This window comes from Miscanthus floridulus, chromosome 3 (assembly GCF_019320115.1).
Source record: "Miscanthus floridulus cultivar M001 chromosome 3, ASM1932011v1, whole genome shotgun sequence".
In the NCBI taxonomy this organism is placed as follows: Eukaryota; Viridiplantae; Streptophyta; class Magnoliopsida; order Poales; family Poaceae; genus Miscanthus; species Miscanthus floridulus.
The window spans coordinates 84,373,462-84,517,640 of NC_089582.1; the positions used below are offsets into that span (position 1 = coordinate 84,373,462).

The window sequence follows — 144,179 nt, forward strand, 5'->3', positions numbered from 1 at the left end:
ACTTTACTTTCAGCCAAGTCAGTCAAGAAGCTTGATTTTGCTACGTACGCCGTTCTTTTCTGTACATGTGTGAGTTCCATTGCCTGATTCCCATGTTAGGATCGTGGTGTACATTTCTGTGTAACCGTAGATCCGGGTAAGCCTCCTCGCCCTTTCTCTATTGCGGCGTAGCAGTAGAGTAGACGCCGGTGCCGCAGTGTAGTAGGCGTCCAGCGCTGTGGAGATGAAGTCCGGTGGCGCTGCAGAGACGACGGTGAGGTTGGTGGGGCATCCCGTCGCTGGCAGCACTGCTTTAGATCGGTTTAGGTTTACTCTGTCGGTGGGTACGGCGGCTTCATTGAACCTCGTAATCTAAGCCCTGATCCACACCTTACCTTTTATATGTGCTATACGACAGGGGCCCACCAACCGTATTAGGGTTGGGCGTCCCCGATCAGGGCGCAGATCCAAGGGCCCAATAGGCCGTGGGCCTATTGGTAGAGATCAACCAACATTCTCCCCCTTGATCTCATTACTATCTTTCAATTTCATATCATTTACTTTTGTTCATTCCATTACAGATTAGCGCATAGAGCATGTCTCATCGTCACGGTCCATTGCTGATAGATTTAACAGCTACAACGCACTACTCTGTTCTGAAATAGATACTTATCTTTGGACCTTCTTTTGTCCAGGAATTTTAGGCTTTTCCTTAAACCCATGCTAGCTACATGTTCTCTGAACACGTTGGGTGGTAAGCCTTTCGTAAGCGGATCCACGAGCATCTTTTATGTAGTTATATGCTCAAGACTTATGACTTGATCCCGGATTTTATCTATCACAACATAATACTCTATGTCAATGTGTTTGGCAGCACCACTTGACTTATGTTGTGAGCATACTGTATTGCCATATTATAATCGCAGTATAACTTAAGTGGTCTATAGATGTCGTCAACCACCTTCAAACCGGGTATGAACTTCTTTAGTCAGTTCACCTGCCCTGTTGCCTCATATCACGCTACAAACTATCATACATTGTGGACGATGTAGTGATGGTTTGCGTTTGAACTTTTCCATGAAATAGCTTCCCTTTTCGAGAGTGAATACTATCTCGTTGTGGATTTTCTATCATCTCTCGCATAATCAGAGTCTGAATTTTCCACTATGTGGAGTGAATCAGATCTTCTATACGTCATCATGAGGCCTTTCGTTCCTTGCAAATAATGCAAGACTTTCTTTACCAATTTCTAGTGTTCTGTTCTAGGATTGCTCTGGAATCTGCCAAGTAACCCGGTAACAAATGCCAAGTCAGGGCGCGTACATACTTGAGCATATTGTAAGCTTCCGACAGCTGAAGCATATGGAACCACTTTCATTTGATTGAGCTCATATTGGTTCCTGGGGCATTGAAAATTCTCATATCTGTCGCCCTTGACTATAGGAGCAGGTGAGGGACTACATTTGTGCATACTGAATTTCTTTAAGATTCTTTCTATGTATGCCTTTTGTGACAGTCCTAATACCCCTTTTCTTCTATCTCGGTGAATCTCGATCCCTAGAACGAACGAGACTTCACCAAGATCTTTCATATCAAATTTTGAGGACAAAACTTCTTTGTCTCCAGTAGTAGACTGACATCACTACTAGCAAGTAAGATATCATCCACATACAGGACAAGGAAGATAAACTTCCCATTCTTAAACTTTGTATAGACACAATTGTCCTCTACATTTTTTTTAAACCCAAAATTCTTTATTGTCTGATCAAACTTCAAGTACCACTGTCTTAAAGCTTGTTTTAATCCATAAATGAATTTCTTTAGGTGGCATCTCATTTGTTCTTTTTCTTCCATGACAAAACCTTTCGGTTGTGCCATGTAAACATTTTCCTCCAAGTCCTTGTTGAGAAATGTCGTCTTTATATCCATCTGATGTAACTCTAAATCGTAATGTGCCACTAATGCCATTATGATTCTGAAGGAATCCTTATATGAGACTGGAGAAAATGTCTCATTGTAATCAATCCCTTATCTTTGCGTAAAGCCTTTTTCCATAAGTCTCGCTTTATATCTCTCTATATTCCCTTGAGAGTCAGTTTTGTTTTGTAGACCCATTTACAGCCTACTGTTTTGGCTCTTTTAGGAATTATCTCCAAATCTCAAACTTTATTGGCATTCATAGATTTTATTTCATCTTCCATGGCCTCAAGCCACTTTGATGAATGATCACTTTTCATGGCTTCTTCAAATGAGGTGGGATCATCCTCCATTTGAAATTCCTCAGTGTTGTACACTTCATAATCAGCAGAAATAGCTAATTTTCTAACTCTTTGAGACCTTCTAGGGGCCTCCACATTTGGCACATCTTCTGTTTGAGGCTGTTATTGCTCCCCCTCATTTGTGGCAATAGGTTCTATAGGATCTTGAAGAATAGGTTCCTCATCATTATTCATTGTTGCCACAGGCGGGATAACAACATGTGCTGGCACCATAGTGTCTTGCACTATCGGTGCAGCGACAGCAGGTAGTGAGAAAAATGGCTCATGAATCATCGGAGTGGGTGCATACACCTGCTTCTCTTCAAGGTCAATTTCTCGAGCTACCATGCTCCCCCTCATCAATTCATCCTCTAGGAAGACAGCGTGTCTCGTTTCCACAAACTTTGTATGTCTCTCTAGACAGTAGAAAATAAAAAAACTTTTGACTTTTCTGGGTAGCTAAACAAATGGCAACTTACTATTTTGGGATCTAACTTCCCAATGTTTGGGTTAAATATTTTAGCCTCAGTAGGGCTCCCCCACACACTTAAGTGTTTAGTGAGGGTACTTTTCCTGTCCACAACTCATACGGTGTTTTGGGCACCGACTTACTTTGTACTCTATTGAGAATATGAATGTCGGTTTTTAACACCTCCATTCACAGGCTCAACTGTAAGGTGGAGGTACTTATCATACTGCCCACCATATCCATCAGGGTACGATTGATTCTTTTAGTTACTCTATTCTGCTGTGGTTCGCCCGGTGTAGAATACTAGGCTAATATGCCATTCTTTTAGGGTATGACAACCGTAGTATTCCCTTACGGTCAGACCTGACTATCTTAATCTTTAATATCTTAAATTTATCCAATGCTTATGTTCTTTCTTTGATTGGATAAATGTAGCCATAATGGGAGTAATCATTTGTGAATGTTATGAATGAATCATAACCATCCACACTTTTTATAGGAAAATAACCACAGATGTCTATGTGAATAATCTATAAAATTTCTATACTTCGTTTGTCATCTTTCTTTACATACTTTCCTTTTATGCATTCTGAGAGCTCTAATGGAGGAAGAATATTATTCTTAACTAGTCTTTCTATTAGATATATTATTCTTAACTAGTCTTTCTATTCTCCCCCTTGAAATATGGCCTAAACAACAGTGCCATAATTTCGATGACGCATTGTGAGCTCTCTTATGCCATCATTATCAGAGTAACACTCTGTCACCAGCTGCTTTATCAGTTAGGTAGCATATGTCTTTGAAGAGCCAGTAAACTGACTCTTTATTCTATCGAGGTACTCGATGACCGTGTCACACTTTGGGATTGAGCCCACAATTGCAGGCTCAATCATGTTCTTTATCATAGCCAAACATTTTTTGTTGGCAGTGACACGCTTCCTATGCTCAAGGGCATATCACATCTTTCAGGATTCAAAATCCCTCTCTTTAGTTGCCCAAACGGCATCAGCCTCGTTTATCTCCCTCACCGGTGCCACAGACTCAGTGGAACACGGTGAGATGACTACCCAGTCCACCTCAGCCAAGATGAAAACCAGGTCAAACCTTTTCTTAACATAAAAATAACACCATTTGCATGTCTTGATTCCAACGTTGGTCAAAATCAAAACATACAATTGTTCGTATACACTAATTCTACATCACCGTTGGGCAGAAATAGAATTAATGCATAAATCATTGACTTTTACAACTGTTCTCGTACACTAATTCTATATCACCGTTGGGCATAAATAGAATTAATGCATAAATCATTAAAATTTACAACTGTTCTTATACACTAATTCTACATCACCGTTGGGCAGAAATAGAATTAATGCATAAAATCATTAAAATTACGATATTGTTATTAACGATGTTGGTCAGAAAATAACAATATCATAATCATGTCAAAATCTCTTTTTCTCCAATTAAATATCATGTTAGTTCAAAATAACTGGAGAATAAACAATTTCTTTAGTAGCGGAAAAACTCTCTTTTTCTCCAATTAAATATCATGATGGTTCAAAATTAACTGAAGAATTAACAATTTCTTTAGCAGCGAAATAACTTTCTTTTTCTCCAATTGAATATCACGTTGGTACGAATTAACTGGAGAATTAACAATTTCTCTTTAGCAGCGGAAAAATAATTCAATTTCTTGAATTTTATCCACTAGGAAAAATTACTTTTTTCTATTTTCTTTAAGCCATTAATCAATTTCCAGGAAATAAACATTTACTAGAAAAAGAAAAAAATTGATTCTTTTTCTGTACTGTTCCTTCGGCCCAAAACGGCAAGGCGGCCCATGGCCCACGCCCGCGTGCGCGCTTCCCGCGCTCTCCCCCGCGCCCAGACCGCAACATGGGCCTGGGCCGAGTAAGCGGCCTGGCGCTCTATCCCGCCTGGGCCAAATTCAGGTCCGTTCTTTCATCGCCGTCAGATCTCATCTGACGGCCGTCCGCGCGTTCCGCTCGGTATAAAAACCGATGCCGCGGTCGATGCCCAAAAAACCCTAGCTCAGTCTCTCCGTTCCTCTCTCTCTTCGCCGCTCTCTTGTCAGCGCAGCGCAAAACCAAGTGAGCGAACCGAGAGCGACTCGAAGGCGGTGGAGCGAGGCAGCCATGGCGCCATCGCCGACCCCCTTGCCGGCGTGCGTGCTCCCGAACGGGTGAGCACGCCGCCGTCGAGCGACCTGGCCGCGGCGCCCCCTTGGCTGAGCCCGACGAGCAGCTGCCCCTGGCTCGGCCCTTCTTCTCCCACATCGGCGAAGGGCCATCCCGACGCACGGCGAGGTAGGTCTGTTCCCCCTTTCCCCTTCTCCAATTTGGTTCTTGTTTCCTTCTCTTTTCTGAACCGGAGGTGGGGATTAGGGTTAGGGTTAGGGTTTCTTTTCTAATTCAATTCGACAGATTCAGTTTTTCTCTTCTTTTGATTTCTTTTCTTTTTGGAGTTCATCCGAATCAGGATCTAGGGTTAGGGTTCGTGTGCCGACCCCTGTTCTTCTTCTTTCTTTAGATTTCCTTTCTTTTCTTTGATTTCTTTTCTTCACTGTTGTTCTTCCCCTTCACCCAGTTAGGGTTAGGGTTGGGGAACCACTGTTCTTCTTTCCTTTTACTCCTTTCCTCAGATCCGAACTGGATCTGTTCTGTTCTTGCCGTGCGCCGGTGAGAACGGTGGTGCAGCATCTTTTCCTCGCACGGTGGTGGTGGTGACCGGGGTTCCAGTGACGTCCACCACCCCCAGTCCCTTTTCTCTTTGCTTTTACCCGGTTAGGGTTAGCGGTTACACCCTGGCAACCTGGCTCTTGTACCAATGTTATAATCGTGGTGTACCTTTCTGTGTAACCGTAGATCCGGGTAAGCCTCCTCGCCCTTTCTCTATTGTGGCGTAGCAGCAGAGTAGACGCCGGTGCCGCGGTGTAGTAGGCGTCCAGCACTGTGGAGATGAAGTCCAATGGCGCTGCAGAGACGACGGTGAGGTTGGTGGGGCATCCCGTCGCTGGCAGCACTGCTTTAGATCGGTTTAGGTTTACTCTGTCGGTGGGTACGGCGGCTCCATTGAACCTCGTAGTCCAAGCCCTGATCCCCGCCTTACCTTTTATATGTGTTGTGTGATAGGGGCCCACCAACCGTATTAGGGTTGGACGTCCCCGATCAGAGCGTAGATCCAAAGGCCCAATAAGCCGTTGGGCCTATTGGTAGAGATCAACCAAATTCCCACAGTCAGGTACGTCCATCATACGGAATACTAATGAAAAAAAATCAATATTGCTCAACTGACAGTCAGTTGCTTGAGAATTTTTAAAAAAAAAACTAGTTGCTTGAGAACTTGGCTAACACAGTAACATTCCTTGCTTTCTCTCCCAAGACTACGGTTTGGGACGCAGGATCTCCTCCTGAACATGTCTTGGAGGCTTGCTCGGCAGGGGCGAAGCCACGTTGGCTTTTCCTGGTGCACGTGCACCATGGTAAAACAAAAAATTACTAATGTCTGCCTCATCTTTTCCATGCATTTCCTTTGTAATTATATAGATTCCTTGATATTTGATAGAGAGTGCACCAAGGTTAGTTTTGAGCTGGCTTCGCCACTGTTGCCAGGTACAAAAGTGTCTGACACATGTGAGAAGATATATACACTCAAATAGATCTCTATATATATCTATGGCCATTCCCTTTCCTAAATCAATTCTGACATTGTGTTGCTTCTTGTCCACCAGCCGTGCAGCAAGGGGCAAGCAGCAGGTACAAGGTCCAGCAGGCCGTGCAGCAGGAGGCGGATTTGGCAGGCGCAGCAGCATGGGGCAACCTCCAACAGGCCATGCGAGTAGGGGGTGACTTCGGGGCTGCTCTGATCATCCGGCAGGCCTCTCTGTAGAAGGGCGCAGCGGCAGGAGAAGGGGATCGGCGCAAGCACAGGAACAGCGGCAGCCATGGGCGACACCACAACAAGAAGAGAGAGATGGGGATACGGGCTCGGTGGCTTTGGATCTAGGCCCTCAGATGTGGGGGGCGAGGAACGAGGAATGAGGCACCCACATCTGTCGGGGACCGGATAGGAGACACTATACTAATAGAGAAAGGACTTTCGGTTCAGCACATTAGTCTCGGCTAGAATTAGATCCGTCCTGCGTCCAAGTTTCTTAGGTGTCAGAGGACCCACCAACCGAGACTAAAGGGTCAAGGCTCTTTAGTCCGGGTTGGTAATACCAACCGGGACTAATAGACCCTTTAGTCCGGGTTAGTGTGGTCCTTTTAGTTCCGGTTGGTGTTACTGACCCGGACTAAAAGTCCTCTGGTGGATTAGATCAAAAGAAAAACATCCCATCCAAAGTCACATGTGCTATGCAGGTGGGGTGAAAAGGTACGCGTGAGGCAATACATAAGGTCTTAGGTTTGAATCCCACGCGAGGCACAGAGGTGGGAGGCATTATTTTTTTTATCCTCAAATGATCTTTAGTCTGGGTTCAAGGCAACTGGGACTAAAGAATCATGCCCTTTACTCCTGAATTCGTAATCCCGGTTAGAAAACCGAGACTAAAGACTGTTCTCAACCAGAACTATGTTCATCTGTCTACAACGGAGACCGGATGGAGAATGATTTTTCTGTTTTGGACCCTCAAAATGAGATGAGGGCTACCTTGGTTGGAGTTGGCCTTAATTCTATCTACTCCTACCACCTTTGAATTTTACTAATAAAATTGTCACAAACATAAGATAGAACATACAGACTCATATCCAATAATATATATATATATATATATATATATATATATATATATATATATATATATATATATATATATATACATACATACATACAATAGTGTAATCTATATCTATACTTTAATATTAAACAGCTAAGTGCTTTTGTTTGTCTTTTTTTTCAAAGTGATATGCATCTCTCGTGATCCATATTTGATTCGGATTCACAACCTATGCTCATAGGAGTCAATGCGCGTATTTGAGCATGCAATGGCAGTTCAAAGTCCGATTCAGAATATTGGAATAGATGACATGTGACCGTCGTACAAATCTCCGAGCTACAAGTTGTTCAAGTGACCACGCAACAAGGTGTACGCTCTGTTACAATATAAGAGCATGTTTGCCAGTTTTTCAATATTTTTTAATGAAAGATAATCCATGTTTACTTTTTTGTGCAAGAAATTCAATATCTTAAGGGCACATGACTCTTGCTTGAATTAATTATTTCAGTTACTGAACGACAACCACTCGTACTAGCAGGCAACATATAAATTAAACCGCACTGGCTTCGACAGTATCATCCAATCATGTACATCCAGCAAGTCACGAATTGGGATCGGATATAGCTATATAGGTGGCTTGTCCAGTGAGTCAACGATGAAGGAGGCGAGCAAGAGGGGTAGTGCATATAGCAGATCTCTCATGAGAAAGATGAAGAAGGTTGCACATAGAGAGAAGATTTCGTGTCGTGGTGATATGGTATCTGTCCATTGTCGACTACCTGCAGTGTCTATTTGGAAACCCCGAACATGCCTAGCTGATGTTCTGGCAAGCATCTAGTGAGCGCAGGAAGGATGATGACAAGCCGACACCCTATTGATGCTTTGCAATGTACCTGAACTTTTGCAATGAGCCAAGGAACATCTGGTTCACGCTGAATATCGACGGGTGGCCTGAACAACACTCACAACACATGGAAGCGGCAAAAGCAGGCCTCCATGCCTTCAGTGTACACGTCTCGAAAGGGGCGTTCCTGACCAATTGTTGACGGTCACTAAACCCTAATTTCGACCATCAATATCTCTAAAATAATATGATGAACATAGCATGATCATATGACATATTTTCCTTTCAAGAAAAGTTCATACTATATTATTTGTAGAGCTAACCTTCATAGGAGATAATGTGCAAAAGATGAAGCGAATTCGGCCTATAGGGGGGTCGCCCGAAGCCTAAGCTCGACCGATCTGGTCTGGACGAGATTTGTTGGCATTATAGGTGGACTTAATTACTGACCTAAGATAGGGCAACCCCATTATGCTCTCTTAGACAATCTGTATGGCCATCCTGGGGTCAGCCTTGATGTTTTTTTACCTCTCTTCGCTGCGTGCCATGCCGCATTTGGTCTCAGGCAAGCTATGTGACCGGATTTCAGGTCCACAACGGGCTTAGAAGAGAGGAATCCATCCATGGTTGACCCGAATCAAATGATATTTGGGCAGGTGAGAAGTCATATGAGGATTCAGAAAGATAATACTCCTACACAATATTTCAGTATTTTAAGGTCACGCGAGACGCGATTATCTTGTCTTGCTTGAATAATTATTTCAATTACTGAACCACAGCCACTACCCACTCGTTAAATTAAACCTCATTTGGCTTCCACAGTATCATGCAATCATGTGCATCCAGCAAGTCGCACTACTACATATATCATTTGTAGGGGCGGCTCATGGATATTTGTAGGGACGGTTTGGCCAGCCGCCCACTACTATAGAACTAACATCTAGTCCCGGTTGGGAACTGGTTTTAGTCCCGGTTTCCCAACCGGGACTAGTGTTCCGGGACTAAAGGTGGTGTTCTTTAGTCCCGGTTTGCCACAACCGGGACTAAAGATCCTCCCAGCTTTAAAAAAAATAATGCCTCCCACCGCTGCGCCCTGTGAGATTCGAACCCAAGACCTCATGCACTGCCTCGCGCGAAGCTTACCACCCCACCTACACAACACATCTAACAATGGATGGGATGCTTTCCTTTTGAACTAACCCATCGAGGGACCTTTAGTCCCGATTGGTGTTATCAACCGGGGCTAAAGGTTGGAGGACTTTTAGTCCCGGTTGGTGGCTCCAACCGGGAGTAAAGGAACCTTTAGTCCCGAGGGCAAAAAATGCCGAGGCTAATGCCAAATTGGGACATCGTTCTAAAGTCTGTTCTCTAGTAGTGGCCTCTACCAAAGCGTGGCTATAAATCGTCGATTTGTAGAGGCGGTTCCCAGACCACCCCTACAAATCGATTTGTAGGGGCGGCTGGAAACACCAGCCGCCTCAACAAAGTTGATTTGTAGGAGCGGCTGTAGTACCAGCCGCCCCTATAATACCTGTTTGTAGGGGTGGTTCAGTCTAGAACCGCCCCTACAGTACACTTTACCAGAATATATATATATATATATATATATATATATATATATATATATATATATATGCATATATGCATATATAATTCAAATCTGACAAGTTCATATATACTTCAAATCTGACCACAAGCACAAGAATAAACTACCATTACAAGTCCAATTCATAAGAATATATACAATCCATCATTAAATAGACATAATTCACAAGTCTAATTCGTTCCACTTCTCCCTCCCCTCTCTCTGGCACATGGTGCACTGGGTGAACGGGGCGACAGTGGCGCAGCAGCTCTCCTCTTTGTCTCGCGGCAGCGCTCCTCACCGGTGGCGAGCTCGCGTGTGGGTGGATCGGTAGGGCTGCTAGGATGCTCTATGGCTTCGTGCGCTCACGACAAGTTCACCTTGGTGGCTATGGCGCTCAACGTAGGTGTCGTGGCGGACGGCGGCGACGCGGGTCAACGACAGTGACCTAGAGGCGCGGTGAGTCCGCACCGTGGCGAGGTTCTCGGCGAAGCTCCCATAAGGTAAGACCAATGTCAAATTACATACACATTGTTATCAACGGCCTAGAGCTAGCCTTTCAGTCTCACGAAGGTGTTGGTACCGATGATTTCTACCTAAGTTAGACTCTCGATCATGGTAGGTGCCTTTGACGTGTACAATCTGGTCCAATATGAAGTTGCAAAGATCGCTGACGAGCTCTAAGAGTTGGTCATCCTTGTATGGGTCTCTTTTCATTTCTTTCTCTTCTTTCCACTACAAAAGAATAAGTTTTGGTTTAGTATTTTACACCATGTGCGAAGTTTTTATACTACGGGTGAAGAGGTTCAAACTTACCCTTAAGGGATGTCTCCTGTAGGCACCGGTGTTACTTATCATAGAACATACATAGTATCCACAATGTACACTCCCGTGTTTCTGCTTAGGGCACTGTGTGTTTTGCATATGGAAATGTTAAGTAATGCTTTTGACAGCCATGTAATAGAGTACTAAAGAAGTAAGTTACACTTACCGCACATAGTGTTTCTATAGCCAGTCTTTCCTTCCTTACTGGATCATGCCTTCCGTGATGTTTAGTGACATAGAACCTAAATACCATGTTCAAATTATTTTAGCAAATACAACTTGTTAGTATCCAAAAGTAAATGTTACAAGTATGTATACAAACATATAAGCTAATGAGGATTGTCGATATGTATACGTCTTGAGAATCGATAAGAAGTCTTTGTATGTCACCGGGTCCCTATCTATTGAATCAAAGACCCATGCCATGCTCCTCCCGACATCGACGCCTATACAAATCCAGTGGTTGTTGCATAGATTTAATCATAAAAGTAGATAAGCTCTTTTACATCAAATAAAATATATCGAACAAAGCTTTAAGTATAGAGTTGAACTTACTCGAAGTTATATGGTAGCCATATAGTAGAGTATTGTTGGAGATTTTTAAAAGCCAGGGCAATGTATGCTGAAACCTTAAGGGACTCTTGCCTTAGTTTCTTTGCACGGATGTCCTTTTTCTCCTGAAGGGTCTTTCCAACAGCTAGCTCTTTGTCATCCAGTTTTCACTGTCTAGGGTAATTAAAATTTGTTTGTGTTATAGCTTGAGGGTCTATATACCCGGCTTTCACACTTGGCATTTGTTTTATAATGTGCACTTGCATTCTACAAATCACGGCGTGGCTTAGTTACAACAAAATTTAAATATTATATTCATATCATATCGGGAGAACAAGGACTTATAGGCACCACATACGAATTAGATTCATTACCATTGCTCTGAGGTGAAAGCATGTCTGCATGTCATTAAGTCAAAGATAATTTTCTTGGCTGGGCTTCTAAATGTGCCAGTGGGGAAGCATGCTTGTACGAGGTCTATGCTCGTTAGGAGAACACGCAAGTACTAATCATGGAACCTTCTCATTCCAAGTGGTAGGCGCTGGATGTCCCAGTTTGGTAGGAAGGGCTTGCCTCTTTCATATGTTTTCGGACAATCCTTTGACCATTTGATGGCATCAACATTTGGATACTGCTTTGCTGTTTGGTGGAGTTTGCTAGTGATGGCCTCCTCAGAAGCCCGTGATGGGACTTTTTTAATTTGGTTCTCAGGCTTGAACTAGTCATGGGTATACCACTTGTGCACCGACGAGACGTCTTTCATCAGAACATAAATTGGCCTTATGGTGATTGGATGCTTCTTTTGAAGTTCCCATTCAGGCACGTCCTCATCTTCTTGTGCATCACCTTCTTTAGGAGGCACTAATTGTTCAAGTATTAGCTGCGCTTGTTGAGAAGATTGTGGCATCTCATCATACACTTGCTCGGTACGAGCTAGAGAAGGTTGTGACTTATCAGGCACAAGCTCGCTAGGAGGCGGGGAAGAATGTGGCATCTCAGGAATGTGGTGGTCATGAGAGGGTGAAAATATCTCCCCATCCTCAATAACTCGCTCCAAATTTGAGACAGGAGGAGGCGGCGAAGAAGCAGTCAATATAATGTCATGTTTGTGCCAGAGAATGAACTACCCCATTATGTCTCTGAATAACACCAGCCCCTCGGGAGTTGCGTAGTCTATCCTCCACTGCATGAACTTGGGCTTCATGGTGTGCACCTCGACCCTAGTGTAGTCCGGCGGTATCTTATTATTGTGGTGTAACACTACGTAAAAACGATTTTTAGCAACGGTTCGATTTTTTTGTAGGGGCGACTGGTGATGGAGCCGCCCCTACAGTGGCGTGTTTGGGTGCCCAGACACCAGCCGCCCCTATAAATGGAACAGCAGGGGTGGCTAGTGTTATGAGCCGCCCCTACAAATGGGGTCTAATTTGTAGGGGCGGCTCAATCACTGGCCACCCCTAGAAATGCTATTTGTAGGGGCGGCTGGTGATTGAGCTGCCCCTACAAATGGCCCCGTATTTATAGCTCCAATTTGTAGGAGCGACTCAATCACCAGCCGCCCCTACAAATGCCCCCATATAAAATAGATGCAGCACCTTCTTTCTCCTCGGGTCACTCACTCCAACCCGTGAAAGAAAGGTGGAGAGGCCTTGGGCACCTCTCAAAAATTGCTCTACTAAGGGGGGAAGGTTTTGGTCTCAAATCCTTTGGTGGAGAGGTTGTAGAAGGTAAGAAAATGCTATTTCATACTTTTTTTTAAAGTTTTAATGGTTGGTTAGTGAGTAATTAGAGTTTTGTTTTTCTCTCTCTCTTCTATGGTGCTTGAGCTATTTATGAAGCAAATTAGACCCAACTTTTAAATGTACTAGGATAAATTAGGGAGGAGAACAAGATCATACCCTTATTTGGTCCATGTTTCTTGATTTTAGTGAACAATTAGTTAGTTTTATGGATGTTTCATGTGTATGTGGATCTAGATCTAGGGTTTGGTTTTTTTATTAATTTTATTTTTGTAAATTTATGTTTGATGAAATTGGACTAGGGTTTGTATGAAAGATATTGGGTAAAGTATAATTGTTGCTAATTGTTGTCTTTGAAATTATTTATTGTAATCAATAAATATGTATTTTAATTATTTATGGATAAATGGGCCGTTAATTAATTTTCTTTTACCATGGTGTGTTTGTATGCTTCATGTAATTATATTAGATTTATATTCATATATATCTGAAGTATATACAATTAGTCTCAAGTAATTATTAATTTGTTTCATTTTTATATATATCTGAATAAGTAGTCCTTTAATGTTTGTTTTGTTGTTATAAAAGATGGAGTACAGGAACTCTTGGATGTATGGTTCGTTAAGGTTCAAGGCAGGTTTCCGTGAAGAGGTGGATAAATTTATTGAAGCCGCAAAGAAGCATGCAACGACATTGAAAGAGAATAAGGATACAATTATTTGCCCATGTAAAGATTGTAAGAACCGTATGGCATGGACAGATGTGACTATCATCAGATCATATTTGATTATGCGAGGATTTGTTGAGGACTACACAGTGTGGATTCATCATGGTGAAACGGTTATTGTTAACGACAAGGATGAGGAGGAATACGACGATGAAACCATAGAATCCCTGTCCCAATATTCAGCAGAGCTTGATGCACGAATGGATTTTGAGTTTGGCAATAAACAAGGTGGTGATGCTAGTGGTTGGGATGGTAACGATGAAGGTGGTGCCAATAATGATGGTGGAGCATGTGTCGGGGATGAAGATGATTTGGAGGACATGATTCGAGCCCTTGGACCAAAGATTTTACTAAATAACCCGAAAGGTCTAGAAAATTTAGAAAGGGTGACAAAAGCATCGAAGGAGACTGTGTATAGTGTTGAAAAGGGTTGTCCGACACATTGGACATTGCTATGTTTTATGCTTGAGCTACTCATCCTAAAGGCTAAGTACAGCTGGTGAGACTATAGTTTCAATGATCTATTGCATCTCCTGTCATGGGTACTGCCACAACTAAACTCAGTTCCCACCAACACATACCAAGCGAAGAAGGTCATAAGTCCATTGATAATGGGGGTTGAAAAAATCCATGCATGCCCCAACCACTGTATACTTTTTCGTGGCAAAACGTTGAAGTCACTGGATAAATGTCCTCGGTGTGGGGCCAGCCGGTACAAGAACAATGACATTTACGGTGGGGACGAACCCTCCACGGGGAAAAAGAGGAATAAGAAGGGTACTAAAAAGGTGGTACAAGAATCTCAGCCCCTAGAGGACACTCCATTAGGCAACGATGCAAAGCAGAGAAGAATTCCTACCCTGGTAATGTGGTACCTACCAGTGACCGACCGCTTGAGACGTATCTTCTTAAACCCTAAAGAAGCCGCACTCATGACATGGTGGGATGATGAGCGCAAGGTGGATGATGATAAGATTGCACACCCGGCTGATTGTAGTCAGTGGCAAAGGTTTGATGAGAAGCACAAAGAATTCAGCGATGACCCAAGGAATATACGGTTTGGCTTGAGCACCGATGGAATGAATCCCTTCAATGAGAGGATGAGCGACCACAGCACATGGCCAGTGATCTTGACCATGTACAACATCCCAACATGGCTGTGTCAAAAGAGAAAGTACCTTCTTCTCACTATTCTTATTTCTGACCCTAAACAACCAGGCATTGATATAGACGTGTTCCTCGAGCCCTTGATGCAAGAAATAGAGAGGCTATGGAGGCATGGGGAGCAGATGTATGATGCGTTCCGAAAGGAGGACTTCATATGTAGAGCAATAATATTTGTTACTACCAATTATTACCCCGTGCTGTTTGCTTTGTCTGGACAGATCAAAGGGAAGACGGGATGCTTGGTTTGCTTGGATGGTACTACATGGGTGTACCTGGATGCATCCAAGAAGATAGTTTACCTAAGGAACCGACACTTCTTAAAGATAACTCACAAGTACCGCAGCAAATTATTCTTTAGATTTTATGACAACGCCTCAGAGATTGAACCCCCTCCGGAGAGATGTCATAACAGAGAACACGTGTACAGAATGGTGAAAAATATACGCGTCGTCTATGGAAAGAAGAATCCGGATGGGACGAACAGAGATAGAAGCACACCTCCTGTCGAAGGCGTACCTTTCAAGAAACAATCGATCTTTTTTCAGTATCTGCCTTATTGGCCAGACTTGGAGGTCCCCCATGCCATTGATGCTATGCACGTGTAGAAAAATGTCTTTGAGAGTCTCATTGCTACCTTGATGGACACAGGCAAGTCAAAGGATGGTCTGAAAGCACGGAAAGACATGGTGCAGCTAAACGTGATGCCACAGCTTCACCCGGTACCTGAGGCTAATGGAAAATACACTCTGCTCGCGGCGTGCTTCAACCTAACACCAGACGAGAAGAGAGCTATATGCACTTTCCTGAGAGGGATCAAAGTCTCGACTGGGTTTTCAGTAAATGTGAAGAAGCTAGTGTCGATGAAGGACTTGTCAATAACACACTGCAAGGCTTATGATTGCCATGTGATGCTGATAGTATATCTACCTATTGCAATTAGGGCTATAAAGCTAGAGTTCTTGAAAATGGCCATCACCCGCATGTGCTACTTCTTTTCGAAGATCTCACAGAAGACGATTAACAAGGAAGAGCTGAGTGACCTACATGAATTTGTGGTGGAGACACAAAACCAACTGGAGATGTGTTTACCTCTGACTTTTTTTGATATAATGCCACATCTCATGATTCACATGGTTCATCAAATACAGGCGCTTGGCCCTTGCTACTTGCATGAAATGTGGTCCTACGAGCGGTTCATGTCGGTTCTAAATCGATACGTGCATAATCGAGCATACCCAGAGGGCTCCATGATAGAGGGTTACAGTACTGAAGAAGTCGTCAAGTGCTGTCAAGAGTACCTAAAAGTATAGAAAGGGATTGGTAAACCCGATTCTCGTCACAAGGGTAGGCTGGCTGGAAAGGGCACCAGTGGTAGAAAAGTGTTCATCAACCATGATTACAAAGAGGTGAGTCAGGCGCATTATAGTGTCTTGCAGAGTACACAACTGATGCAACCGTATATTGATGAACACTTGGCTATCATTATGGCGGAGAGAAATAGCCGTTCGGATGATTGGGTCATGAAACAACATAAGCAACGACTAACTACATGGTTGAAGGACCAAAACATATCGCTTGGAGAAACCATAGACTCTATTACCATCAGTTGGTTGGCGGAGGGGCCATCGAGACAAGTGACATCTTAGAATGCTTATGACATCAATGGGTATACGTACTATACCTTTGTAAAGGATAGTAAATATGTGAACCAAAACAGCGGCGTTCGAATAGAGGCTCTCGATGGATTAGGGTGAAAGATCCAATACTTTGGCATCATTGAAGAGATATGGGAACTTGACTATGGAAGGGATATAACGGTGGCCCTGTTTCGATGCCGCTAGATCAAACAACACCAACTGAACGAGATCGGATTAAGAGTCATGGACCTCGAGAATCTAGGCTACCAAGATGACCCTTAGGTGCTCGCTTCACGTGTCACACAAGTTTTCTATATGTCTAACCCACAAGGTAACCTCCCCCCGAAGAAGAAGACAAAGCACGTGGTTGCCTCCGAAAAACAGCACATTATTGGAGTTGATGGCGTGGACGATGTTGAAGCTTACAATAACTACGATGAGATGCCGCTATTCACAGACTTTCCTAAGAAGATCAGTGTTGTGGAAAAGAACCTTCCCAAAGACATATTGCCATGGGAACGAAAAGGTGTCAAGGGGAAAGTCGTTACAGCGGGCTAGCTAGTTGTTTAACGTGGAGTGTTTATGTAAATGTGTGTTTGTAAGACTTCATTTATGGATGCGTGTGAGACTATATATTTATGTACGTGTGTAAGACTACATATTTTTGTATGTGTGTGAGACTACATTTATGCATGTGTGTGAGACTACCCTTTGCAACATCCAAATGACTCTATTTGAACATCCACTCTATTACTACTAAAACTTTATGAAATGAAGAAATAACCAAAATATTGTTTTGACTAAAATTGTTTATATATATATATATATATATATATATATATATCTTCATATACACAATTTTTGTGAATATACATAATTTTTTTATATTACTTTGTGTTTTTATGATATAAAAAATATAGAAATTACAATTTAAAAAATAGAAAATATTTGTAGGGGCGGCTGGATCAGGAACCGCCCCTACAAATGCATTTGTAGGGACGGCTAGATCAGGAACCGCCCGTAGAAATAGGAGGAAGTGTTAATAGGACGGCGCACGGGAGTGATGTCATCTGGGCGCTGTCTTCTTCCACCGACGACGCTGTCAGGCTACCCGCGCGCCTAGGGTTTCCGCCGCCGGTCCCGCGCCCGCGCCCGCCCACACCAGCCCCCGGCGCTCGGCGTCCCGCACCCGGCCCCCAGCGCCCACCCCCGCAGCCGCCGCCCCCAACTCACCTCCTGCAGCCGCCGCCCCCAACTCACCTCCCGCAGCCGCCGCCCGTAACTCACCTCCCCCAACTACTCCTTAACGGCTGCTCACCTCGCCGCCGGAGTCGACGGAGACCTGAAGCGAGCGCTCGAGCCGGATCTACGACCTCATCCGCGCAAGGGCACGCCAGGCAGGAGACGTCAAGATCGACGACGAACTGGGTTCGTCTCGGACGGCGCGAGCAAGGACGATCTAGTGAGGTACGGATCGGCGGTGAAGAGGCCTGGTCCACAGCTAAACACAGAGGTAAGCTTCGTGCGATGTTCCTTTTGTTTTATGTGAATGACTTATGATTTCTTCGGCACATGATACTCACTGAAAGTATCATCATGAGGGAACAAATTAAGAAACTAGCACATATGTATGCAAGGAACTTGATAACACAATAGCCTACACATTTACAGTAAGATTGTCCACACTTAACTAATGAGCAAGGGTTTGCAATAAGACTGGAACAGACATGTGGAAACTATGTGGTTGAAAATTTTGCTAGAAGACCAACCAAAAGGCACTTATATGAGCCAATCGACCTTACTTCACACAACAGGAGTATTGTAGCATAGTTCGGATTCACTATCTCCTATATACCTCACCTTATTTATCTTGTTGTGGTGGCTGGTCTCTCAAGAAACTGTTTATTGGCTTAACCGATTTTTTTGGCATATATTCACATGGTTAAACATTGAGGCCCTGTTTGGATGCAAAGTATCTTGTAGTGTTGGACAAATATCACGGTTTTGCAAAATACATTGGTTTTTTAAAGCTGTTGGCTGCAACAGACCTTCTAGAACTCCAATCAGGACCTTTCTTTTTTTCTTCTAAACCACTGTATTTGCACACATTAGGATTAAGAAACTACAGTTTGTTGATTCTATAGTTTCCTAAAACTGCGATATCCAGGCAGGCCTGAGACCTTTTGTGATTTATTAAAACATATTAAGGTAAACATTATTTTTCTTGGTACATTGAAGCCGATTGAGTCGTGGTAGGACCTTTTGGCTCCTTGCACTCCTTCCACTGTACATGAGTACATAGAGATTTTTTTAGAATGGTAAAAAACTCTGAGATTTGTGTTCAGCTTCTAAATTCACATATGTTTCATAAGAAACTAAAGCCTACAGTAGGTAGGTTACAAAATTGATGTCAAACAAGGAAATATGTGAGTGCCTGTTCTTATGTCTGAGAACTAAGTTATTCTTTTTTTTCATTCACAACAGTGAAAAAAGACCATGTTAACAGAATTTCAAGTTTTATTCTTACTCCTTATTCTAAATTGATCCGGTCCATTTACTTTTGGAAACTTGGCATGGTCTTTTAGTTTATGTGACATGTCTGTTGTATGGACTCACAACATCTCTCATGTTCTAAATAACCTGGGCATTTTATGTTTTCTCTTTTTACCATCTATGAAATGTATGATGCTGTTGATTAGTCATTCCAAATTTTTTGCTTGCCTCAATAGTAGAATATATATTTTGAGCTAGCTGACACTGATTTCTAGGAAAAAAAACTATAGTATTTGATCAATACCAGTTGTTAGTTTTCTGTTATCTTCTGAAATGACCTGAGAGCAACAGCATCATTGGCACTCTTAGCAAGGGATGCAGTGCAACCCAAACTCCCTATTTTTGACTAATAGCAGGATATAATCATCACTTAATGCTAAAAGCATATTGGTGCGTATGTTGTTTCTTCTATGTAGTTGGCAAGGTTTTCACAAATAGACCTTTGGTAGCTGTAACAGTATGTAGCGTAGAATTTCCAAATCGATCTGACTGAATTGACAGATGGTGTGAGGAGTGGGTATACACCTGTGCCACCCAGTTACGAGTCCTCTATGACACTGAATTTTGGTGCCTATTTCTTCTTATTTACAATGCGACCTAGTTTCTCCTAAGTTGGTCTAGTTTTTTAATGACTAGTCAACAGTTCAACACCGACAGACTCGTCTTTCTCACACCTGCATCTCCACATTGGAATGCATAAATCTAAGACCTAGCCCTTGTTAATTTGGATCATTCATGTGCTGATACCTTAACACAAAGTACCACTATAAACATTGATACAGTAGTGTGACTGGTATTCAGCAGAATGTGGTTTTGAATGTGAGTGCATGTTCTAACAATATTGCCTTTTGTCATGATTTGTCCTTTTGGGTTTTAGTGTGGCTTGTACAGTTCATGATTACACGCTGACCATGTTCAGTTTTTTTTTTTTTTTGGTGTTGGGCAATGCTCTTATATACTGAAGTGTTTGAAAAATAAGTGGCAATAATGATTATAGATATGTTAATCCATTATAGTTCATCTTTATCGGTCAGTTTACACTCTGATGCTCTTCTTTCATTGTATGCTTGCAGCCTTGCACTTGTTTGTTTAATTAGTGGGACTTCGATTCATCCAGTTTCATTTTTTTGGGAATAAATATCTGCTGAGTAGAAATAATCCTTATATTTATATTATTCTTCTTACATTGTCATTTGTCAGTACTATTGTGGCCGGTGGCTACTAATCTTCTCTGTACTTGTTGTCTTCTCTGTACTCCTCTTCTACTACTACTCTCCTCTACTCCACTCTACTCCTCTCCTAAGCAGCTGTTGCTTTTTTTGCTACTTCTACTACTTCCCTACTACTACTGTCTACTACTTCTGATTGTCCGATCTGCTTATCAGGTTCGGAAGATATTAAGCATATGATGTTCTTACATTGTCATGTTGCTTTTTCTGGTAAGCAGCACCTTTTTTTTGCCAAATCTCCCCTCTCCTCTATTTGTTGCCACCTTTCCTATCCTCTATGTTTTGGAAGCAGCATCTGCTTTTTTTTTACCAAATCTTCCCTCTTCTCTTCTCTCCTTTGTTTTACCGATGATGAAATCGTCCAAGTCCATACATTATATGGAATATGAGCTGATGATCAAGAACTTGTGAGGAACTTGGCATCATTAGCAGCTGCCCCTACATTACCTTCTCATCTCTTCTCTGTTATGATGCCTTCATGCTCCAAGTTCAGGATCAGATGATGATTGACATGTTTCTGAGACCTCTACCACTACTACTTCTCGTTTTTTTTATATATTGTTGTTTTATAGGACTACTTTGGTTTATAGACCTTTTTTATTTCTTATACCTTCTCGCGTACCTAAAGCACACTTTCTTGCATCTATTAGAACAAAGCGCAAAATAATATCGCGAACACCAGACAGTGTAGCCCGATGCCCCGAGCATGATGAGCAGTCAACCCTTGAGGAGCAAGCACTAGAGGACCAGCTTACTTAGGAACAGTTCAATAAGGAGGTAGAAAAGGATCTAGAAGTGATGATTACTCAGGAGCAGTGTGACGAGGAGGAAGACCCCGAAGGAGAGGCTGCTGAAGGCGAAGAAGAGGATGATGATGATGATGACTCAGAAGAGGGATATGTAAATCTCGAGGATCCTTTCCCACGTGAAGCCAGAAGGAGGCCAACGAAGAAAGATTTGGACAAGGACTTTGACCCGAACGAGGAGGTAGGGAAAAGCCTTAGCTTGTAAATCTTGCTAAAGCTTTGGCTGTGTTACCTTTGCTAACACTTTGACCTGTCGTATATACAGGTCCCTCCTGAAACTCAGAAAAGACGACGTCGATGTCCGCGACATCTCGCTAGACAAGACAGAGTAGAGGAAAGGAGAGCAGAGGCAACAGCCACAGAGACAGATCACGATGCCTCTGCTCCACAACCTGAAGACACAACCACGACTACCAAGCCTAAGAGAAAACGAGGAGATAGAAAAGGAAATCTATATCCAGATAAGGCATCTATATCTAGATAAGGCATGCTATGTGATAACGGAGGTCGAGCCAGCAGGGGAGGTCCTTGAGCCGAAGGAATTAAGAGGACCATTCCGTAATGCGATCGGGGCCCTAGTATGAGATAAATTGAACCCAGCAATCCCTAACTGGAAAGAGGTACCAGAGAACAAAAAGAATGAACTATGGGATAGGCACCTGAGGGTCAATTTTAGATTTCCGGAGGGTAAGCACGAACTGGTAAAAAAATACTGTCAGGATGATGGGAGAGGTATTCCGATGTTGGAGGTCGGAGCTCAATACGAAGTATATCCAAAAGGGGTTAACTCCCTTCAACGAGTTCGACAAAATAACTCCTAGTCAATGGGAGGAGCTCGTGGCTCAGAAGACTTCACCGAAGGCATTGGAGCTCAGTGTCCGTAACACCAAGCTGGCGAAGAGGAACAAACACCACCATCATCTAGGCCCCGGTGGCTACTATGCCAAGGAAGAGTAGTTTAGGAAGATGGACAAAGAGGTCGCAGCTGCTGGGAATATCGATGTGACGAATCTGAAGGTACGCTCAAGGAACTGGATATATGCGAGGAGTACAGAATCATCCGGCAGTAATCTTAAGTTTGATAAGCCAGAGACCCAAGAGGTGGTATTAAGGATACTAAAATATGCTGAAGACAAGGAGAAGGGCTCCTTCAATCCTTCCAGAGAGATGGACGAGCTTAGCCTTGGCTTGGGAAACAAGGAGCACACAGGCCGCACCAGGGGGCTAGGAAAAGGATGACCTGGAAGCAAGGATTCAAAGAGGATAGGCACATATACAAGAAACATGGCCGAGACCGGGAGACTAGCCTTGAGCTCCAAGTGAAGGCTCTAGTTGCGAAGGCGCTGGAGAAGCAAGGACTGTCTACGGAGCCACGGATATTAGTGACGCCGCTTGGAGAACTGGCATTAGTTGGCAGCCCTCCGAAAGTTCCTAGCAGACAAGGTTCCACTGCAGCCACAACCCCTGTCGATCGCATACGGGAGCCAACTAGTTGCACCTTGGTGTGTCTAAGCGGCCGACAGAACACTATGATGGAGGTGGCAATGGGTGTGGCACATCCTCCCGGTGGCTTACACCACAATAATAAGATATCACCAGACTACACTAGGGTCGAGGTGCATACCATGAAACCCGAGTTTATGCAGTGGAGGATAGACTACGCAACTACCGAGGGGCTAGTATTACTCGGAGATGTTATTGGGTAGTTCATCCTCTAGCACAAACGGGACATTATATTGACTGTTTCTTCGTCGCCTCCCCCTCTGCCAAATTTGGAGCGAGTTGTTGAGGTTGGGGAGATATTTTCACCGTCTCGTGACCACCACGTACCTGAGATGCCACATTCTTCCCTGCCTCCTAGCGAGCATGTGCCTGATGAGATGCCACAACCTTCTCCAGCTCGTACCAAGCAAGTGCATGATGAGATGCCACAGTCTTCTCAACAAGCACAGCCGATACATGAACAACGAGTGCCTCCTGAAGAAGGTGATGCACAAGAAGACGAGGATGTGCCTGAATGGGAACTTCGAAAGAAGATTCCAATCAACATAAGGCCAGTTTATGTTCCAGTGAAAGACGTCTCGTCGGTGTCCAAGTGGTATTCATATGACCAGTTCAAGCTTGAGAACCAAGTTAAACAAGTCCCATCACGGGATTCTGAGGAGGCCATAACTAGCAAACTCCACCAAATTGCAAAGCAGTATCCAAATATTGATGACATCAAATGGTCAAAGGATTGCCCGAAAACATATGAAAGAGGCAAGCCCTTTATACCAAACTGGGACATCCGGCGCCTACCACTTGGAATGAGAAGGTTCCATGATTGGTACTTGCGTGTTCTCCCAACGAGCATAGATCTCGTACAAGCATGCTTCCCCACCGGCACATTTGGAAGCCCAGCCGGAAAAATTGTCTTTGACTTCAATGACATGCACACATGCTTTCACCTAGGAGAAATGGAGATGAATCTAATTCGCACGTGGTGCTTGTAAGTCCTTGTCCTCCCGATATGATATGAATGTAATCTTTGAATTTTGTTGTAACTAACCAACGCCGTGATTTATAGAATGCAAGTGCACATTGTCAAACAAATGCCAAGTCTGAAAGCCGGGTATGTAGACCCTCAAGCTATAGTCCAACCAAATTTTAATTACCCTAAACAGTGGACACTGGATGCCAAAGAGCTAGCTGCTGCAAAGACTCTTCAGGAGAAAGAGCGCATCCGTACGGCGAAACTAAAGGAAGAGTCCCTTAAGGTTGCGGCATACATTGCTCTGGCTTTCAAAAATCTACAACAACACTCTACTATATGGCTACCATACAACTTCGAGTAAGTTCAACTATATACTTAAAGCTTTGTTTGATATATTTTATTTGATGCAAAAGAGCTTATCTAGTTCTATAATTAAATCCATGCAGCAACCACTGGATTTGTATAGCCGTCGATGTCGGGAGGAGCATGGCATGGGTCTTTGATTCAATAGATAAGGACCCGACGACATACAAAGACTTCATATCGATTCTCAAGACGTATACATATCGACAATCCTCATTAGCTTATATGTTTGTATACATACTTGTAACGTTCACTTATGGATACTAACGAGTTGTATTTGCTAAAATAATTCGAACAGGGCATTTAGGTTCTATGTCACTCATCATCACGGAAGGCATGATCCAGCGAGGAAGGAAAAGCTGGCTATAAAAACACTATATGCGGTAAGTGTAACTTACTTCTTCAGTACTCCGTTACATGGCTGTCAAAAGCATTACCTAACATTTTCATATGCAAAACACACATGCCCTAAGCAGAGGCCTGGTAGTGTACATTGTGGATACTATATATGTTCTATGATGAGTAACATCAGTGCCTACAGGAGACACCCCTTAAGGGTAAGTTTGAACCTCTTCATCAGTAGTATAAAAACTTCATACATGGTATGAAATACTAAACCGAAACTTGTTCTCTTATAGTGAAGAGAAGAGAAAAGAATGAAAAAAGACCCATACAAGGATGATCAACTCTTAGAGCTTGTTGGCGACCTTTGCAACTTCATATTGGACCAGATTGTACACGTCAAAGGGGCCTACCATGACCGAGAGTCTGACTTAGGTAGAAATCCTCAGTACCAACACCTTCGTGAGACTGAAAGGCTAGCTCTAGGACGTTGATAACAATGTGTATGGAATTTGTATATTAAATGATGGATTGTATATATCCTTACGAATTGGACTTGTAATTATAGTTATATAATACTATTGTGCTTGTAGTCGTGTTCGGAACGTTGGTCGCGGGGCGTTCGGCAACGCGAACGCTAGATGGAATACGCGGAAACAAACAGTTCTGGTCGAATTTGAATTGTAAATTTGAATTTTTTTTTGCGGAAAACGTACTGTAAGGGCGGTTCTAGATTGAACCGCCCCTACAAACAGGTATTATAGAGGCGGCTGGCACTACAGCCGCCCCTACAAATCGATTTGTAGGTGCGGTTGGTGATTGAGCCGCCCCTATAAATCGATTTATAGGGGCGGTTCGTAATACCGATTTGTAGGGACGGCTCAATCACCAACCGCCCCTACAAATCGATTTGTAGGGGCGGCCTGGGAACCGCCCCTATAAATACATGATTTATAGAGACGGTTCGGTAGGGGCGGCTGGCCAAACCGTCCCTACAAAGTGTTAGCAGCCGCCCCTAAAAATGCTTTTTGTAGTAGTGTAAGCCACCGGGAGGATGTGCCACACCCGTTGCCACCTTCATCACAATGTTTTGTCGGCCGCTGAGAAACACCAAGGTGCAACTAGTTGATTCCCGTATGCGATCGACGGAGGTTGTGGCTGCAATGAGCCGTCACTGGAGCTAAGGAGGGTGTTTGTTCCTCGCATTGAGCCGCCGTCCCTCATAATGGCCATTCAGGTACGCACTCGAAATTCTTCAATTAATATAAATTTGAGCTTCAATTATCAGGCACGCACGTAGGTAATAGGTACATTACATACACTACACACATACACGACGATGTGTGTGGAAGCTTGCAGGTGACATTCTTCAAGTGTGGAGTTGCGTTAGGAGTGGCCATCCACCATCCGCCGTGGACGGCATCAGCATGTTCCACTTCATGAAGACATGGTCGGCCTTCTCCAGAGACGGTGATGGTGCTGCCAGTGCCATAGAGCTCCCCTGCCACGACCGTACCCTCCTCCGTGCATGGTCCCCGCCTGTCGTCCACCCTGACGCTGTGTCTGTGTTTTACCCCAAGGTCACCTTGTCCCAGTCGTCGCCGAGACCAAACGCCACCGAGGTGTTTCCCATCTCCAGGGACCAGCTGGTCACCCTGAAGCGCCTCTCGGCGGGGCAAGCACCTTCTGCTCCGTCAGCGCCCTCGTGTGGAAGTGCGCTGGCATCGCACGGCGGCTTCCCCCAGACAGCATTGCAGGTCTCAGCTTCCCGGTCAGCGTCCGACGACGCGGAGTACTGAAGCTGCCGCTCCCGGCCCGCGACTTCGGCAACGCGTTGGTCTCGCTGTGCGGCGCCGGTGCGGCGCGGGATATCGCCTCGGAGGCTCTGGCATCTGTTGCCGCTCGCATCAACGGGGCCCTCGCCAGGATGGACGACGAGCTGGTGCGGTCTGCGATCGACTATCTCGAGCTGGCCGACAAGGACATCCTCCGGCCGCAAAGGGGCAGCTTGCCAGAGAGGGAGCTCCGGATAATCAGCTGGCTCAGCTTGCCGGGGCACGGTGCAGATTTCGGTTGCGGGGCTCCGCAGGTGATGTCACGGGCGGAGTCCGTCCGCGGCGGGTTTGTGCACATCATGAACGGTGCGCCCGAAAACCACCGCGGCGACCGCGCTGTCCGCGTGGTCGTGTGCACGAGGCTACCAACATCAAGGAGTTCCAGCGGCTGCTTTATGCAAACATTGCAAAGCAGGCATCAAAGCTCTAGCCTGCTACGTGCTACGTGCTACGTGCTACGTGCGTCAAAGCTCTGGCCAGCTCAATAATCTTTTTTTCGGTACGAGTGTGGCACCATATTATAAAGAAAAAGTGTGATTTTCGGTTCGATCAATACAACCCACACAAATCTATATCTTTGAAAATTAGAAATATATATATATGAAAATTAGAAAACCTTTCTCTCAGAGTGTAGCTACTTTTTTAGAGATGCTAGCGCCCGGACGTTCGGCTCCCAGGGACGCATCCGGACACGGCTCCCAACTAGCCAACTATTAAACAATTTCACCAACCAAGGGCTGGCGTCGCGGCCCACCAATGGAAGTCCAATCTCAGGCTGCTCGCAGCAACAAAACAACGAAATGGTATCCCTGTCCTGCCCGCGTAACAGAGAAAGGGAGAGCGCACACTCGCGTCTGCACCGCCAACCCCTGGCGCACCCCTTCCACCGGCCCCCGTCGCGCCCTCTCTGTAGTCTGAGAAGGATGCAAAGACAGCAAAAGGCGAGGAGGAGCCATCGAGGCGAGGCAGCAGAAGGCGAGGAGGGAGATGCAATACTCGATCTACTTTTGAAATATCTAAATACAACCCTTGCAACATACGTACAAAGGCATATAAAACACTTAAAACGTGCGTCTGAAACACTTGCAAAAACATCTGAAAAATACTTGAAGCCATTACAAACATACGCAACATTCATATAAAACACTTGCAACATATGTGTGAAATACATGTAACATCCAAATAAATACTCTTGCAACATACGTCTGAAAAAACACTAGGAACAGACATTTGCAATATACATGTGTAACCATTACAACATATGTAACATTCTGATCTACTTTTGTAACATCCATATGAAACACTTGCAGCATACCTCTGAAACATCTGCAACACTTGAAATAGACACGCTTTCAAGCGCAACGTCTACTTGTTGCTTACGAAATGGAGGCTCGCCGATGCGTGGAGTTCACCGGAGACAACTATGTCGTCGCCACCATCGACCAGATCAACTCCGCCTACCATGAGCCAACGGGGACCCCTTTGTGGCCGCCAGTATCCTGCGCTCCACGCAGGACACACAGCCCCCGCAGCGCCTACAACCGGCATCACAATCCCCACCACCACCAGATCTCTTGTCGCGCAGTAGGTCTGGTGGAAGGAGCAGCGAGCAAAGTAGGTAGAGAGAGAGGAGGGATGTTGCTTGCTCGTCGCTCCTAGTCGGAGATGGAGCAAAACGGTCGAGGGTGGAGAGGGAACAAGGCGAGCACTGCCGCAGGCCACGGTGGAGAGGGAGGCAGCCGGCTGGCACCGGGCAAACGATGAGGGTAGAACTTGAGCTCGAGCAGCGTTCAGCGAACAACGAGAAAGGAACGGGGCGGATGACTAATGTGGGGATTGGGAGTTTTTTAGAAAAGGTGTGGAGATTGGGCGTAGGTGGGGACATGGGAGGCTATTGGGCTGTTTGAGCCCAGCCATACTGCGTCTGGAAAATTAATGTCATCCAGACACCCTGCTCGTATCAATTTCGTACTTTTTTCCACATGAAATATATAAGTTTCCCACGAGATCGAAGGTGTTTCCAACAAGAAAATTAAGATTTGGACTCAGGCTCTCAAAATTGGCTCGGGCTTGTTCCAAAAATGGCCTGGGTCAGTTTAGAAAACCGTCCTAGACCAGCCATCTGCATCATCTCGTTGTCAAAACTGGCCTATGCTGGGTTTTTTCTTGAAAACTGGTAAATTTCTCCAACTTTGATTTGATCCTCTTTAATTGTATTTGCTTTTCTAGTTACATCTTCAACTTGATCATATTTTGGCTGTTAACATTATGGACTAAAACAATGATGATATGTAAACTCGTTTTACCGTGGGACGATTCATCTAAGGTATATCTAAGATCTCCAAAACTATGTCTTATTTTTGTAAATACAGGCGTGTCTAAGGTATATTTCTGTAAATAACATATAAAAATTGTATTTAATAAAAAATTAAAAAGCTACTAGTGTTATCCCACCCACCCCACCATGTGTTACTTGTTAAGAGTAGAGAGTGAGAGACAAAGCGAGTGATGCAAATGATTGTCTGTGTATTTCATTGAACAGTGTTGTACATACATATACATGGGCCTAGACAGACAGTTACAAGTCTAAAAGAGAGAGAGGGGTGAAAATACACTTTTTGGGATTATTCCCTAATGATCATTAATAATAACTCTCAACATTACTAAGAGATTGGTGGCAAATAAGGGCTGCAATTTTAAAAAAAATCTAATGAAAGGACTGCAGGATAATTTTGCAATAGAAAATAAGAAATTGACCCTTTAAAGAAGACTAATAAACGTGCCCGTGCGTTGCATCGAACCCAACACATATAAGAATTGGACTTCCTATCATCGCTAGACATCGCTAGACATGAGTTATTCTAACTCGTATAAGTGCAGGTCAGGAGTCCAGTGCAACCCAATGCATCTTGGAATCGGACTCCATATCAATCATAGCTAGACGTGAGTTGTTCTAACTCATATGAGCATGGGTCATGAGCCCACATATAAGACATGGAGGACGTGACCCAATATGTTTGACTATGTATCGATCATTATATTGCTAGGAGTTGGACTTTGTATAGATCATCGCTAGGAATTGGACTTCTTATCGATCATCGCTAGATGCGAGTTATTCTAACTTGTATAAGCAAAGGTCATGAGTCCGGATCACATATATAAGACGGACATGAGTGCACTTTGGAAAGTAAAAAAAGGGGGACATAAGAAACTCTCCATTGGGTAGTTAGGGGAGGTGGACGGAAAAATGGGATGAGATTTTGGCTCTTTAATACTGGGTATAGAATAGCTACGGTGGTCGTGCGTTACAACGAAATCTATAGCTTGGTGTAGTCACCTAGACAATTTGTGGCTAGAAGGATTGCATCATCTATCCCAATACATGTTGGAGTTGGACTTTGTAGCATCGTGGGATGCGTCTTGGAGTCGAACTCTGTATCATCGTTGGACATACGTTGTTCTAACTCATATGGGTATGTATCATGAGTACAGGTCACATGCGAGACATGGGACAAGTGTTCTTCTAGCTCATATGGGCATGAATCCAATTCACGGACGAGACAAAGACTAAACATGAGGGTATTGTGAGAAGTAAAAAAACATAGTTGGACGAATCCATTTGCTCTTTAATATCAAGTAAATACATAGATATATAATATAGATATTAGATTAGATAACAAACTGCTCAAGATTTTAGTTCACGGCTTGATTAGTCAAAACTACATAGTTGATCCAGGTTATAATATAAAATAAGTTTTATCTGTAATCAAAAGTACATCAAGAATGTAGCGATGGGAATATTTATTTATTAACGATAGACTCATAATATTTATACTTATTTTAATTTTTGATGTTTATACGAAAAACTGGGAGATAATTGGGAAAAGAAAATTAACAAAAAAATCATGAAATGGACACGAAAGAACGGGCTGAAGATACTCTACAAAAGAAAAGATCGGGAAAAAACGAGAAAAAAACAGAAAAAAAAAAGGAAAAAATAACGGATAAGGTAAACAAACACCGAATAGGAAAAAAAAGGGGAGACAAAACTAATGCGTAAAACAAAGGCTGAACACGTGAAATAACAAACCGAAAAGTTTGCCGCGGTGAAATCAGAAAAGGAAAAAAAGATCTCCAAAACAATGTCTTATTTTTGTAAATATAGGCGTGTCTAAGGTATATTTCTGTAAATAACATATAAAAATTGTATTTAATAAAAAATTAAAAAGCTACTAGTGTTATCCCACCCCCCCCCCCCCACCATGTGTTACTTGTTAAGAGTAGAGAGTGAGAGACAAGGCGAGTGATGCAAATGATTGTCTATGTATTTCATTGAACAGTGTTGTACATACATATACATGGGCCCAGACAGACAGTTACAAGTCTAAAAGAGAGAGAGGGGTGAAAATACACTTTTTGGGATTATTCCCTAATGATCATTAATAATAACTCTCAACATTACTAAGAGATTGGTGGCAAATAAGGGCTGCAATTTAAAAAAAAATCTAATGAAAGGACTGCAGGATAATTTTGCAATAGAAAATAAGAAATTGACCCTTTAAAGAAGACTAATAAACGTGCCCGTGCGTTGCATCGAACCCAACACATATAAGAATTGGACTTCCTATCATCGCTAGACGTGAGTTATTCTAACTCGTGTAAGTACAGGTCAGGAGTCCAGTGCAACCCAATGCATCTTGGAATCGGACTCCATATCAATCATAGCTAGACGTGAGTTGTTCTAACTCATATGAGCATGGGTCATGAGCCCACATATAAGACATGGAGGACGTGACCCAATATGTTTGACTATGTATCGATCATTATATTGCTAGGAGTTGGACTTTGTATAGATCATCGCTAGGAATTGGACTTCTTATCGATCATCGCTAGATGCGAGTTATTCTAACTTGTATAAGCAAAGGTCATGAGTCCGGATCACATATATAAGACGGACATGAGTGCACTTTGGAAAGTAAAAAAAAGGGGGACATAAGAAACTCTCCATTGGGTAGTTAGGGGAGGTGGACGGAAAAATGGGATGAGATTTTGGCTCTTTAATACTGGGTATAGAATAGCTACGGTGGTCGTGCGTTACAACGAAATCTATAGCTTGGTGTAGTCACCTAGACAATTTGTGGCTAGAAGGATTGCATCATCTATCCCAATACATGTTGGAGTTGGACTTTGTAGCATCGTGGGATGCGTCTTGGAGTCGAACTCTGTATCATCATTGGACATTAGTTGTTCTAACTCATATGGGTATGTATCATGAGTACAGGTCACATGCGAGACATGGGACAAATGTTCTTCTAGCTCATATGGGCATGAATCCAATTCACGGACGAGACAAAGACTAAACATGAGGGTATTGTGAGAAGTAAAAAAACATAGTTGGAAGAATCCATTTGCTCTTTAATATCAAGTAAATACATAGATATTAGATTAGATAACAAAATGCTCAAGATTTTAGTTCACGGCTTGATTAGTCAAAACTACATAGTTGATCCAGGTTATAATATAAAATAAGTTTTATCTGTAATCAAAAGTACATCAAGAATGTAGCGATGGGAATATTTATTTATTAACGATAGACTCATAATATTTATACTTATTTTAATTTTTGATGTTTATACGAAAAACTGGGAGATAATTGGGAAAAGAAAATTAACAAAAAAATCATGAAATGGACACGGAAGAACGGGCTGAAGATACTCTACAAAAGAAAAGATCGGGAAAAAACGAGAAAAAAACAGAAAAAAAAAAGAGGAAAAAATAACGGATAAGGTAAACAAACACCGAATAGGAAAAAAAAAGGGGGGACAAAACTAATGCGTAAAACAAAGGCTGAACATGTGAAATAACAAACCGAAAAGTTTGCCGCGGTGAAATCAGAAAAGGAAAAAAAAAACTCCAAACGGACACTGAAGAAAAACATGCGGGAAAAAAAGTTATAGCAAGTGACCGTGCGGGTTTAAGGCTTTACTCGCGGGAACGCTTTTATATGGATGTTCGATGTGACTCTCCCTCAAAGCACTCGCACAGTTGTCTTGCGATGGAGGTATATACAGTTTGATGCCTTAGATCCTGCCTATTGCTTTCTTGAACACCAATCCACACCCAATATGCAATGTAACCAAAACTCGTCTCATCAATTGTAGATGTATGCCACAGATAATGATGTGGCAATAAACATACACGGAAATGCCATTGAAAGAACAATGATTATTCCCTCTCGCGTTTGGCTATTATTTGATCTGGGCCACCAAAAGCATCCATGGCCATGGGTACGTGTCACGAAGTGTAAGAATTTCTGCTCAAAAAAAAAACCAAGTGTACGAATTGGATGCAAGTAGGTCTGCTTCAGCTCCACGGAAGCCACGAGCCCACAACTTTACTTTCAGCCAAGTCAGTCAAGAAGCTTGATTTTCTGTTCTGTACATGTGTGAGTTGCATTGCCTAATTCCCATTCAGGTACATCCATCATACGGAGTACTAATGAAAAAAAAAATCAATATTGCTCAACTGACAGTCAGTTGCTTGAGAAATTTTTTTACAAAAACAAAAAAAAAAGAAAAAAAACTAGTTGCTTGAGAACTTGGCTAACACAGTAACACTCCTTGCTTTCTCTCCGGAGTCCCGACGAGCATATTCTCTCCTACGGTTTGGGACGCAGGATCTCCTCCTGAACATGTCTTGGTTTTGTGATGGAGGCTTGCCAGGTACAAAATGGTCTGACAAGCATTAGTTCCATAAACGATCCGGTTGAAAGAAAAAAAACAGATGCTACCGATATTGACATGACATCCCACCCAACAAGACAAGCCTTTTTTTTAGAAGCATTAGTTCCATAAACGATCCGGTTAAAAAAAATAGATGCTACGGGTATTGACATGACATCCCACCCAACAAGACTTGCTTAGCTCTCTAGAATATTCAACTTTGAGCCCGAAATTCACTCTCACGCAGAGACCTGCTCGCAACAAGACATAAGCCTTGACATGTAAGAACAAATCAAGCATATATGATGCTCCCTGTCTAAGTGAAAGTGTCGTTTTAGCATTCAAATGGCGTCCTAATAAAAATGTCGTTTTAGGTGCAGGCCCACACCTAGAGTAACACCAATCTCCAACGTACTAGAACTGCAAAGAGCTTATTCACGTCTACGCAAGAAAAGCGCAAGAGAGGAGGGTCTAGTTGAACGATAATGCAGTCTGTCCGTCCGGACGCCGCGCATCATACTTCGTCTCGCCGTTTCCGCCTGCGCTACTCGCTCCTGCCTGCGACGCGTGCCTCGCCCGCGACACTGCTGCCTCCCTTTGCTCGCCCAGCTCGTCGCGTGCACAGCCCACATGGATTCGACACGCGCGTCACGTGGCCATCCCTCGCCGCGCCCCCATCCTGCGCGCGTGTGCTGCCTCTGCTCTCCACACATCTCTCGATCTCTATCTCGTGTCCGTTGACAGCAGAGCACCTCCCCGACCTCTTCCCCAACCCCCAACGCCATCGGGATGCCTCGCCGCAGCCACCCCTGCCGATGGCCGTTGGGCCCACGTGTCGGGGCGCCTCTAGTTGTTCCCCGCCGAACCAAGGGCACCCACGATCGCGGCCAGATGCTAGTGGTGCTTGCGCGCCGCCGGCTCCCACCCCGACGGCCGGTATCGACCGGCCTAGGCCCCCTCTCCTATGTTGTAAATGTATGTTCAGGTGTTTGAGTAGTTTCAAAGGTATGTTGCAATTGTTTTTTCATGGATGTTGCAAAAGTATACCGGGGATGTTGCACATGTTGCATATGTTGCAAGTATTTCAGAGGCATGTTACAAGCGTTTGTTCAAAATGTTTCATCTGTTCTAGACGTATGTTGTAAGCGTTTTGATCTGGATGTTTGTATGTGTTTCACACATACGTTGCAACAACGTGTTCCAGATGTTTTATCTGTTTCAGACGTATATTGCAAGTGTTTTATCTGGATGTTGCATATATTTGCAATGTCTATGTTGCAAGTGTATGTTCCAAATATTTTATCTGTTTCAGACATATGTTGCAATTGTTTTATCTGAGTATTGCAAAAGTAGATCTCAATGTAGGGTTGTTGAGCGATGAAGAGAGAACTAGCGCAGGAGCCATGGCGGCGTCGGTTGGTAAGCTGACGACAACCCTCCACTGGAGGACACACAGGGTCACGTCCGCGCGAGTGCACAAGGCCCGTCCCCATAAGACATGCTGCCTCCGCTAGCCATGCCGCAGGTGACGCGGGCAGGACGAGGTTGAGACCCTCGGGCACGGCGGGCTCCTCCGTTACACGGAAGCTCTGTTACGCGGGGATAGGATAGGGTGCGGCGGAGCTACTTCCGGACACGGGCCTAGACCGAACGTCCGGGTAGTTATTTCCTAAGTCGAATTAGGATACGTTGGTCTTTTTTGCTCCAGTCTTAATAACGTGTTCCATCCTAGAACGACTTTAATTCGGGACGGAAGTTGTATGAGAGTTGCCTATTTAACTACCAAACTGCAGCCTGTTCATTTGACTGTGGCTTGTCGTAAACAATCGTAAATTTCTAGCCGAAACAGTATTTTTCTCTCACACAAACCAGCCAGCAGTACTTCTTCACGAACCAGCAACGATACGAACCAGCCAACCGAACAGGCTGCTGAACGTTTGGTATTGCGTACTACTACTGCCAGTCTGCCACTCATTTTCCTTGGGAACACATGGGCCTCAAACTTTACATCAGGACATCCTTTCCCGGCATCAAAATATTTGTGGGCAATTCAAATTGTGCAAGTCTCAAATATGAACTTATGGAAGAACACATTCGCTAATAACCTATTCTGGCCAGCAGGGAAAACGAAAAGGAGCACAGCAGAAAAATGGAGATTCAAAGTGCAGGTACGACATCATGGATTCATGACATTAACAAATTAGTTGGTCTAGATATGTTTGTACTTGGTAGAGAAAAAAAATGGCTTGTCCAATGCAATCAACCTACTTGTCACATTGCAGGACACCTGGACAGGTCGTTCTTTTACCTCCACACGACGGACCTAATCGCAAATTATGGTGGCAAATGAATTTCGCGCTTATTATAAGAGCAGATTATGGTGGCAACTGAATTTCACGCTTCAATATAAGAGCAACAATCCACAATCGACTGAGAAACCCATTTACCCTGCACATCTGATCAGATCATAGTTGCTGAATGCACTGACCAATTAAGCTGACTACAAAGAGTGTAAGTCAACAAACTTTAACCACAACTCTAGACTCAAACAAGTATAAACAAAGGAAACCCAAACATTGTCAGAAGAAACAACACCCCTACCAAGTAATTTACTGCCAAGCCCGTCTAGACAACCCTCCCCTATCACGATGGCAGCAGTCAACAGCTCTACAATAGATCTACCTGTATACATATGCAAGCAGCTCCCACGGTATCCAGACTCATCTCAGGATCTCCTGTCACTGCCAGTGCCAGACTCCACATCGTTTAGAGTATCTCTTAGGGTGATCCCACCGCGGCCAGGAATATTGACTGTTTCGATCTCGGTTGGTCTCACGCTATAGGAGTTTGCATTTCGGCTGTTCCGTTCCTCAGCTACCTGGACCGTGTATGCATGAGGCCACCAAGCTGCAAAGGAGGTGTACAATATTCTGTGACATGTTGAACAAAACCTGAAAACTCAATAGTTGGTAAAACAGTGAACAGTAGGTACCATCGCCATCAAAAGGATATGGGAAAAATTGTAGATAGCAAAATGAAGCAACTGTAAGACCTGAAAAGGCAAGTGGCCATGGCGAGAAACATGATCAATTATGTATATTCAGAACATCTAAAAAAATCTACATCTCTTTTTAGAAAAGATTTATCAAAATTGTTTCGCAAAAAAAAAAAGATTTAACAAAATTTACAAACCTATAAGACCCCCCGCAAATACATCTTGCCAATGATGCCAGTAGTCATCCACTCGAGAAACAGCCACAAGTGCAGCAGTAAGGAGAGGCAGAAACACAATACATAGCTTCGCAATATGTCCTTTGCGATCAAAAGCCGCGATTTTCCCAGCTAAATACCATGCAAGGAAGCCTAGACCAGCAAAAGACCCTGTAGTGGTGTAATAGGCAATGACAACACAAATTTCAGATGGTAAAACCATCACACTGTAAAAAATATATATATCATGAGGTGCCAAGTTGGAACTTAACTTCAGCATATAAAAAGAGAACTTATGCTTCAGTACTAATTTAAACGAGTTTGGGAATGTTACAAGAGTTAATGTGATTAAATGAAAAGAGAGTAACCGGTTGATCTGCCGATCATGCACATAGGTCATACTTTACAACCTAAATTCACTCACTCCACTACTATATGGCGCATGTGCATGCAGCTTGCCCCAAGCTAACTAAACATACTCCAGTTTTCATGCCTGCTTGCTCTCAGAAACATGTGTACAAAATGTTTGAATCACTTTCTCTCCATTTTTCTTAGACTCATGGATCATATCTCAGATAAGGCTCAGAATTTTCAGTACCAAAGAGACAGTATACTTCCAGAGGGGAGGCTAAATTCAGGGTTACTAAACAGTGCTTAAATTTCAGCAAGGCATTTGAGATATGGCCAATTTTGAGGTCTCATCTGTGGCATTCAATATTTCCATAGAACATGGCAGGCAAGACACAAGAGAATCCATTGTTTGGAATTACTTGGTCACTCCTGTGGCCTAACTTCTCAGACACAAAGTAGCAGACAGCACAGACAGTGTCATTGACTGCACACCACTTGTTTGCAACTCTCTTGCCCCCTATCACCAATGCAGAATCATGCAAAGCCACAAAAACTGTCCACAATGCAGGTTGTCACCATGCCCAACTGAGGTCTTAGCACCCACCCACAAAGACATCCACTTTCTTTGATGATTAGAACTAGCATGCCCAAGGCATAACACCCCCCCACCACCCCCGCCCCGAAAGGCAGACACATTTTCTTTTCTCCCAAAAAAAAAAAAGAAGACGACCCGTACTGAAAGAATCTATTTCCTCAGGTACCTTGCAAAGGTATTTTAGACATATCATCAAACTGTAGTAGACCAATCTAATTGTATTGAATATGCACAAGTGGCAGTTAACTTTTAAAAGCATATAGGTCTTCCCACTGTAAAATTGTCCATAGAGTTGGGCAACAAGTGCACCAAAGGGATCAATATTACAAAGGAGAACATATGCGGTTACAAGCTATTTGAATAATTGCGTGGTTATGCCATTACTTACACGAAGTGTGTCCACTGGGAAAGCTCTTGTGGCCTTCCTTGATTACACTCTTCACTCCATTGCATATAACACCAGTAGTAATGTTATCATAAACCTTAAAGATAATGTAATTAGCCCAGATTCTATGCAAATTTTGAACCATATAGATATCAACACAGATGAACTTGCTACAGGACTATAAGTTAGTTTTTATTTTTATATTACATCGTTTCCATCAGGGAAACAGCGCCAGAAAAAATCTGGACGAGGCCGTCCAACACCATCCTTAATTGCATCAGTAATCACTGCAGTTATGAGCACTGAGTATAGAATCCCTACAAAATTTCCATTTTTTAGATATGTTTCTCTTGCACTAATCAACGTATCGAAGGGATTATATAATATGTAAAATACCCAGTACGCCATGGTGCAAATCATAAAAATTCTTCTTTTTGAAGTAAATTCCAACAAAGATGGCCCAAGGCAGTATAATTCCGATCAGCTGCAAATAAGAAAAACAGCTAAGAACCACACAAGAACTTTTGCATGGATGTAACAGGATCAAAACATACTGAAAGATAAGGATACCAGGACATACTGGAACAGCCCAAAATGGCACTGTATTGCCCTTCATAGGATATCTCAAGTCAGTCATCATATCTTTTCCAACAAAACGGTGAAATGGTTCAATTATATTCAACAGCCCGTCTATGACAGCAAGGAGGAGAAGTATTATCCAGTCATACATGTGAAATCTTGCCAATATCATTCCATGGGATCTAATAGTGTAAGACCCTAACTGGTCTGCCATTCTCCTACAAAAACAAAGATAGTAAGAGAGCAAACACCAGTGAGTAAAGTTACAATAACAGCTGCAATTCAGTTCTCAAGGGCTTCACAGCACTGCAAGACATGATTATCTTTCGTACAGGGTGCAAAGGTAGTTCTCACTGTTCCATCAGTAGATAGCATGGACATTAACAGTGACATTTAGCATCTCCTATGAGTTATGGCAGTAGAATAATTACAGAAACACGATGTATTTAATGATATCATTAATCCATAGACCTGGAAACCAAGGCATTTCCATGTGAATTATTATATTGAAACTTCAGTTCCAAATTAAAATAAAAGGTATAAGCTTTGGTAAAAAAACAAACAAAAAAAAAACATGTATAGAGAGGCCGGCCGCGGGTACTGTTCGCGTCGGCGGCGGCTAGGGCTGCAAGGGCACTGGGGGAGGCCGGCCGTGGGGCTTCGCCCACGGCCGGCAAGAGAAAAGGGATTTCCTTCTAATCTCTTGCTTATTCTAGATTGATACATCTCCTCCCATTATATAGAGAGGTCTGACTTGGCCCCTAAGCAAGCGACTAATTAACCCTAATGGGCTAAGGCCCAATAGGCCCTTGACTCCTCTAACACTTATGTGGCTGCTAGGATCGAGAGGAGAGAGCCGAGGGTCGCGACGGCGGCTGGCGCGCTACAGTACCCGCTGTGCTACAGTACCGCGGGTACTGTTCGCGTCGGCGGTGGCTAGGGCTGCAAGGGCACTGGGGGAGGCCGGCCGCGGGGCTTCGCCCACGGCCGGCAAGAGAAAAGGGATTTCCTTCTAATCTCTTGCTTATTCTAGATTGATACATCTCCTCCCATTATATAGAGAGGTCTGACTTGGCCCCTAAGCAAGCGACTAATTAACCCTAATGGGCTAAGGCCCAATAGGCCCTTGCCTCCTCTAACAGATATATCTACAGATAATAAGCAGTTCCACACAGATATCCCAAGCCCGTCATTTCCTTAATCAACAAGGACCACATGAGATCATAAATATCATTAACTAAGATCTCAGGCTCAGAAAAAAATTATTCAAATAACTTCACATAAATCATTCAGTTAAAAGAAACTATAACTTTAAAAAAAAAACAAGAATGCCACCAGAAGCATGATGGTGCTAGAAACTCAAACAAGAAGCATGTGTAACTTATTTGCCAGAGGCAAGCAAAAGAAGACAGAAAAAAGAACCACAGAAAGTCTAGCAATCTGTATCCATAAGAAACTGCAAAGATTCAATTAGTAAAAGGTCAACTGAACAGAAACAACTAGGAAATCTCACTTGACATAGATGAACAGCAAGCCAGCAAAGTTAAGTTAGCAAACTAACATGGAATCATGAAATTTCCATACCTCCAAACTTGGAAAGACAGGGCTGGTGGGTGAACAGAACTTTTGAAACTTGAAGAAAACCAACAGACAAAGCTCTGGAACAACAAAGTCAAGTACAGATCCTTGAAAAAACAGTTCAAACCCAAGCTTTTCACTGGATCCACTAAGTCAACTAGATTAACTTCTACTAATTTGATATTGGACAGTTAAGACAGCTTAAAAGTTCAGCAAACAGAAATTCATGCCAATTGGCATTAGAGATTGTTAATTGGGTATTCACTGACACCAGCTATCAATTGACACTAGAACAAAAGATATGTATGTTTACTCCAATCATACTAGTTCCAAACCCAAGTGGGCAAACCTCATATCAACTGGTTCGACTCCAGATCATTAAAAACTGCATCCAATGTTTCTCATCTGACCGATTAAGTCAACTAGGTTAACTAGTAATGTGGTGCCCAACAATTAATACAGCAAAATGGTTTGACAACACTTAAATCAAAGGCAATTGACAACAGCACAAAGCTACTGAGAACTTCAAGATTGCAAGCTGTTACAGGCTGACAGTGGCTATCAGTTGTCACCAAAACAAAGTATGCCTAGACTGTGAGTATGAGAATTGTACCCAATTTCTCTTTCTTAAGATAGTAGGCAGCAGATTACCTCAAATTTTCTTTCCATGGTGATTTTCTTGAGTGGGTGAAGGGTTCCATTAAAATTTATTGGCTTCACCATCAAAAAAAAAATTATTGGCTTCGACTAATAGTTTTTGCCCACTAGTCTTGTTTTCCGGCAGTTATTATGCAACCTAGGAATGTGACTGGTGACATCAAAGTCAAACTTCAGTACAAGTGGACTGAATTATCTTATCATATCTGTATTGTTTATTTCACCCCCAGACAAAACTTAGAAAATATCTAGAGCTGAAGGACCCAAGCCATCCACTTGAAAAAGCACATCGACATCCACATCCACATACATACACTAGCAAAGAATATGTCAGGAAAAGATGAAAATCTTCTTTCTAGTACGAGTAATAATTTGTTAAAATAGCAAGACAAGCTGAGCAGAGTTAAAGCTACACTCAGAATCACCCTAATTATCTGAAAAGAGACCTGTCCTGTCCCTAAACTAGAGTCACCCAAGGACTCATGATGGGAGTCGAAGAAAGTACCACTAGTCTATCAAATAGAAGATAGCAGGGAGGAAATAACATGTTTCCAAGGCCGGAACTAGAATTACATACAAAGAACAATATCTTCAGATAACTTTCGCAAGAAAGGGGAGAAAAACTTATGTTCAGCTTTCGAGGAACCGGAGGAAAGAAGGGAAAAGGAATGAAGAACTCACGGTGCGGCGTGAGACCAGCGGCTCCTCGATGTCGCCCTCGGCGCCGCTACAGATCGGCGCCTCCTCGTCTCCTACCAGAATGCGCGAAACAAGCTAAGAGGCATATATAGAGAGAGAGAGGGACATAATAAAGCAAAAAGGCTAGGAAGCAATAATAAAGAAGGTGCCAGAGCGTCCGTGGTAGCTAATTCGATCTGCTCCTACTCCGACCTGGGTTCAAATCAAATCAGGAACGGGCACCTGGAATTTTGGTGCTGGTAATATATGCACCGCGACCGCGGCGGGGCAGCTTACCCGCCGTCTCGATCGTGCGGCTACCAACCGCTGCCGCCGCCGCTGCTAGCGGTTTTTGCTGCGGAATTGCGGGTGTGGAGTGGATGCGCGGGCGGAGACGACATCCGGATCCGTCCGGTGGTGAGTGGAGGAGCGGGTGGGGGCGACGACGACGAAAGGAAAGTAGTTGCCGACGGTGGCGGGCCGGGGTGGTCTGCGTTTTGCGTGAGAGGGAGGGAGGACGGAGACGGAGGAGGCCAGGAGGGTTTGACTGCCTGCCTGGCGCTCTTCCCTTTCTTTCGGGGACGGGTAGGGATAATAGATCTAGGAGTTTTTTTTTTTTTTTTGAGAATATATAGATTTAGGAGTTGTTGTTGGTGGTGGTGCTCCTCGTCCTTGAGAGATTTGAATTTGAATTCAATTTTATTTGAACAAGACGCCACCCCAGTCTGTGTCAAGGATGTCATGCGTGCCGGTTGGTGACCGTTCGCCACGTGTGTGAGGGGTACCCTCCCTTGCAATCCTCCACCTCGTCTACCTTTATCACTTTTTCAATTTTTTAAAATATAAAAGAATACGCAAGTGTGTCATGTGCTTGTCACAAACGGATAATAAAACTTGGATGGCGTATCAACTAGGCTAGGAATTTGTATGCATTGTATTTGGCTTTTCCCTCCTTTTTTTTCAATGGTAAGATAGGAATAGATAGACAAAGACACAACTCAATGACTTGACTTCCTGGTTAATAATTGTTGCAAGCTTCTGATCATTTGAATTTATCAGCCGGCTTATCAGCTAGAATCTACAGTATTTTTCTCTCACCCCAAAATAGCTTCAGCCGACTTTAATAGCAGCCGAATAAGCCTTGCAACTTTATTTTGTTCTCTCTGTATCTTTCCAACGCTTAGAAAAGTGGGACATCAACAACTTTAGCCTGTTAGGCTGTTAGCCACGTGAAGCTTACGTATACATACTCCATGAGGATGGGCAAGCAGCTTCCCAGAGCAACTCAAATGGTATCTAAACAGTTGAGTTCAAAATTTAGTTTTAAAAAATACACTCCACTAACGTACATCGGCCCTGTTTAGCTCGTAGGCATAGCGCGCCACACCCAAACTACAGCACTCCATATATCCATATATCAGTCTGTTCGTTTGGCTGTGGCTTGTCGTAAACGATCGTAAATTTTCAACTGGAACAGTATTTTTCTCTCACACAAATCAGTCAGCAGTACTTCTTCACAAACCAGTAACAATACGAACTAGCCAACTGAACAGTCTGCTGCATGTGTTTGGTTGCTGTCGAGTCTTGCCTGTACCGAAAGTGCGACGTGGTTCCTTGTCTAATTCAGCGCCAACTCTCGCCAAAAGTCTGGCGCTTGTTTAGTGCGCCACACATTCGGCAGTGCCAGAACAATGGTGTGGCGTGCTGCGGCGGGAGCCAAACAAGCTCATATTGAGTGCTAATCATAGGCGAGATAACTTGTGTTCTTAAAAAAATACACATCATTGTCTCCGTATACACTGAACCGTCGATGAAATAACTCATCGTAGTGTCCAGCCACCCCATCTCAAACCGAAACCTACAAAATTAAATCTATTATCTGCTCTACCTTCTAGTATTCTCATATCTAGAAAATAGTTGTCAGAGCTCTAATTCCAATGAACCTCCTAGACCGCGCGGCTCCATACATGGCTGGCCATCTCGATGGCATAACTCACACCTAGTACCTCTAAAATATAATCTATATTACCTGCTCTATCTCCCAGTATTCTTAGATAAATAGTAGCCAAAGATCCAATTCTGGTGAACCTTCAGAAGACAGAGAGCATCGAAAAAACATATATGAAGTATCAATCGTTCATGTATCTTTTCGTGTGGATGCCTCTGTTTTCCCAAACGAGGATAAATTAGGAGTTAAGATAAGGAACTATTAGAGTGGGGTTTTTTCTCATCATGCAAAAAAAGGGTTAGGGATAAATTTACCAAGCTGTTGGAGATGCTTCTAATAAGCTTTTTCCACGTCATTGCACAATTGCCTTAGTCTCCTCTACCTCCTCGTAGCATGGCACGCCCCATTAATATAATTATTGACATTTAGATGTACCAAATACTTGAATATGTCACGTACAACATGCAAAAGCAGCTTTACCGAGGCAGTCTTAGAAACCGGTTCGATCGATTTTGTCAGAGTCACCGGTTGACAAACGAACATTTGCCCGAGAGGGACCTGAGCAAGTGTAAGGGTGCTCTATTGTCGGCAGGCTAACTAAATACGTCGGACCTGTTTGGTAGAGCTCAACTAGCTCCAAGTCCATGAAAAACATATCCATATTCGATTTTCTCAGTCAAACCCTTTCAGCTTTAGCAGTTCCGCTGTGAATTTGTTCCACCAAAATCATGGATCTGGCTCTAGATCCACCAAATTGGTGGAGCACCTCAAGGGCAACCACATGGGGCATGATGTGCGGCACGATGTCCTACAACAGGCACGGCATGGGGCATGACATGCGGCGCATGTGCACCCACCACGCCTCATGCTTCCCGGTGGGTTTTTTTCTACGTGTGAGCTCGTTCGGAAGAAGAAGAAGAAGCGTGTGGCTTATTTTTTTAGAGACACATGGCCCTAGGTTGGCAGTGAGATAAAGACAGCGTGAAGATATACCAATCACTTGGTTAAATCTCATATCTGTGGCTGCTCCACGGTGGATCTAGATCTGATGTAGCTCTCCCAAGCAGGCCCTTAATCCCCTTCTAGACAGGCAGGTCTTGCTCCGCTAGGAGTGAAAATACTGACAAATTTCGTGTTAAAATACAAATTCTAAGTTGATTTAGGTTATAACCTAAATCAACTTAGGAGTTGTATTTTTACATATATAGGACGTCCAACTTTTATCGTCTGACAAGACTACATAACGGAGAAGTCTATTCTGTAATTTTGCAAAGTTAGCAAAAAAAGTCCTAAGCTAGTTTTGAGAAACTTTCCAAGTAAAACTAAGTTGGGCCAATATTGGGTGCGAACATATGCTTATATTGTTTTTTAAGTAAATCTTGGGTAGTAAAAAATATTGTTCGAATGGCCTAATGGTGGTGATTAATGTTGATTCATCAGACGTATTTACTACAAATTCTAGTAAAAACTTAATACACTTTTGAAACAAAAAAAATGTTTAAGATTCTAAAAAGTTGAGAAAATCCTATAGGTGGATTAGGACACGAGAAACCCAAATAAGATATTTATAAATCATGAAAATATATCTAGAAGCTTCTAGAAGTTCAACTTATCTCTAGGAAAATGAGAAAATGCCCAAAAAATGGAAAATTCCCTAAAGTGGTTTAAAAAATTTTCACAACAAAAAAAGAGATGCAATCAACATGAATGCAACATATATTAATGTTGAATGCATTCATGCTTGTTCCATCTCATGTTTTCATGATGGGAAGTTTTTAAATGCATTTAGTAATATTTTTAGAACTTACTAGGTTCTCTGCATATTTTCCCATCTTCCTAGAGTCAAATCTAATTTCTTGAAGTTTTTAAAATATATATTTTGATGAGCTATAAGTTTTTATGATTTATTGCGTCCCAATGTATCTCTAGGATTTTTTTTCTTAGAATTTTATAAACTTAGAGATATTGTTTAGTTTAAAAACCTTATTTAGGTGTTTATTGGAATTTTTAAATGAAATGAAAAAACACACTGAACACTATTTCTAACCAGAGCAGCGAGATTATTTAAATGGTTAACGGCTAACGCGCACGTACACAGCAGCGTGTGTGCACGCCAGATTCCGACGGATCGAGGGAGAGGCCGCTTCGCGAGCTTGGGCCCGGATTGTCCAGCCCACGCGAGTGCGGCCTAACTGGAGTCAGCCGTCGAGCGCGCGCTTCCGCGCTTCGGTCCGTCTGAGTCCGGTGCGAGCCGAGTTTTTAGCACCACCTCGCCCAGCCAAGAAAAGTAACGCCAGCTTATAAGCTGGAGCGTAACCGCATTGATCTATCTCTGGAACGTGATAAAATTAGAATGGTATAAGGAAGACAAGATTAATGATTTAAATTTTTAAGACCATTATTTGAGAAATGATGGATGCTATTTGAGATTATTTGAGAAATGATGGATGCTATTTGAGATTTTGGTCCCTGGTTCTTACAAATATGCCCCTGCGCGACTCCTTTTGGTCCCTGAATTTTTTTCAGTTGGATCCTGGCTGTGAGAATTTTGCGCCCTGGTCCCTGGTTCTTCCGAAAATATGCCCCTACGTGACTCCTTTTCGGCCCCTGCCATGGTTCCACATCTTACCACGAGGTCCCTGTGTTTTTCCAGTTGGATCCTGGCTGTGAGGCTCTCGCAGGTGCTTTACAGGGTAACGTCCCGTTGCTTTATAAGCCGTACTTTTTCAGCTAATGAATAGTATTTTTCTCTCATAATAAATTAGTCAACAGTATTTATCAGCTAAACGAACAGGGCATATCTTAGACCTTTGTATCTTTTCTATAATCATAAAATAAAATGGACCCTCGGTAGCTAATTTTCTCCTATTCTGATTTTTACTGCTTTTTTCCCCCTACAGCACTAACGAAAATATAATCCTTTCTTCACTAGCACCCGTTACCCACACCTAGCGCCTGGTTAACCAGATTTCTCTAGGATTTTGGATTTCTGCGACTGCACACAGTTGATGAACAGAAGCAAATCCAGTACTCCACTATAGTCTATAGGATCAGGATCAATTAACCCATCTCCTACCCTCAAATGTGCCTCTTGAAAAAGGTGTATTTTGCGTCCCCTTGTCTTTGCATCTGAGGTCTGATGAGCTTGCCAAATCTCCAACGCTTTTACAGTTACCACAATGTAGTGCATTTGCAGCATGCGTAGCTTTCCATTTTTTTTTACTGTTTTCTCCCTGTCGATATGTATCTCAGTAGAAAATAGGAACCATACAACTAGTGGAGTAACTGGTGGGGAGCTCCATCCTAATCTACGCACTATTCGTTTGATCGTTTTTGTGGCTGATAAGCATGACTGATACGATCGAGCGAACATGGTGCTAAAATCGTCCGTGCTATTTTACTTTTTCTTCAGATTTCCGGCCTGCTGCATTTTATATGTATATTTTGGTCACGTTGTAGTGTTTTACAGTTGCCGAAACACTGGAATACACGACACGAATAGATTTTTTAGGAACACCACACGAATAGTTTGTGGATATTTTTTTAAAGGAATAATATGCATTTAAAAAAAGGATCTGCGGCATACTACTCCTGTATATGTGACACGCACAATATTCAATGGATGCCACCGCCACTGTGGTCTGTAGCCGGCCGGGTTGTTGCCTGCCCTGTTGGTGAACCGGAACCATCATAGCCGGTTCGTTTGGCTGTGGCTTGTCGTAAACGATCGTAAATTTTCAGCCGGAACAGTATTTTTCTCTCACACAAATCAGTCAGCAGTACTTCTTTACAAACCAGTAATGATACGAACCAGCCAACCGAGTCCTCCGCAGAAGAATCGGCATGTGTGTGTGTGGAGGCAGATGCGTTCTCCCCTCTGATTTTCATTTTCTGGATCCATGGAAGCAAAAATTGTTGGTACACCCATCTTGATTTTCTGTAGAAATCAAATGGTGAGATGACCATAAATATGTTGTGGTTGCACTCACCAGTGGGCCCGGCCACTCCGCCGGCGACGACACGTCGTACGTCCAATGATAGTAGGAGCTACTATTTAGTATTATTATTATTTTTATCAGATTTGTTAATGCAACAATAACCACTTGCGGTTAAGCGTCGGTGTCACTGACAGCAGTGTACACCAAATAGGCCTACTCTATTATACTCCAGCAGGCATACACACGACCAGCGTGTGTGTGTGTATATATATATATGGAGAGTATATTCAGTTTCCAGCTACAAAATAAGTTATTCTGTAGCTACCTCTATTTACGATAATTTTATATATTAATTTACGATAATGTCAATACATATTTACGACAGTTGTGTTACTATTATACATGGCGATATTTACCGTAACGTTATAGTAAACCACTTAGTAAGGAGTTACTATAATCTCGTAAATTAACATAGTAATTATCGTAACTCAAAGTAGCTACAGAATAAGTTATTCTATAACCAGCTCTTCTATAGCCAGCTGCAGAGTAGTAGTTATATATATATATATATATATATATATATATATATATATATATATATATATATATATATATGTGTGTGTGTGTGTGTGTGTGTGTGTGTGTGTTATATAGCGCACGCGCGCCCATCAAGTAGTTGCTTTCTCTGCTAAAAAAACAAGTAGTTGCTTTCATGCTATTTATGTATCTATACTTCTATAGTACGCGTGCCATGCACACTTTTAATGTTAGGTATACATATACATATATACAGGTCAAGTTTGTTTCTCTTATAATATGTATTTTTCAGGTTGTTTTTTCAGCTAAAATAGTATTTTTCTCTCACAACAAATCAGTCGGAACAATATTTTAGCTTGTTTTTTTCAGCGAAGCAAACAGGGCCATTAATGGAATTATGAGGAGATCGGCTAGCACGGCCTTGTCAAGTCTGAACCGCTGCCAGTTGTAAAAAGCGCCGACTGGCCAAGCATGATTTCATTTTTGCTAGCTCAATCAGGCGATTTGAGCTCTTTGATTTACAAGTGAGTAATCACTCTCGCACTTACTGATTTGCATTGGGTCTCTTGATCTTTTGGTTGTCAAAGGAGTTAGTGCGAATTTGTTATATCGGAAATATAAAGTCTGGTAGGATACTTCCCGCGTTCCAAATTAATTATAGAACACTATAGCTCGGTGGAGTCAAACGTTTTAACTTTGCTTCGGTGGATACACTGTCGTGTCTTTTGGAACCAAGGAATGTAAAACGGAGAAGATAAAAAAAAAAGAAATAGAAAAATGGTCTAGGTAGGAAACGGAGGACTGAAAAATCTGAAATTTTGTAAGACTGAGTGTGAACATATTTATTCCCCGTTCTAGTGAACAAGGGCTTGCTCATTGTCGGCGTTTAATGACCAACAACCTGTCACGGGGTTACCGGGACAGAGCTTAGGGAGCTTCAGCGTATGCAGAATTAGACAATAAACACAAAGACAATAATTTATACTAGTTCAGGACGCTAGAATAGCGTAATACCCTAGTCCAGTTAGGCGTGGTGCCTTTGCGTTGGGGTATTGTGTATGATTGATTGATGAACAAGGGGTGTGCGCCTGCCTCTTTTTATATAGTCCAGAGGACAGGGCGTATGTTCTAGCCCTAGTCGGATACAATCAAGGAGTTCTAGTTCTATTACAGAGACTAACTTTTCTAAAATCCAACTAGGCCGGTCCTTGATTACTTGAAAATCACGTCACCTTATTCCGTGTCTTCAAGCAGACCTTGGGCTAGCCTAGACCCATGGCGGGTAGTCGGTCATGTGGGGACCCCTTAGGATTCTGGCCCGTCACTCATCTCTCCATTCACATGTTGGAAATTTTCCAAGAGTTTGAAGTGGATGTTTTGGCCCCGTTCGCTGGTATGAAATTTGGCTGAAACTGGCTGAAAAACACTGTTCCGGCTGAATTGTTGTGAGAGAAAAATACTGTTCCGGCTGAAAAAAGAAGCCGAACAAGCTGAATATGTGATAAGCCGAACAGGGCTTTATTCTCCATTTGATGAAGGAAAGCAAGCCTTTTCGTAGGAAAGAAAAACTTCATTCATCTATTTTAAACACCATGTGATGTAAGCAAAAACATAGGAATTGGATTCCTTTGCAATCCCTTCAATCCACGCAAGCCCTAAAACATATTTCATGGTGTGTTTATTGAACTAACTTGATTTTATAGTTGTTGGTATTTTTATATAAACTTGGACGTACTACAGAAGTTTACTTATAAAGAGGCTTTATATTTAGAAATATTTTTCATAATGAATATATTAATGATACTGATCTTATATTACCAATATATAAAAAATGATAATTAAATTGTGCAGGTAACAAGAGTTTTACTTTGGATATATATATAGGCTAATATTTATTATTACGAAACTGCTAGCGTCCGGACGTCTAAACGAACGCCTGCGACTGCAATTCATTTCCACGTGTCCACGTGGGGGCTGCGCCACCTTGAAAGGTCCTAATGGCTAGAGGGGGGTTGAATAGCCTATTAAAAATTTCTACAACAACACTTAGCAAACCGATTAGACAATTATGAGGCGAAGCAAGTGTTGCGCTAGCTTACTAAAATTATAAGCCACCTACCACAATTCTAGTTTCTATCCACACAATGGCTATGTCACTACACTAAGTTAGTGTGCTCTCAAAGGCTAATTAAAGAGCCACACTAACCAAACTAACAAGCTCTCACGACTAGCTACACTAAAAAGCTTGCACAACTAGTTTGCGGTAATATAAAGAGAGAGAGCAAGATGGTTATACCGCTGAATTGAGGAATGAACCAATCAATCACAAGAATGAATACCAATGAAGACCAATTACCTCGGAATCAAATGATGACACAATGATTTTTTACCGAGGTTCACTTGCTTACCGACAAGCCAGTCCTCGTTGTGGCGATTCACTCACTTGGAGGTTCACGCGCTAAATGGTATCACACGCCAAACCCTCAATAGGGTGTCGCACAACCAACACAAGATGAGGATCACACAAGCCACGAGCAATTTACTTGAGTACCTTTTGGCTCTCCGCCGGGAAAGGTCAAGAACCCCTCACAATCACCACGATTGGAGCCGGAGACAATCACCAACCTCCGCTCGACTATCCTTGCTGCTCCAAGCCATCTAGGTGACGGCAACCACCAAGAGTAACAAGAGAATCCCGCAGCGAAACACGAACACCAAGTGCCCCTAGATGCAAACACTCAAGCAATGCACTTGGATTCACTACCAATCTCACAAAGATAATGAATCTATGATGGAGATGAGTGGGAGGGCTTTGGCTAAGCTCATAAGGTTGCTATATCAATGCAAATGACCAAGAGAGTGCGGTTGAGCCGGCCATCAGGCTTAAATAGAGAGCCCCCATGAATAGAGCCGTTGGCTCTCTGTTCACTGAAAAATTAGGATGACCGGACGTGCCGGTCAGATTGACCGAACGTAGGACCCCGGCGTCCGGTCGTGCGATGCACGCCACGTGGCCCCTGCTTCAAATGCTGATCGTCCGATCTTAACGGTCATCAGTGCATTTAAGTTGTGACTAGACGCTCTACAGTGTAGGACCGAACACAGGACCCCAATGTCCCGTCATTTCCAGTAAGGTTCCACTCGTGACTGGACGCGTCAGTTCAATCACAACCAGACGTAGAACCCCAACGTCTGGTCACTTCTAGTAAGGTTCCAATGGTAGAAATTTGCGACCGGACGCGTCCAGTCATGCCCGACCAGACTCGCCCAGCGTCCAGTCACTCACTGACTTCTCTGTGCGCCGCCACATCAGCAGGACCGGACGCTGAACAGTGTTTAGCCAGAGTTCGGTCGCCTGTGTCTAGTCAAGAGATCGAGGGCGGCCTTCACTGTGCGCCACTGACCGGACGCTCCAACGTCCGGTGCACTCTGTGAAACCCCGTCTTTTCTATATAGGGCGCCGGTGGCATCATCGGACTGTCCGCACTCTACGGGCGGACACTCCACCAGTGAAGTTACGAACCCTTGCTCCCAAGTGCTAAACACAATGTGTATCATCTTTGTGCATGTGTGTTAGCATATTTTCATAAACATTTCAAGGGTGTTAGCTTTCCACTAGATCCTAAATGCATATGCAATGCGTTAGAGCATCTAGTGGCACTTTGATAACCGTATTTCGATACGAGTTTCACCCCTCTTAATAATATGGCTATCGAACCTAAATGTGATCACACTCTCTAAGTGTCTCGATCACTAAACGAAAAAGCTCCTAACAATTTCACCTTTGCCCTGAGTTTTTTGTTTTTCTCTTACTTCTTTTCCAAGTTCAAGCACTTGATCATCACCATGGTATCACCATCATCAAGTCATGATCTTCATTTGCTTGACCACTTGGAGTAGTGCTGCCTATCTCATAACCACTTTGATAAACTAGGTTAGCACTTAGGATTTTATCAATTCACCAAAACCAAACTAGAGCTTTCATGCTTAGACGTCGCCCACACGTGCATGCATTTCGCGCACCCTTGCAGGGGCCCACGCTGCGCACCTTCTACCGCTTTCCACGTGCATCCCATGTGCCACACCCCAATCTACTTTTGAAACATCCAAATGCAACACTTACAACATACAAAAGAAGATAGATGAAACACATGAAACATGCGTCCGAAAACACTTGTAAAAACACCTGGAAATGCTTAAAAACCATTACAAACATACGCAACATACAGATAAAACACTTGGAACATATGCGTGAAACATATGTAACATCCAAATAAAATGTTTGCAACATACGTCTGAATAGATGAAACATTGGGAACAAACACTTGCACAACATACCTCTGAAACACTTGTAACATCCCGATCTACTTTTTGCAACATGCAGATGAAACACTTGCAACATCCGGGCAAAATATATGAAACACTTAAAACATACGCTTGCAACATGCGCTATCAACACAATGTCACATTGCTGCTTCGACGAATGGACGCTCGTCATTGCTGAGCTCGACGCCGGCACGGAGGTCGGCAGTGGCGCATGGAGCTCGCCGGTGCAGCAGTGGCGTGGCCCTCCTATGATTCCCCAACGCTTGTTTGCAGCCCAGGCTCGCATCGTCGGCGCAACCGTGTTGCGGCTACTCCAGCGCCGCTGCTCCCTCGGTCGCAGTCGTCCAGCGTCGTCTGCTCATAGAAGATGGGGCGCGGCGTAGCCGGCGATGGGGTGCGGCGCGGTAGGGGGAAGGACATGTTACGATGCAGCGGCTGGGGTGGGGCGTGGTGGGGGAACGGGCGCGGCGGGGCGGACAGATGAGCGGCCTGGAAATGCTCAGCCACGCCGCGACGGGCGGATGAGCAGAGTGGGAAATTTTTTTTAGAGGCCGGTCGCTGCGCAGGATTGAGAGCCACGTCCGACACGTCCGATTCTGTTATTATAATTGATTGAAATTTTATGCATTTGGTGGTGGCCGAGGATACCAGTTCATGATTAATTTTGAAAGTTCCTGTGCCTATCTCAAAAAGGAGAAATTTATGATCAAATAAAATACGCAGCGGTATTCATTATATACTATATAGAAATACTAATCTTATGTGTCAATGTAGGAGTATACGTAGTAGTTATCATCAATATTTGTGGCCAGCTGCAGTATTCCAGTTGGACGCTGATTAATTATCCCACTCGTCATAAACACATGATGGGCTTCTAAATAAAGGCATCTGCTATCCAACCTTTCGGTGGAGTTCCAATCAATAGCTGCAAGATGGATTCTTCTGAGTTCTTGTGGTGCCTGATGGCTGTACATGCCTAACTTTCTGGTTTGCAGGAGTTTATGTGGTGCCGCTGTAGCAGAGAATTAAGATCATGTACTTGTAGGATTCTACGATCTTTCTTTTTTGTATATATCTCAGAGGATATCGATTATTCCCTTTTTCTCAGTTTTTTTTTCTGGTACACACCTTTTTCTCAGTTTTCGGTAGTAATTTGTTTCTTCCTTTTTTAGAGTGGAAGCAACTACTACTTCATCATTGCAATATCTCGACTAACAAATGGGTGTACCAAACACAAAATACATGGCTCCATGTATAGATCCTAAAAATTCGACAAACTTGCCTGCCGGACATCTAATCAGCTTGTTCGTTTGGTCGTAATTTGGCTTATAAGCCATGGCTTATCAGCCAACGAACAATATTTTTCTCTTATACCAAACCAGACAACAGTACTTTCAGCCATGACTTATAAGCCAAACCAGTCCAACAGAACACGGTGAATACTGAATACCAAGGATGTCATTAGAGTTGGAGCCAAGCCCAAACCAGCTCTAACTACATATCACCGATATGAAACGAGACAAAAAAAGGATAAAGTCTATTTTTCAACTTTCAATTTCCACGATTGTCTAATTTTAACCTTGAGCTGTAGAACTAGGTCCGGACACCCACAAAATTAATGTCAAAAGCGGACAAGTTTGATCCTTTTGCTGGTTCCAAAGGTGATTTTCTATTTTGTAAAAAAAAAAACTAGTTTACCTAAAATTCATAAAAAAATATTTTAAATTAGAGAAATACAAAACAAGTATCATTTTTTTTTCTAAAGTTGTTATCTATCTATTTGTGATATATTCAGAGTTATTTGGAACTTAATTATTTCAATTCCTGTTGCTTTATTACTCGTCATGATCATTATTTATTTATAAAATAAATATGTTCCAATAACTCCAAACAGAGAGCACCAGTAAATTGATAATTTTTTAGAAGAAAGTTGGTACCAGTTTCACTTTTTTATTTAAAATAAATTAGTTAGGTTTTTTAGAGATTAAACTAGATTTTTATTATTTTTACAAAATAGAAAACCACCTTTTAAATCAGCCAAAGGATCAAATTTATCTGGTTCAATAGTTGGAAGTGTCTGCTACCTGATTTCATAGTTTAGGTTGTAAGATCAAATTGCATGAAAGTTGAATGTAAAAAAAGGACTTTACATGACAAAAAACTTGAGGAAAAAAGAATAAGTTATATTCTAGCACAATGCATGTAAACTAAATATATAGTATAGTAATAAACACACTTTGTATTTTTTTTCTTTTTTTTTGTTTTTGGTGGAGGTTTACAAGGTCAACTCTATATTGACATTTTGACCCTCCAATTCGTGGCACATTTGATGGCTAATAAAACACATATATCCTATATGTCTCCTCCCAAATGTATTGGCTTTTAAATATGTTCTAAGTTAAACTTTTCCAAGTGAGGCTAAACTTTTAGAAAGAAAAATAATATTTATATCATTATTTATTTTGAAATATATTTTCATATTTTACAATTTTGATGTTGTAGATGTTCTCTCTCTTCTCAATAAATTTGATTTAACCTAAAATAGTCCGACTTAGAGCAAACTCATAAGTCCTTTATTTTAGGACAAAGGTAATGTATGGTAAATATACTATTAGTCATTCATATATAACGATTACCTTTATTTAAGATTTCAAGCTTGAATTCAAACTCACTACCTAAAAATGAGCCTAAGTCTCTCAGTCTTTCATGAGAGCACGAAGAAAACGTTAGATCCATAATGCCCCACAAATGCACTGAAACACATCGCTATCCTTCACAAAAGTAGTTATGACCGTGCTTCTTATTTTTTTTAGATAAGGGAACAAAGTTTCAACTGTGCTTGTTATTATTCATTCCATTAGTAGTTAGTATATATATACAATAAAGTAGACATTCTTTTTAGTTCCATTTGATACACATCCCGTAGTCAGATAAGTTGAGTTACAACTTAGACTTCAAAAGGCAAAAGCAGTAAGAGAACCATGTACGCAAAAATTTATGGTGCCCATTGCTCATTTCCCTCCCTTTATAACATCGTCTTTGTGAAACATCTGGTGAAGAGACTCAGGCTTGCTTTACGCAAGAGAAGTAATGTTGACATTCATGGTTTTGTACTTTGTACAAATAGAGAAGGAAAGAAATGGAGAAGTGTAGTAATGTCTCAGCTTTCGCCATATATTTATTTATGGCCACAGAACTTGTTTTATGTATTTGCTTGCAAGATATGATCATACAATTAATATGCAGGCTAGATAGTCAATCATAGCTCCGCAAGCAACAACACATTTCTTCATGCTGAACAAAAATTTAACGGTACAACGTAGAAAAAAATAATAATGTACATTGTGCCTACAACACAAGGGCGGATTTAATGGAGCAACAAGGGGCTCAAGCTCCTCCTAGGATCTGGTAGTCCATGAAGCTCCCTCGAGCCCTATGAAACTCTGATAAATGCAAGGGAGGAAGAAAAGGCTAGAGGTGCTACTCCTTATTGAGGGCTAGTTTGGAAACTCATATTACCAGGAGATCCCAAACTTTTTTTAGGGTCTAGAGTTCATGGAGATGTTATTTGAATATGCCACTTAATTCTAGGATCAAGAGTCCAAATTAGACATGAAGGTTGAAGATGAATCCTCCCCCCTAAGGCCCTGCTTGTTTTGTCCCAAAACCAAGGGGATTCAGAGAGATTGAGGGGATTAAATCCCCCTACAGGCTACAAGTTCAAATAATCTTCGATCCATTCCGATCCCCCTCAATCCTCATGGTCTAGACATGAAACGAACAAGGCCTAAATGTCATCTGTGTCTGGCACTGGTACGACACATAGGCTTTGTTGTCACCAAGCTCTTGTGTTGTTACCACACAATCAATTAGTTTGCCCAAACCATTTTGGAGATTCCGTGAAAATTTAAGAACAAATTCGAAGCTTTTCCTTACATCTCAATGGATCACATTGTGTAGCAGTGGTCGTGTAATGAAACTAGTGGACTCAGTCGAAACAAAACACGTTTACTTCACATCCACGTAGAACGCAAAAGCGAAATAAAGTCGTTCTTTTTCTGGAAGCAGAAAAGTACTAGTAGAATTTATGTAGCCAACAAGTCGTCCAACCGGATAAGCCACTCTACTTCTACTAAGGCCATGTTTAGATCCCACCCAAAAATAAAAAATTTTCAAGATTTTCCGTCACATCAAATCTTGCGGCATATGTATGGAGCATTAAATATAGGTAAAAAGAATAACTAATTGCACAGTTTGCCTGTAATTGGCGAGACGAATCTTTTAAGCCTAAATAGTCCATAATTAAACAATTTTTACTAAATACAAACGAAAGTGCTACAGTAGCCCAAAGCCAAAAATTTTCGGAACTAAACGCGGCCTAACAAGAAATCAAACGAAAATCGAAGCCAATAGAAGCAACCGTACTTACACCACACAGGCCACAGCTCTCCCCGATGCAGAGAGACGAGATGAGGCGACAAGGGATCCGACGTGTCAGAGACCTAGTGGCTGAGCACCGATCGCGGACGCCCGGTGCGTCTCCACCGCAGGATCCAGGCTGACCGCCCCCACGGCCGTCCGTCCCCACGCGTGCACACGCGACGCTGACTCACCCGTGATCTGCAGAAAACGGCCATGCATCTACGTGTAGGGGCCCGTTTAGTTCCACCAAATTTCTAACTTTAACACTGTGCAAAAGAAGATTCTCCGTCATATCAAACTTGCGGTACATGTATGGAGTACTAAATATTGACAAAATCAAAAAAACTAATTGTACAGTTTGGTTGTACTTTGCGAGGCGAACGTTTTAAGCCTAATTAGTCAACGATAGGACAATTAGTACCAAATAAAAACAAAACAGCACTGTACCTACAGTGTATTTAGCGGCGACGATTCTACCGAACTAAGGTCCAGTTTAGTTGCAAAAAATTTTGCAAAATTTTTCAGATTTCCCGTCACATCGAATCTTTGGACGCATGCATGAAGCATTAAATATAAATAAAAAATAAAACTAATTACACAGTTTAGACGAAATTCAAGAGACGAATCTTTTAAGCCTAATTAGACTATGATTAAACACAGTGCATTTTGCAAAAAATTTTCACCATCTAAAAGGACCCTAAACGTGGCCTAGCTCCAAGCCCGCCCGGCGGGGCCCATCACCTACACGCGGCGTCGTAACCGGTCAGCCTCGCCGTCGCACGTGCCCTCCGGGCTGCTGCTGAGTCACCGCGCCCAGCGCGTCGCTTGCCCCGAGACGCCATCTCTGTCGCGAGTCCGGGCCCAGCGCACCAGCTCCGTTTCATACCGAGACAGGCATGCGTGGGCCCAGGTCGTCCGCCGGACCCACGTATCATGCACCTCCAGCGCGCGCTTTTTCGTACGCGCCGGCCCACGCTTTCAACGTGGGTGCGCAGCGGCTGCTGCTGTTCCGTCCCACCCGCGCCTACTGGCTCTCTGCTGCCTGCGACCTTTTCTTCTGGGCCCCTGAGCCTTGATTCACTGACACCGTGCCCCCACGGTGGGCATAACGGGAATTTTAAAACGCCCGCCTAGCCCCGTGTGTGGCTTTAAAGCGACGCCGTCGCCTCGCTCGCTGCCTTCCCCATTTCCTCGCATCGCATCCGTCCTCTTGCTTCACACGAGCGACGCGATTTTTCTTTTTTAAAATTTTTCCATTTGGGGGGTTGTTTGTTGGTCTGGTCGACGGCGGGCGGCGGAGGGATGGAGACGGCGGCCGCGGCGATGCTGGAGGCCGGGCTGGGGCGGTTCTCGCGGGCGCCGGCGATGGCCGCGGCGCTGCTGGCAGAGATGTGGGCGCCGCTGGCCGTGGCGCTGGCGGCGCTGGCCACGCTGCCCAGCCTGCTGCGCCGCCTTCAGGTCATCGTGCTGCGCCTCCGGTCCCGCGGGAAGGAGGTCATCCAGTCGCACATCGGCACCTACTACTCGTCCGGCGACGAGGATGGCTCCGATGACGAAGACGAGAGCTCAGACGAGGAGGAGGCGGACGCCAGTTCCTCCGGCGACGAGGATGCGGAGGATCTGAAGCGGATCGGGTTCTACGAGGGGGCCGCGGACGGCGTCTTCCCCTGGGGCGGTGCCGTGGTCCGGACCTGGCAGGGCCTCCCGCGCCGCTTCTCCGGCTGCGCCTCGGGTATCGGAGGAGGTGTCAGCAGCGCCACCGGAGGAGCTTTCCCCGCTGCTGTCCGGCTGTGGGGCGCCAGCACGGCCAGCGGCGACCCGTGGTGGGCCGCCGCCTGCAGCGCCGACGAAGGCGGCTGCCGCCGCGACGGCGCGGCCGCGGAGGCGGAGGCGGACCAGGTCGTCGTCGGGTGGCGGCGCGAGCACGCGTCGCAGCAGCGGCGCCGGCGGCGTGCCGTTCCCCTCTCTCACACGCGCCAGTGAAACGGAACGGCAACGGGGCTGCGGGCAAACGGGGGTGGTTGGTGTCCGATGTGAATATGCCACAGGGCGACCAGCTGGAGATGCCGATTCCGTGTTGGGGGCCCACCTGTAAGCGAGGGGGAGGAACGGGCCGATGAATAGGCCGGGGGGTGGGGGGGACTTGGTTAGGCGCCGCGCCGGATTGGTTGGGGACAACATTATTTTTTAGCAGGAAAAAAAAAGAAAAAAAAAATGGGGCTGGTGCGGGAGGATGCACTACCTGGGGCGGGTGGGTTAGAAATGCATGATGCAGCTGCACATGTTTTTACCTGTACTGGTGATGACTGATGATATGCACCTTGCACGCACGCAATTTGTACCGCCATTCTTTGATTCATGCGGTGATCAATAAAGAGAAGGAAAATGGTGAAATCGCCTTGGGATTTTTTCCCGTTTGTTTTTTTCAGTTAGAATAGTATTTTTTTCTCACAATAATTCAGTCAGAACAGTGTTTTCATTCAGTTTCGGTCAAGATTCAACAAACCAAACGGCCCCTGGCTTGCTCCAGGTTGGGATATCCTACGAAATCTCTACGATTGACATGCTTGTGGCTCCGTCCCAAATCGGTGATAGATAGCAGAAAAAAAGCGGTGCGTGTGCGTACGAACACGTAGCCGCGGTTGCCGCTTGACAGTCACATGATGAGAGGTAAACGCCTTTCTCTTTCGTGCCATGTTGCGCAGCCAGCCAGGTTACGAGTACTAGTTTCATCTCCTGTGGATGAGACCGAGGCAGAACGCGGTATATCTTGTTGCTCTTTAGTAGGAGTAGATTACAATTACGATGCATGGACAACCCAAATGGTTCAGGTTCACACACGACACGCACTGGATAAGGTTGAGGGTTCGACGATGTTCAGTTAAGGAACTAGTACTAATACTAATTTCAGTTTGGGGTGGGACAGTTTTTTTTTTTTATAGGAGAGTCATCTGCAGGAAACTGGGCATCGCATGCAGTGGTGGAGCCTGCCCATGGCGTGTCTTCTCCACGTCCACGGATGGAAGATGCCTAAACTAATAAGCTGCTGCAATTAATCATCATGTTCGTCTCTGTCTGCTGGTAGCCTAGCACGCGGTGTCAGCGGTTTAGGCATCTGCAAACACAAGCTTATTCTGCGTAAACATGTATAGACTGATCACAAGCACATAAGATGCAGAGGCAGCAGAGTTGTACGCTCGACTCTTGTTACTAGTAATGCGTTTTACGCTCGACTCTTTGTTGAAAATAGGAGTATAATAACTGAACCTGCAAATACCAAATACGGTGTGAAGAGGCGATTTGTTGCCTCCAAAAAGGCGAAAGCGGTTAGCAGTGCTGTGGTGTGCACCTTTTCAAGCCTGCCGACGACCTGCTGCACTCTCACCGGATCTTCATCCTTTGTGTTTTTCAAATAAACGTGTTTCCTACATACGAGTACTATACTGTAAAATCCAGACCACTCAAAGCGGGAAGGTAGAACTCCTTCTCACTCGCGCTGGTGAGGTCGGCGTTGGGGTGGACCGTGGATGGCGTTCTAAAAACTGGACGGAACCATGCATCCTGCGCGTGGCTGCAGGCTGCAAGCTGCAGGCACATCACGCAGGGCTGTCTGCACTTGGCAAACAATATACGGCAAAGACACATTAAACTATTTTTAATATAACGATTTATATACGCAGGGCTGTCTGCACTTGGCAAACAATATACGGCAAAGACACATTAAACTATTTTTAATATAACGATTTATATATATATATATATATATATATATATATATATATATAGTGCTTTCTCCGTTGTAAATACATGGCATACAAGCGATTTTCAGATTTTCAACTAAATAAGAAGTGTGGCAAAAAAAAAAAAAAACCCCCACCTTACTACTCCCTCCATCCCCAAACAAGTGTTGATATGGTTTTCGTGTCGATCAAACTTTCTTAAGTTTGACTAGATTTATAGAAAATGTTATCAATATTTCTATCTCCAAATAAGTTTATTATAAAAATATATTCAAAGATCTATAAATAATAATATCTTTTGTATATTTGGTTACAGTTAAAAATGTTTGACTCCTCAAGAAATGAGAACGGCGGCACTTATTTTCGGACGGAGGGGGTACTCACTAACTAGGATACTCGCGACACTTTTAATTCAAAGAAAAAAAACCTCTAACTCAACATGAAACTTGTTGCCAACTTGTCATGCGAAAAAGATTCTACAAAAGGCGCGAGGTGTCGGGCGATGAGGCTTCTGGTCATGGGGTGAGAAAGATGAAACTACGTCGATTGGGGAACAGGAAGTGACACTGGCCCTCGAAGCTTCATTTTATACTCATGGGTGGTTGCACCAAGTATATAGGCCTTCAACACTTCATTCCAATATACAGTTATTGCATATATTTTATATTCAAATTGTAGCTTTAGGTACAATCTGCATTTTTCAGTTCTGAGATTAAAAAAAACTATTAGACAAAGCCACAAACCTTGCCAAGTCTAATTTGTGTTGGCACAAAGAGAATTAACAATTTACAAATGTTTATATAGTCAGAAAATGACAAAAATTTAATATATTACGACACAAAGACAAAATAATAAACAAAATTAATAATTTACTTGTACTAGTTGGTAGTACAAAAGTGTTGGCTGAAGTCATTTAAAATTTAGACATCTGAAATATAGAAGAAGTGCTTAAAAAACAATGCAACCATGGATTTCTCTATTCGAGGAAGTAACCAAAGCTTCTAAATATTATATCCAACCAAACATTATATTCGCTTCCTCAGGTCAACCTCCCACGATTTTTTTTAAAAAAGTCCACTGCAGTTGTTGTGTCAACCCCGTATCACAAAACATGCCTTGTGCAGCGCATCAGAGCAGGAAAAAAAAAGGATCTAATGCTGTATTGGCACAGCTCTATAATTTATAAATTATATTAATATGGTTTAAACATTTTATTTAATCTAAAAATTAAATAAAACAAGTTTTGTAAATGTACTACTTAACAACAACAACAACAATAATAATAATAATAATAATAATAATAATAATAATAATAATAATAATAATAATAATAATAATATATTTACAGCTCTAGATCGAGGATGCTACTGGTGACCACGAAATCTCCGCCGAACACGACCATAGACCAGACAAAACTTCAAAACAGACAGGGCAGGTAGGGAAACAAAAGCGTACGCTGGGCCCCATTCTGTGCCAGCAACTGGTTGCCTAGCATATCACCTAGCACAACACAACAGGTCCTGATGGCAACATCTCCACGGTTGGAAGATGCTTAAACTAATTGCACGGCGATTAACTATTCGATCAATCCTGCTGTTCATCTATGTGCGCCAATAGCGCAACACTATAATCAATCTTCTTCTTCTTTTTCCGAATCCTATATTACTACATCAGAAATCATATTTAAATAAGTACAGCATACACTTGAACTCCTACAGGTGTCTCCATTCCCCTAATAAAAAAGAAGAAAAAAGAAATGGGATGATTATGCAAAGGGAGGCTCAACTGAAGTCTGGAATGACTGTAGCAGAATAGCAGTTGACCAGATTAGATAGTCACAATAACTCATTTTATTTATCTTCATTTCATTTCCGGCACCAACGATTATCTGTGTTCGAAAGAAAGAAAGAATGGCACCGTGGTCGTGTTTCTGGAATGAACAATGAAGTGCAGCAGCGGACGAGGACCTTGTTTAGATTGAGGTTAAGAATAAGTATTTGGTACTGTAGTATTTTCGTTTATATTTGATAATTATTGTCTAATTATGGTTTAACTAGGCTCAAAAGATTTGTCTCATAATTTACAATCAAACTGTATAATTAATTATTTTTTTATCTACATTTAATACTCTATGCATGTGTCCAAAGATTTAATGTGACGAAGAGAGAATGAAAAAACTTGCAGTCTAAACAAGGCCCAGGTCGCCTCAGCTTGCAAGGCAAACATTCCCATTGCAGAGCTGTCTCATCGTAATCAGATCTGCTTGCTTAGGCTTTTCAAGGAATTAATTAATAAATAAAGCGCCGACATAACAGAACAGATGTAGCACCCGCCATCCCAAGGAGTTTTCATTTTGAACCAGGAAGCTAAGGTGAGGCTGACACGTGGGGCCTGCTCAAGCTTTAGAGGGGCCCGATGGTAGTAGTTAGTAACACAGTAACAGCTTGGGTGCATCTGCATCCTAGGGCCTGCCCTCCAAAACGCTAAATTTTTCAAGATTTTCTATCACATCGAATTTTTGGACGCATGCATGAAGCATTAAATATAAATAAAAAATAAAACTAATTACACAGTCTAGATGAAATCTACGAGACGAATCTTTTAAGCCTAATTAGACTATGATTGAACACTAATTGTCAAATAACAACAAAAATGCTACAGTATCGTTTCGCCAAAAATTTTGCAAACTAAACTGGGCCACAGTGGCATATAAAATCTTGGGTCGCATCAGTCTACTCTTACTTTGGCTTTATCGACGCACATTTCTCGCACCCCGTCACAGTCGTGTCCGCTGCATCCTATCAACTGGAGTCCCATCGTTTCGCTTTCTGACGCGGAATATCAGCCACTCTCCTCATCCTTTCTTTTTTTCTCTCGCACATTTTCTCACTTCTCTTTCTGTTGGTAGGCGCATCACATCACATCACATTCATGATTCATTCATGTTGCTTGCGTTTGTTGCGGGCCTTGTTTAGGCTCTTGTTTAGATCCCACCTAAAATTCAAAAATTTTCAAGATTTTTCGTCACATCAAATTTTGCGGCACATACATAGAGCATTAAATGTAGGTAAAAATAATAATTAATTGCATAGTTTACCCGTAATTGGCGAGACGAATCTTTTCACTACCGGAAACGCCTAAGTTGCCGAGTGTCAGGTGCTTTGCCGAGTGTTCTTTTTCGGGCACTCGACAAAGACGCCTTTGCGGAGTGTTTTTTGACACTCGGCAAAGAGGCTATTTGCCGAGTGTTTTTTTTAACACTCGGCAAAGAGCTTCTTTGCCGAGTGTTTTTTTTGACACTCGGCAAAGGGCTTCTTTGCCGAGTGTTATTTTTTTTACACTCGGCAAAGAAAATTTCAAAGCACATTTTGAAGCAGTATATTAATTCAAATGAAAAAGTTTTTAACTACAAAGTTGTATAACTCATCAAGATGTACAATGTTTGTTTTGGTCTTTTCTTCATACGACAAAGTGAAAATAAATTTGTTCACAAATCTAACATATCTCTCTTGTAGTTTATGAAACTACAAGAGAGATATATAAGATTTGTGAACAATGTTAGAACGACCATGTCGGATGAACAGATGACCAAACAACCAAAATAAACTTTGTAGATCTCGAAAAGTTATGAAACATTGTAGTTGATAACTTTTTGATTTGAAAACATCTTGTCATGCAAAACTGTGTTTGAATTTCAAAATTTTAAAATTAAATTTTGTAAACGACCTCGGATGGAAAAACTTCCTAAACTAAAAGTGTAGATCTCGAAAAGTTATGAAACTTTGTAGTTTATAACTTTTTGATTTGAAAACATCTTGTCATGCAAAACTGTGTTTGAATTTCAAAATTTTAAAATTCAAATTTTGTAAACGACCTCGGATGGAAAAACTTCCTAAACTAAAAGTGTAGATCTCGAAAAGTTATGAAACTTTGTAGTTTACAACTTTTTTATTTGAAAACATCTTTTCATGCAAAATTGTGTTTGAATTTCAAAATTTTAAAATTCAAATTTTGTAAACGACCTCGGATGGAAAAACTTCCTAAACTAAAAGTGTAGATCTCGAAAAGTTATGAAACTTTGTAGTTTACAACTTTTTTATTTGAATTCGTTTAGGGCATCAAACATGCAATTTACACTCGGTTTAGTATAATATATTGAAAACTAAAACGAAATCCAGACACAAGTGAGAGTGTGGTGTTGTGGTAGAGGAGGTACGTGCACAGCGAGAGGTCTCGGGTTCGAATCGCGTCGACCGCGTAGCCATGAAATTCACGCGAAAAATATCGTAGATCGGTGGGCGCTGGCCGGTGGGGGCCTCCATCGATAAAAAAAAATTCCATTTTTTGGGGTAAAAATTCCTATTTTTTCGGTTTTTTTTTCGATTTCAACTTTACCGAGTGTCGGGCACTCGGCAAAAGCTTTGCCGAGTGCCCGATAAAAGACACTCGGCAAAGTTGGCTTTGCCGTCACTTTTTTTGGCGAGTGCTGTTCGCCGAGTGTTACACTCGGCGAACCATTTGCCGAGCGTTTTATGCCTTTTGCCGAGTGTTTCGGGCACTCGGCAAACTCAAGGAGTCCGGTAGTGTTTAAGCCTAAATAGTCCATAATTGAACAATTTTTGCCAAATACAAACGAAAGTGCTACAGTGGCCAAAAGCCAAAATTTTTCGCATCTAAACGGGGCCTTAGTTCCAATTTTTTTTCCAAAAAGTGCTACAGTAGCTATCACATCGAATCTTGCGATACGTGTATGGAGCATTAAATGTAGATGAAAAAAATTACACAGTTTGGTTGGAAATCGTGAGACGAACGTTTTGAATCTAATTAGTCCATGATTGAATACTAATTGTCAAATAAAAATAAAAATGCTACAGTAGTCGAATTTCCAAATTTCACCCAATTAAACATAGCCTGACGCAGAATTCTGTTGAAACTGCGTTTCCTGTCCTGCTCCTTCCCAAGCGTGCACTGCTACACATCTTCTGCAAACGGCCATGCTGCTCTCACCGTCTCACGTCTCTGATGCCAAGCCACACATTTCAGCGAATACATAGCTTGCTAACAAATCTTGCTACTCTTTTTCGGTTTATTTGCTGAAAAGATTTCAGCGAGAATTAATGAACTCCGATTGGCCAGACGACCACGTCTTGAAGTTGAAGAGATACTTTGCCACCAACAGAAAATGGTTTTAAAGCAATATGATGATTCTCTGACAGTGCAAGCCAAAAACACGCCGTATGAGTATGATCCGGGCACGCACAAGCAATCGAAATCGCAGAGCCAACTGCATCATCATTCATCAAAATCTCCCTGCTCCTAGTCGTAGGCCAAGCCCAAAGATCTGCTTGCATGACAGAACCAAACCAACTGCTAAACAAGATTATATGCACTCGCAGAAGGAAAAAAAAAAACAAGGACCTACAAGGCTACAGAGACAACACAGCAGCAGAACGACAACAAAACCCAAGCTGAAAAGAACCCCAACAAACACACAGTGGTCTCATCTCTGTATAGGAGTATAGTGTCCTGGATCATGCTACTGCTAGGCAAGTAGGCATAGTCTTATAGGAAACGCTCAGCCACGGGCGTATGTCCTTTTGACGTGGCTCCCAGTCTTGCCTCTTGCGCAGCCGACCGCTCTCTCAAAAATAAAAAAAATCCCCACTCCGCTCATCTGCCCGACGCGGTGCGGCTGAGGATTTCTGGACCGCTCATCCGTCCGCCCCGCTGCGTCCCCTTCCCCCAGCGCGCTTCGTCCCCCGCCTTCCTCCCACCACGCCACACCCCATCGCCGGCTGTGCCGTGCCCCATCCCGTGCAAATGGACGGCGCTGGAGTAGAAGCAACAGGGCCGCTGTTGACATTTCTTAACGACTATTGGAGGATTCCGCAAGCGCACAGAACTATCGCGTAGCGCTTCGCTCGGTGAGTACCGAGTGTCGAATTTATATTTTTTTTCCATAGGAAGGCGGAATGCTAGAATTTATAATTGGACTAGGATTTGCTAAGACAAGGCTAAGGTTGATCCTAGGTAGGTGAACGATAGTGAAAGGTGAATGTGAACTACCTAAACTAACTACTAATAACAAGCTAAGCTAAGCTAGAAAGCTAAGAGAAGCTTGGAGAGCTTGGAATTGAATGGGGGCACTTCTCCACCGAGCTCCACACCCACTGTTTATAGTGTATAGTGAGGGGAGGGGTATTTGTAGGCAGTGGCAAGGTCGGTGGAGGAACTAGGGCGCCGGGCGGCAGTAGTAGGGCGCCGGCCGGCCCTTGGATGCACTGCCTTTGCATCCAAGGGTGTTGGTTGCTCCTCCAAGGCGGTTGTAAAGCCAGCACGTGGTGTTGGCAGGTAAGTCGATTGGTAAGTCGGTGGAGAGCTCTTAAGTCTATGAGAATGGGCACATGAATCCAATGTGAACAAATCATGTCCGTTGATCAAACCTACTTGAATGGAAGCATGTGATTGGCTCTGGAGTAGCTCCCACGGATCAGTGACGTGTTAGGGCCACTTGGGGGGCCGGGCGGCGGGCCCAAGTGTCACACCCAATTTTCAGGATAAAATGGAATGCATAATCTTATGTGCGCTCAGAGATCAGTCACACACATATACCAACAAATTATATATAGTATTATCACAAGTGTTTATTACATCACGAATAATAAGACAGAGTCTTCACATAAATGTAGCGAAAGTATAAAGAAAAATCTCTCACAGAAGCTCCATTTCACAGGGATGTCAACTGGTTGACCACAAGTCTAGTAGTCCTCAGGAAAGTCGTCATTACCATAGCCATCTGTTACCCATCCGGAATTTTTATCCAAATAATAAAAATAAACAAGCATAAGTACGTGTCGTACTCAACAAGTGTAACATGGGATTCATGAGGCTCGAAAGGCTTGACACATGATTAACAGCATTCAGCTTTTAATTGTCATAATTTTAGCATAAGAGTAGCAACAAGTTGTTTCAACCCAAAATAAAACACATGATCAGTGTAAGCATGAATAATTAATAGCATAAACGGATAATTCTTAGTGATCATCTATTCCGTAGATGTTCCTAGGCCGCTGGTGACCGTGAGCACGGCTGATATACAAGTTTTACACTCTGCAGAGGTTGTACACTTTCACTGTGAGTCGTGATACCCATATGTCCGGGTTTATAACTCCCAAAACAATTCCAAGGTGAGTAGGCAGGGTTCGTCTAACAAGTTAGGGCCATTATATTCACTCGGCAAACAAATGTAGAGTGATGAGGACATCACTCCTTTGGATGTACTAGCTGATCCTCCAACCATCATGCAAGGTCCAATGACCTGGGCTCGAATGCGTCAACTCAATTTACAGGTGAGCTAGTTCTTAAGCGATCCTTTTCATACTTTTGAGAATAGACTACTACCTAATGATGTTATCTTGCTTAGGAACATTAGAGAGGGTCAAGAGGGACTAAGAGGACGTGGAGGAGGTGATGATGACTAGCAAGGACGTCCAACACAAGCCGGAGGCCCAGTCCAACACGAATTCGAGTCTGCCTCGGCCTCTAGGATCAGTCTGCCTTAAACTGGTCGCCCAGGACGCATCCGGACTCCGTTTTCGTTGATCCACATATGCATGGAAAGCTAATTTGATAAGGAAGCCAATCCAAGTAGTTTCACGTCAAAAGCTATTCGGAATCAACAGGAATCATCAAAACAAGTCAGCGTCCAGAATCTATCAGGGTGCTGCGACACCGTCTTTTGGTCCGTTGGACCATGTATCGAGTTTGGGCCCATTAGGGGCGCGTCCAGGGGTCTTGCACGACCCTAGAGTCTTCATAAACAGCCGCCACCCCTCCTTTAGGGTTTGGGTTTTGCTTAGATTATTCTGTCAAGAAACAGTTTCGCCGTTCATCGGTTTGTGAGACCCCAACTCGTGAGATTAATCTTTCATCTGCAATTTGGTTGCATTCTTTCTTGTTCTTGCTTGTGTTCTTCGTTGCGCAAGCAGGGATTAGCCTTATTGGCGAGGTCAATCTGGTCCGTGACTTGGTTGATAACCAGAGGAGCTGTGGTGCTAAGATTGTAGGGTTCGATCTTTCGATCTGAAGCCGGATCGGTGTGTCATTCTCCGCCACAACGATAGTTACCATCACCTGACGGAAGATCGGGATCCCCGTCTCCATTAAGTGGTAATCAGAGCTAAGGTATACCGTCAGGTTTACTTGTTATTCCCTAGTTTGAGTGTTTTGTATTCGTCCCATAGTCCAGTGCCATACTCGTTTTTCCTATCCTAGAACCTTTCGCGCCATAGCCTTTGCATATTTTAGTTTCAGAGTCCGTCGTGTTGAGTTTGTGTCCTGGTCGAGGTCTTGTTGCTGGTTAGGTCATGTTAGAGTCCAGTTCGTGTGTTCCCCCCATCATTTCCATCAAATCTTGGCTGTTGTGACCAATTTTGCACACATTGTTCCCGTTTTGTCCTCTAATTCGGAGCCAATTCTTAAAACTGGTCTAGTTTTCGCATACGAACTCTGTTTTCGATGTTCCATATATGCAAATCGATCAGAAAAAAATTTCAGATCCGTCCATCCCCGGACTAGCCAGGGTTCGAAATTTTTAGATTGGTCAAAAAGTGGTCACAAGATCCTCTTTTCGTGGTCACAAGGCTTTTGTCGATTTTGATCCAGTTTTCTAAAAATTCCACAGGCCACGTCTTACACTTGTTTGAGCTCATATTTTCTGTGGTTACTTATTTTGTGCTTCTAAGTAAAGGAAAAATATCAAAAAAATAAAATAAAAAAGTCAAAATTTCCTAAAAAAACAACGATAGCCCAAAAAATAGAAAAAAGGGAGGGGCAAAAGAGGAACAATATCTAAAGGAGCACATAGAGAAGATCAAAGTGAGCTATGTTTGCGTGTGTTGTCTGGTTCCTTGTTTGTGTTGCTGTCTCCATCCACCATACTTGTTTTTCTCACACCTATCACCTTGCTATCCACCATACTTTTGTCACACACCTGGTACTTGCAACACTTTAGACCAGCAACGAGAACAAGTACTTTGGACTATAATTCAGCATTACTTTCTGTTACTGACTTGTGTGCTAGATATACATATTACTCTTTGTGTGCCTTCCAAGCTCCACAAACTCTTCAGATCAGTACAGACAAAGGGCCTTGCAATCTCGGTACCACTGCCTCACAGGTATCACGAACCAGCCGCCGGTTGTACCATCTCCTGTTTGTGTTGGTAAGAACTTTGTAAGAGCTTGGTAAGATGCTTCCACTTGCTGTGAAAAGTGACACCACTGCAACCACATAGTCATTTGGTAGGGATAACTTTCACCTGTTTATTCTTGTTTTTGTGTTTTCAATGGCAGGAGAATAGACTGGTGATAATAATCCTAAGGGTTTCAACGAGTGTGTCAGTTAAGAGCAACTACAAGCTATTGTAGAGGATGCCCAAAAAAGGATGAATGAGGCCATCAGGAAGGCCGTCACTGACGCACTCATTGAACTCAACATTGTAAATAACATGGAGAGATTGGACAAGCGAATTTCCACGCTAACTGACAAGGTTACTGAGTTGGAAACCTTTGTGGCGGGCAACAACGACGTCTCCGGCAGCAACACCGATGGTCAAGACACGGTGTATGATGCCAACAGGGACATAGGTCGAGCAACTTTCCAACAAGAGAGATTACAGCAACGTCTTCGCCGCAACACGACAGGTATGGGTGGTGTCCACCACCACCACCGTCAAGGTAATAATCACCATGTGGCCGATGATCCTTATGCTAAGATTAAGTTCACAATACCATCTTTTTTGGGTCATTATGATGCTGAGGGATATCTTGATTGGGAGATGACGGTAGAACAAAAGTTTAGTGCCCACCTTGTACCTGAGCAACATAGAGTTAGACAAGCTACTAGTGAGTTTAAGGATTTTGCCATTATTTGGTGGAATGGGCTAGCTGCACAGGATGCTTTACCTGGTACATGGGAAGAACTTAAGGTAGCTATGCGTGATCGTTTTGTTCCTCCTTATCATAGAGACTTGCGTAAAAAATTGATGCGTTTAGAACAAGGAGATAAATCTGTACAGGATTACTATGGTGAGCTCCAAAAGGGATTGATGCGCTGTAGTGTTGTAGAGGGGAACGAAGATGCCATTTGTCGTTTTTATTCTAGTTTGAGGCGTGACATTCAGGACATTGTTGATTATAAAGAATTTAACACTGTCAACCAGTTGTTTCAGTTTGCTATGCTTGCAGAAAAGGAATTGCAGGGGCGTGAACAGCAAGGCAAGAGCAAGGTCAGCACCAGCACATACACGCCACGCTCGGCACCATCTTTGGGGCTGACCAAGCCAACCACTTTTCGGACGCCTCCACCAGTGAGCAAGCGACCAACAGCCTCTGGAGTTTCCGCTACACCTAAGACACCTCCCGCACGACCTTCAGATTCAGGTAAAAATTCTTTGCAGGTGCCTACCAAGAGTTCTTCATTCGTTGCATCGATGGGACGCACTTCGGGTATTCAATGCCACTGCTGCCATGGCATTGGCCATGTGCAGAAGGACTGCCCAAGTCAGCGGGCATATATTGCTATAGAAGATGGTTACATCAGCACCTCTGACATTGAGGATGAAGAAGACCAAGATGCAGATGAGGAGGACGGTGAAGTCCTTGGTGACGAGGCCATGGCATCCTATAGGAGCATTATTGTACAGCGGGTGCTCAGCTCACAAGTCCAGCAACCTGAGAAGCTACAACGCCATAACTTGTTCCAGATTTTCTACGTCATCAGCGATCGTCGAGCACGTGTCATTATTGATGGAGGTAGCTGCAACAATTTGGTGAGTTCTGATTTGGTCAAGAAGCTTAGCTTAACCACACGCCCACACCCACGTCCATATCATATTCAGTGGCTAAATGATTCTGGTAAAGCAAAGGTAACACAAACTTGCAGAGTTTCATTTTCCATTGGTTCTTATGCTGATTCTGTTGATTGTGATGTAGTACCTATGCAAGCTTGTTTACTTTTATTGGGTCATCCTTGGGAACATGATAATGATGCTACACACCATGGTAGAAGTAATAAATACACTTTTGTGCATAAAGGAAAGAAAATTACTTTGGTACCTTTGACCCCTGCTCAAATTGTACAAGCTGATAGAGAACGCGCTGCTAGTTTGAATGATGTTCAATCTGAAAATCAGCAAGTTGCTAATTCTATTTTCCCACCTAAAAAGGATAAGTCTACATCTATTTATAAGGGTGAGGGGATTAAATTGAAGGGTGGTGTTATGCTTGCAACAAAATGTGACTTTGCTAAAATTTCTGATGATGATATTTGCTATGCTTTGGTATGCAAACGAGCTATGTTTTCACTTGATGATATTGTTAGCTCGGTACCTCCTGCTATCACTAACCTTTTGCAGGAGTATGAGGACATTTTTCTAGCTGAGATACCCCTGGGGCTGCCACCTATGAGAGGGATAGAGCATCAAATTGATTTGATTCCGGGAGCGACCTTGCCCAACCGAGCTACATATCGAACCAATCCTGAGGAGACTAAGGAAATTCAGCGGCAAGTCCAAGACCTTTTGGACTGCGGGTATGTACGTGAAAGCCTTAGTCCTTGTGCCATTCCTGTACTTTTGGTTCCTAAGAAAGATGGAAGTTGGCGTATGTGTGTTGACTGTAGAGCCATCAATAATATTACTATTCGGTATTGTCATCCTATTCCTAGGCTAGACGACATGCTTGATGAGTTGTGTGGTTCTATAATTTTCACTAAGATTGACTTGCGAAGTGGCTACCACCAGATTAGAATGAAACTTGGAGATGAATGAAAAATTGCATTTAAAACCAAATTCGGATTGTATGAGTGGTTAGTTATGCCTTTTTGGTTTGACAAATGCACTTAGCACTTTCATGCGCTTAATGAATGAGGTTTTAAGAGTTTTTATTGGTCATTTTGTGGTAGTTTACTTTGATGATATATTGATTTACAGCAAGTCTTTTGATGAACATCTGGATCACTTACGTGCTATTTTTAATGCCTTACATGATGCACGTTTATTTGGTAACCTTGAGAAGTGCATCTTTTGCACGGATCGAGTTTCTTTTCTTGGCTATGTTGTAACTCCACAGGGAATTGAGGTGGACGAGATGAAAATTGAAGCCATAAAGAGCTGGCCGATTCCCCAAACCGTCACACAGGTGAGGAGTTTTCTTGGTCTTGCAGGATTCTACCGCCGCTTCGTCAAAGATTTTAGCACCATTGCTGCCCCATTGCATGAGTTAACGAAGAAAGGAGTGGTGTTTCATTGGGGAGAGGCACATGAGGAGTCCTTTAGCACTTTGAAGGACAAGCTTACACACGCACCATTGCTGCAACTTCCAAATTTTGGTAAGACTTTTGAGCTAGAATGTGATGCTAGTGGAGTTGGCATTGGTGGTGTTTTGATGCAAGATGGTAAACCAGTTGCTTACTTTAGTGAAAAATTACATGGTCCTGTTCTTAATTATTCCACGTATGATAAAGAATTGTATGCACTTGTCCGTTCTTTAGAGACGTGGCGTCATTATTTGTGGCCTAAAGAATTTGTTATTCATTCTAATCATGAATCGCTTAAGTATCTTCGCTCTCAAAATAATCTGAATCATAGGCATGCTAAATGGGTTGAATTTATTGAGTCTTTTCCTTATATTATCAAACACAAGAAAGGGAAGGATAATGTGATTGCTGATGCTTTGTCTAGAAGATATACATTGCTGTCTCAACTTAATTGCTGGATTTTTGGTCTTCAATCCATTAAAGAACAATATGCGCTTGATCCTGATTTTAAGGATGTGTTGCTTAATTGTAGAGAGGGACGCACATGGAATAAGTTTATGATCAGTGATGGGTTTTTGTTTAGAGCTAACCGCCTATGCATTCTAGTTGGTTCTGTTCGTCTTTTGTTGTTGCAGGAGGTACATGGAGGTGGATTGATGGGACATTTTGGTGCTAAGAAGACGGAGGAGGTGCTGTCCACACACTTCTTTTGGCCTAGGATGAGGCGTGATGTGGAGTGGTACGTGGCTCGGTGTGCCACATGTCAAAAAGCTAAGTCACGATTGAACCCACATGGTTTGTATATGCCTCTTCCTGTTCCTTCTACTCCTTGGGCAGATATATCTATGGATTTTGTGTTGGGATTGCCAAGGACTAAGAGGGGGAGGGATAGTATTTTTGTGGTGGTTGATCGTTTTTCTAAGATGGCACATTTTATTCCTTGTCATAAGAGTGATGATGCTGTTCATATTGCTGACCTTTTCTTTCAAGAAATTGTTCGCTTGCATGGTATGCCTTCTACTATTGTTTCAGATCATGATGCAAAATTCTTGAGTCATTTTTGGCGCACGTTGTGGAATAAATTGGGGACCAAGCTGCTATTTTCTACAATATGTCATCCCCAAACTAATGGGCAAACTGAGGTTGTGAATCGAACATTGTCCACCATGTTGAGAGCCATTTTGAAGCGCAATTTGAAGATGTGGGAAGAGTGTTTGCCGCATGTGGAGTTTGCATATAACAGGTGGAACATTCCACCACCAAGGTAAGTCCTTTTCAGGTAGTGTATGGTTTTAACCCCCGTGCTCCTATTGATCTTTTGCCTTTACCTACCACTGAGAGAATACATAGTGATGCTAGAGAGCGGGCTGATTTTATTCGTAAGTTGCATGAAACAACTAAAGCAAATATTGAAAGCATGAATGAAAAGTATAGAATTGCTGGTAGTAAAGGTAGAAAAGAGATTAAACTTGAACCGGGTGATTTGGTTTGGTTATATTTAAGAAAAGATAGATTTCCTGAGCTACGTAAGTCTAAATTAATGCCAAGAGCAGCTGGTCCTTATAAGATTATTGAGAAAATAAATGATAATGCATACAAACTTGAGTTGCCACCCGAGTTCGGGGTTAGTCCCACATTTAACATTGCAGATTTGAAACCTTATTTGGGAGAAGAAGATGAGCTTGAGTCGAGGATGACTCCAATTCAAGAGGGGGAGGATGATGAGGACATCACTCCTTTGGATGTACTAGCTGATCCTCCAACCGTCATGCAAGGTCCAATGACCCGGGCTCGAATGCGTCAACTCAATTTACAGGTGAGCTCGTTCTTAAGCGATCCTTTTCATACTTTTGAGAATAGACTACTACCTAATGATGTTATCTTGCTTAGGAACATTGGAGAGGGTCAAGAGGGACTAAGAGGATGTGGAGGAGGTGATGATGACCAGCAAGGACGTCCAACACAAGCCGGAGGCCCAGTCCAACACGAATTCGAGTCTGCCTCGGCCTCTAGGACCAGTCTGCCTTAAACTGGTCGCCCAGGACGCATCCGGACTCCGTTTTCGATGATCCATATATGCATGGAAAGCTAATTTGATAAGGCAGCCAATCCAAGTGGTTTCACATCAAAAGCTATTCAGAATCAATGGGAATCATCGAAACAAGTCAGCGTCCAGAATCTGCCAGGGTGCTGCGACACCGTCTTTTGGTCCGTTGGACCATGTATCAAGTTTGGGCCCATTAGGGGCGCGTCCAGGGGTCTTGCATGACCCTAGAGTCTTCATAAATAGCCGCCGCCCCTCCTTTAGGGTTTGGGTTTTGCTTAGATTATTCTGTCAAGAAACAGTTTCGCCGTTCATCGGTTTGTGAGACCCCAACTCATGAGATTAATCTTTCATCTGCAATTTGGTTGCATTCTTTCTTGTTCTTGTTTGTGTTCTTCGTTGCGTAGGCAGGGATTAGCCTTATTGGCGAGGTCAACCTGGTCTGTGACTTGGTTGATAACCAGAGGAGCTATGGTGCTAAGATTGTAGGGTTCGATCTTTCGATCTGAAGCTGGATCGGTGTGTCATTCTCCACCACAACGATAGTTACCATCACCTGACGGAAGATCGGGATCCCTGTCTCCATTATAGAGCCCCCCTTCCTGATGGCACATTAGCGCGCAGCCTATACACATGGGGACAAAGGCCGTACTATATCCAATTCGGCAAGCCATTCTTACACCAATAAAGGTAACCACTAACAAGCTAGAAAAGGTCCTCATACTGAACTAAGGATGGAGCCATGTAGCCATTACAGCTGTACTATAAGTCCCAAATGATCACTTACAGATAAGTCCTTAGGGAGAGAAATCTGAAGCATTTAAAAAGTAGCTAAACACTATAGCCCCCTGTTTCCAAGTTGCTAAAAAAATCATGTTTTAATGTTTATTGCATATTTCATTAGTCAAGTTACAAGATCATGGTTTAGTTGAGCACTAGCAAAGCTACCCAATACATATCCCATAGGAGACAAGGTATAAGTTCAATTTCTAGGGAATCCCTATCAAAGTGACAAAATGCAACATGAATTAAATGTATTAAAGTTGATAGGAAACAAGCATAATCCCATGCTATACTTGCCTTGAACAAAGTGCTCCTGCTGATCCTGCTCGTCAAAGTAGTACTCTTGTTCACCCACGAATTGCTCACCGTCTATACTCGATAATCACAGCAACATACAAGCATCCAGAAGCAATCATGCATAGCAAACAAAGGCTATAGATTAGAATAGTACACCAACAGCATAGAATCAAGATGAAAAGTTTGTAAAACAAATCTATGTCTCACTACGAACACACAGACGCAAAGATAACAAAAATCAGAGCTAAAATGAAGAAGTTATGAATTAAACAAGATTTCCTTTAATAAAATAATAGATTAAATCTAACCTTGAATTTTAAAAGTTGAAAACATATCTAACAGTAGTACGAACATGTAGATTATAGATTTACGAACCTAAAGCAAGTTGAACCGGTCAAATCAGAGCTAAAACATGAAAGTTATGGTCTAAAGAAAACTAGTGGCAAAACTGTAAATAGATGAAAACGTATTTTGAATCCAATCCGAAAGAAACTACGTTTTCAAAAGAAGAAAACGTATTCTATGAATACGCTTTGGACTGGGGGTGTGATAATAAAAAACATGAGGGTTTCTTTAGCAAATATAACAGGCGAAGGGGTATGAAGTGGTCTGATCCATTGGACCTGATTTGGGCGGTCGAAATTAAAAGAGGGAGGGGAAGACGTTGCCGGCACTGTAGCCGATGGCGGCGCCATTGCCGGACTCGGCTGGACCTCACCGGAGTTCATCAAATTGGTGACTCTGGCCACCATTGGACACGGGAAAAGCTTAGGGACGTAGAGGGGCGCACGGCGAGCCGTACTAGGGGATCGGAGAGGGTCGCGACGGCACGGCGGCAGCGACTTTAGGGCATGTGGCGGCGCTGTTAGGGCACAGGGTGGCTTTGGAGCAGCTAGATGGAGGCGGCGGGTGCAGGGGTCACTATTTATGAGGGCCTCGATGTGCGGATCAAGCCAGGCATGACAGAGTCAGGGCAAAGGCGGACTCATCGCTCGGTGCAGTGTCCGGCTTGGACATGAGCAGAGGAAGAGGAAGGCCCTAACATGCGAGCCTAGGGTGCCAGCAGAACCAAGGAGAGAGAAAGAGAGAGGGCGAACTACTATGGCTTTAGCTGGGTTGCCTACTAAGCAGGCTGCGCGGGTGAAGAAAAGAGGCGGGCCGCGGGGAAGAGCGAAAGGGGAGGAAGCAGGCCAGTGGCTTGCTGGGCTTGTGAGGAAGGGAGTGAGGCCGAGCAAGCTGGGTCAATAGGCCAAAAGGGGAGAGGGAGAGAGTTTTACCTTTTCATTTTCTTTTCTAAATTTCCAAAGCAATTTTGAATTGGATTTTGAATCAATCCACTCAGCACAAAAATAAATATGCAGCAGCATGTATGCACAAGCATGTATGTAGACCTTATATTTGATTTTAATTTGATAAAATTTATTATTTTTCTATTATACATGAACACACAAATGCATCAATAAATCTAATTCACCTATTTTTAAAATATTACAAATTTTTTAGGTGTTACAATTTTACCCCCTTAAAATGAATCTCGTCCTCGAGATTCGGACGATGCTTACTCAAAAAGTTATGATTATGTTTTTCTCAGATCCTTCTCTCTTTCCCAGGTAGCCTCATCTTCTGTATACCAACTCCACTGAACCTTGCACATCTTTATAACTCGGCTCCTCGTAACCCTTTCTACCATCTCCAAAATCTTTACAAAAAGTTTCTCATATGTAAGATCTTCCTTAACTGTAAGTTCCTCTAACGGTATCTGCTCCTCAGGTACACACATACACTTCTTTAATTGAGACACATAAAACACATCATGTACACTTGATAAACTCTTAGGCAATTTCAACTGATAAGCTACTTCACCATGTCTCTCTAAAATCTTGAAAGGCCCAATATACCTTTGTGCTAACTTTCCTTTCAAGTTAAACCTTCTCACACCTCTCATAGGTGTCACCTTCAGGTAAACATAATCTCTGACTTCAAAAACCAATTCTCTCCTCCGAGTGTTAGCATAACTCTTCTATTGAGACTGTGCTATTCTCAAGTTATCCCTAATCATCCTTACTTGCTCTTGTGCATCTCTTAAAACATCCGGACCGAACACTTGAGTTTCTCCTGTTTGATTCCAAAACAACAGGGTTCTACACTTTCATCCATATAAAGCCTCAAAATGTGCCATCTTGAGACTCTTCTGATAACTGTTGTTATATGAAAACTCTGCATAAGGCAAGCTCTTGTCCCAACTTGTGCCATACTGCAATGCATAAGCTTTCAACATATCCTCTAATATCTGATTAATCCTTTCAGTTTGCCCATCGGTCTGTGAGTAATACGCTGTACTAAAATTCAACTTTGTTCCCAATGAGGTATGTACTGTTTGCCAAAAGTGTGACATGAATTGAGTACCTCTGTCAGACATGATCTTCTTTGGAACACCATACAGACATACTATTCTTTCCATATATAATGCAGCCAATTGGGATCCAATATAGGTAGTCTTGACCGGTAAGTAGTGAGCAACTTTAGTTAACCGATCCACTATCACCCAAATTGAATCATAACCTCTCTGAGTGTGTGGTAACCCCATAATAAAATCTATACCAACTTTTTCCCACTTCCACTCAGGTATCCTCATTAGTTGTAGCAATCCTGTAGGTCTTTGATGCTCTGCTTTGACTCTTTGATAGGTATCACATATAGCAACATACTCAACAACATCTCTCTGTAGTCTGTACCACCAATGCTTCTCTTTTAGATCCAAGTACATCTTGGTACTCCTAGGGTGAATAGAGTAAGTGGACTCATGTGCCTCACGAAGAATTGCATCTCGTATAGCCTTAATCTTAGGTATACATAGTCTTTTCCCAAACCACAAAGTTCCATTATCATCCATATGAAAACCTGGTGCCTTGCCAATCACTATATTCTCCGCTATCTCTTTCAACTTCGCATCCAGTAACTGGCCCTTACATATTTCATGCTCCAATGTGGGTTCTATCACCAACTCCACTGTATTAGTGACAAAGCCCAAGTTTAGTTGCTAAAATTCTACACACAACTCACTTGACATAGCTGCTACTTGCACCTCCTAGGTGTAACTCTTCATGCTAAGAGCATCGGCAACAATATTTGCCTTTCCAGGATGATAGTGTACCGCTAGATCATAATCTTTAATCAACTCTAACCATCGACGTTGCCTCAAGTTTAGATCTGTCTAGGTGAATATGTACTTCAAACTCTTATGATTAGTGTAGATATCACTCTTATGTCCGATAAGACATTGCCTCCGTATTTTAGAGCATGAACCACTACTGCTAACTCCAAATCATGAGTAGGATAGTTTAGCTCATACTTTCTCAACTGTCGGGATGCATAGGCCACTACTCTTCCTTCTTGCATAAGAACACATCCGAGACCTTGACGAGACGCATCACAATAGATAGAGAAATTCTTGCTCAGATCTGGCAAAACCAATACTAGAGCGGTAGTCAACCTCTTCTTCAATTACTCAAAGCTAGCCTGACACTTTTTAGACCACACAAACTTAGCATTCTTCTTCAACAGAGCTGTCATAGGCTTGGCAAGTTTAGAAAACCCTTCTATGAACCTTCTGTAGTATCCAGCCAATCCTAAGAAACTACAAATCTCTCCCACATCAGTTGGTGGTTTCCAATTCAACACATCTCTCACCTTGCTTGGATCTACTGTTATTCCACCATTAGAGACAACATGGCCTAGGAAAGAAACTTCCTTCAATCAAAACTCACACTTGCTTCACTTAGCATACAACCTGTGTTCCCTGAGCTTTTGTAAGACCAACCTTAGATGTTCAGCATGCTCTTCTTCTGTTTTGGAGAATACCAATATATCATCGATAAATACCACCACAAACTTATCCAAAAACTCCATGAACACCTTATTCATCAAGTACATAAAGTATGCAGGTGCATTGGTCAAACCAAAGGACATAATAGTGTACTCATACAAACCATACCTCATAGTAAAGGATGTCTTAGGTTTGTCAGTTGCACGAATCTTCAGTTGATGATAACTAGAACAAAGATCAATCTTAGAGAAAACACAAGCACCTCTCAACTGATCAAACAACTCATCAATTCTAGGCAATAGATACTTGTTCTTGATAGTAACCTCATTTAGGGACCGATAATCCACACACATCCTCTGGGTACCATCCTTCTTATCAACAAATATAACCGGTGCTCCCCAAGGTGACGAACTAGGACGAATAAAACCTCTCTTGTAAATCCTTTATTTATTTCTTAAGTTCATCTAGTTTATTGACCCCCATTCTATATGGATGCTTAGCTATAGGTGCAGTTCTAGGTAATAATTCAATAATAAACTCAATGTCATAGTCAGGTGGCATACCTGACAAGTCATTGGGGAACACATCCAGAAACTCATTCACTACTGGGTCCTCCTTGTTGACGCAATCCTCAAGCTGGTTCACTATGGCTATCGGCTGTGCTTGTACTACTACATCGACACTGATTCTATCCTCATTCGGTGCGGTCACAACAACTACCTTCTCTTGACACTAAATGACTGCCCGATTTTGCTTCATCCAATCCATACCTAGAATCACATCAATGCCAGATGTTCTCAACACAATAGGGCTCACTTTGAACTCTATCCCCCTTAAAGATAGACTAGTTGGAAGACAATGATAAGAAGCTTGCATACTACCTCCTGGTGAGTTTACTAGTATAGGATCTTTCATGGCACATAAGGGTATGCTATGCATTCTAACAAATGCTTGTGATATGAAAGAATGCGAAGCTCTAGAATAAAAAAGAACAGTGGCAGGAGTGGAATTAACATACTACATCGAATTTTACCAAGCTTGAATTCTAGTTTCGCAAGCACCGTCTCTGTAGACACATGATTCACGTTTCCTGTGTTGGGTGCTGGCTTTTGATAACTATTCTGCCTTTGTAGGGTCTGCTGGTTTGGCTTCTCAAGGCAATTATAAGATAGGTGACCCTCTTTACCACAACAGAAACACTTGTTGGGAGTGCTAGGGCACTGGTCTTCATGGGAGTATTGTTAGGCGCTCCCTATTGTGGTGTCTGCTAGCCACTCTGCTACTAGGGATATTGATTGCCATTCTGCTACTGGTATGGTGGACGTTGCTAGTTTGGGTTGCGATTCCACTGATTAAGTAGCCCTAGGTACCTCTACTAGAAGCCTTGCTGGGGATTGGTGCGCGGATGAGTATTACTCCCAGAGGCCTATCCCTAAAGCCTCCTCTTTTTGGCCACCATCTCTTTACACTTGTTGTCAATAACAATAGTGTGATTTACTAGCATCTAGAAATTGGGGTATGTATTGGACATAAGCTAGAGTTGCAGACCATCATACAAACCCTTGAGAAAGCGGCATTGCTTATCAGCATCATCAGCCACCTCATTCGGAGCATAACTTGACAACTGAGCAAATTTTTGAGGATACTCAGCTACAGACATAGATCCCTGTTTTAGAGCCCTGAATTCCTCCTGCTTGAGCTCTATCAATCCTTTAGGTATGTGGTAGGATATGAAATTCTCTCTAAATTCCTGCTAGGTGACAGGAGGAGCATTAGTGGGATGTCCATATTTGAATGACTCCTACCAGTCTTTAGCTTCTCCTGTGCTATGGGGTTTATAGGTCTCCAACACCTATGGGAAAAATTTATGGGGAAGCTCCTCATAGATCCTTGGCAAGTTGAGGCACACCCTTTGCTCATATATCACTTGTCGGTATCTCTTAAGGGTCGCATCCTATGCCTTCAACTGATCTTCTAGCCATCGATTCTTGTTTACTAATTCATAGGCATAGTGCACCATCACTTGAGTAGTGGGATCCGTGCCTTCAGGGTCCATTATTGCCCATCCCAAGTCAGGGTGTTGGCGAGGGAGGAAGCGATATTGACCTTCCTTCATATCAACAAAGCGACGACTACAGAGACCCATGCAGGCTACAGCGGCTGCATCTTCTATGCTATCTTCCATGGTGGCACAGTGAGCGTGATGTGCATAGTTCGAGTCCAACTGGTATGCTTCCTTCTCTCCATCCCAGATGGAGATGCAAACCCTGGTATTCCAATAAGTGTCCTCCAGAGGGTGTGTATGCTCGTTGCAGACGTACTCCATAGCTGCACCCCAATCAGCGTAGTAGGTCTGAAGAATCCCCATAAGTTGGTGGTGCGAGACAGAGGATTCACACCCCGGCTTGTACTAGATCTTAGTAGTCCATCCCATGGTAGGGGTAGGCTGATCTTCTTGATCGACGTCCTTCCCATCATCATCATCATCAGACAATACAATGACCTCCACTTCTTTGGGTTCTGAATGGCAATGGCGTAGGTGCAGGTGCTGGCGAGTCAACTTCTTGCTCCTAGGGTTCCTCCTTCTCATGTGGCTCCATGGACTCATACAAGCCATGAGGCGGGTAGTAACCTTCAGTGCTGATGCGAGCGGTCTTATTGGCATGAGGCATCTACATAATTAGATTTAGTCAGATTAGAAGCAATAATTTTCATAGCAGAGTGAGACAAAAGAAGCATAAAATTTAGCAAATAACAAGGGTGAGATGGGAAGCATGAAATGAGTGAAGCAAAAGAGGCTAAAATGACCATTGCTAACTAGGCTTGTGTCCTACAGTCAATATGGCTCTGATACCAATCTGTCATACCCAATTTTAAGGATAAAATGGGATGCATAATCTTATGTGCGCCCAGAGATCAGTCACACACATAAGCCGACAAATTATAAATAGTATCATCATAAGTGTTCATTACATCATGAATAATAAGACAGAGTCTTCACATAAATGTAGCGGAAGTATAAAGAAAAATCTTTTGTGGAAGCTCTATTTCATACGGACGTCAACTGGTTGACCACAAGTCTAGTAATCCTCAGGAAATTCGTCATTACCATAGACATGTGTTACCCATCCGGGATTTTTATCCAAATAATGAAAATAAACAAGCGTAAGTATGTGTCGTACTCAACAAGTGTAACATGGTGTTCATGAGGCTCAAAAGGCTTAACACATGTTTAACAACATTCAGCTTTTAGTTGTCACCATTTTAGCATAAGAGTAGCAACAAGTTGTTTTAATCCCAAAGTAAAACACATGATCAATGTAAACTTAAATAATGAATAGCATAAATGGATAATTCTTAGTGATCATCTATTTCATAAATGTTCCAAGGTCGCTCATGACCGTGAGCATGGCTGATATACCAGTTTTACACTCTGCAGAGGTTGTACACTTTCACTATGAGTCATGATACCCATATGCTCGGGTTTATAACTTCCAAAACACTTCCAAGGTGAGCAGGTAGGGTTTAATATGAAGCCTTTCAAAGGTTCGTCTAACAAGCTAGGGCCATTAGATTCACTCGGCAAACAGATGTAGAGCCCCCCTTCCCAATGGCACATTGACGTGCAGCATATACACATGGGGACAGAGGCCACACTATACCCGATTTGGCAAGCCATTCTTACACCAATAAAGGTAACCACTAACAAGCTAGAAAAGGTCCTCATACTGAGCTAAAGCCAGAGCCATGTAGCTCTCAGAGCTGTACTGTAAGTTCCGAATGATCACTTATAGATAAGTCCTTAGAGAGAGGAATCTGAAGCATTTAGAAAGTAGCTAAACACTCTAGCCCCCTATTTCCAAGTTGATAAAAAGTCATGTTTTAATGTTTATTGCATATTCCATTAGTCAAGTTACAAGATCATGGTTTAGTTGAGCACTAGCAAAGCTACCCAATGCATATCCCATAGGAGACAAGGTATAAGTTCAATTTCTAGGGAATCCCTATCAAGGTGACACATGTAACATGAATTAAATGTATTAAAGTTGATAGGAAACAAGGATAATAACATGCTATACTTGCCTTGAACAAAGTGCTATTGCTGATCCTACTCGTCAAAGTAGTACTCTTGTTCACCCACGAATTGCTCACCGTCTATACTCGATAATCACAGCAACATACAAGCATCCAGAAGCAATCATGCATAGCAAACAAAGGCTATAGATTAGAATAGTACACCAATAGCATAGAATCAAGATAAAAAGTTTGTAAAATGAATCTACGTCTCACTACGAACACACAGATGCGAAGATCACAAAAATCAGAGCTAAAACAAAGAAGTTATGAATTAAACAAGATTTCCTTTAATAAAATAATAGATTAAATCTAACCTCAAATTTTAAAAGTTGAAAACATATCTAACAGTAGTACAGACATGTAGATTATTGAATTACAAACTTAACGCAAGTTGAACGTGTCAAATCGGAGCTAAAACATGAAAGTTATGGCCTAAAGAAAACTAGTGGCAAAACTATAAATAGATGAAAACGTATTTTGAATCCAATCAGAAAGAAACTACGTTTTCAAAAGAAAACGTATTCTATGAATATGCTTTGGACTGGGGGTGCGATTAGTTTTTTACCAAATATAACAAGCGAAGGGGTATGAAGTGATCTGATCCATTAAATCTGATTTGGGCGGTCAGAATTAAAAGAGGGAGGGGAAGACATCACCGACACTGTAGCTGACGGCGGCACCATTGCCGAACTTGGCTAGACCTCGCCGAAGTTCATCAAATCGGTGACTCCGGCCACCGTTGGACATGGGAAAAGCTCAGAGATGTAGAGGGGTGCACGGCGAGCCGTACTAGGGGATCGGAGAGGGCCGCAACGGCACGGCGGTAATGGCTTTAGGGCGTGCAGTGGTGCAAAAACGTGTCAATGTGCCTGGCACATAGCAAGTCGAAAGGATCTGCTTGATGGAGCAAGGCTGGAGATCCGCTTGGCTTCAACGCAGGGATAGCCAATCCTGCGAATTCCTCCCGAGGGCATGCCAATCAATTTGACCTGCAATTGATAAGAAGAGAAAGTTTATTAGTAATTTAAGGTGGAACATGTTGGTTTTGCCCAGACAATTCCAAGTGTGACGCTGCAGGAGCAGCCAGATGGGAAAATTGACTAAATAGCCGATACACAAAGAAATCGGCTATCTACGGACCGTAAAGCTTATGGGTTACGATTGATTTTATGATGACAAGTACGATGCACGCAGACATAAGTAAAATCATCAGCTAGGTGGATATTACCAGTGTAAAGCATTGAGCAGATGAATCTAACGAGAAAGGATATAACATGCCAACAAATCGACTGTCTAGTACAAATGGATCTACAAACGTCCTAAATCGAATCTGTTACCATCAACCGTGAGGTTCGACTGGATCGATGGCAGCTATGATGATAATAACAAACTAAAACTAGAGAATCCATAAAACCATTTATACATTGACAGGTTTTCTGAAAGACATGCTATATGTATAAAAGCACAGGCGAATCGGCTGAAATAGCCGATTCAAGTAGAAAAAGGGTCATAGCATATGAACAATCGTCTATTCAATACGAACAGACCTATAAACTGCTCAAATCTAACCTATTATCTTTAACAGTGGGAATCGACCGGATCGATGACAGCCATAATAAACATAATAGATTAAACCTTTAAAGAAAACAGATCTATTCACATTTAATAGGGTCATGAAAACATGCTATGAACGTTAAAGAGCGAGTGATCAACTATTTAGCCGATGCAGGCATAGCAAACAGTCAAGGTCATGCCTGATCGAAAACAAATCTATCAACTAGCATCCTTCAATCTAAAGTGCGATCAGTGGGGATCGACTAGATCGTTACAGCCATAATAGCGAACTGTAGACCAGATTTGACTAGCCAACAAACCTCCTTAAGATCGGACATGCCATCACCACATACTATGCACAATCAAGATCGAAGTAGAACAACCGATGAAACGTAACCCATCATTTTAAACTAAGAACCGTTGCAATCTAATAAGATAAATGATGGGTTAAAAAGATATGAGGCCGATCTAGATCGATCTCGATCAGGCAGGTTGATATTGCTAAAAACTAATGACAATAAGAACATCAGCAAGATCAGAAACTTAATAAATCCACCTGAAGGATGCCACCCTTAGGTAGAGCCGATAACTTGACCTTAATCTAATTCGAGCAGTGGAGGTCGAACTTAACCGATGCAGCCGTACTTGAACTAGATAAGGATCGATAACTAGGTTATACTAGAGCTCGTAGTGGAGGTCGAACTTAACCGATGTAGCCTTACAAACAGAAGTATAAGCCATGACGGTACTTACAGACAAGCCGGAGGTTGGCTGGACCGATGCAGCCCTGCTTGTTGAAGAACTCGCCAAGATCTACACTACTCCTACTCCTAAGGGTTGGCGTAAAGCCAAAAAAAGTAATTTGTATTGATTCATTGGATGTCCTTTACAATAGCCAGGGTCCAATATTTATACCTGAAACCTAAGCATGAATTCTACTCAAGTACAACTCATTACAACTTTTGGTATTAAGAGAAAACATTCCTAATTTAAGATAACTTGGACCATAATCTTTCTCTTTTTGTAGAGTTTGACATGTCTTTCCCGACGCCAATCGTATCTTATTGATGTTATCCGCTGATGTCATCCGAAGAGAGCCGATCCTAGTGCCATATCTGAATTAGCTAATATCAATCCTTATGCAATCGATTCTTTGATGACTCAATCTTGGAAATTTTGAGTTCTCGTGTTCCTCTTCCAAATTTTGGTGTAAACACATGCCCCCAATTTTAGGATAAAAGTAATTTTATTCCAAAATTACCATGTCTATACCCTCGATAGATCCGTAGCCATGGGTAGAGAATCTTGATCTAGGGCCTACTATCTGTCACCATCTTTGCCTGCTTATGAGCCCATGCTTCAAAGCTTCACGAGAGCATCATTGCTTCATGGGCGCTTGGATCCATCTTTCTAGACCGACTATAAATGTCTATCCGACTCTAGCGAGAGTAACTCAACAACTCAGTTATGTTTCTCTTCTACTTGCTTCCTCGAGCACCCTTGGCTCTGCTAGACCCTCCATGGTCTAATTCTTTGCTATGAGAGTCTTGAGTGGTTAGAAGAATTCTTATGCATAGGGTGATTGTGTCGCTCATTTCAGCGCCTTATCGAGTAAGAGGATCAGCTACTACGGTTAGAAGAATTCTTGTGACAACACCTAAGTTTTCTCACCATGATCGAAGAGCTATTATAGTGTTTGCAAGGGCTAAAATGTATGGACACCTTTCCCTTGTTCACCTTATCAAATGCTCATCGGGGAAACCACAGACTTCTTTCCCATGATTTCCCAGCCACTGAGAATTAGCAGGCAGCTTTCTTTCCCATTGTTTTCCAGCCACCGAGAAATCAGTTGGATATATGGGCATCTTTTAAGTAGGTGGCCCTTTTCTCTCCCATGATGCAATTCTATTAGTGGGCCAATATGACTCGGTCCATGATGACCTTCGGCCTTGTGGAGATCCGAACTCCCTTCAATCCAAAGAAGTCTTAGTGGATTGATCATCAGTTAATGTAAACCTTTTGTATCAATCCCACAATATCTTGTAATTATGGGGAGCAATAAGTCTGAATCTGTTGTTTCTTCATGATCCATCCCCTGAATTTCCAAAGTGTCGATCCGTTTCCATAACTGACTTCAATTCCACAACCCCGACAAAGCCTATCTTCTCACCTCCCAGGCTATATATACAGGCCATGGCCATGGATTGAAAAACAACCTGCTTCGTCCCAAACCTTCTGTGTCTTTGGTGTGATTTTGCTTTCCCATAAGCTCAAAGGCATGGAGAACGGCAAGAGGTCTGCTAAAGAGGCCTTTGATGGGTCTATGTCACCGCGCTAGCATCTTCATCATTATGAGGATGCAACCCATGATATTTGGTAGATGGACCTTCATCTAAACACGCTGTAGGATGCTCCAATAGTCTTGAAACACAGGGTCGACTCCACTCAACCTCTGAGGTTGTCTTCATCAACAATTCACCACCCGCTCCCCGCTATCCGAGGAAGCAGATCAACAATGATGATCTGATCGCATCCATCGATCAGGTTGGCTAGAAGCTCACTGGCTACCTTTCCATCATTGAATCAGCTTTGACCACTTTGGCTCAGTGCCGACCACCCTCCGATTCCGATCTATCGGAGGCCGATCAGGAAACTCCAGCGGTTGCGACCACCATCCATCAAGATGCCCTAAGGTGTAGATCCACCGACCAGGTGGGGGAGAGGTTGGCCGAGGCCGAGGCTAGAATCATGGGTGAGATGCCTACCATAATTTTCTATTTCTTCTTAGTTTTGTCTTCAAGATCTTGATTATCCCTTTCTCGAATCTTTCTAGATCTATCGGCCCAGTTGGAAAGCCTTCGATTAGCTACAGATTATGCAGTAGGATTCATCAACGCTAGGGGTATCATGCTGGTGGTTCGCTTGTATGATGTCCCAAACTACATTAGAGAGGTTGCCCTTCATGGTGTTCGTCATGGTGCTACCATGGCATTGGCTGTTGCGCAAGCTCGCTCTGTCCACGAGCTTCGACTTCTTCCCCATGGTTTCCTAGCCTCCGAACACCCTAAGGATCATTAGCGCCTAGACAAGGATGTCTTCAACGCTGCCAACTCCATAGCCCTTGCTTCCTAGGCCAAAGACATAGTGAACAAAGTGTTTTCTAGTCTTTAGTTTGTAATAGGAGAAGCTAGCAAACAATCTCTTTGTTTTAAGTGGTTTCTCTTTTGCCCTGTGCTCATATTCCATGTACCAATTTGTCTATGTTTATTTTTGCTCTATAGGTGATACATATCGTACCGGTTTTTACCCTTTTGGGTTTATTTTTTTAACTAGAGGCGATACCCTTCTGGTATCGGCTATTAGAGTCGATGACCGAACAAATTGGCTATCAAGTATTAATCCAAATGCTAGGATAATATTTATTTATTTATTTTCCACTGATTGCTCTGTCAAACTCCTCTTCTCCTCCTAGTGTTTCCAAAATATAAGCATTGCCAGGCGCACAATGTTTGATCCGATAAGGTCCTTCCCAATTCGGTGACCATTTGCCGAACTTGCTGTCTCTTGATTCGATCGGTAATTTCACCTTCTAGACCAAGTCCCCTTCAGAAAATTGTTTGCTCTTGACCTTCTTATTGTAATACTTCACAATCCTTAGTTTATTGGCTTCGATATTTTTAAGAGCATGCAGTCGATGGCAACTTAAGTCTTCTAAGTCATCCATCATAAGATGCTTGTAAACTTTGGCTGACAAATCATTTTGCAGCGTGACACGCGTCGATCCAGTTTGAACTTCCTAGGGTAGGACCGCATCATGACCATACACAAGTTCATAAGGTGATGCTTTAATCGATCTATGACAGGACATCCTATATGCCCATAATGCCTCGTTAAGCGTTGAATGCCACTTCCTTAGTTGTTCTTCGATCTTTTTCTTGATCAGCTTAATCATAATTTGATTGGATGCCTCTACCTAACCATTAGCCTGAGCGTAGTAAGGAGAAGAATTTAATAACTTTATTCCCATAATGGTAGCAAAATCTTGAAACTCTTCTGATGTGAACATTATCCCTTGATTTGTAGTGATTGTTTGAGGAATCCCAAAATGATGCACAATATGCTCCTTGACAAAATCAACAATGTTCTTTGAGGTTACCATCTTCAAAGGAATTGCCTCAACCCACTTAGTGAAGTAATTCGTCGCTACCAATATGAACTTATGTCCTTTACTTGAACACGGAAAAATCTAGCCAATTAGATCAATTCCCCAACCTCAAAATGACTATGGTTTGATTATTGGATTCATAGCCGATGCGGGTGATTTCTGAACATTACTAAAATGTTGACAATCCTGGCACCCCTTATAGTATTCAAAACAGTCTTCCAGTATTGTTGGCCAGAAATATACAGTCCTGCGAATAATCTATTTCATCTTATAAGCCGATTGATGAGCTCCACATATCCCTTCATGTACTTCACCCATCAACACCTTAGCTTCTTCTTGATTTAAGCATTTAAGCAACATCCGATCAACTATTTTGTAATATAACTAATCATCTAGCAAAACATACTTAGTCGATTTATACCTTAGCCTCCTAGTAACCTTCTGTGATGGATTCTTAAGGTAATGGGCTATTTCAACTCTTCAATCATTATTCGAGGTCTCACTAGTTAAGACCTCTTGAAACACTCGATAACCTAACGCACTTTGAGCTAAACGATTAGCCTCTTGATTCTGTGCCCTCGGAATATGCTAAAGAGAAACATGAGGAAATTCCTTGAGCAACCTTTGGCACTCATCATAATATCCCCTCAGAGTATCTTCTTTACATTCATATAGGCCGATCAATTGATTAATAATTAACTGTGAATCTCCAAATACTTCAATTGCCTCAGCCTTTACTTCATGAAGAAGTTGAACCCTCTTAAGAATAGCTTCATATTCTGCTTGGTTATTGGTAATCATTGGTTCAATTGAAAAAGCAAACTCAAAACTTGCCCCCCCCCGAGGTGAAATAATAACAATACTAATGCCACCACTTTTCTTGCATGATGATCCATCAAAGAATAATGTCCAAGGTACCGGCTCTACATAGCCAACACTTGGCTTATGATGCTGGTTGACAAAATTAGCTATTACTTGCCCTTTGACTACTTTAGCTAATTCATACCTCAAGTCAAATTTTGACAACGCAAGAATCCACTTCCCCATTCTCCCATTTAATATTGGCATCGATAGCATGTGCTTGATCACATCAGCCTTGGAAACCACTATACACTCAGCCGATAACAAGTAATGTCGCAACTTAGTGCAAGAGAAATATAAGCACAAGCATAACTTTTCAATAGGAGAATATTTCGTTTCTGGATCCAAAAGTCTTCTACTTAGATAGAAACCAACTCATTCTTTTCCTTCAAACTCTTGCATTAAGGCTGATCCAATCGTTTGGTCATCGGCCGATACGTACAACTTGAAAGGGTTACCTTGCTAAGGAGGGAGCAGCATGGGTGGACATTTCATGTATTCTTTTATCTCCTCAAACGTCTTTTGTTGTATGTCACCCCACTTAAATTCTTGATTATTTTTCAACTTCAACAAGGGAGAAAATGGCAGAACCTTTTTTGATAAATTTAAAATAAACCTCATGATAAAATTAATCTTACCAAGCAAAGATTGTAACTCTGTTTTAGTAGTCAGGGGCACTGCTTCATCAATTGCTTTTATACTTTTTTGACCAATTTCAATTCCTCTCTCATGGACCATAAAACCTAAAAATTGTTCAGCTGATACTCCAAAGGCACACTTATTGGGATTCATCTTTAGACCATGTTTTTTTGTGCACTCCAAAGTCTCCTACAAATTAGCTAGATGTTCCTTGTACCCCTTAGATTTTACCATCACATCATTGATGTAGACTTCAACAATCTTGCCGATCAACTTATGAAAAATATAATTCATCGCCCTCTGATAAGTTGCACCGGCATTCTTCAAACCAAAGGTCATCACAACCCATTCAAATAAGTCGATTGCGCCAGGGCATCTAAAAGTTGTTTTTGCTATGTCATCCTCAGCCATAAAAATTTGTTATATCCTTCATTGCCATCTATGAAACTAATCACCTTGTGTCCAGCTGCTACATCTACCAACATATCGACTATCAGCATCGGATAACCATCCATGGGTGTAGCCTTGTTCAGATCTCTGAAATCGATCCAAGCTCTTAACTTTCCATTCTTCTTATATACAGGAACAACATTCAATATCCACTCTGCATATCGGCATGGTCGGATAAATTTTGCTTCTAGTAATCTTTCAGTCTCCTTTTTGATATCATCAAGAACATTCGGGTTGAATTTCCTCGGAGCTTGTTTAAATGGCCGACATCCAGGTTTGATTGGAAACCAATGTTCAATAATCGATCGGTCTAGACCAGGCATCTCATAGTATTCCCAAGCAAAATAATCTTTAAATTCCTTTAATAAATCTACTAACTCTTGCTTATACTCAGGACCCAAATTGGCACTTACATACGTCGGCCTAGGCCTATCTCCAGAACCAATATCTATCTCTTCTAATTCATCGGCCGATGTAAAGCCATGTCCTAGTTTACCATATGTACCATCTATTGGCTTATCCATTAAAGCAAATTCTCAAAGTCGACTGCTTGGATCGGTTGTTGGCTTTTATCATTGACTTTAATGAAGCCTCCTTCCCATAGCTTGCTAGAAAAACACTCAAAGTCTTCTAGCTCCTAATACATTGGATCGGCTATTGCGATACTTACAGAATCATCAGCATGAACCAGCTCAACTCCATCTCCATGCCACTGAATCAAGCATTGATGCATGGTTGATGGTACACAACAATTTGCATGAATCCAATCACAACCAAGGAGTAAATAGTACGACCCTTTTCCATCAATGACGAAGAATGTGGTGAGCAAAGTTTTACTTTCGATTGTCAATTCGACGTTCATTGCCCCCTGGTCTTAGATGCATTACCCCCAAAATCTTTAAGCATCATGTCGGTTTTAATCAAATCTCCTGGTCCCTTGCCAAGTTTACAAAAAGTGGTGTAAGGCATAAGATTGACAAAAGCACCTCCATCTACCAACGTCTTGCTCATTGGCTTTCCATCAATAAAATCTTTTACATATAAAGCCTTTAAGTGCCGATGCTTGACTGACTTATCGAATATAGCCTGCTGTATCACTGTCAACTTGGCAATTATCTCCTCATACTCCAATTCATCAAAATCTAAATAGACTTCTTTGATCTGATGGAGCCCTGAATTCTGACGGCAATAGAAAAGTCATTTGAATATTAGCCGACGGTTGCCCTCTATCGGCTATTTGTTTAGCACGCCACACCTGAGGTCTTCCAGATGCCTGAGCCTGTTCTAGCTCTCTGTTTCTTAGGCATTGCACCCTTCTTTTCTGGCTTCTTGTCAAACCTCTTGGACACCATTGGCCTTCCTACCAAACATACTCTTCCTTGGTACTTTCTTCTTCATAATCAACACAGTTTTGATCAACAACTCACTTCCCAAGCCGATCAAGAACACTTCTATTTTTTAAGCTCTGATCCATACTATTATGATGATACTCATCTCGAGCATGGATAGACCAGCGGTTGACTTGAGATTGCCTAAACTCCTAATATTGCTCGCTGCACTCTGGGTAGTTATTCCTGGTAGGCATATTCAAACCTTCGTTCTAGCAATGTCTAAAGAATAGATAATTCCAATGTGATTCGGCTTGTTTTCTTTCACTCCTCTCTTTCTCCTATTGACGCTGGTATTCTTTCTCTTCTAGCCAACGCTGATAATCCTTCTCCTTCTATCGTTGCCATTTGTTCAACAAAATTTAAGATGTAACACGCGGCCTTGTCGCCCCATCCCTTGATGTCTCTCTCTGCTCATATCGACTCTTCTGTTGGTCATAATGCCTTCTAATCTCTCTATATTCATCAGCCAATATTTACATCTCGGGATCGACTGTTCTAGTTTCTCTTGCTCTGGTTGATGTCAGGACCTTAGCCTTCCCTTTGAGCAACCTGACACAACCATGTTCTGATATCTTGGGAAAGGATTATCATCAACTTTCATCTTTCGAGGTATATCAAATTTGAGCCTTCCTTGCTGAATAGCCCTCTATATATGTTGCCAGAAAACTCTACACTCATTAGTAGAATGAGAAGTAGCGTTGTGAAATTTGTAGAGTTTCTTATTCTTCAACTGATTGGGAGGCAACATAACATGATTGTTGGACAACTTGATCTGTTCCTTCTCAAGCAAGAAATCGAAGAGCTTGTCCGATTTTGTGACGTCGAAATCATAGCTCTCTTCAACTCCTTTTCCCCAAGGACTTGGCACCATCACTGTCTTCTTATCCCAATTCCATTCGGCCATAGCAATTTCTTCTTCTTCATTGTCCACATAGCCGTCATCAACTAAATATGGATTATAGGCTTTGGTGATTGTGGCACTTTTCTAGAATTGGGTATCTCTGCGCATGTTCTGGAATTGGCTATTGAGTGCTGCCACTCGTTGAGCCAACTAACCTAAATTGTCAAACTCTTGCCCAAGTAGCTTCTCTCTCCACGTTGGCAACATTCCTTGAACAGCCAAAGCAGCTAGCTGATCATTAGTTAGATTCAATGAGAAGCACAAATTTCTGGTCTCTCAAAATCTCTGAAGAAACTCGATGCCCGATTCATTAGTTCTCTGCCTTATGGTTGTCAAATCGGTAATTTTCTTTTCTTCTATCCTAGTATAAAAATATATATGAAACTTCTTCTCTAGGTCAGCCCAATTGGCAATGGAGTTAATTGACAGCGATGAAAACCAAGTGAAGGTTGGTCCTAACAGGAACAAGGAGAAGAAACGAACTCGATGGGCCTCTTCAATGGATGCTTCACCCAGCTCTGTAAGATACCGACTGACATGTTCTATTATGCTTGTGCTATCTTGGCCAGTAAACTTAGCAAACTCTAGGAGCCTATAATTTATAGGAAGAGCGACCAAATCATACCACTCTGGATATGGGCGTTTGTACGAGAAGGTCTGCCCTTTTGGCTTTAAACCGAACTGATTCTTCATCATCTCGGTCACTCTAAGGAGCAAATCATCAGCACTTGAATCTGGATTTCTCATCAATTATTGACCCATCCGTGGATTAAAATTTCAGGTACCTTAATACCCTAGATTTGGAATCATATGAAGGGTATTGTAATCTATGCCATAATGATACCCTTGTGGAATCTCTATCTGTTGGGTCCTTTGCTGGTTTGCTGCTTGAAGTCTCTAGTTGTAAATACTAGGATCTGTATCTTTACGAATCCTTTGAACTAATGGCAGTATTTTTGAGCCAACGATGGTATTTGGCCTGATGTGCTAAAATTAACTATTTGATTCTGAACTTGCCCCGTCGGCTGCTGCACATGCTACACTAACAATCCAGGATTATACTGCATCTGATTAGTAGTAGCACCTTGAACTTGCTCAGATGAGCTCTGAACTGCCTAGACATCATCATTACCAGCTGGTGCTGCTTCTTGATGGCTAGTACCGGCTTGATTAGTCCCCTGGGTTGATGGATGTGGAATATTGTAGTAAACTGGTCCAACCTAATTAATTGGATATCCATGAAACACCTCTTTCATGGTGTTGTGGAATGTGTTCAAGAAAACTATATTATGGTTCAATATGGCATCATGAACATATTTGTTTACAGCCTCTATGAAGAAATGCCTATCTTCAGCTTCGTCTGTATCTAACTGCCCATGCAATAGAACTATTAGTAGTGGATATTTGTAAACAACTTTATTGTCACATGTCTTGGTGTAGGACAATAAACACTTGTTCTAAAATTCTTCTATACCTTTACTGATGACATCTTTATCCTCATCAAGTAAGTCTTCATAAGGCACCATAAGGATGCCACTGTTGTTGCAAGCCACCATGACGATTGTGGTGTCCTACCGAGGGTGCCAGAACGTGTGTTAGCGCAAAAAGATGTCAATGCGCCTGGCACATAGTAAGTCGAAAGGATCTGCTTGATGGAGCAAGGCTGGAGATCCACTTGGCTTCAACGCAGGGCTAGCCGATCACGTGAATTCCTCCCGAAGGTGTGCCAATTAATTTGACCTACAATTGATAAGGAGAGAAAGTTTATCAGTAATTTAAGGTGGAACATGCCGGTTTTGCCCAGACAGTTGTAAGTGTGCCGCTATAGGAGCAGCTAGATGGGAAAATCGACTAAATAGCCAATACGCAAAGAAATCGGCTATCTATGCACCGTAAAGCTTATGGGTTACGATTGATTTTATGATGACAAGTACAATGCACGCAGACATAAGTAAAATCATTAGCTAGGTGGATATTACTAGTGTAAAGCATTGAGCCGATGAATCTAACGAGAAAGGATATAATATGCGAACAAATTGACTGTCTAGTACAAACGGATCTACAAACGCCCTGAATCGAATCTGTTACCATCAATGGTGAGGTTCGATCAGATCGATGGCAGCTATGATGATAATAACAAACTAAAATCAGAGAATCCATAAAACTGTTTATACATTGACATATTTTCTGAAAGATATGCTATATGTGTGAAAGCACAGGCGAATCGGCTAAAATAGCTGATTCAAGTAGAAAAATGGTCATAGCATATGAACAATCGACTATTCAATACGAACAGACCTATAAACTCCTCAAATCTAACCTATTATCTTTAACAGTGGGGTTCGACTGGATTGATGGCAGCCATAATAAATATAACAGATTAAACCTTTAAAGAAAATAGATCTATTCACATTTAACAGGGTCATGAAAACATGCTATGAACGTTAATGTGTGGGTGATCGGCTATTTAACCGATGTAGGCATAGCAAACAGTCAAGGTCACGCCTGATCGAAAACAAATCTACCAACTAGCATCATTCGATCTAAAGTGCCATTAGTGGGGATCGACCGGATCGTTACAGCCATAATAGCGAACTATAGACTAGATTTGACTAGTCAGCAAACCTCCTCAAGATCAGACATGCCTTCACCGCGTACTATGCATGATCAAGATCAAAGTAGAACAACCGATGAAACGTAATCCATCATTTTAAAGTAAGAACCGCTGCAATGTAATAAGATAAACGATGGGTTAAAAAGATGTGAGGCCGATCTAGATCGATCTCGATCGGGTAGGTTGATATTGCTGAAAACTAATGATAGTAAGAACATCAGCAAGATCGATAACTTAATGAATCTACCTAAAGGATGCCACCCTTAGGCAAAGCTGATAACTTGACCCTAATCTAATTTGAGCAGTGCAGGTCGAACTTAACCAATGCAGCCATACTTGAACTAGATAAGGATCGATAACTAGCTTATACTAGACCTCGCAGTGGAGGTCGAACTTAACCGATGCAGCCTTACAAATGGAAGTATAGGCCATGACGGTACTTACAGACAAGCCGAAGGTCAACCGGACCGATGCAGCCCTGCTTGTTTAAGAGCTCGCCGAGATCTACACTACTCCTACTCCTAAGGGTTGGCGTAAAGCTGAGAAAAGTAATTTGTATTGATTGATTGAATGTCGTTTACAATAGCCGGGGTCCAATATTTATACCCAAAACCTAAGCATGAATCCTACTCAAGTACGACTCATTAAAACTTTTGGTATTAAAAGAAAACATTCCTAATTTAAGATAACTTGGACCCTAATCTTTTCCTTTTTATAGAGTTCGAAATGTCTTTCCCGACGCCAATCGGAGCTCATTGACGTTATCTGTTGATGTCATCCGAAGAGAGCCGATCCTAGTGTCGTTTCTGAATCAGCTGATATCAATCCTTATGCAATCAATTTTTTGATGACTCAATCTTGGAAATTTTGAGTTCCTGCATCCCTCTTCCAAATTTTGGTGTAAACAATGGCTAGATGGAGGCGACGAGTGCAGGGGTCGCTATTTATGAGGGCCTAGTTGTGCGGATCAAGCTAGGCGTGGCGGAGTCAGGACAGAGGTGGACTCATCGCTCAGTGCGGTGTCCGGCTCGGACATGAGCGGAGGAAGAGGAAGGCCCTAACATGCGGGCCCAGGGTGCTAGCGGAACCAAGGAGAGAGAGAGAGAGAGAGAGAGAGAGAGAGAGAGAGAGAGAGAGAGAGAGAGAGAGAGAGGGTGAACTACTATGGCTTCAGCTGGGTCACCTGCTAAGCAGGCCACGTGGGCGAAGGAAAGAGGTGGGCCGCGGGGAAAAATGGAAGGGGAAGAAGCGGGCCAGCGGTTTGCTGGGCCTATGAGGAAGGGAGTGAGGCCGAGCGTGCTAGGCCAACAGGCCAAAAGGGGAGAGGGAGAGAGTTTTCCCTTTTCATTTTCTTTTCTAAATTTCCAAAGTAATTTTGAATTGGATTTTGAATTCCTTTTGAATATTGAATCAATCCACTCAGCACAAAAATAAATATGCAGCAGCATGTATACACAAGAATGTATGTAGACCTTATATTTTATTTTAATTTGATAAAATTTATTATTTTTCTATGTTACATGCACACACTAACGCATTAATAAATCCAATTCACCTATTTTTAAAATGTTGCAATTTTTTTGGGTGTTACACCAAGTGGGCCCAAGGCCTCCTATCACGTCCACTTGCTTCCTTGGTCCATGTTTGTCACCATTTTGCCCAAATTTTATCACATTTCCTACATACAAATAATTTTACAAGCACAAGTGAAACTAGGTGAATTATAAACAAAATTCTATACATGTGATGATGATTTACCCCACTTTACCTTACTTTTGGGTGAAATGTTGATGGTCAAAATGGGTATTAGTGACCATCAAGAAGCTCCCCCAAGCTACCCCTTTGCTGTCCTCAGAAAAGATACGGGTTTAGCATGGAATAGGTATTGGATCAGGAGTTTCTACTATGTAATGCCCTGCAAAGACTTGTGTACAAACAAATACTACCTCTTGAGTTGAACATGATAGCACTCAGAAATTTCACCATCAGTCTTAGCAATGTGGGACTTATAGCATTCACCTTGACACAAGCAATTGCAAGAATGTGTAGCTAGATAGATACTTTTTTGCCTACTTTGGTTTAGCTCAAACTTCCTAGAGGTTTTCAACAGATTTGAAAAGCAAACTTGCCTAAATTCTTTAGATATTACACTCAAGTCACTCAATTGTGTTTGAAATCTTCACCAAGGCCATGAATTTTAGCCTTAATTTCTATCCTAAAGATTATATGGAGCTCAAGGTAGGGGGTAAAAGCATAGTCTACTTGAATTGAATATATTGCTAAGTCAAACACTTAGATCACAAGGAGCAACAAATCATACAAATTGATCAAGATGTGCATTTGTGTGGTATTTTTTGTGGAAGTGGTACTCCTTTGAGAAGTTTCCCTTCTCTAGCTTCTTTGAGAGGGCATGGCTACTTTCTTTTTCTCACTCTCTCTCCTTTTTTTGAACACTAAGTGGTACTCCTTTGAGAAGTTTCCCTTCTCTAGCTTCTTTGAGAGGGCATGGCTACTTTCTTTTTCTCACTCTCTCTCCTTTTTTTGAACACTAGAGCTTTTTGCTCTTTTATTCTCTCTCATTTTTTCTGTAGCCCATGTCTCTCTTTTTTATGTAAGATAGCATAGAGAGGTAACTTTGATTCCCATAGAGAAATAATGAATGGAAAGCATAGGTGGTTGCATATCCCCAGTGTAGGAATATCATAAATATGTGGGTGTATGTGATCTTGATCAAAAAGCATGAAAAATTTCTCTACTTAGATCAATAAGGCTTGAAAAAGCTCAAAACAAACAAGCAGCTTTTATGGTGGCTTTATCATATATGAATGAGTATGTATTTGGCTCTGGTAGGAATTTATCACCATTAAGGAACTTCTAGCAAGAGAGTTTTAGCATTTTGCAAAACAAAACTCCATGTTGTTTTTACCATTACTCATATAGGTTCAAAGATTTACTCTAATCATGGCTACAACATATCTCACAAAAGCCTATTTTTGGTTCTAGTATTTGCATCCCATGAAAGCATTCAACTTAAGATGAACTCTAAGTTTATCATGCTCAAAACTTAAGAAGTATAAGGTTGTATAACAAGCTTTTGCAAAGTATCACTGAGCAACTATTCATCATCTCCAAATAATTCATCATCATGTTATTAGAGCAGAGTTTCTCTTGAGATAAATTTAAGGCACTCCTCTCTACATTCTATGATCATGAATATTGAAATTTGAAGCAAACATGAATGTGAAGAGAGGGTTTAAGATTTTCATACCTGAGTGGGGAGAGATATATCCCGCCAGCTTGTCTTTTGCATAGATTGGAATGTCTTCTGGTGGCTCTTTTGATTCTTTTCTTTATTGACTAACTAATACTACTAGAATGCCTAAATGACTAACTAACTAAACCTATAACTACTAGATAACTTATTCAGTAGGGATACTACTGAATATCTTTCATTCAATATTATTAAATATTTTTTCATATGTTGCTTTAAATGCAAATCTATCCTATCATGCATTGGCTACTACAAACTTTATTTATTAACAGAGTAGCTAAATGCAACTAACCTATCATGCAATGTAAAGTAAATTGGAAATTAAAATGAGATGCAACTAATGAAATGCGGTAAATAAATGCATGGGATAGAAAACTTACCTTTTTGATGGGCTCAAGGTCATTCATCCTTGGGCAGAGGTGTTTCTTCTTGTTCCACCTCGGAGGCCTTGTCAGGATCAGGGGATGACGAGTTTGAGGACGGATCTTTCTTTTTACGCCATCTCTTTCTATTCTTCTTCTTCTTGATAGGTTTCTTCGGTTCTTCAATCGGCTTTGGTTTCTTCATCTTGATTCTCTTTGGATACTTCTTCTTTTCCTGTTTCTCATCAAAGAGGGGTTGTCTAGAGGCAAAAGCAAATATTTCTTTTCTTCCTGCAAAGTGGAATTGGATTTGCCCAGAAGCCACATATATGCAAGCATTTGCAGTGTTAAGGAAGGGACAACCAAGGATTAAAGGTGTATCCTCGGCGTTGCCCATGTCTAAGATCATAAAATCTATAGGAACATAAGCACTCCTAACTTTAACTAGTAAATTAGTGGCTACTCCCTCGAGATAACGGGTGGATTGATTGGCTAATTGTAAGTAAACTAAGGTTGAAGCTAGGGGAGTATAAAACAATCTATCATAAGTTTCCTTAGACATGATGTTAATAATGGATCCTAGATCACAAATGGCATTATGAAAAGTGTGGGGGCCTATGGAGCAAGTAATGATGGGTTTCCTAGGATCGCCTTTCTTAATGGTAAATGGGGGATCTAATACATAGGAACCCTAAGAATTTAAAGCATAGCCATACCTTGCAGTAACAAGGTTGGCTGTCTCCATGGTTCGTTCAGGTTTGCTAGGCATTCTATCTTTTTCATAGGTTGGGATAGCAACAACAATTTGAGCTAAATAGGTTTCTATCATCTTGTTGAAACTAAGTTGATTCTTTAAGACAGAAGAAAATTCATCCAATTTAGCATTTATATTTTCCAACATCTTGTCATTAGCATTCAACTTTTTATTAATGCTATGAGTCATTCTACTTTGACTATAAACAAGATCTTTTAAGAAAGCATAACTATTATTACCTTGATTATTCACACAAGGAGAAGAGTAATAATTGTTACCTCCATGGTTGTTGGAGCGCTAATTTTAGCCTTGATGTTGTGGACGAAACCCGTTGTTGATGTTGACAAAGTTGAGGTCCTTTTGGGTTTCGGGGCAGGAATTGCTCGAATGTCCAACATCTCGACAGACTTCACAAGTCATGTGGGAATCCATGGCTTTGAGTGTCTCTTGGGCACTCACCTTCTCATAATGTTCCACTCGCTTCGAGAGCAGATCCATCTTAGCTGCAAGGATATCAATTTCCTTAATTGAATGCATACCTCGTTTATGGGGATGGAGTTGATCGTCGCTCCATCCTTGGTTGGAAACCATCTTCTCGATCAGCGTCTTAGCATCTGCAACACTTAGTGAAAAGAATGCTCCACCAGCAGCAACATCTAAATGGCTCCTGTCTAACGACACTAATCCATGGTAGAAGTTCTGGATTAAAATCCAGTCTTCCATGCCATGGTGTGGGCATGTAGAGACATACTCTTGCATTTGTTCCGAAGCCTTGGGAATCGATTCATCTGCTAGTTGTTGAAAACTAGAGATTTTATTACGCAGAGCATTAGTCTTCCCGATGGGAAAAAACTTGACTAGAAAAGCGTTGGAACACTTGTCCTAGGTATCTACAGCATTGCGGTTAGAGTAAAACCATTGCTTAGCCTTTCCTAACAAAGAGAAGGGGAAAAGGTGAAGACGTATAGCCTCTTGGCTCACTCCCTTATTGGTGAAAGTTCTACAAATCTCCAAGAAATGTTGGAGGTGATCATTTGCATCCTCATGGGCTTTCCCACAAAATGGACTAGCTTGAACCATCATAATTAACACTGTCTTAAACTCAAAATTAGCATCCCCATTGATAACATTGGGTCTGGTGGCTACATTAGTAGCAGAGGGTGTAGAAAAATCATGAATGGACTTGACGCACATGATCATGTAGGGTAGTGATAGGATATGAGGAAAAAAGGATAAACTACTTAGGATAACTAAAAACCTAGCTAGCGAATCTAGCGATATAAATCTGAGGCCGATTGCCTTCCCCGGCAACGGTACCAGAAATGCTTGTTGATATTTCTTAACAACTATTGGAGGATTCCGTAAGCGCACAAAACTATCGTGTAGCACTTCGCTCGGTGAGTACCGAGTGTCGAATTTATATTTTTCCCATAGGAAGGCGAAAGGCTAGAATTTATAATTGGACTAGGAGTTGCTAAGGCAAGGCTAAGGTTGATCCTAGGTAGGTGAACGATAGTGAAAGGTGAATGTGAACTACCTAAACTAACTACTAATAACAAGCTAACCTAGAGATAGCTAGGTGGGAGAGCGAGTGTTTTATCTTTCTAGTAACTAAGGGTAAACAAATGACTAGGAGAAATGCGATAGTACTTCAGGGGCACAGCCCGCCTACCAACTAGAAGAGTTAAATAGACAAGGTCTGCCATGAGCCCTACGATTTAATAACTAGACCTATCATGGTGGAATACAGAGGATGGACAAGGCTATCACCACTTGCCACCTACCACAATCTATCCGGAGGCTTAGCCATATCCATAGATAATCTATAGCCTAAGCACCACACTTAATCTATAGGCTTACTACTTCGATACGAGCTCCGATGAAATAAGATCAAAGCACCCTAACCAGACGGTAGAACCGATACTAATGAAAGACTACTAATTATAAGATAACCTATACTACTAATGTCGAACAACAAGCGCCTAAGCTCACTAATGATGAACACTAATGACTAAGTACTTAAAGTAAAGCAAAGCAATAATACTAGAATAAAGTACTAAAATAAATACTAAATAAAGTAAATGCTGAAATGAAAGAATTACAAATGAGCTATATCAGACCCAGAAGACTCTTCCAGACTCCAAGAGCAGCTCCACTCTTGCTCTACTCCACCACTAGACTACTACTCTATAGCTAAGCTAAGCTAGAAAGCTAAGAGAAGCTTGGAGAGCTTGGAATTGAATGGGGCACTTCTCCATCGAGTTCCACACCCACTATTTATAGTGTATAGTGAGGAGAGGGGTATTTGTAGGCAGTGGCAAGGTCGGTGGAGGACCTAGGGCGTCGGGCGGCGGTAGTAGGGCGCCAGCCGGCCCTTGGATGCACCATCTTTGCATCCAAGGGTGCTGGTTGCTCCTCCAAGGCGGTTGTGAAGCCAGCACATGGTGAAACTTGGTAGGTAAGTCGGTTGGTAAGTCGGTGGAGAGCTCCCACGTCTATGACAATGGGCCCACGAATCTACCATGAATAAATCATGTTCGTTGATCAAACCGACTTGAATGGAAGCTTGTGATTGGCTTTGGAGTAGCTCCCATAGATCAGTGACGTGGCAGGGCCACTTTGGGGGCTGGGTGGTGGGCCTAAGTGGGCCCAAGGCCTCCTGTCACGTCCACTTGCTTCCCTGGTCCATGTTTGTCACCATTTTGGCCAAATTTTGCCATATTTCCTGCATATAAATAATTATACAAGCACAAGTGGAACTAGGTGAATTATAAACAAAATTCTACACATGTGATGATGATTTGCCTCAGTTTGCCCTGCTTTTGGGTGAAATATTGATGGTCAAAACGGGTGTTAGTGATCGTCAACAGCCGCGAGCAGGCGATGGAGAATCGTAAGAGGGCCGGGCCGCTGCTACACCGGTGAGCTCCATGCGTCGTCGCCGACCTTGTGTAAAGTCAAGATGGCGGACTAGAGGGGGGTGAATAGTCCTTTCTAAAATTAATCACATCGGCTAACCGAAACAAATGCGGAATTAAAAATAATCGGTCTAGCCAAGACTTCACCCCTCTATCTATGTTCTCAAGCACCTTAAAAAGATCATAAACTAGCAACTAAGGTGTTGTCCTAGCTAGAGCTCACCTAACCAAATCTAGGAGCAAGGTCACACAAACCTATGCCCCTACTACTTCAAGCAACGGGGGAGCTCCTACACAAGCTAGTAAGCAAAAGCACAAAGCCACCTAAGCTCACTAGCAATGCTCAATAATAAGGCTACACAAGCCAAATTATAGAGCGCAAATTACTTAGCTACACAAACTAAGCAATGTGACTAACAAGGTTACTAAAACTAAATTAGCCACGCAAGGGAGCTACTTCTATGCTACACAAGCAAGAAGGTAACTAGCAAGCTACTAAAGCTAAACTAGTCACAAGAGCAACTACACAAGCACAAGTATATGAAAGTAATACTGCTTGTGTTTCGTGGAATGCAAACCACCGAGAAGATGATGAAGACAATGTTGACACAATGATTTTTCTCCTGAGGTTCACTTGGTTGCCACCAAGCTATGGCCCCGTTGTGTCGACCGCTCACTTGGTGGTTCGGTGGCTAATTGGCATCACCTGCCAAGCCCGCACATCGGGCACCGCAAGAACCTACCCTGAAAGTGAGGGTAGCTCAATGACACGCTCAACTAGAGTTGCCCTTCATGATCCCCATGGGGTGAGCACAATCCCCCTCACAAATCCTCCTCCGGAGCACCGCACAATCTTCTCACGTGCTTTAATGGAGTCACAAGCCACCAATCCATCTAGGAGGTCGCAACCACTAAGAGTAACAAGCACCACCGGCTTGCAACACGATCACCTAGTGCCACTTGATGTAACCTCACAAAGCAATCGCACTAGAATGACTCACTCACTCAATCGGATGATCACTACCAAGCAAGAGTGAGTTAGAGGGCTCCCAAGCACACCTACATAGGCAACAAAGGCTCAAGGGTGCTCAGCAACCAGCCCAACAATGGCTAAGGCTCCTATTTATAACCCCACGAACAAATAGAGCTGTTACCCCTTCACTGGGCTGAATTCGCAGCGATCGGACACGCAGGTCACAACGACCAGACGCGCCAGGCCCTGTGTCCGGTCACTCCTGGCCATCCACGTGCCGCTCTGATTTAATGTCCCGCATCGATCTCCAATGGCTACTTTGCCCGCGCGCCTTTGCAGACACCTGACCGGACGCACAAGGGCACGATCAGACGTAGCCGCCTAAGGTCAGGTCACGCGCACGTGTGACCACTCCATGTCATGACCAGACGCGCTCCTCCACCGAGTTAGGTCAACCCTAGAGAGGATCCAGAGCCAGCAAAACACAATCAGACGCGTCAGGTCCAACCTGACCGGACATAAGCTGGCGTCCGGTCCTTCTCCTGTTGCCATGCCTCACGCCACTGCGTCAGTGTTCGTCACCATTGACCAGACGCGGCTACTGCGCATTAGGTCACTCTTCGTGTGCACGTCCAGTCATAGGACCAAGATCGCACGCTCACTACTACCACTTGACTGGACGCGTAGGTCCTGCAGAGGCCAGCGTCCGGTCACTCATAGTGACCTCCTTTCGCCTCCGTTTCTTCGCCGAGTTGATCCACTTCAACTCCAAACACTTCTCCTTTGTAAATGTGCCAACACCACCAACTGTATGTGTATTAGCTTTTCACAATCATTTTTAAGGAGTTAGCCACTCAACTTGACACGCCACTTGATCCTAGCAATGATGCAAAGTTAGATCACTCAAGTGGTACTAGATGACCGATATACAAACAAATTTGCCCCTCTTAATAGTATGGCCATCTTTTCTAAACCTGGTCATAAACTTCTCTACACACCTATGACTGGTGAAATGAAATGTCCTACAAATATACCTTTGCCTTGTGCATTCCATTCCATCTCCTCCAAAGTTGATGCAACACATGCACCAATGTGATCACAAATGATATGATCCACTTCATATCATCTCATGACCATATTGGTTCACCGATCTTGACTACACTTGCTCTTCACCGTTGCTTTGGTCCATCGGCGCTAAGTCATCACTCAACTTGCCCTTCACACTTGCAACCGATTCGTCGAGCCAAGCCTTGTCTTGATCTTCTTCACCTTAGTCATATGACTCATTGTCATGTCTCATATGCAATGAACTCCTTCATCACTCAACTTGCAATGAGCAAGAAGGTAACTAGCAAGCTACACAAGCTAACTAATTACAAGAGCAACTACACAAGCGCAGTGTATATGAAAGTAAATACAAGCTTGTGTAATAGGGATGCAAACCAACAAGAAGACAAGGATGGCCCAGTGATTTTTCTCCCGAGGTTCACGTGCTTGCCAACACGCTGGTCCCTGTTGTGTCGACATCTCACTTGGTGGCTCGGTGGCTAATTGGCATCACCCGCCAAGCCCCCACGTTGTGCACCATAAGAACCTGCCTACAAGTGAGGATAGCTCATTGACATGCTCTACTAGAGTTGCTCTTCGTGGTTCCCGCGGGGTGAGCACAATCCCCCTCACGAATCCTCCTCCAGAGCATCGCACAATCTTCTCGCGTGCTTCAACGGAGTCACAAGACACCAAGTCATCTAGGAGATGGCAACCTCCAAGAGTAACAAGCACCACCGGCTTGTAACTCGATCACCTAGTGCCACTCAATGCAACCTCATGATGTAATCGCACTAAAATCGCTCACTCACTCGATCGGATGATCACTATCAAACACAAGTGAGTTAGAGGGCTCCCAAGCACACCTACACAAGCCACCAAGGCTCAAGGGTGCTCAGCAACCAGCCTAAGACCGAGCTCCACCTCTATTTATAGCCCCCAAGCCAAATAGAGCCGTTGGAGCAAAGTTGCTGGTTTCTACGAGGGCACCGGACACGGTGGTGCCCCTCCCAACGGTCAAATTCCAATGTGGTCACCGGACAGGGTGACGGTGACCACCCAGGCCAACCCCACGAAACCCTTGCCCTCGGGAAAAATAGGGCGGTGCACCGCCATCACCATGGCGGTGACCCCCTGCGCCAAGTCCAAACACGCTAACCTCGGGTAAAAAGGGGGCGGTGCCATAGCGGTGCACCGGACAACCCCTGGCGGTGCCACCGCCCTCCCAACGGCGGTGCACACCGGTCACGGCGGTGACCAACCCCGCTAGGGCTACTCTCGGCCAAGACTAGGTGGGTACCGCCTTAAGGGTGGCGGTGCCACCAGACACGGCACGGCGGTGCCAGCCCCAACTCTTTCTCCTCGGTCAAGACCAGGTGGGCACCGTCCTAGGGGTGGCGGTGCCCCTAGGGCAACACCCCAAGCCTAGTTTCGCCTCCTTTCTTTACTTTTGCAAATGTGCTAACACCACCAAGTGTTCATCAACTTGTGCACGTGTGTTAGCTTTTCACAAATATTTTTTCAAAGGATTAGCACTCTTTTCACCATGCCACTCGATCCAAACACGTATGCAAAGTTAGATCGCTCAAGTGGCACTAGATGACCGATACGCAAACAAGTTTGCCCTTCTTAATAGTACAACCATCTATCCTAAACCCGGTCATAAACTTCTCTACACACCTATGACCGGTGAAATAAAATACCCTAGGTTATACCTTTGCTTTGCGCATTCCATTCCATCTCCTCTGGTGTTGATGCAACACATGCACCAACCAATCACAAATGATATGATCCACTTCATATCATCATGTGACCCTATTGGTTCATCGATCTTGACTTCACTTGCTTTCACCGTTGCCTTCGTTCATCTGCGCCAAGTCTTGCTCAAGCTTTATCGCCACGTGGTCCATCGCTCCAAAGCCTCCAACTTGCTCTTCACATATGGACTAGTTAGGTTTAAAAGATTCGTCTCGCAAATTAGACGCAATTTGTGCAATTAGTTATTTTTTAGTCTATATTTTATACTCTATGTATATATCTAAACATCCGATAGGATATGGAGTAAACTTGAAGGAGAGAAACTAAACGGGGCCTCAGTCTTTGTTCTGCCGCTTTAAGCCTGCCAGGTCTGTGCACTTGTGGCATCTTGATTCCCAAAAGAAAGAAGAAACTAATCAACCATTAATAAGATAAGGAAAATTTTCCTTTAAAGAAAAGAACAAAAGGAACTGAAGACGGGACTAGTATAGCTACAGAATTTGATCCTTACGTGTCACATTTTCTGACCCCTCGAGTTATTACTTATTACAAACGTGTAAAGAAACCTACGTGATTTCTGCTTATGTAGTTATGCTAAAAAGATGCGGCTACTATTACTTCTCAACTTCTGATTGATAAATCGATTCAAATATTCAGAAATACCTCGCACCGCAGAATATATACTTGCCTGCCCATGAACTGCAGTATTTTTTTATCGCATCTATGTGTAAGAAATCGAGATTCAGGAAATGAGTTGCATCTGGGAATTGCTCAGCTTGCAAGGCAATAATATCCCTGATCAACCTGCCAAACTGGCTCTACACTGATCTAGTTTGATTAACTCGCCATTCAAAAGAGAAACTACAGAGATATCGTAGGTGAAGCGAAGGAGGAAAGACTCACAAAAATGACAGAACCCAATTGATTTGACAGAATGCCAACAGAATTGAATTCTGCAAACTGGTAGCAGCAAGCAATCTTTTGCCTCTCTGTTCTAAAGCTTTAAACCTGCAAGCTTCCCACACTTACCTCATGTTGATTTTCTCCAAGGAGAAGTTTACTAAACAAAGAAATAATTATGGAATATTTCTTTAGTGAAAAAATATGGAATTGAAGAAAGGCCAAACTAAGCTCAGGAAATGTTCGTCCAACTGGCCCCACCACGATAGTCGATAGGCGTGCTTCCTGCATCCAAGTTGAGTTAGAGAAGACTTATGAAACATTGTTAAACGTCAAACCATCCAATTTATTGCCTTCAGCTACATCTCAAAGTGACTTTGCAGTAAATTTTCAGGGAATCAACACAGAAAGGAGAAAAAATTGCAAAGTCAAGGTCAAGATCAAACGTGTCAACAGTCACAGCTTAAGCATGAGCAACACCTGAAAAGCATGAGCAACCGATTCACCCTGCAAATGTAAAACCCCTAACAATCTCATTCTCATCTGATCCCCCCTCCTAACTTCCACCAGAAAAACAATGCAGCACCAAAAACCACCGGATTCCCTCCTAAACCAGCTTCGAATTCTCACTACTTAAACCCCCTGAAATGCCACAGGAACCATCCCCTGATCAAAAACCCACGAAACCAACATCTCCTGCAGCTCTGAAGATCACCATGGACATCAAGAAGAGATGGTCACCACCAATGCCTTCTCTTGTGCTCCTGCTGTTCGCCTTCATTGCAGCAGACAGCCGCGCCGCGGCGCAGGTGTTCTGCCGCTCGCAGTTCAACCTGGCCAACGAGGCCTGCAGCCTGCGCACCTTCTCCGGGCCCAACCCGGCACAGCCGCTGCAGCTGCACAGCAACGGCTCATCGGCTTCAGCGGCGTCCTACGAGACGCAGGCGGACCACCACGACCACGAGCACGGGCACGAGCACGAGCGCGAGCGCACCCACAGCCGGCGGCACGGCTTCGGGCACGGCGGCCGCGACCCCTACGACACCGCCTGCTGCCGCCGCCTCATGGGCATTGACAACGCCTGCATCTGCCAGGCCATGTCCTTCCTCCCCGTCTTCATGAGCAAGGTCAAGCACGCCATCAAGCTCAGCCCCGTCCCGGGCTGCGACGTCTCCTTCGAGTGCGGCGCCGTCTACTGAACTGGCGACCTTGGCTTAATTGGAAGGCTATAGGAGCCATTTTTCGGTTCTTGCTGCCTCTAACTTTTGAAACAAAATAAACTGTTGCGTGCATTATATGGAAAATTATACCTATATGCTTCTTCAGCCTTTTTGAATTAGAATTTTCTTAGCGTTACGTTGTAATGTAACTCCTACACTACAGATATTGCATCGGGAACAAAATCATGCATAATATTTTCAGTAGAGTTTTTGGAGCTTAAATTATATTCAGAAGAATGTGGATCTTAATCTTGACTATTTAAGAGCAATGCTGACTGTCATTACCACCACTTCAGGATATGCCTATACCAACTTTCAGTGTATGGTGTTGTAGATGCACAACTCTAGAAACATTTCAGCGTGTCTCTGTGTCAAGAGAGAGAGAAAATGAACCACTACTTGGTATCCAAACTGCAGAAAGCAGTTCTCGAACTAAAAATGTCACAAAGTGCAGATAGATAACTCCTCTTCAGAAGGAAATTGCACTCATTATGTTCAATTTAGATGACACAAAAAAGGAAAAATATATATACTTATCAAACCTATTCAGATGGAGTAATATTCTAAATTTCTTTATCCAACTTTCTAAAACTAAATACTTTCTCAGCATGATTAACTGTAATTAATTAATCCAATATCCATTCGCTCAAGCGATGCTGCTCCGTACAGTTAGCAAGGAAATCTTATAGGTACATGCATATATTACAGGCAGAAACATATCACTAACAGATGTAGTTAGATATACATGCCTAAATATGCACAAGAAGAACCAACAGGCTGCTGGCAGCCTGGCATGCACAGATGATTCATCAGCATCAGCATCAGCTCTGAAGTTAGAACTAGTTAGATACTAGCACACACAGGCAAGTTCCTCTAGGACAGTTCCAGACAACATTCATAGGTCGACTTCTCTCCACACCCCACCAACATGCACCCCAGCCATCCGTGAACAGACTGAAATCTCAAGCTCAAGTAAGAATCAAGAGCAAGTTCCTGCATAGTAAACACCACCAAAAGCAGGTTTCTGCAGAAGGTAACAGCATCATCAGCAGGTTTTCGCAGAACTGAACACCGTGAAGAGCAGGTTTCATAGGAAGCATCTCTGATGCAACCTCACAGTAACTCGAATTCATTTTCCATTGAAAAGAAGTCACATCCAAGGTTTCAGTAGGAGGCATTTCTGATGCAACCTCATAGTAACTCGAGTTCACTTTCCATTGAAACGAAGTCGAGCCCACTTCAATCAAGCTCTGCATCCAGATCGAACTCTGGTTCCTTGAATTGAAGAGGCAGGTGGCTAATGTCAGCCAACCCAATATATTCATCATCCAGAGGTTCATATGTAGCATCAATAAAATCACTGATGGGGAACATAGCTTCCAGCCTGGTGAGATCGTCGAGTGGGGGTTCATCAGTTGGGCTGACAGAGTCAATGAAAGGAAGCTCATCTTTCCAGTTTAGCATGGCATCCTCTGAAGTTTCCATAGGGGTGGAGGAGTTCAGTAAGCTTTCATCCATAGGCTCATGGTGGAGAAGCTCATCCTCTGAAATCTCCATGGATACTCCATTCTGCTGCGCTTCTTGTACGCTCTGCTTGCATAACACAGATGAAGAGGCACAGGAAACCAAGGACGAGCTGGACAAAGCTGCATGTTTTGGCACAGGCTCTTGAGCTTTCATTGCCAGCATCTCTGGGTGGAACTGGAACCATTTTGCCTGATATGTTGCAGCAGCAGCCTCCTCAGTGTCATGTAAACTGTACTCCCGTCTCTTTGTCAAAGGATTGCGAATCTCTGCTTGCCACCGACCTGAGTCCCGCAGGCGCACACCACGGTACCTGCTCAATGGTACCTTCCTCTCTGGACTTTTCAGATCCTTTATTCGACATGGCATGATGGCTTTTAGAGGTCTCGAGGTCTTATATTTCCTAACCGGAACTAGAACCTCTCTTATAATTTTCTTTTCTTTCTTGGAGTTCTGATCATCCTCATCATCGGAGGACTCAGTTACATCAGGATCGCAGCAGAAAATGCGGACCTTCCGCATAGAGTAGATCTTCTTGTAGCGCAACATCCAGATCCCACGCAACAGCAATCTGCACATACGGAAACTGATTTCATCAAATCTGCTAATACAAGGTTTACTATCATCACACATATGAAAGAGAAGATTCCTCCACGAGTCCACATACCAAGTAAGGTACGTCTACAACTTGAGCAACGAATTTATCAAATCACAAAGATGGTTCTCTTTTAACTTCTGAACAGAGTTGGAGAAAGGGAGATTAGTTTCCTTTGCCAAAGATGTCTCAGAAATTAAAATTCAGGCCGACTGTTGAACTTAGAGGAGGGGTGCAAAACACAATCCACCCAAACCAAACCTGGTAGCATTTAAATCAGACAAGATTGTAAGACAAGGGCTCACCCAAGTTAAGAGAAGGCAAATAGCAGATACTCTGTTCACTCTTAATTGTTTGAAAGTATAGTTCCATATAGTTTAACACTTACCAAGATTGCTTGTTATTTGGGGATTCTTCAACTCATATGCAGGAACCCAGAGTACTTGACACCAAATCCAAATCTGAAACCAATATAAACTACTATGGAAAACTTAAACTGAAATGCAAACATTACTTGAATATATGAACTCTTGCAATACATGAGCAAACAGATATGAACTGATGTAAACCTCCATCTTTGCATGTGCCAAACTAATAAGAGGTAATATTATTATGTTCATATACCAGAATGTACAGATCAGTTATCATCCAGCTCCAAATTGAAATCAGACCAACATTGCAACATGGTTATCTTCAAATTGGTACATGTGAGTAGACTGAACAAGCAGGCAATTATTGCACTAATATGTGAACAACAGATCAGTTTTCATGGCAACAGAAAAAAAAACCTTTGATGGTTTGCTACTACAAAAAAGCAAGCATCCCTGATTGCTAAATTGGGGAAAAAACACAACAGCGACAACTGAAGGAGGTACCATCGGACAGATAGGCAACAGAAATCTTTGGATAACGTAGTCTGATTGTCTGATTCATATAGGAGACTATATAAGCAGGGTAACAGGGTTGGAGACTACAACAGAAAAAGAAATCTTCGCACCACCAACTTGGCCGTAATGTAGCTCAATCAGGCATGCGGAAAGTTACCTGGAGATCCTGAAGCGAAACCAACAGGCTCTGGCGGCGCCCCTCTTCCAAGGCTGGAGGAGAAGAGAGCAAGAGGAGGAGGGTGACGGGAGCTCAGAACCATGAAGCTGGAGCAGTGCAGGCGACATAAATCAACAGCGCGCGCGTGCCGTGCGGCGGCGGCGAGGGATACTCCACCCCCTGTTCTCTGCTGCTTGTCGCACAAACACCGAAGAACTTGTGTCAAATTCTAACAAAGAGGAGGAACTGGGGAAATTTAGATATAAGAAGAAAGAAAGATTACATTTTTTCCGCTTACAATTAGAGAAAGTTGAAAATCGCCGGAAAAAGGAAAGGAAGATAAAAGAGAGAGAAAAGAACTGCTCGAAATCGTACGGAACTCCAAGAACCCTACCGGATTGCCCGCCCAAATTTCCCAAGAACGAGAAGTCCAGAGAAAATAAATAGGGCAGGCGGAGAGAAAAGAGATCATCCGAATTAGGAAACCCCACGCAGGTCCCGCGAACGAAGAAACGCAATTCGACTCGACACGCCACTTACACGAGCTGGGGTGCGACGGCGACCTGCGGAGCCCGGGCCGGGGACTGATTGGGGCCGTGAAGCCGACGGGACTGGAGGGAATCAGGGGGTTGAAGCAGATCGGGGCTTGATCAGGACTCCGGAGGGCGTGGCAGATGGGTTCAGAAGGAACGGATTTGGATGCTTTTGGTTTCTCCGGCAGGGAAGAAGGGTGGCGGCGAGGGGTTTTAATGGCTTCCTGTTGTAAGAAGCGGAGGTCGACGGCGGTGCGAAACTTGCGTGTGCGCAGGCGCAACGGGTACTCAACGACTAGCAGTGAGAAGAAGAAAAAAACGAAATTAAAATGTTGTCATTATTATAAAAAGTAGCCTTTGCGCCTTGGGCATGGGCCCGTGCTACTTTGGCCTGTTTGGTCCTCTTATTCGGCACGCCTGGCTCGCAGCATGACACGTGTGCAAGCTTACTATGTTTGCTTATTTGTATAAATCTAGCCAGGCTAAAGAGACCGTGTTTGGTTGCTCACACCATAATATAAGCATGAGGTAAAATATTAAAAACAAGTGTTATTATATTGTTTATTTTACATAGAGGTAAATGCATAGTAGACCTTTGAACTTGTCTTCGGGTGCCATTTAGGTCCATAAACTCTCTAATCGTACTTCCGGCACCCTAATGTCGTTTAAGTATGCCACTTAGGTCCATAACTCATCGGAACAAGGTTTTTGCCGACGTGGCATGGACAGAGCGCACGTGGCGTCGCTGGGCCAGCTCCAGAGCCTCCAGACGCTGTCCATCTACACCACGGCGCCCTTCGGCGCCATCCCGCCGGAGCTAGGGAAATGCTCTAACCTCACTAACATCTACCTCTACGAGAACTCGCTGTCCGGCCCGCTCCCCCCGTCACTCGGCGCGCTGCCGCAGCTGCAGAAGCTGTTGTTGTGGCAGAACGCGCTCACGGGCCCCATCCCAGACTCCTTCGGCAACCTCACCTCGCTCATCTCGCTCGACCTCTCCATCAACTCCATCTCCAGCACCATCCCATCGTCGCTGGGTCGGTTCACGGCGCTGCAGGACCTCATGCTCAGCGACAACAACATCACCGGCACCATCTCGTCGGAGCTCGCCAACGCCACGTCGCTGGTGCAGCTGTAGGTCGACACCAACGAGATCTCCGGCCTCATCCCGCCCGATCTCGGCCGGCTGACGGCGCTGCAGGTGCTCTTCGTGTGGCAGAACCAGTTGGAGGGCGCCATCCCGCCCATGCTCGCGTCCCTGTCCAACCTCCAGGCGCTCGACCTCTCGCACAACCACCTCACCGGCATCATACCGTCAGGCCTCTTCCTGCTCCGCAACCTCACCAATCTGCTGCTCCTGTCAACAACCTCTCCGGCCTGCTGCCGCCGGAGATCGGAAAGGCCGCCAGCCTCATGCGCCTACGCCTCGGTAGCAACCGCATTGTTGGGTCCATCCCGACGTCCGTGTCCGGCATGAAGAGCATCAACTTCCTCATCCTCAGGAGCAACCAGCTGGCCGGGCCGGTGCCGGCCGAGCTGGGAAACTGCTCGCAGCTCCAGATGCTTGACCTCAGCAACAACTCTCTCTCACCGGGCCACTGCCGGAGTCGCTCGCCGTGGTGCACACCCTGCAGGAGCTCGACGTCTCGCACAATAGGCTCAATGGCGCCGTGCCAGACGCGCTCGGCAGGCTGGAGACGCTGAGCAGGCTTGTGCTCAACGGCAGCTCGCTGTCGGGGCCGATACCGTCGGCGCTCGGGCAGTGCCGCAACCTGGAGCTCTGCACCAAAGGCGGGGGCGTATGCTTCGTGAGCATCGACGCCAACGGTCACCCAGTGACGAACACGGCCAAAGACGCTCAGCGCGTGCACCGCCTCAAGCTCGCCATCGCGCTGCTAATAACCGCGATGGTGGCGATGGTCCTCGGCATGATCGGCATACTTTGAGCGTGGCGGATGGGCTTTGGAGGGAAGAATAGCAGTGGCAGCGACTCCGAGAGCGACGGTGAGCTGTCGTGGCCGTGGCAGTTCACGCCGTTCTAGAAGGTGAGCTTCTCCGTCGACTAGGTGGTGAGGGGCCTGGTGGACGGCAACATCATCGGCAAGGGTTGCTCTGCGCGTGGTGTACCGCGTGAGCATCGACACCGGCGAGGTGATCGCCGTGAAGAAGCTATGGCCCAGCACCCACACGCCCGCAATGGCGACATGCAAGGTGGACGACGGCACGAGCGGCCGCGTCCGAGACTCGTTCTCGGTGGAGGTTCACATGTTGGGCTCCATCCGACACAAGAACATGGTGCGGTTCCTCGGGTGCTGCTAGAACAAGAGCACCCGGCTGCTCATGTACGACTACATGGCCAACGGTAGCCTGGGCGCGGTGCTCCACGAGCGGCGTGGTGCTAGCGTGCAGCTGGAGTGGGACGTGCACTACCGCATCGTGCTCGGCGGCTCGCAGGGATCGCTCTACTTATTTGCATGCCCCAAACCAGGCTCATGCACGGCTCACGTGCGCTCTATTCACACCACATCAGCCAAAACCTTGTTTCAATGAGTTATGGACCTAAGTGGCATACTTAAACAACATTAGGGTGCCAGAAGTACGATTAGAGAGTTTGTGGACCTAAGTGACATCCGAAGACAAGTTCAGGGGCCTACGATCTTGCGTTTCTCTGGTAGATGCAAGGAAATCTTACATGACGTGAGCCTGGTTAGACAGTTGCGTCAACCAAACAATAGCCTATTCTCGCAAGCGTAGGGCCTAGCTGAGGGTAGGAGCAGACAACCAAAAGTGCCCTTTGAAGACCGGAGAAACTGTTTGGTCCGTTTAGGCTTGAACGAAAGTTTCATTTGAGTTTTAACCACATTTAATAGTTTGCAACATAAATATTTTTAATAAATAATGTATCAATATTTTTCTAGAAAAAGAAGAATTAAGTTTCATATGGATAAAACTTTGTTGGCTTTTGAACTTTAGTGGAATTAAATATCTATGAAACAAAGAACGAAACATGTATTGAGAGTAGTTATTTCAACCATGTTTCATTATATTTTTAGTTACATGTGAATCTAACATGTATTGAGAGTAGTTGTTTCATCCATGTTTCGCATATTACCCTAGTTTGAGTATTTTTGCCTTCGTCACATAGTCTCCCGCCATATTTATTTTCTTGTACTATAACCTTTTACGCCATAGCTTTTGTATATTTCAATTTCAGAGTCCACATGTTGAGTTTGTGTCCTAAGTTAAGATCTTGTTGCTAGTTTAGATCGTGTTTGAATTCCGTTTGTGTGATCGCTCCATTGTCTTCCATCAACCCTTGTCCTTACCATAAAAAATCTACATCTTGTGTCCACACAAAACCCTAATTCGAACTTCATTTCTTAAAATAGTCATAACTTTTGCATCCGAACTTAAAATAGGGTAAGCTATGCCACTGCCACTAACACTTCTTGCAAGCCTCCACTCTTGTTCAAGATCTATTTGACTACTCAGGGATTCATGTGATCTCACAATCCAATTGAAATTGAATAACACTGTTGTTTCGAAAGCAACATCACAACAAATTCATGGCATCTCACAATCCAAAGCAAGCAAGATATGCTGCAGAAAAAGAAAGTGAGCCAACCAACCTTCCACACATTAGAACAGATGCATAATGATGCACCCCATGAAATGCACCCATACTTTGCCAAGTCTCCAAATTCCCCGAAGTCCATCGGACTTCTCACTTCCCTTTCGGAATCCAAATCTTTTTGGTGATCTTTATGTTGGAAATGATCTTCTTTGGCACCCAAATGCGTTTGGCCCCATTGTTAGCTTGCTTATTCACCTTGATGGCCACCACCTTGTCATTTTCTTCTTCTTCAAGAGATAAGATGTGGAGGCCTTTTTGTCCACCTTGTTGGTGTAGGTGTTGGAGAGCTTGCTTGTTTCCTTTTTGTTTTTCTCTTTCTTCTTAGCTCCTCCCTCATTCTTCATCTTGCACTCATAGGACTTGTGGCCTTTCTTGTGGCACACATAGCAAATCATGGTTTGTCCTTCATCAAGCTTCTTCACTCCCTTAACGGTGTTATCTTGATGATGTCGGGCTTGCTCCGTTTTGCCTTTTACTTGAGTCAAGTCCTTGGTAAGGCGAGCCACTTCTTGCTTGAGTTGCTCATTCTCCATTGTGACCTCTTGTGTGCATGTATCTATAACAACTTTCTCAATACAAACTTGGTTGCACAAGGGTGAGTCTAAACATAAATCATTGCAAGAAGTAGAAGCATCCTTTTTAGGCATGTCAGAGATAGAAATTTTCTTTTTAGGTGCCTTGGTGAGGGTTGTACCGACGACTTCAAGATTAGTAACTTTATTAGTTAGCTCATCATAATGTTTGCACATGGTTTCCATTTTAGCAAGCAAACTTTTATAAGTATCTTGTGAGCTAGCTAACTTTTCTTTTAATTTTTTATTTTTCTTTACAAGTTGCTCATCATTGATTGTGCATGCATTTGTTGTTGCACTAGCCTCAAGTTGCTCAACTTTAGTAGATAGTTCAATACTGAGATTAGTAAATGTCTCATATTGTTCAAGCAAGGTTTTATATGCTTCTTGTGAACTATCTAGCTTTTCTTACAACATTTTTAGCTTCTTTTGTTGGCTAGTGCAAGCCTTAGCATATTTAAGATTTTCTTGCACAAGTTCATTAAGAGAAGGCATTTCATCATTACTATCACTCTCACTCTCGCTAGAGGATGAGCTTTTGTTACCTCGTGCCATAAGGCACACATGAGAAAAGCTTGATGATGAGTGCTTGTGGCCTCGCCTCTTGTGATCGTCTTCTTCTTCACTTAAAGAATCATCCCATGATCTTATTGATGTGAGGGCTTTGTCCCTGCACGTATTTTTATTTGTCTTGGGTGTGGGCTTGTTTGGATAAACTTCCACAAAGTGCCCAAACTCGCCGCATCCATAGCATTCTTTCTTTCTTTGCTCATTTCTTTGATTGGTGAAGATGAAATCTTAAATTTAGATGGGCACACCCTTGACATTGAGCCTTTGGATCATCTTCTCCACCTTGTTGATAAGTTTGATTGATTCTTCATCAAGGTTGGAGGTAGAGGAGGAAGATTGATCATCATCACTTAAATCTTCATCATCATCATCATCCTCATCATCATCATCATCATCATCATCATCATCATCATCATCATCATCATCCTCATCTTCTTCTTCATCTTCACTTGAGGAGCTTGAGCTTGAGCTTGTCTCAACTTGCTTGCCCTTCATTTTTTTTCTCACTACATGCGAGAGCTTTGCCTTTGCTTGATGACAAGGCTTCTTCTTGACCCATCTTCCGTGACATTTCAAATGCCACTATCTTGCCAATGACTATGACTAGGGTCATAGTGCTCAAGTCCTCCATGTTGTGAAGGATGATGATGATGCTTGCATATTTCTTTTGTGATAGCATGGAGATGATCTTTCCCACAATGTTCGTATCATCTAGCTTTGTTAATCCTATTGAATGGAGCTTATTGATAATTAGATTCGAATGAGAATATATATCACGAACAAGCTCATCATCATTCATTTTAAAGGAATCATAATTTTATTTAGCTAGACAATGTTTTTGTTCACGGACATTAGTTGTGCTGTCATGGAGCTCTTGGAGTTTTAACCAAATTTCATGCACCGTATTTAAAGTGAACACTTGGTTAAACATATCCATGCTAAAAGATTCAAACAAGCAATTTTTAGCTCTAGCATTGAAATAAATTTCTTTTTCTTCACTCTTTGTGGGTTTATCAGGATTCTTAATGGTTTTCATTCCATCACGGTTGACTCTCCAAACACCCAAATCTACCGCCTCAAGGTGACAAGTCATTCTAGCTTTATAGTAGGGGAAGTTAGTGCCGTCAAAGTGCGGAGGCCTAGAGGTATCCATCCCAACCTCTCTAAATAGCGTCGGCTCAGTGGCGGTGAAGCCAAAGGTCTAAATTAAGCCAATCGGCTATGATACCAATTGAAAGGGACCGTGACGCCTAAAAGGGGGGTGAATTAGACAACTTAAAATTCTACTTCTAACTAAGGCCTCTAATTTCACCTAGTCAAAACCTATGCAGTAAAGTAATCTATCTAAATGTGCAACTACGGTTTTGCTAGGTGTGTTGCTATCTCTACCGCAAAAGGAGTTATGCAACCTAAGTTCTAAACCTATCAACTAGTCTATCACTAAGCTAGGAAAGTAAAGCACACACCAAGATTGTAATGTAAATGCGGAAGCTAAAGAGTAAGGTAGAGATATGCAAACTCCTGTCGACGACTCCAGTATTTTTATCAAGGTATTGAGAAGCACGCAAGCTTCCCTCTAGTCCTCGTTGGAGCCCCTCGTAAGGAATTCCTCGCAAGGGTCAAGCTACCGGTCGGGTAACTCCGTGGATAGCCTCAGGCCTTTCTCACACGCAAGTGGGTCTCCGCAAGACTACAAGCCCCTCTGATGTACAACAATAGTGCGCGCAAAGCACCGAGTGATAAGAGATGTGCAAACCTCACTAAACACTAGACCTAAACCTAGAGCAAGTGCATAAGCGGTGGTCTAATCAACCTTAGCACTTCGCAAAAGCACCTACGCTAATCACCTAATGAATCACTAAGCACTATGCAAGTGGAGATCACTAAAATGGTGTATCAACACCCTTGATATGTTTCCTCACTTCATATCTCAAATGGCCGGTTGGGGGGTCTATTTATAAGCCCCATGAAGAAAGTAGCCGTTGGGGGTGAAACATAGCTTTCTGCTACTGACCGAACATGTCCGGTCGTCCCGACCGTTGAGCACGCGCGTAGAGATTGAACGCACTGCCGAGTTCGGTCATCATCGATCGGACACGTCCGGTCGCATTTGTAACGCTCTAGAATCTCTCTGGACATGATCGAACGCTGCACTTTGTGCGTCCGATCATCCAGTGCCGCTGTGTCCGATCCTCACTGAGTTGTTGCCTCGACGATGAATAGTGAAGTCCATGCATCCGATCACTCCTTCGCTCAGTGTCCAGTCACTGCTGCTGATGCCTGCTATTGCCGAGCAACTGATTGGACGTGTCTGGTCCTCATAGGGTTGCGTCCGGTCACCTCTGTGAAGCTTGTTTCTTCACGATCTTGTGTTCGGCTTGGTTCCTATCTTCGTGTCTTGGACTTTGCTTGATCTTGTATGTCTTCTATGTATCTTCCAATGTCTTTCTTGAGGTGTTGATCATTAGATCATTATGTCGCCTTTGTTCAAGTCACGTCTTGCACCCTATTGAACTATAAAACAATTACTTGTAAATTCATTAGTCCAATTTGGTTGTGTTGGTCATCAAACATCAAAATTCAAAGTAAATGGGCCTAGGGTCCATTTTCCTTACATAACCAAAGATGACCCACCAACAGTCGAAGACCAAAGTCTCAAAAAAGATGCAAAAGACTCAAAGAATTAAAAGAGCAAGTGCTGAGAAAGCAAAAAGAACTTGAAGAATGTTGCGCAAGAGCAAGAGAAAAGTCTCTCAAACATAGAATAGAAGAAGCCGAAGCCACCCTTCGTGAACTAAATGAACAACTCCAAAATACAAGCCATAAAGTTATACATTTTGATGAATCAAATTCAGCAACAAAAGCTTGTCAAGAGAAGAGATTCTCAAAAGTCATCCATATCAATTGACACAAGCTCTCCCTTATTAATAAACTTGTAGCTAGCACAATGGCCTTTGGGGTACAAATTTAACATGATACCAACTTTCAATGGCCAATCTGACCTGAGGCAATTCTTGATGAGTTTTGAAGCTACAGTAATTTCTAGAGGCGGCGATGAAACAACATTGGCAAAATCTCTTGTCATGGCAGTTAAAGGACTGCACAACAATGGTACTCTTCGCTGAAAGCAAAATCCATACACTCATAGGATCAACTTAAAGCAAACTTTCTTGTTGACTTTTAAGGATTTCAACTAGCTGGCCTCATAGACATAGATCTGTTCAATTGCAAGCAGCAAATCAAAGAGCCCCTAAGCCAATATTTCAAAAGATTCATCCAAATCAAGGCACAAATTCCAAATATCCCAGATGAAGTGGTAATAATAGCTACAATTAAAGGGCTTCGAGTAGGCCAATGTGCTTCTCATCTTGCTTGAGAAAAACCAAGTACAGTCGCTGAGCTTTACGAATTTATTCAAAAATATTGCAAGTTAGATGACAACTACAGAAAAAGAATCAAAGAAGAAAAGAACTTCAGGGCTCAAATCAAGCAAAACAACAACTTCCATCCTCTAAAACCAAACAACTATGAGCGAAGACCATTTACACCACACAATCAAGTCTATCAAATTGAGAATGACAACAATTCAACAGCCGAAAGTGATTGTGCTCACCAAAATCAATATAACCAGCGAAGTCAATTCAATGAAAGAACATTTGAAAGAGGAGGCTTTGCCACAAGAGGAAGAGGAAGAGGCAGAGCACCTTTAAAACCTAAAGATATGTACTGCATTATTCATGGCAAATGGGCTAGACATACATCTAAAATGTGTCCCAAAGTTAAGAAAAGCATCGAAGAAGCACAAGAAGAAAACAGGGCACCAAGCTAATTAAAAATTATCAATCATGTGAGGCAAGAACAACAAAGTTCTCAACAAACTTATTACCCAATGCATTATGGACATGCCCAAGCACTACTTCTAGGGCCACCTCCCGCATATAGCTATGAACCACTAGCAATGTATCATCCCATGCAGAATCAATGGAGGCAAAATCAATCTCAGCAATCCAATGTTCAATCGGCACAACCCAAAGCTTCAGTTGCAAACAACAACCCACAAAACAACTAGGCCAAGCAAGAGAACAACTCTCCATCAGTCTTAGCGGTGAACAATAATGCAATGACCCCAAGTAGAGGAAGAATATTGACAATCACGGGTGGAAATAGCATGGACCATAAAAATAATAGTCAAAGAAGAAACTACTTTCGAAGAGTAAATTCAATTTCAATGGAAGGCCCATACAAAAGAATATTCACGCAATCATTGAAGAAGAAGAAAAAGAAGAAATAGAAAAATGTGAAGCCTCAAACCAAAGCTCAAGCTTGTGAAGAAACAAAAAGAGTACCTCTTGATCCATTAGTCCTAGACAAACAAGTCATCATTGGTACTGGACTTTCTCAAGAAGAAGAGGACAAGCTTGTGGAATTCCTTCAAAGCAACAAAGATATATTCGCTTGGTCATCCAATGATCTAGGAGGAGTCAATAGAGACATAATTGAACACAAACTAGGCATCGATCCAAAATTCAGACCAAAAAAGCAAAAGTTGAGAAAACTAGCCGAAGACATAGTCCAGGCTGCCAAAGCTGAAGTTCAAAGATTGCTTGATGCAAAAGTTATAAGAGAACTTTAATTCACAACTTGGCTATACAAAGAAAAGCAGAGTAGAAATCGACTAAGACAAAAGGTAGAATTTCCCAGAAGAAAGATGGCCGAATAGAGGGATGAAGAATGAAGTAGTGTAAAATGACTACTTTGCTCTTATAGTTGAAAAGGGTTGTAAATATTTGAGTTAGGGGTAAAATAGTCATTTTATGTAAGATACAAAGACTCCCTATAAATACCCCCTCCGACATGTACAATATGATCATAAAATGAATACAACTTTGCCTTGTGTCCAAACTTTGGTGCTTGAGTAATTTCTTACCGAACAGATCGAGCCAAGTATTGACAAGTGATGATTATTATCCTAATGCCATGACAAGATAGTGAAGTCCAAGAGCTATCAACATACAAGTGCAACATTCAAGTTGTGATGATTTATTGGAATTATTTGATGGCTTGCAAATATTTGACTTGAAGCTTGCTATGGATGATCATGAGCTAATCAAGGTATATCTTTGTTGATCTAATTTATTTGGGTGCATATGAGTTGATTGAATTGGATATATATGCAATGTTGCTTGCTATGAGATGTTTGAATGGATAAATGCTTAGTAATCAAGTTTGGATTGATTTGTGTTGAATAAATTCATAAGATGACCTTTAGTATGTGGATTGAATGGATATATGTCTTATGAAAGTGTTCAAATAAGTTGATTTCAAGTTAAATTCACATTTGATGAAGCATTGCTCATGTGAAGAAATTTGTCCTATAATTGAGAATCTGAGCTAGATGTGATCTTTGCCATGTTTGAGTGATCAAATCTATTTGGATTGGCTTGAAATTTGGTATATATGCTCTAGACTTATGGCATAAGTTGCTGCATGAATTTCATGAGAATTGAATAAGAGAGACTTCAGTTTTGTAGTGAATCTTCTCAGCTATAATGCAGCAGTTTTCAGCATATAGCAGTGGTGGAAGAATTAAAATCTAGTAGCAATCTAGAAGTCAAATGAAGCTCAAATTTTTACAAATGCTAGATAACTTAGTGAAGCACATCTCCACCAAATTTCATGGCATTTAGGTTTGTACATTGGGAGATATGTATTTTTCTTTGAAGGGTACAGAATCTGCTAGAAAATTGACAATTATTAGATCAAGAGTCACTTTGATTGAAAGGTCCTCAAGTTGAAAACATGTTTACAAGTGTTTGAGGTATCTAAGTTTGGTTTGGATTGATCTACAAGCATAACAAGCTAATAGTACAAGGTCATTTGATTGTGGAGTGTACTTGACACACAATTGGTACTCAATTGAAGATCAAGACCAAGCTCAAGATGAAGATAAAGTTTATGTTCTAGTGCTTATTTAGAATGAAAATGACTTAAACAAGTGAAAAGAAAAGGACTTAAAGAAGGATTCAAGGTTAATCATCAAGTTAAGTCCATCACTTGAATCAATCAATCAAGATATTTCAAGTGAATGTCAAGAATGGTTCTTTGAAGAGAGGTCACTTCTCCCTAGTGTAGGGGCTTGCCGCCTATGTATAGGCAAACTAAGTATGGTACTTGAAAGGCTAATATGGAAGTGGTGATCTGTAACACCTCGGTGTTAAGCATGCATTAACATTCTACAAATCATGAACATAATACATCATCAAGCATCATAATCATACATGCATAATCATGTTAAATAATAACTAAAACAATGCTTTGAAACATATGAAACATGCTCGTGAAACATGTATGTTGCATTACTGTTTAAATAAACCTGGGTCGTGTTTGTGCTTGTAATAATGTTTAACATGATTGTTTGGGAGTACAAATGACTTAGAAATGTTTCACATGCATTTTGGAGCAAGGTTGGTATTCAAATTTTCCCAAATTTTGCTTTTAAAAATAATCTTCTAAAATAGGGTTTTTGATTTAAATTAACTTTAAATCTATAGTTCAAAATCTAATTGGATTTTGGCCTTACTCTTTTTGGCAAAGTTGTAGAGTACATTTTTCTGAGCAACTTTTATTTTGGGTCCAACTTTTGAAATTACTTTGAAAAGGTTTAAAAATTCATTTGAATGAATTTGGGGAAGAAAATAAAAAGGAAAATCACATTTTTCACCTTAATGGGTCGTGCCCTCGCTTCTCGGCCCACGGTCGAAGCTGGCCCGGCCTGCCTCCGCGCCCGCCGTCCGCTCGCCCACACCCGCGCTCTGACCGTGCCAGGGCACGCGAGTCGCGTGGTGGCCATGCACCGGCGAGCTCGCCGTGCGGCACCACCGACCTGCCCCATCCCTACCGGCCGTGCTACCTTCAAGGCCTGGCTAGCCGCACCCAGGAGCCGCACTCCAACCCTCTTGTCCCCTGCCTCTCATTCTCCTTTTCGAAATCCCGGGCGGGCGCTCGAGCTGCCGAGCTCGTCGACGCGCTCCACAGGCGTCAAGCTCCCTCACTGCCACCCCTTATCTCGATTCCCGCCGCCAGCAGCTCCGCCTTGGACCCCTGCCTCGCTTGCGCTCACTCGCGGCTGCCGTCGTCGAGGTGAGAGGCAGTGTTGGCCGGTTATCTTCTCCGCGCCATGGCCAAAGCTCCGGCGAGCTCATGGTCCACGCAGTCGACCTCGGTCCGCTTCCTCTCCCTCCTTCATTTCTCGTGCTACGAGTCCGCTATGACCTCACCATGCTCACGCGCACCTCACCGGGCCTTGTCGTGGCTAGAGTCGGCGTTCCACCGATGAGCCGTGCCACCGCGCCGCCATGCACGCCATCAGGCTCATTCCGGAGCTCCTCCGGTGCCCTCTCTTGGTGCATCACGTTCGCCTCGTCGCGGGTGAGCTGCTGGTGGTGACCACACCGCCGGCTAGCTCACCGTCGGCGAGAACACGCCGGTCAGCGCCGCCCCCTGTTTTCGTAAGACCGACAGGTGGGGCCATTGACCCGCGGGGCCCCGCTCATCAGTGCCTCAGGCACAGACCTGGGTGCACTGTACCGGGTGCACCCAGCGTTTTCATCGGCTGGATTTTCGTTTTAAAAGAAAAAGATTTCTGGAAAATGCTTTTAAAGGCTTCAAAAATCCATAGTTTGCTCATTTTAGCTCCAAATCAAGTGAGACCAATTTTGTTGTGTTTCTTAGAAGTAGATCTACAATATAAAAATGTTGCATGTCAGTTTTGTGATACTTTTGTATAGGGTTTTATTTAATTCTTGTATTTGCTATTTTCTTGGAAAATGCTTAATAAATAGAATATACATCAGAAAAATATGATTCCAATTTGGTTGATCTATTCTTGAGATGTACTTTGTAGGAAAAATATATGTCATGCATGTTCTATAGAGAAATATTGATGTGTAGTTCAAGTGCCTTTAATTGATGATTTTTGTTATTTTGATAGAGAGCAAAAATTGTATAAAACATGTGTATGATAATTTTTGTGCAGTGATTGTTTACTGTGTAGAATATAGGAAAAATATTAAATCTGTTGTTTGACACTTTTCATAGTACAAAGTATTTTCATGCTCATATTTATGCCATAGCTTGTTATTTTTGTGTAGGCTATTTTACTTATCCAAATGCCATGAAAATTTATGGTAGTCTACTTAGACTAGTACTATGCTACCGTAATTTTCTCAGATTTTTCTGTGCTACCAAAATAGGCGTTGTTGTTCAAACCTAGTTTCAATTAGGGTTTAATTAACCTTTTTAATGCATGTTTAGTTAATAATGTTTGCTTTGGTGTATCTTTGAAGCATCTTAGCTTGCTGTGGTGACTTAGCATGTTAGTATAGTGGTTGTAGTAGTAGTATAGTAGTACATGTTCTTGGATGATGTTGGCTACCTTGTAGAAGAGCTTTACTTCTACTATGTCCAATAAAGTTAAACATGTTCATCTACATTCCATGCATCATGATCATTACATGTTGTCTCTCTGATGCACCTATGCATGAGCACTTATACATCTGCATCATATAGGATCGCAGGAGGAGTTGCTAGTAGCAGTTCAGGAAGAGCAGACCAGGACAGATCCATAAGAAATCCAGGCACAGGAGGTGCTAGAGGAAGAGGAGCAAGGAGAGGACTTGCTCGAGTGCGTGGATCATCAACCTAGTTCGTTCAAACGAGGCAAGCCCCGGAGCATTCTAAGTCTCCTACTTTATAAAAGTAATTCTTTATATATATATGAGTTTATATATTGTTGCATTAAGTTGTAGGAGTTGATTGAAACCGTTGATGCATTTATTACTATCCTTGCCTACCTTATTACCTTTTTACCCTGTTAGGTCGGGATTGAATAACTACTTAGCCTTGCTTAGACCGGTAGCGATCGGTGATTTTCGGTCACCTACATTTATAGGTGGTTACTAGAAGAATTTAGCTATGGAAAGAATGATATCCTAGAATTAACCATGTGTGATGGATAATTGGAGACCGGACGGAAAAAGTTGGAGGCAACCAGACAGGGTTCTGGGGTGCTGTTAGTCTTCTGTCTGTATCAATTAAGAACCGATCGTTGCTCGTCCCTCTTGTCATGTTGAACGCATGCCTCACATTTAGCTGGCCAAATAAAGTACCTTTTGACCACGAAGCTAGTGATACTATTCGAGCCAGGATAAACTCGAATTGGCAGACTGGTGCTGAAGGGGGTATCACGGGGATGTGAAGAGTGAGCCTGAGGTGCATCCTGGCTATCAAGCAGTCCCTGGGTAGTGCGGTCCATGATTGTTATCCTGCGGCTACTTGGAAAGTGTCATTAGTGATCTATAGCTCACTTGATCGGTGATTGTGGTTTGTGTGAGGAATAAATCACCAGCTAGTTAGGAATTGATTCGAATCACCATCGCTCCTAGATAGTGAGCACTTGACTCAAGCTACAGCATCGTAGTAATTATGATGGAACACTGATGGTTATCTAGATGGTATGGGATATGCTAAATCTAAGTTGGTAACTAGATGTTATTGGTTAATCAAGTGATTGCTATAGTATAGGTGATTACCTAGATGGATAGGTCATAATAAAGATGATGCAAAGTACTTAAAATGGTTTCTTCATGATAGCTTATGCTTTTCACAAATGAGTCAGCTAGCCCACTAAAGAAAGCCTTGGATAATCCTTGGTGTCGCTTTATTTTGGTTTAAGACGGGTAAGTCTAGCTAAGTACCTTCTCGTACTCAGGGCGTTGTTCCCATTGTTGTTGCAGATGGTCAAATGTACTACGGCTATTGCATTAACTGCCTATACCCAGTGATGGGTGACAACTAGAACCAAGGGCAATGGTCACTCTGTATTTCTCATCTGATGCTTTTGTTGGAGATGACTACCTACTGGCACTGTATCTGAGCCAAAAGTGTGTGTGGGGCTTTAAAACTATTTGCTTCCGCTATTTTAGTTTGAACTTGGGTTGTAATAACTTTATGTTCTAAACTCTGATGTATCCACTATCATTGCGAACTTTATGTAACATGTGACGGTGACTGCTAAACTTGTACGATCTTGGTTTGTATGTCAATTGGTTTGAAATCCTTTGTGGTTTCACGGACTACCAGGTTATACGGGTTTAAGTTTGCTAAATTATCTACTTCGATGGAAGATTTCCTTACTTAATCTTGTATAATTGGTCGGTTCTGTTACAGCTGGTATCAGAACAAGGTTTAGCAGGTTACTGTTCATGCATGTATTTAAAACAAAAGGGTTTTGTGTTACAAAACTAATTACGAACTTATAGTATATAGGTGTTTCAACCTCTAATTTAAAAACTTAAAGAGTGTGCCAGTGGTCATATCCTGTATGCCCAGTTAAGGACTCTAGGTGGCTTATTTAAGTACTAACTTGGGGGTCTTTGCATCATATTTCTATTTCATTGCTCATACGGCGTGCTATTGTATGAGTGCCATTCACTTGAGTGGTAATGTATGGATCCATTGCCTCTACGCCTCAGTAAGTGAGAGTTGTGAGAGCATGATCGGATACACTGCCGATCTAGGGAAGTGCTTATAAGATGCTAGATTATTTACATGCCATACGCGTGTTTGTATGAAGGTATCCAATGTGTGGGGAATTCCATCCTGTGGTGATGATGTCGTCGATAGGACGATGGTTCGGGTAGTTGCTACCGTTGTACGCGTATCTAGGGGTACGTGTAGAGCGAGTAGATTACTTTACTGCTTTCGTGCATATTTTTCATAATGTCAGGATTTGGGCTGAAGTGGATCTTTTGCAGGTACATAACAACGCTATCGTGTAGTACGTATTAGCTACGTTTATGAGAGACCGTTGTATGCCACCGTCTATGCCGCTAGCAATTGTTATTTTTCCTAAGTTTGTGAGAACGTACGGAATGTGCATGCATTATGTTGTTACATATCATTCATAGCATTGTTCCTCCCCTTATAAGTTGATTATCTCATTTTGATAAAAATGGCAACTTAACCTTGTTCTCACGTAAGTAATAAAACAAAATTTGCTACAAATGGCACGCACAAAGCAGACCGCTCGTAAGTCCACCAGAGGCAGAGCTCCCCACCATCCGCTTGCTCCACGTACACGTCAGCACCACATGTTTCTTAGAGAGTTTGGGATGCCCACAATCTTGTGGAGAGTGCTCAGCTATGTAGGCTATCCTGATGGAATGGAGCCCCGCTATTTCTGGACAAATGAGCAGTTGGGGGAAGGTCTCTTGGTTACTGTGGAGGCCATTGTTCGTCCCCGAGGTGACGGTTCTGAGTGGACTGGTTGGCGTTATGAGTCAACTGGTAGGACTACTGAAGAAGCAACTGATAGGGCAGCCTTTGGGATACTGAGGGGTATCATGGATCATTTTCCTTAGGAGTTGGCAGCCGCTTTAGTTGGAGTCTTTCCGAGGGGCAACCCCTCCACTGACTCATGGCAACAAGCAAGAGGAAGATCTCTAGAGATTGGTGCAGTAGAAGGATAGAACAGTGATAACCCTGCTATGAGCGCCATGTTCACAGTGATGAAGGCTTTTGATGGAGTAGAAGGTAGCCTAAGATGTGTGTCTGGTGCTCTTGGTCAGGCCCATGATGACCGACGTCAGCTTCAGAGGGATCACGACGCAGAGATTGAGAGGCTTAATGCAGAGATGGCTTAGTTGACTCGTTAGAGGGATCAGGCGACCTAGAGGACTGGAGTCTATGAGGGAGACATATGTGCACTAAGAGAGCAGGTTGAGCATCTGACCACCACCAATAGGAACGCTGAGCGCATATTGATCCATGTGCTCCACCAGAGGAATGAAGCCTGGTCCGTAGAAGATGTTCTGAGAGCTCGACAAGTTGAGCTAGAGCAGCAGCTGGCCAATGCAGAAGAGTACAATGACAACCTACATGAGGAGGTTCATTAGCTGAATAACCAGCTCCACCCTTACGTTCCTCCTAGAGCAGCTGATGATGACAACGATGATGTGGATGGTGATAATGCCGACATCTCCGATGATGTGGATCTAGATGAGGACGAGGATCCCAAAGAGCTTGAGGCACCAGCTGATGATGACAACGATGATGTGGATGGTGATAATGCCGACATCTCTGACTTAGACAGCGACCACAATGAGTAGGCTAGTAGTTGTTGCGCTAGCTACTAGGGTTTCATTTGCGATGACCTTTTGCATGGTTGGCATGTCTGGCATGTAATAATGAGTAGAAAGACTAAGACCTTGATGTAATGTTGGAAAACTTGGATGTGTTTGTGGCGATATCTGAACATCAAAAGTCTAGTGTATGTATGCTGGCAATTTGGTTGTAATGGGCACGATGTGTGCGCTTAAGTAATCTAATTAGTGATGTTGTGTTAATTGGAATGACTTATTGTGCCCCTATTTTATTGTATGAATTTATTCTCTCTAGTGAATTCAGTACGGCATAATTTTTCATTCACCTGCAATTTCTACAACATTGCCTAATAATTACTATTGCTAAAATATGCAGATGCCGAACACTCACCGTACCATGTATGACGCTACTGAGGTAGGTGGCAGTGCCCCTGGGAATGAGAACCGTGATCCACCACCACCTCCTCCTCCACCGTACACCGCGGAACAGTTCTTCGCACAGTTCCTTGGAAGTCAACGCAACATGGAGAGCATATAGTAGAACATGGAAGATGCATTGTGCCACATTGCTGACAACACCCGCTGTGGGTTAAACCTAGGTGGACATGAAGCAAATCAGTATAGAAGTTTCAAGGACTTTATGGACACCAGACCACCAATTTTCAAAGAAGCGGTAGAGCCATTGGATGCAGAAGAGTGGATAAACACCATGGAAGATAAGTTTTGTGTTCTAAGGTTGACAGAAGTGTTGAAGACTGAGTATGCAGCTCATTAGTTACAAGGCCCTGTAGGAATGTGGTGGAAGCACCACCGCACCACTTTCCCCCCCAATACCCACATTACTTGGAGGGAATTCACTGAGGCTTTTCGTGGAGTTTACATTCCACCTGGTTTGATAGAAATGAAGTTTGGAGAATTTCTAGCACTAAATCAAGGCACCAAGACTGTGACACAGTATCTACATGCATTCAACAATCTAAGTCGCTATGCCTCTGACATGGTGAATACCGATGCCAAAAAGATCGCTAGTTTCAAGAGAGGTATGAATCCCAAGATGATGAAACATGTGGGTACCAACACAAGAACTAGTTTCAATGACTTTGTTAGTGACTGCTTAAAGCAAGACAAGAACAACAATGTATATGCTACATCCAAGACTCGCAAGAGGACTTTTGAGTCAGATCCGTCCTAGTCAAGGGCCCCGATGGCAAATCGTTCTGCGTATCGTCTGCCTGCCCCTGGTGCAAGGTTTAGGCCACCCTAGTGGAGGAATTAGAATGCTTAGCAACCTTAGAGGAATCAGAAGCCATTCAAGATGGCAGTGCCACAAGCCAAGACTGGACAAGGCAGTTCATCTAGAGCTGCTACTCAAGTAAGAGGACCGTGTTTCAATTGCAATCAACCTGGGCACTTTGCGAAGTTTTGCCCATATCCCAAGAAGCAGCAGAATCAGTACCAAGCTCATGTGCACCACACCACCATTGATGACATCCCAGAAGGAGAGCCCATGATAGCCGGTATGTTTTCTATCAATAATCATCCTGCAGTCATTTTGTTTGATTCTAGATCATCTCATTCATTCATAAGTCAAGCATTTGCAAGAAGTATGAGCAAAAGATAGTTGAATTGGAATGTGTGTATCGGATAAGTTCAGCTGGGGCTGATCTGTTAACTAATCAGATAGTCTAGGGGTAACCCTGTGTTAAGCAAACAGGCAGTATAAGCTTAACTTGATAGTTATGCCAGGGCTAGTTCTGGATGTGATTATAGGAATGAACTGGATGAATAAGATGGGAGTAGTAATTGATGTTGGAGGAAGAAGCATTTCTCTCAAGGAAGCTATTGGAGAAGGTACATTTCAAATAACCTTACCTCGAAGAATAGATCTGGCCAGTACAACTTGTGCAGTCCAAACTACTCTTCTAGCCAATATTCTAGTAGTGTGCGAGTTTTCGGACATGTTTCCAAATGAGTTACCTAGTCTTCCACTAGACAGAGATGTTGAGTTTGCTATTGAGTAAATCCCTAGAACACCACTGATCTCAAGAAGGCCTTATCGGATGCCTCCAAATGAATTAGCCGAGTTGAAGAAATAACTCTAAGATCTGTTGACTAAGGGTTTAGTTCGTCCAAGTTCATCGGAATGGGGATGTCCCGCACTATTCATGAAGAAGAAGAAGGATAACTCCTTACGGATGTGCGTGGACTACCGGCCACTGAATGCGGTGACAATTAAAAACAAGTATCCTCTACCTCGGATTGATATCTTGTTTGATCAATTGTCAAAAGCCAAGATGTTCTCCAAGATAGATTTAAGATCAGGGTACCATCAGATCAAGATTAGACCACAAGATATACCCAAAACTATGTTCTCCACCAGATATGGTTTGTACGAGTATCTTGTCATGTCCTTTGGTTTGACAAATGCTCCTGCATACTTTATATATCTAATGAATTCGGTCTTTATGCCGGAGTTGGATAAGTTCATGATTGTGTTCATTGATGACATTCTAGTATACTCAGAGAACGGACAGGATCATGCAGAGCATCTAAGAATTGTCTTGACTAGACTCAGAGATCACCAGTTGTATGCTAAGTTTAGTCAATGTGAGTTCTGGCTGAAGACAGTTCCTTTTCTCGGTCATGTGTTATCTAAGAATGGAATCTCAGTGGATCCTAGTAAGGTACAAGAGGTTATGGACTAGAAGGCACCAAGCATAGTTCATGAGGTTTGGAGTTTTCTTGGATTAGCCGGTTACTATCGTCGTTTTATACCGGACTTCTCGAAGATTGCCAAGCCAATGACAAGTTTGCTACAGAAGGATCATAAGTTCATTTGGATAGAGGAGTGTGAGGCAGCTTTCTGCACCTTACAGAATTTGCTAACCACTCTCCTTTTCTGGCACAACCGGATATAGAAAAGCCATTTGATGTGTTTTGCGATGCATTAAAGAATGGTTTAGGATGTGTTCTGATGCAAGATGGAAGGGTCATTGCTTATGCCTCACGTCAGTTTAGGAAGCATGAGGTTAACTATCCTACGCACGATTTAGAGCTTGCGGCCATGATGCATGCTCTAAAAATTTAGAGACACTACTTGCTTGGGAATGTGTGCAATATCTTTACAGATCATAAGAGTCTCAAGTACATATTTACTCAGTCTGAGTTGAATATGCAACAGAGAAGATGGTTAGAGCTGATAACGGATTATATTCTGAATGTGCACTATCATCCGGGAAAGGCAAATGTAGTAGCAGATGCCTTAAGTAGGAAGTCACATTCTCTTGCTGTGCAACCATTGTTTGAAGATGGGTTCAATTTGTTGCATCCTGCTATGTTGCATAATATCCAGGTTAGTTGTACCTTGGAGAGCAAGATCATTGAGGGTCAGAAAATAGATAAGGGAATATTCCATATCAAGGAGAAAATGAAGAAAGAACCGACCAAGCACTTTAGAGTGGATGAACAAGGAGTGTTATGGTTTAAGGACCGTCTGGTTGTACCTAAAGATCGAGAGCTCAAGAACAAATTGATGGATGAAGCTCATCACTCTAAGTTGTCTATCCATCCTGGAAGTAATAAAATGTACCAAGAATTGAGACCTCGTTATTGGTGGACGAAGATGAAGAAGGAGATTGCAGCGTATGTTGCTCATTGCAACATGTGTTGTAGAGTGAAAGCTCTTCACATGAGACCTGTAGGAATGTTGCAACCTTTGTCAGTACCAGATTGGAAATGGGATGATATAAGTATGGATTTTATCACCAGTCTTCCCACCACACCAAAGGGGAATGATTCGATTTGGGTGATTGTAGATCGCCTTACCAAATCAGCTCACTTTTTACCAGTCAAGAACACTTTTTGACCCCCTCAGCATGCTAAGAAGTACATTGCAGAGATTGTCCGATTACATGGTATACCAAAGACAATCGTGTCTGACCGTGGGTCATAGTTTACCGCTCATTTTTGGGAGCATCTTCATAAAGGTTTGGGTACTAGCTTGGTTCATAGTATAGCTTACCACCCACAGACAGATGGGCAGACAGAACAAGTTAATGCTGTTCTTGAAGATATGCTTAGAGCTTGTGTGTTATTGTCTAGGGGTTCATGGGAATCATGGTTACCTTTGGCAGAGTTTGCTTACAACAACAGTTACTAAGAGAGTATCAAGATGGCTCCATTTGAAGCATTGTATGGCAGGAAATGTAGGACACTATTGAATTGGGTTGAGCCTGGAGAGAGAAGGTTTTACAAAATCGATTTTGTTGACGAGGTTGAGAAAAAGGTCCGTATTATCCAACAAAACATGAAAGCGACACAGTCACACCAGAAGAGTTATGCTGATAAGAGAAGGAGACCGCTTGAGTTTGAGGTAGGTGACTACGTTTATCTGAAGGTTACTCCAATGAAGAAAGTACAACGGTTTGGAGTAAAGAGAAAACTTGCTCCTAGGTTTGTAGGACCGTACAAGATCATAGAGAAGAAGGGTTCCGTGGCTTATAAGTTACAGTTACTAGAAGCGATGGGTTCGATCTTTCCAATCTTCCATGTATCACAGTTGAAGAAGTGCTTGCGTGTTTTGGAAGAGAGAATAGAACCTCAGAGCATTCTGCTCAAATCAGACTTGGAATACCGTGAGCAACCGGTTTGAGTTTTGGACACTAAGGACCGAGTCACTTAGAATAAAGTGGTGAGAACATATAAGATATAGTGGAGTCATCACGATGATGGTGATGCGACGTGGGAAATAGGAGAATATCTGCAAAACGCTTATAAGGATTTTTATAACAAATGGTTCGTAACTCAAAATCTTAGGACGAGATTCTTATAAGGGGGGAGGGCTGTAACACCTCGGTGTTAAGCATGCATTAACATTCTGCAAATCATGAACATAATACATCATCAAGCATCATAATCATACATGCATAATCATGTTAAATAATAACTGAAACAATGCTTTGAAACATATGAAACATGCTTGTGAAACATGTATGTTGCATTACTATTTAAATGAACCTAGGTCGTGTTTGTGCTTGTAATAATGTTTAACATGATTGTTTGGGAGTACAAATGACTTAGAAATGTTTCACATGCATTTTGGAGCAAGGTTGGTATTCAAATTTTCCCAAATTTTGCTTTTAAAAATAATCTTCTAAAATAGGGTTTTTGATTTAAATTAACTTTAAATCTATAGTTCAAAATCTAATTGGATTTTGGCCTTACTCTTTTTGGCAAAGTTGTAGAGTACATTTTTCTGAGCAACTTTTATTTTGGGTCCAACTTTTGAAATTACTTGAAAAAGGTTTAAAAATTCATTTGAATGAATTTGGGGAAGAAAATAAAAAGGAAAATCACATTTTTCACCTTAATGGGCCGCGCCCTCGCTTCTCGGACCACGGTCGAAGTTGGCCCGGCCTGCCTCTGTGCCCACCGTTCGCTCGCTCGCACCCGCGCTCTGACCACACTAGGGCACGAGAGCCGCGTGGCGGCCATGCGCCGGTGAGCTCGCCGCGCGGCACCACCGGCCTGCCCCGTCCCTACCGGCCGCGCTGCCTTCAAGGCCCAGCCAGCCGCACCCTAGAGCCGCACTCCAACCCTCTTGTCCCCCTGCCTCTCATTCTCCTTTTTGAAATCCTAGGTGGGCACCCGAGCTGCCGAGCTCGCCGACGCGCTTCGCCGGCGTCAAGCTCCCTCACTGCCACCCCTTTTCCCGATTCCCGCCGCCAGCAGCTCCGCCTTGGAACCCTGCCTCGCTTGCGCTCACTCGCGACAGCCATCGTCGAGGTGAGAGACCGAGTGGGCTGGTTTTCTTCTCCGCGCCATGGCCGAAGCTCCGGTGAGCTCGCGGTCCGCACAGTTGACCTTGGTCCGCTTCCTCTCCCTCCTTCATTTCTCGCGCTACGAGTCCACTATGACCTCGCCATGCTCACGCGCGCCTCACCGGGCCTTGCCATGGCCGGAGTCGGCGTACCACCGATGAGCCGCGCCACCGCGTCGCCATGCATGCCGTCAGGCTCATTCCGGAGCTCCTCTGGCGCCCTCTCTTGGTGCATCACGTTCGCCTCATCGCGGGTGAGCTGCTAGTGGTGACCACACCGGCGGCTAGCTCACCGTCGGCGAGAACGCGCCGATCAGCGCCGCCCCCTGTTTCGGTCAGACCGACAGGTGGGGCCGTTGACCCATGGGAGCTCGCTCATCAGTGCCTCAGGCACAGACCTGGGTGCACTGCACCAGGTGCACCCAGCGTTTTCATCGGCTGGATTTTCGTTTTAAAAGAAAAAGATTTCTGGAAAATACTTTTAAAGGCTTCAAAAATCCATAGTTTGCTCATTTTAGCTCCAAATCAAATGAGACCAATTTTGTTGTGTTTCTTAGAAGTAGATCTACAATATAAAAATGTTGCTTGTCAGTTTTGTGATACTTTTGTATAGGGTTTTATTTAATTCTTATATTTGGTGTTTTCTTGGAAAATGCTTAATAAATAGAATATACATCAAAAAAAATATGATTCCAATTTGGTTGATCTATTCTTGAGATGTACTTTGTAGGAAAAATATATGTCATGCATGTTCTGTAGAGAAATATTGATGTGTAGTTCAAGTGCCTTTAATTGATGATTTTTGTTATTTTGATAGAGAGCAAAAATTGTATAAAACATGTGTATGATAATTTTTGTGCAGTGATTGTTTACTGTGTAGAATATAGGAAAAATATTAAATCTGTTGTTTGACACTTTTCATAGTACAAAGTATTTTCATGCTCATATTTATGCCATAGCTTGTTATTTTTGTGTCGGCTATTTTACTTATCCAAATGCCATGATAATTTTATGGTAATCTACTTAGAGTAGTACTATGCTACTGTAATTTTCTCAGTTTTTTTTGTGCTACCAAAATAGGTGTTGTTGTTCAAACCTAGTTTCAATTAGGGTTTAATTAACCTTTTTAATGCATGTTTAGTTAATAATGTTTGCTTTGGTGTATCTTTGAAGCATCTTAGCTTGCTGTGGTGACTTGGCATGTTAGTACGGTGGTTGTAGTAGTAGTATAGTAGTACATGTTCTTGGATAATGTTGGCTACCTTGTAGAAGAGCTTTACTTCTACTATGTCCAATAAAGTTAAACATGTTCATCTACATTCCATGCATCATGATCATTACATGTCGTCTCTCCGATGCACCTATGCAAGAGCACTTATACATCTACATCATACAGGATCGCAGGAGGAGTTGCTAGTAGCAGTTCATGAAGAGCAGACCGGGACAGATCCACAAGAAATCCAGGCACAGGAGGTGCCAGAGGAAGAGGAGCAAGGAGAGGACTTACCCGAGTGCGTGGATTATCAACCTAGTTCGTTTGAACGAGGCAAGCCCGGAGCATTCTAAGTCTCCTACTTTATAAAAGCAATTCTTTCTATATATATGAGTTTATATATTGTTGCATTAAGTTGTAGGAGTTGATTGAAAACGCTGATGCATCTATTACTATCCTTGCCTACCTTATTACCTTTTTAACCTATTAGGACGGGATTGAATAACTGCTTAGCCTTGCTTAGACCGGTAGTGATCAGTGATTTCCGGTCATCTACATTTATAGGTGGTTACTAGAAGAATTTAGCTATGGAAAGAATGATATCCTGGAATTAACCATGTGTGATGGATAATTGGAGACCAGACAGAAAAAGTTGGAGGCAACCAGACATGGTTCTGGGGTGCTGTTAGTCTTCTGTCTGTGTCAATTAAGGACCGATCGTTGCTCGTTCCTCTTGTCATGTTGAACGCATGCCTCATATTTAGCTGGCCAAATAAAGTACCTTTCGACCACGAAGCTAGTGACACTATTCGAGCCGGGATAAACTCGGATTGGTAGACTGGTGCTGAAGGGGGTATGACGGGGATGTGAAGAGTGAGCCCAAGGTGCGTCCTGGCTGTCAGGCGGTCCTTGGGTAGTGCGGTCCGTGACTGTTATCCCGCGGCTACTTGGAAAGTGTCATTAGTGATCTGTAGCTCACTTGATCGGTGATTGTGGTTTGTGTGAGGAATAAATCACCAGCTGGTTAGGAATCAATTCGAATCACCATCACTCCTAGATAGTGAGCACTTGACTCGAGCTACAGCATCATAGTAATTATGATGGAACACTGATGGTTATCTGGATGGTATGGGATATGCTAAATCTAAGTTGGTAACTGGATGTTATTGGTTAATCAAGTGATTGCTATAGTATAGGTGATTACCTAGATGGATAGGTCATAATAAAGATGATGCAAAGTACTTAAAATGGTTTCTTCATGATAGCTTATGCTTTTCGCAAACGAGTCAGCTAGCCCACTAAGGAAAGCCTTGCATAATCCTTGGTGTCGCTTTATTTTGGTTTAAGATGGATAAGTCTAGCTGAGTACCTTCTCGTACTCAGGGCGTTGTTCCCATTGTTGTTACAGATGGTCAAATGTACTACGGCTATTGCATTAACTGCCTGTACCTAGCGATGGGTGACAACTAGGACCAAGGTCAATGGTCACTTCGTATTTCTCATCTGATGCTTTTGTTTGAGATGACTACCTACTGGCACTGTATCCGAACCAAAAGTGTGTGTGTGGCTTTAAAACTAGTTACTTCCGCTATTTCAGTTTGAACTTGGGTTGTAATAACTTTATGTTCTAAACTCTGATGTATCCACTATCATTGCAAACTTTATGTAACATGTGATGGTGACTGCTAAACTTGTACGATCTTGGTTTGTATGTCGATTGGTTTGAAATCCTTCGTGGTTTCACGGACTACCGGGTTATACGGGTTTAAGTTTGCTAAATTATCTGCTTCGGCGGAAGATTTCCTTACTTAATCTCGTATAATTGGTCGGTTCTGTTACAGCTGGTATCAGAGCAAGGTTTAGTAGGTTACTGTTCATGCGTGTATTTAAAACAAAAGGGTTTTGTGTTACAAAACTAATTACGAACTTATAGTATATAGGTGTTTCAACCTCTAATTTAAAAACTTAAAGAGTGTGCCAGTGGTCATATCCTGTATGCCCAGTTAAGGACTCTAGGTGGCTTATTTAAGTACTGACTTGGGGGTCTTTGCATCATATTTCTATTTTGTTGCTCATACGGCGTGCTATTGTATGAGTGCCATTCACTTGAGTGGTAATGTATGGATCCATTGCCTCTACGCCTCGGTAAGTGAGAGTTGTGAGAGCATGATCGGATACACTGCCAATCTAGGGAAGTGCTTATATGATGTCGGATTATTTACATGCCATACGTGTGTTTGTATGAAGGTATCCAATGTGTGGGGAATTCTGTCCTGTGGTGACGATGCCGTCGATAGGACGATGGTTCGGGTAGTTGCTACTGTTGTATGCGTATCTAGGGGTGCATGTAGAGCGAGTAGATTACTTTACTGCTTTCGTGCATATTTTTCATAATGTCAGGGTTTGGGCTGAAGTGGATCTTTTGTAGGTACATAATAGCGCTATCGTGTAGTACGTATTAGCTACGTTTATGAGAGACCATTGTATGCCATCGTCTATGCTTGCTTGCATTGCATTTGGCTTTAAATTTAAAATGCATGCTTGTGTGGTGTATGCTAGTTGTAGAACTTGAATGATGATATGGTAACTAGACACTTGGTATGTTGATCTCATGGGGTATCTAGTGTTTTTGTTTCCAAGTGATATCTAGCTAACCATGGTGCTAAGGATGAACTTAAAAGGTGCAACTCTGATTGGTATCACGCTTCAAAGGTTTATTCTATACACCTTAGCACCTTTGGTAGTTATTACTCTCCCACAACTCTAATCTATGCATATGTGCAAGCTTCAAACCAAGCACTCTAGCACATATGTAGGGGGAGCTAATACTATCAATTTGGTTTTGTGGTACTTGTCTAAAATCATTTACACATGGTAAAATTGCTTGGACAAGCAACATGAATCCATTTGAGTTTAATTTCTATATCTTTATAGAGTTGTCATCAATTACTAAAAATGGGGGAGATTGAAAGGTCCTTATTTTGTTTTGGTAATTGAGTGACAACCTAGGTGGACTAATATATGTTTATGTGAGATACACAGGTGATTAGTCCACAAGTGCATGCATGTGAGCAACATATGCCATGGAGGTGAAAAAGGCTCGGAGATGTTGCAAAGCTCACACATGTGATGAAGGAGCTCATTGCATATGAGACATGACAATGAGTCATATGACTAAGGTGGAGAAGATCAAGACAAGGCTTGGCTCGACGGACCGGTTGCAAGTGTGAAGGGCAAGTTAAGTGATGACTTGGCGCTGATGGACTGAAGCAACGGTGAAGAGCAAGTGTAGTCAAGATCGGTGAACCAATACGTCATGAGATGATATGAAGTGGATCATATCATTTGTGATCACATTGGTGCATGTGCTGCATCAACTTTGGAGGAGATGGAATGGAATACGCAAGGCAAAGGTATATTTGTAGGTGAAAGGTCCTAATGGCTAGAGGGGGGTGAATAGCCTATTAAAAATTTCTACAACAACACTTAACAAACCGGTTAGACAATTATGAGGCGAAGCAAGTGTTGCGCTAGCCTACTAAAAATGCAAGCCACCTACCACAATTCTAGTTTATATAGTTTCTATCCACACAATAGCTATGACACTACACTAAGTTAGTGTGCTCTCAAAAGCTAACTGAAGAGCCACACTAACCAAACTAACAAGCTCTCACAACTACCTACACTAAAGAGCTTGACAACTAGTTTGCGGTAATGTAAAGAGAGTGAGCAATTTGTTTATACCACCGTGTCAAAGAGGGACCCAATCAATCACAAGAATGAATACCAATGAAGACCAATCACCTCGGAATCAAATGATGAACACAATGATTTTTACCGAGGTTCACTTGCTTTCCAGCAAGCTACTCCTCGTTGTGGTGATTCACTCACTTGGAGGTTCACGAGCTAATTGGCATCACACGTCAAACCCTCAATAGCGTGCCACACAACCAACACAAGATGAGGATCACATAAGCCACGAGCAATTCACTAGAGTACCTTTTGTGATATGAACCCGCTAGGGTTTGTTTCTGATCTTTCGATGAGAGGTGTGGGATAACTCGATTGATGGGTGGAGATGACGTTCATGGCCTGACTATAGCCTTCCAAGCTGTGCCTTAGCAACCGATACACCACCTCCAATGACTGCCGCGATCTTGTGGAGCGCGTCACCCGACCACTAGGGCACTCATCTTGCAAGCAATCGAAGAACTAGCAAGAACAAGTATAGCAAGTACTGAATTACTAGATGTAGATGAAAGTTTCAAACTCAATCTCAATTAAGGTGGGGTTCCGAAGACAAGAAGACGGGCGGCTGATCCAGCATGCGCGCTTATAAGCAAGTAGCGAGAACTAAACTTGATCTAAACAAAACCCGACTATTCTTGATGGTGGCTAAAGAGTATATGAAGGTGGAAGGACGACTAGGGGGGTGTTGGGGTCGTTCTCCAACCCTAGGATGCGTCCCTAATGGACCCAACTTGATACACGGCCCATTGGACCAAACTAAGGTAACACAGCACCTTTGGATAGACAAGCTCTCAGTCGTAATTCAGTCCTTGTGGCCGCCTCAAAATAGATATAGACTTGATTCTAGATCCATATGAAAGTAGACTTCATAAGGATTCCATGAAGTACTTGAACGCCCCAATCCGAGTACGTATGCGACCGTGGTGACTATCACAAGTTGGAGCTGTCCTGGAGTCCGAATTCAGCCTCCGCGAATCCTTGTCCCTTTCGGTCCTCTCCCTGGTTCCTAACCAAAACAAGAGTGCACGCGTCTCCATGGTCTAAATATGATGGACAGGAACTCAAAAGTGAACTTACTTGATGACTAATGTGATGAGCACGGGCGCGAGTAATAGGACCAGAAACTGGTACTCGTGTCGGCGTGGATGTATCGTTGGTGTTGATGTCCTCATCATCCTCCCCTTCTTGCATTTGAGGCGTCCTTGACTCAAGCTCATCTTCTTCTCCCAAATATGGCTTCAAATCTATAATGTTAAATGTGGGACTAACCCCAAATTCTACAGGCAGATCGAGTTTATATGCATTATCATTAATTTTCTCTAACACTTTATATGGTCCATCAGCCCTAGGCATTAATTTAGACTTTCTGAAATTAGGAAACCTATCTTTTCTCAAGTACAACCAAACTAAATCTCCAGGTTCAAATATTAGTTCCTTTCTACCTTTATCACTAGCAAACTTATATTTAACATTCATACGCTCTATGTTTTCTTTAGTTGTTTCATGTAGTTTTAACATCAATTCAGCACGCTTAGTAGCATCAAAATTTAGTTTTTCAGAAGATGGCAAAGGCATCAAATCAATAGGAGCATGAAGCAAGAAACCATAGATAATCTGAAATGGGCACATCTTTGTAGTAGAATGCAGCAAACGATTATAAGCAAATTCAATATGAGGCAAACAATCTTCCCACATCTTAATGTTCTTCTTTAAAACAGCCCTTAACATAGTAGACAAAGTTCTATTGACAACTTTAGTTTGACCATCGGTTTGGGGATGACATGTAGTAGAAAACAAAAGCTTAGTCCCCATTTTTCCCCATAAAGTCTTCCAAAAATGACTAAGAAATTTAGCATCACGATCAGAAACAATTGTGTTGGGCACACCATGCAAACGAACAATTTCTCGAAAGAACAAATCAGCAATATGAGTAGCATCATCCATTTTATGACAGGGTATGAAATGTGCCATCTTAGAAAATCTATCAACAACCACAAACACACTATCACGTCCCTTCCTAGTCCTTGGCAAACCCAACACAAAATCTATAGTAATATCTTCCCAAGGAGCACTAGGAACAGGTAGAGGCAAATACAAACCGTGTGGATTTAACCATGACTTAGCCTTTTGACATGTCGTGCAACGAGCAACATACCTCTCCACATCTCTTCTCATCTTTGGCCAAAAGAAATGACCAGCAAGTATATCCTCTGTTTTCTTAGCTCCAAAATGCCCCATCAAGCCACCTCCATGCACTTCCTGCAGCAACAACAAACGAATGGAGCTAGCTGGAATGCATAGCTTGTTAGCTCTAAACACAAACCCATCACTAAAGATGAATTTGTTCTAACCTTTCCCATCTTTACAATGCAGCAACACATCTTTAAAATCAGCATCATTAACGTATTGGCCCTTAATTGTTTCTAATCCAAAGATTTTGTAATCAAGTTGATTCAGCAAGGTATATCTCCTAGACAAAGCATCAGCAATAATATTCTCTTTCCCTTTCTTGTGCTTAATAACATAAGGAAAAGATTCAATAAATTCAACCCACTTAGCATGTCTACGGTTCAATTTCCCTTGACTACGAATATGCTTCAAAGACTCATGATCAGAATGAATAACAAACTCTTTGGGCCACAAGTAATGCTGCCATGTTTCTAATGTGTGAACAAGAGCATACAATTCCTTATCATATGTAGAATAATTTAGAACAAGCCTGCTCAATTTTTCACTAAAATACGCAACAGGTTTGCCTTCTTGTAACAAAACACCACCCAGTCCAATTCCGCTAGCATCACATTCAAGCTCAAAAGTCTTATTAAAATCAGGAAGTTAGAGGAGAGGTGCATGTGTCAACTTATCTTTTAGCATATTGAAGGAGTTCTCTTGTACTTTGCCCCAACTAAAAGGCACTCCTTTCTTTGTAAGCTCATTCAAAGGTGCAGCAATGGTACTAAAGTCCTTCACAAATCGGCGATAGAAACCAGCAAGTCCTAGGAAACTCCGCACTTGTGTGATAGTCTTTGGTACAGGCCATCCCTGTATAGCTTCTACCTTGGCTTGATCAACCTCAATTCCCTGTGGAGTCACAACATAGCCAAGAAAAGACACTCGATCAGTGCAAAAGGTGCACTTCTCAAGGTTACCAAATAAACGTGCATCTCGTAAAGCATTAAAAACAGCACGTAAGTGATCAAGATGTTCATCCATAGATTTGATGTAAATAAATATATCATCAAAGTAGACTACAACAAAATTTCCAATGAAAGCACGCAGAACCTCGTTCATTAACCTCATGAAGGTACTAGGTGCATTAGTTAACCCAAAAGGCATTACTAACCACTCATATAAACCAAATTTAGTTTTGAAAGTAGTTTTCCATTCATCTCCCAATTTCATACGAATCTGGTGGTACCCACTTCGCAAATCAACTTTGGAAAACACATTAGCACCACTCAGTTCATCAAGCATATCATCTAATCGTGGAATAGGGTGTCGATATCCAATGGTGATATTATTAATAGCTCTACAATCAACACATATACGCCATGTTCCATCTTTCTTAGGCACTAAAATGACAGGAACAGCACAAGGACTAAGGGACTCACGCACATAACCTTTGTCGAGTAGTTCTTACACTTGTCGTCGAATTTCCTTTGTTTCTTCTGGATTAGTCCTGTATGGCGCATGGTTTGGCAAAGATGCACCAGGAATAATATCAATTTGGTGCTCAATCCCTCGTATTGGTGGCAGCCCCGCTGGTATCTCACTTGGAAAAACATCTGAAAACTCCTACAAAATGTTAGCAACAGCAGGGGGCAAAAAATGCTGCATATCGTGAACTGAAA

The 144,179-nt window shown here is 42.7% G+C and overlaps 4 protein-coding genes and 2 pseudogenes across 7 annotated transcripts; 4 read left to right on the forward strand and 2 right to left on the reverse strand.

Moving 5' to 3' along the window:
* The first annotated feature begins 10,266 nt into the window (after positions 1-10,266).
* On the forward strand, positions 10,267-26,554 carry LOC136543959 (putrescine hydroxycinnamoyltransferase 1-like; annotated as a pseudogene).
* An 8,699-nt stretch (positions 26,555-35,253) lies between these two features.
* LOC136541840 (lipid phosphate phosphatase 2-like) lies at positions 35,254-41,315 on the reverse strand. Of its 4 annotated transcripts, XM_066533972.1 has the most exons (9): positions 41,177-41,313; positions 40,883-41,092; positions 37,968-38,184; positions 37,784-37,871; positions 37,595-37,704; positions 37,391-37,484; positions 36,039-36,227; positions 35,839-35,898; positions 35,254-35,753 (listed from the first exon to the last, which is right to left on the reverse strand). In XM_066533972.1, exons 3-9 carry the CDS (start codon positions 38,178-38,180, stop codon positions 35,572-35,574), a joined length of 936 nt encoding a protein of 311 aa, XP_066390069.1. In that variant the 5' UTR covers positions 38,181-38,184; positions 40,883-41,092; positions 41,177-41,313; the 3' UTR covers positions 35,254-35,571. The 4 variants fall into 4 exon arrangements, with proteins under 4 accessions (XP_066390069.1, XP_066390067.1, XP_066390066.1 ...); XM_066533970.1 differs by having other exon boundaries at positions 37,784-38,184; positions 40,883-40,953; positions 41,177-41,315; XM_066533969.1 differs by having other exon boundaries at positions 37,784-38,184.
* A 15,924-nt stretch (positions 41,316-57,239) lies between these two features.
* LOC136546018 (uncharacterized) lies at positions 57,240-58,458 on the forward strand. Its single transcript, XM_066537995.1, has one exon. The coding sequence runs from the start codon at positions 57,353-57,355 to the stop codon at positions 58,031-58,033; it is 681 nt and encodes a 226-aa protein (XP_066394092.1). The 5' UTR covers positions 57,240-57,352; the 3' UTR covers positions 58,034-58,458.
* A 49,883-nt stretch (positions 58,459-108,341) lies between these two features.
* LOC136546019 (uncharacterized) lies at positions 108,342-108,893 on the forward strand. Its single transcript, XM_066537996.1, has one exon. It carries the CDS (start codon positions 108,342-108,344, stop codon positions 108,891-108,893), a length of 552 nt encoding a protein of 183 aa, XP_066394093.1.
* A 555-nt stretch (positions 108,894-109,448) lies between these two features.
* Positions 109,449-112,886, reverse strand: LOC136546020 (ethylene-responsive transcription factor ERF119-like). The gene is made up of 5 exons (XM_066537997.1): positions 112,618-112,886; positions 112,078-112,267; positions 111,422-111,494; positions 111,106-111,294; positions 109,449-111,009 (listed from the first exon to the last, which is right to left on the reverse strand). Exon 5 carries the CDS (start codon positions 110,985-110,987, stop codon positions 110,154-110,156), a length of 834 nt encoding a protein of 277 aa, XP_066394094.1. The 5' UTR covers positions 110,988-111,009; positions 111,106-111,294; positions 111,422-111,494; positions 112,078-112,267; positions 112,618-112,886; the 3' UTR covers positions 109,449-110,153.
* Positions 112,887-113,331: 445 nt separating this feature from the next.
* LOC136543960 (LRR receptor-like serine/threonine-protein kinase RGI1) lies at positions 113,332-115,160 on the forward strand (annotated as a pseudogene).
* The last annotated feature ends 29,019 nt before the right edge of the window (positions 115,161-144,179 follow it).

What these genes read in the sequence shown, in the direction of transcription:
- LOC136546020 (XM_066537997.1), bottom strand. Translation starts at nt 110,987, where the DNA reads ATGTTGCGCTACAAGAAGATCTACTCTATGCGGAAGGTCCGCATTTTC.
- LOC136546019 (XM_066537996.1), top strand. Translation starts at nt 108,342, where the DNA reads ATGCCACAGGAACCATCCCCTGATCAAAAACCCACGAAACCAACATCT.
- LOC136546018 (XM_066537995.1), top strand. Translation starts at nt 57,353, where the DNA reads ATGGAGACGGCGGCCGCGGCGATGCTGGAGGCCGGGCTGGGGCGGTTC.
- LOC136541840 (XM_066533970.1), bottom strand. Translation starts at nt 38,180, where the DNA reads ATGGCAGACCAGTTAGGGTCTTACACTATTAGATCCCATGGAATGATA. An exon ending in TTTGCACCATGGCGTACTGG is followed by an intron (nt 37,705 to 37,783) that starts GTATTTTACATA and finishes GAAATTTTGTAG; the next exon opens with GGATTCTATACTCAGTGCTC. An exon ending in GTTTCCCTGATGGAAACGAT is followed by an intron (nt 37,485 to 37,594) that starts GTAATATAAAAA and finishes ATTATCTTTAAG; the next exon opens with GTTTATGATAACATTACTAC.